Raw genomic sequence first — 144,179 nt, forward strand, 5'->3', positions numbered from 1 at the left:
ATAATAAATCCTGATGCATCTGAATTATTGCCTTGGGACAGATAGAAAGTCAAAACAAATATAAGGAGAAAGCCTCCTACTTTTCTAAGGTAGACTCAATGACTTACTTGATATTTTCCCCTTCTGGTTGGGCATGGATCCCGGAGGGCTTGATTGAGGAAAATACTGTATGTTGTTGATATAGGCTGAACATTTGTGTCTTCCCCAAATCCGTACATGTTGAAATCCTGTGTTACATGTGATAGCATGACGAAGGGGGACTCATAAATGAGATTAATAACCTTATGAAAGAGGTCTCAGAGATTCCCCATGCCTCTTGCCCCATATGAGGACACAAAGAGAAGATTGCAACCCAGAAGAGGGCCTTTACCTGACCATGCTGGCACCCTGCTCTTCGAATTCCAGCCTCCAGGACTGTGAGATACAAATTCTATTGTTTCTGAGCTACAGAGTCTATGGTATTTTGTTATAGCAGCCAGAATGGGCTAAGACAGTTGCCCCCATCTTAGTTATTAGAATCTTACTGATAGGAATCCTAGTTAAATGAGACAGATTGAAAGGATTTGATTTCAGCCTCAGTTTGTCACCTAAGATTGGTCAGATGTGAAAATGTTTTAGAGGTTAAGACAATGCATGACCCAGGGCGAATTGTGGGAAGCCCATCATTAATTCATTGTGCTCATATAGATCTTTCTATATAGATTTTGGGATTATAAGGCCCTAAAAGCTATTTAACCTGGGCTATTTTTTAGGATTGTTCATAGAGCTCAGATTTTGGAAAGGTGTAATACTGTCTCTTTTTTCACAAAGGTCTGGCTTTCTTCCTGCTTGTCACAACATAAGTGGGTCTCTTATGTTCAGAGTTCCTTTCCTGTGGTGCAGTAGACGTATACCAGCTTCAGTTGACTCTCTGTATTGCCCTATGGGACTTAGGGTTTCGGGATCCAGAACAACCATGATGGTATGATTACCTTGTTTTTGATCCAGGAATTTGATATTTTCTGTGAGCATCCATGTAACTATGGCTGACTCACTTATTAGCTATTAAATAGGGCCAATCAATTCCATTGTACCAGGTGTTTTCATAAATCATCAATCTCTATATTACAGTATCTACACATTTCTATGTATTCATATATAATAAATAATTTTAAAGATTTAAACCTATATCAATTATTTAGATAGATGACCTAGGATAAGATGAGAGAAAATTAAATATATGATATAGATTACATTTATTATAGCTTAATTAAAAAATTTTTTTAAGATTTTCATCCTCCCAGAAAGAAGAAAAGCATTGGTAGTTATGAGATTTTATGACAGATTCTATCTCAGAAGTTTATTTTCTATCTGAATTAAATTTTACATATAGAGATAATATTTTTTTCACAAAGTGAAGCTTTACGTTTTCACTGCTGCTTTATTAAATATATTAAATTGCCAGAAGAAAAAATATGATGAGAACAAAATAGCCTCAAATACCATTACATAGATAATACTTGTAGATAAAAACAGCAAACATACATAAACAAACACACATGTGTGCAGACTATTCACATCAGCTATTTTCACTTAATAACTTGGAGGTATTTTCATTTCAACAGATACATTCATTATAATGGCCAACAGGCAAATTATTGTATATATAATTAATAATGTGTTACCTACTGATGGGGATATACATTAGTTCTGGGATTTACTAATACACAATGAACAAAAACATATTAAAATTTTCAGGCCTAATACTTCAGCTAAAATACTTCCTTGATAATTGAATAAGAGGTTAAATTGAAATTAGGACTCCTAAATCTTGAGGGATGAATATAATAATTCTTTAGTGCTCTAGAAACTGTTTGAAGGTCCTTTCTTCAAAGAAGAATAAAATTATTTCACTCCTTTCAAAAACACTTATTACACCTAAATATTGCCTTTTATAACAATGACAGTTTGCTTTCTGTTCACATTAAAATATATCCCTCATTTATATATTTTATTTATTGCCTTATTTATTCTATTTTCCTTTCTATTATTTATTTATTACTTTTAAGCTAAATCTTCTCAAGGTGCAAATTAAAAGTGAAAAAAATATTAAGATAGCAATGAAAAAAACAAAAAATAAAATTAAGAAAACAGTTTTATCAAAAAGAATAAAATATTTAGGAGTGAAATTAAGAAAAAATGCACAAAACATACTCTGAAAACTAAAAACACAACTGAAAGAAATTTTTTAAAAAGCAAAATAAATGGAAAGACATCCATGTTCATACATCTGAAGACTTAATGTTGTTAAGACAGCAATACTCTCCAAATTAATCCATAGATTCAGTGTGGTCCTATCAGAATCCTAGCTAGCTTTCTGGAAGAAATTAGCAAACTGATTCAGAAATTAATATTGAAACTTAAGGAACAAAAAACAGCCCAAACAATCTTGATATAGAAGAATAAAGTTGGAGAACTCACTCTTATTGATTTTAAAACTTACTACAAAGCAACTGTAAGCAAGACAATTTGGTGCTGGAGTACAATAGATAAATAAATAAACAGAAGAGAATTGAGAGTCCAGAAATAAACATATGTACCTACGTCATTTGATTCTCAGCAAGGGTGACAAGACATTTAATTAGGAAAGAACAGCCTTTTCACAAATGATACTGAGACAGCTGGGTATCTACATGCATAGGAATGAAGATAAACTCCTACCAAACTCCATACAAAGATAAATTAAAAAATACGTTAAACATATAAATGTTAAGAGCAGTAGCTATAAAATTCATATAATAAAACACAGGCCCAAGTCTTTGCAACCTTCAATTTAGCAGTTTTTTCTAGATATGACCCCAAAAACACAAACAACAAATGAAAAAAAAATAGATATTTTGGAGTTAATCCAAAATAAAATGTCTGTGTTTCAGGAGACACTATCAAGAAACTTAAAAGAAAGCTCACAGGATAGGAAAAAATATTTGCAAATCATGTATCTGATGGGAATTGTAGCTAGATTATCAAAGAACTCAAATTTCAATAATAAAAAGACAACACAAAACATGGGAAAGAATGGCTAAAATTCAAAACACTGACAACACCAAATGCTCACAAGGATATGGAGCAATAGGAGCTCTCATTCACCGTTGATGAGAATGCACATTGAGACACCCACTTTGCAGGACCTCTTGGCATTTTCTTAGAGTTAAACATAGTCTTACCATACAATCTGAAATGCACTCCTAGGTATGTTTCCAATGAGTTGAAAACATGTTTGCACAAAAATATATCAACAAATATTCATAATTTCAAAAATTAGAAAGAGCCAAAATGCCCTTCAATTGATGAACGGATAAACTATAGTATGTCCATAAATTGGCATAAAATGACTTATCAAACCATGAATAGACATGGGGAAATACTAAATGTGTATTGGTAAGGGAAAGAAACCATTCTGAAAAGGCCACATACTGCATGATTCCAACTCTATGACACTTTGGAAAAGGCAAAACTATAGACAGTAAAAAGATAGATGGTTGCGAGAGGTCCAAAGGGAGAGAGTAAGGGATAAAGAAGTGGAGCACAGAGCACTTTTAGGGCAGTGAAACTATTCTGTAATGCTGGATACATGAAATTATGCTTTTGCCAAACTGTGTGAAGTCTAAACTACTGACTTTTAGTTAGTGACCAGGAATTTTGTTTCCTTAATTATAACAAATATACGACATTAATGTAAGATATTAATAGGGAAAGTTATCTGCAGGGCTAGAGGATATGTATGTGAACTTTCTGTGCTTTTTGTTCCATTTTTCTGTAAACCTAAACTGCTCTAAAAATAGTCTATTAACTTTTTTTTTAATGGGCAAAAGATATAAATAGACTTTTCTCAGAAGAAGATGTACAAATAGTCAATAAGCATTATAAAGATGCTTGGCATCATTAGTCAATGGAGAAATAGAAGTCAAAACTACAGTGAGATTCCACTAGGTGTCCATTAGGTTGGGAGAATAAAAAAGTCAAAGATCGATCAAGTGTTACAGAGGTGTGGAGAAGTCAGTACACTTATCCACTGCTGGTGGATACGTAAAATACTGCAGCCACTTTGTAAACACTCTAGCAGTTTCTCCAACAGTCAAACACCAAAGGGCACCTGGGTGGCTCAGTCAGTTGAGTGTTCGACTCTTGATTTTGGTTCAGGTCATAGTCCTAGGGTTGTGGGATTGAGCCCCGCGTTGGGCTCTCCACTGAGCACAGAGCCTGCTTGAGATTCTCTTTCTTTCCCTCTGCCCTTCTCCCCTGCTTTCTCTCTCAAATAAAAAATTTTCAAAAAATTAAAAAAATCCTGAGTTACCATATTTCCCAACAATTCCACTTCTAGATATAAACCCAAGGCTCATTTAACATATCTGCATATAAAAACTTGTATATGAATGTAGCAACATTATTCATAATAGTCAAAAGGTGAAAACAGCCCAAATGTCAATCAACTGACAAACAAAATGTGGTATACCCATATAGTGGAATATCATGTAGTCATAAAAAAAGGAGTGAAGTGTTGATATATAACACCATACAGATTAACCTTAAAAACATCATTACGTGAAAGATGCCAGTCGTAAAAGACCATGTGTGATGTGATTCCATTTACAGGAAACCCACAAAAGGGAACTCTATAGAGACAAAAGCAGATTAGCAGTTGCCTAAGGGGTATTTAGAGGGAGATAACAAAAGTGGGAAAGGTATCTTTCTGGGATGATAAAAATGTTCTAAATTTGGTTGTGATGATGGTTGCACAACTCTGTGAATATAATTTAAAAAACTGCATTGTACACTTTAAATGAGTGAATTGTATAGTGCCTCAATTATAGCTCAGGAAAGCTGTTGCAAAAAATATCTCCAGACAAGATAACAAAAGATTATATTAACAATGATTAATAGCATAGATTTATAGAACATGATGGTGTATGTTCATAAACCAGCTCTGCTTACTAACTCTAATCTTCCAGTATCTTAATTTTATTTGGAAAATCATGGTAGTACCAATGATTTTCTCAAGGGATTTATTTGTGCGTGTCGGGGGGTGGGGTGGGGAGACACACATGTATAAAATAATCCATTCAAAATACATAAGACCATGTCTATACATAGTTAGGTTGCATATATTTGCTTTAATGATGATACTAATCATTCAGCACAGGAGTTTCTGAGTTTTAGAGACTAAATAACTTTTATGGGGTCTCTTTTGAGAAGGTAGAAAGTGATATTAATAAATATCAAGCAAATTTTTATATTATTGTAAAAAGACGATGTATATTGAGCAAGAGTTTTGAAAAGCACTGGAGAAACTTGGAATTATTATTTTTTTAATTGTCTCAGTATCCTACCTTTGTTGTAAAGACATCCAAGTAAGGAAGGTATTTCTCCTGGTTTCTCTAATTATCATTGAAAATAATTTTAGTAATATAATGCCAGCTTGCACCAGTTTTAAATTCACCAGTAAACCTTCCCTTTTCATATATGTCTCCTTTAAATCTGTTCTCCTTTGTCAGGATATGTATGTAGCACACTTGTACAACCAATAAACAATTTCAAAGAGTGTAAAGGTTGATCATAAGAAACCTAATAAAAGAGAATGAAAAAAATCACAGCAAGTTGAGCTGCTGTGTCTGGACCCAACAGGGTATCTCAGTAAGCCCCACCTTAATTCACCATGCTGTCACCAGATAACGATGAAACCCCAACCCCTTACTATATTCTCTTCAGCCTTGGTATCTTTGAATGCATTTTATTGCTTAGAAAAAAAATGTATCATGTCTGATATTATTGTCTTTGAATTGCCAAATTACTTATGATTAAACCATGAAAGCTATAGTCAGTCAAAAAGGTCAGGCACAAACCTCAAAAGAAGGAAAATTAGAAGTGAAGTGGAGATTTAATTCTTCAATTACTCTTTTATGCCTCTTTATTGCATTACATGTTGAATAAATGGCAAATCAATATTTGAAGGCCCCTTCTTATAAACAATGGAGACCTCATTTGAAATCATACTAGCTAACTCTTCCTGCTCACAAAATACTGATTCAATTTTTAAAATATATTTCAAAAAAAGCAAAACTAAGGTTTTTGTGTTTGTTATTTTTTACAAATATTTAGTGAATTAGAAATTATCCTGTGAATTACAAGTATGAAAGTTAAAACACATTAACCAATTTAAAAATATTTTTATATCTCAATAAGCAATATATTTGGAGAGCTATGCAAATAAATAAAATAAAGATCATATGCATACCCCCCCAACTGTGATATGAAGCAATATGTGTCTGCTGTCTCTTCCTTTATTGCCTTACAGCTCCATGTGTCTCTCTAGCAAAGCTGCCTGCTGGGTGGTAAACAAAGTATTGCAGAGCAAGAAGATCTTCCTCAAGTAGTGGAGAGTTGTTGTTTGATAGAACTTTTTTATAATAGAAGCTGAGCCCTCCATGTTTTAATAAAAAATAGCATTTGCTCTGTTATTACTAGTAGCATGTTAAACTGTTAATATGTCATTCTCTATTTAAATGTTTTAATTTTATAGTGTGCATTAGTGCTGTGATGAGTTTGTGTTTTAAACAATCTGTGGATAAAAATTCATGATATATTAAAAACTATTTGCAACACACACATCGTCCATTGCTTAAGGCAATATTTTCAAGAAGTAGTGGTATATCAGGAAAACAGATAGCGAAAAATATGAAGTGGTTTGAATCATTTACCATTTATTACCCAACTAAACATAATAGGATCTTTTCTTCCAGATGCTAAGTCTTGTCTCTAGATGTCATTTGTTTTTATTGTTCTTATTTGAGAAGGTAGAGACAGATAGTCACCTCAGACATTAAATCAGGAATTTCTGAATCCTTTTCTCTTGCCAACATTTCTGTACCCTCCTCTTAGAAAATCCACAGGTACACATATACATAGAAGGGGCTTTACTACTACTGAACTTTTATTTTGCTTCTTTCCCCTCTTTCTGTAACCCAATTTCAATGGACTATTCCAATGACAGAGAAAAACTTGAATAAGAAAATTCATTCCAGGGCTTAGGCATTGGATGGAGCAACTTCTGGGTGAAATCATCCTAGGCTCCTCTGATGCAAGCAGCATGAACAAATAAAAGAGAAAAAAATCTCAAAGAGACCACACGTCAAGTTTGAATAAAAAAGAGAAGCTGTGCCTATATTACAGTCTAATAAATATCCTTAATATTTGGTAGTTTTATTTGTCCATGTATTTGGAGATGAAATCAAAGGAAGTGAGTCACTGAGATCAACCTAGAGTTCCCCCTAGAGGTCAGGTAAGTATACTTTATCTCTTAAAAGCTATTAATAATTAGCTGGAGAATGTTAACTTGAATTATTATACCCTTCAGGAACAAAGAACTACAGAGTTTCAGACACCTCTATCCAGGCCTTTGTATTAATTTGACAAGAATGATATCAACACATTGGTCAATGAAGGCTCATATGATATCTCTTCTCTGTTATAACCAGAAGTTTCTTAAATGGAACATGACAAGACATTAATCTGATCTCAAGAGCTCATATTTCAGTAGAGAAGTCAGTTGATAAGTTTTTTTCTGATCTGAATTTTATACTGCTATATTGTCCAATAAAATTCAAATATACTGCTATATTTTGTCCAACAAAAGTTATATAATACCACAACTTGGATCCAATGAAAGTAATATAAACCCTCACCATCAAATCAATTATTTTTACAGAAAAAATAATATCCCCAGAAAATAGTTTTCCAAACAATTCCTTGGCTCCTCCTAAACTCTTTTACTATCCAGTAGCCTCAACAAATACAGGTTTTCATGTGTCCCCTTTGGATGGCTGAATCACAATTCCTCAATCCCATTGTTAAACAGTAAGCTACTGAGACTGCATCTAACTGCTGGCCTAGATTCTAAAGGAAAATATATGCAGAGGACGTAAGCACAGACAATAAAAGTCATTACTTGTAAGGATGTTAGTAATGGTTGATGATTCCCAAGCCACTATATATTTCCCAGATTAGCTTAAATTGTGCAGAATTTTTTTCTTTTTTTTTTTAAATTTTTTTTTCAACATTTTTTATTTATTTTTGGGACAGAGAGAGACAGAGCATGAACAGGGGAGGGGCAGAGAGAGAGGGAGACACAGAATCGGAAACAGGCTCCAGGCTCCGAGCCATCAGCCCAGAGCCTGACGCGGGGCTCGAACTCACGGACCGCGAGATCGTGACCTGGCTGAAGTCGGACGCTTAACCGACTGCGCCACCCAGGCGCCCCAGAATTTTTTTCTTTATGTTAGTGGTAAGCCTAAGTGAGAGTTTTCTTTAACCTTTTCCTCCAAACTCACACTTTTACAGTTCTGATACACTCTCTCCCAAATAGATAAATACAAAGAAGAAAACTAGATAAAAGTTCTACATAAGTCTTAGCGCAAAGCTATTTTTGTTGTTATTGGCTTGTGGTGGTGATTGTTATCTTTCCCTCTGGCAAACAATTTCATTGTAAGGAAGGTTAGCTATGAAGGAACTGTGAGCTCTCTCATATAGTACTAACTTTGCAAGGAGATGTTGAGAGAGAGAGAGAGGGAGGGAGGAAGGGAGGGAGAGAGCGAGAGAAAGAGAGAGACAGAGAGACAGAGAGATTAGAAACCATATGCCAAGAAAAGGAAAATGCTTCCAGCATCATAACCTAATAAATACCCATTTGTTGACTGATTTACATCAACCTTTCTCATCTGTGGTTAAGAGATGAACAGCGACTTGCATGGAGCTTGCTTGCAGTTAACTGGTCTTTCTCCAGTAGAGACCTAACAGTGTCGTTATCAAGTGAGCATTTGGTTGTGGATGTCTGAGGCCTTTGTAAAAGTTACTGAAAAATTATTTTTTTCCACTTCAAAAGTCTATTCATTAATTGTTAACGAATATTACTTCATACCCACTGGGTAATGAGATGGACAGTGCATCCTTCCCATGCCTGTTTAAAATTATGTTGCCCTAGAAATTTCTGAAATAAGCTTCAGTTAAACCGTAGCTGAAATTAATTCCAAATCTATAAATGCCCTTTAAAAGTACTATGTATCTGTGATTATCAGGCTAAGTTCTTTAATTGAAGAAATATATAGAACTACAAGACAATTTATTCACTCTGCCTATTTATTCCTATGAGAAAATTAAAATTTTAAAATCTGTTTAAAATATATCTACCTTCAATTTTTTTTCTCATTCTGCTTGTTTTAAGCAAGATAATTACATTGGATTACATTATGGGGGCCCTCTTCAGCAGCTTGAAACATTTTCTAATATAATCAGTTTTGGTGTAGCTACCTAGGGTTTTAACATTAAAAAAAATGTTGCTTGATGGACTTTTTGCATTTATTTGTATTTTTCTTGTAGAGAAATTCTGACTTTCAAAGTTTTTCTTTTAAAATGGACACTTCATGGGGTGCCTGGGTGGCTCACTTGATTAAGTGTCCAACTTCAGCTCAGGTCATGATCTCACACTTCATGAGTTTGAGCCCCACATCAGGCTCTGTGCTAACAGCTCAGAGCCTGGAGCCTACTTTGGGTTTTGTGTCTCCCTCTCTCTCACTCACACTCTGTCATTCTCTCTAAAAAAATAAACACAAGAAAAAATTTTTTAGTGGACACTTCATGATGTCACCCAGAGGCAATAATGCTAACATAACAGAGCTAGATTCTTCTTTCACTTTTGGTAGAAGGGAGAACAGAGTCATCCATACCCAAATTTCTTTTTTTTCTAGAACATCACAAGATAACAAAACAAATAAACTAAACACTGAAATTACTTGTATACAGTTCTTACTTATGCCTTATTTATTGTGATTTGAATCTTAGCAATATGACTTCTTTTATGAACGCATTAAAATAAATGACTCCTCTAATTAAAACAAAAATACGATTCCTATAGCCAATGTACAAAGCATGCTCTTAATTTCATTTATAGCCACACTAATGTTATTACTTACCTTGCTTTTTTGAGGATTTAATCTACAAAGCAGTGATCTTAATGCTTTTCTAATGCTCTCTTTCTATAGGTACACTAGCGCCATTAGGAGGCCATCTGAACACTGTATGTGTATATATGTATATTATATACGTATGTATTTTGTATATGTATATGTACGTATATTGTATATGTATATGTATGTATATGTATATTGTATATGTATACGAATATATGTATATCTAGATTTACTTTTTTTAAATGTATTTCAATCATCCTCTATTAACACAGCTAAGAATCAGTGTTAATCAACTCTCTAACATAACTGCATAGAACGTCTATATACTATGTACTTAGAGTTCTTAGAGACTCAAAATCTCTATCATACTTTATTTGAAAAGCACTTAAATCTCATTTTCTTTGTTTTGGGAAAAACACAGAAAATCACATGCAATTTGCTCCCTAGTTAATGTTTTTTTCCAACTTCCTCTAGAACAAACTTCTTCCTCTCTTTATATTGCTTTTCCCAATATAGCTTGGCTTATCTCAAGACTCCTACACTTCATTGTGTCTTTCTTCAAGTCTTTCAGTGCACTTAGAATCACCTTCATAAAATTGCTTTGGTATGTGTTCCTTATATTTCTATTGAACTACCTCACCTGTGTACTTTACCTCTTTACTAACTTATAATCTCTTTGTGAAAAGAGAATTTGTTCTTCTTCTTATTCCCCAATATGTCCCCATGAAGGACATCAGAATGATGGAGTTACATGAGGGATTGCTTTTAATATTCCCTTAAAATTATGTATACCTTCACCCTAAGTTATGCTGCTGTAAAGTTATTCATTTCTCAAAACTTTAATATGCAACTTTCATTTAGATAATACTGTTGGGATTGATCTGGTCTCTCCTTATCAAAATTTTAAGTAAAAAAAAAGTTTAAAGCAATTATGGGTATTTTTCTAATAAGTGATAGAGTAGATGAGATTTTTAGGATAACTTATCACATGAATTCTAATTTATAAGTATTAAGAAATAATGAAATAGTATCTATAATTTTGCTAAATGAATCTATAGAAATTATGACATAATAATACATACTGTTCATTAATATTTATTAATGGTACTTAAGGGATTCTTTTAACATTTTGGAATTTTGTTTCAATAATCAAATATGTCAGCTTTTCAGCTTATATTTTAAAAAATAATCAAAGCAATTAAAATATAAAGAAAACATTGAATATAGACATTTCAGATATTTGAATACTTATTTAAGTTCACATTTTTCATAAGGATAAATTATAATCCCAAGTTTACAAGAATTATCTTTCTGTTAAACATCTCCCAGAACATACATAACAAACACTACTAGGTATCCTACAAAATATGTTGCAACCAATTGAATAATGTGGAATTTTATTTTAGTAGAAAATTCACGAAAGAGAGATTCCATTTTCAACTTTGGTGTGTTTTGTTCACAAAATGTCTTCCTGTGCAAAGACATCCATCATTATCAGTAATATATTTGCCTTAATTTTTAGCATCCTCCTTAATAAACCCATCTGGATGAGGAAGTACTAAGGAAGGCACCCCTTTGCCTGTGTTACTTGATAAATTGTCTCTAAAATGTCATTGATATGTTTTCCTGTACTACTTTTAAAATGTCGATTGTCTTCTGCCTGATGTGTGTTGAATTTCATTTCAAATTAAAATGAGTTGCTTTTCAATCAGGTCCTTGAATCTATCATAGTAAACTAATGCAGAACTGTTTTCCTTACTCATATTCTCATGTTCCTTCCTGCAATTAGATAATAAATATGACCTATTCTCATGCAGTACTTTCTTGTGCTTTTAATCAAACTATTAGTTGATAATTTATCAACTCTTTTTTAAAGAATTTTTTGTTTCTGATTTTTAGATGCTAGACAGGGAATCAAACGATAAATTTAAAGTTAAGATGGAGAGTTTAATATAACAAGTAAAAAATAGCTCGCAAAGTAAAGTTAGGAGGAAATCTCTAAGAATAAACCTCTCCTAATTAAGGGTAAAACTTCACAGTAACAAAATACGTTCTCCTATGATAGCAACAGTTGCTGTGTGCTTTAATCAAGGTGAAATTGGAAGGGATTCAGAAATGTGGAAATGATTGAGGAGTTTTCTCTATCTTCTATACAGACCTTACTTTTCAATCTTTTGGCTTTTGAAGAAAGTGTCTCTTTTTTACCATCTGGCACTAAAAGCGTTAACACAATAACAGGTATCTACATCACTACCTTATTTTGTGCTATATTAGGAAACTAAAAAACCTTGGCTACTTAAAGGCTGATCATGGAAAAAACAGATGTATGCTCTCTGTTTCACAAAACAGAAATAAAAAGTAAGTTGACAGATAACGGTTAGCCCAAATGACTCAAAACTAGTAGTAAGGTTTGGGGAAAAAATGCTATAGGCACCCCTTTAAAATTTGCAGATGTTGTAGAAAAGTCTAAAGTTCATACTTATTTATAGAGTGAATATTTGTTGTTGTTGTGGGGTGCCTGGGTGACTCAGTCAGTTAAGTGCCTGCCTTCAGCTCAGGTCATGATCTCGAATTTCATGGGTTTGGTTTAGAGCTCAGAGCCTAGAGACTGCTTTGGATCCTGTGTCTCCCTCTTCTCTGCCCCTCCCCACTCATGCTCTCTCTGTTTCTTTGTCAAAAATGAATAAACATTAAAAAAATTAAAAATAGATTTTTTGTTGTTATCAAAGTTCTTGATTGCAAGACATAAAAGGTCACTATGGCTATCTTTTTTTTTTTTTTTTTAATTTATTTATTTATTTTTGGGACAGAGAGAGACAGAGCATGAACGGGGGAGGGGCAGAGAGAGGGAGACACAGAATCGGAAACAGGCTCCAGGCTCCGAGCCATCAGCCCAGAGCCTGACGCGGGGCTCGAACTCACGGACCGCGAGATCGTGACCTGGCTGAAGTCGGACGCTTAACCGACTGCGCCACCCAGGCGCCCCAGTCACTATGGCTATCTTAAGGAGACAAAGAATTTATTAGAACACTCAAAATAAGTCAGAGAATCAGGCTAGTGAATTGGGCAGAAGCCACAGAGACAAGGTAGGATAAAGAAACAGGCAGCAGACACAACCTGGCCAACACAATACCACCCTAACTTCAGGACATCATTACTACCCGTTTGCACAAATGAAAACCTAAGACTTCCCTTTGACTTCACTTGCTCTCGGAAAATATTGCCTGGCCCTGTCTAGTTCACTTTTCTACCCTCTAGGTAAGACAGTAAAATTATTTACAAATTCCCTTGCCCTCTGTGGTGGGAAGTATAAAGCATGCACTGTGAAATAGCACAGATCAATGATGGAGTATTAGAGTAAAGTGAAAATTAGAGTAAAATGTATATTTAGAAAATGTCTAGAAATTATTTTCTTACTGATGATTATATTTTAGGATGTTTACATAAAAATTAAGTTTTTGAAAATTCCTTTGACTAATCACTCTTTTAAAATCACTCCTGGAGACAGACTATGGAGGTGAGTGTCATTTATCCCAAGTGAATATACTTGGAATAACAAAGTGGATTTAGAAAACACACTTGAAGGATGAATGTAGTCAGTATTTATCATAGTGACTACAACACAATCTATCCTCGTTTTGTTCTCACTTCCAGGCCAGCAAATGGTCTCTTCTCTGTGATTCTGAAAATCCATTCATCTCAGCTCATTTCCAGAAACCAGATTTTTATTTTATTTTTAAATTTTTTTAACGTTTTATTTATTTTTGAGACAGGGAGAGACAGAGCATGAACAGGGGAGGGTCAGAGAGAGGGAGACACAGAATCTGAAACAGGCTCCAGGCTCGGAGCTGTCAGCACAGAGCCCGACGCGGGGCTCGAACTCACAGACCGAGAGATCATGACCTGAGCCGAAGTCGGCCGCTTAACCAACCGAGCCACCCAGGCGCCCCCCAGATTTTTAATTTAAATTTACCTTGTTAGAATGAATGAATGAATGAATGAATGAATGAACAAATAAATAAAAAGACTCTAAGAATAATGTGCTAGCTGATCTTAACTGTCTCTAGTGCTAGAGAATATTGAGCTTGGCTTCTTGACCAAATTTTCAGACTCTTTCAACTCAGGGCTTAATCTGCTGTGGTTGTCAAATAATTGTTTCTCAGACATCCACCTGGATAAACACTTACTGTCCAGAATCCATTTTATTTGATTACTGCAAAAGAACTGTATCATTTTGGAAGATTGAAATAAGACAGCAGAATTGAATTGATGCAAATTTTAATTTGAGTCACTCCCTTGCTTATTTTCCCTGTACTTTTAAAGCAAAATCTCTGATTTAGAAACTAACATTGAAGAATAGATTAAAATAAGCTCCTTATGTTAGCCAGATACTGCTCTTAGTACCGTCATTTATCTTTCCTGTGACCAAGGTCAAATCACTTAACCTTGCAGTACTCCAAGGTTGCTGTAATCTGTTTTCCTAACCAATCTCTTGAGCACACTGCTTAGTATCAGTAAAAGCTATTGAGCTAGAAATGCAGTAACATAACGCAAAGAACATGGAAGGAAAATAAGAAGCCTTAACTCCACATAGATGTTTATGTTTATGAGAGAAGAAAGAAAAGAACTGAATAACTAAAATATGGCCTTTACAACTGCAAAGACATTTGTAAAATAAAATAGTAATGATCCCCACAATAAAATGTATACAACTCTTAGATGTAAAACTTGAGTAAATAGAAAATGATAAATGGTCAAACATTGCCAGTATATTCATCAGTGTTTCTGTAAAATGAAGTTTTATTATATAATTACTATGTAAGTGTCAGTCATTAGGTGGTTAATTAACAAATAAGAATTCTAAAATATGTCGAAGTGTATTACTATATTGTTTTCCAAGTGATCTGAATAACTTTAAAATTCCATTTTATCTATTGGCTTTTATGTTACAGCTATTTGGGTTTTGTGTGTGTGTGTGTGTGTGTGCGCGCGTGTGTGTCTGTGCATTTGTGTGTAGTTGATCTAGAGATGACAAAAATTATCTTTAATTGTTCATAGACTACTTAGAGTTAATATTGTCCACAGTACATAAAATATATAAACCATGTAACTCTCTGGGTCCATTAACTAAGCCCCCTGCTATAATTCATGCTGTAGTTATCTTATGTAATATATCTACATACATGAGAAACCCCACAAGAAACTATTATACTTTTTATTTTAAATAATCCATTTTATTCTAAATAAATAAAATAAAATTGTTGTATTTTATATTTTTCCAGATACTTCTCATTTCTGATGAACTCAATTTCTTTCCACAGACCTAATACCTTGCTAGAAATCTGTTAACCACTCTCAACTTTAGTTTATCTAGAAATGTATGTATTTCACTTTATGCTTAAAAAATGTTTTTGCTGGATATAGACTTATAGGTTGACAGCTTTTTCTCTCAGCACTTTCAGGAGTTCAGTTCAATATCTTCTTGCCTCCATAGTTTTAGATGAAAATGCATTGATGATATGAATTTGTGTTCCCCTCTATGATCTATGGTATTTTCTCTTTGCATTTTCAAGATTTTCTTTCTTTGTTTTCAATTAAAAATTGGTGTAATTTTTCTGCCAAGGCATAGTTAATATTTTATTCATACTGCTTTGGGTTTGCTGAACTTGTTGATTCTGAAAGTTTATATCCTTCATCAAATTTTGGATGTTTTGGTCATCATTTCTTTAGATATTTTTCCTTTCCCTTTATTACTCTCCTCTTGTCTGGGACTTGGAATACACGTATATATGCTTTACCAAAGATTAGCTTCATTTCAATCATTGTTTTCTCTTTCTCTTCTTCAGCTTAGTTGATTTTAGTTCATTTATTTTCAATTTCACTGGATTTATTACGTTCACTGGATCACTACTCTGAATAAATTTATTTAAGTGAGTGTTTTTTTTTATTATTATTCTATGTGTATTCTTTAAGTTTTGGTATTTGTTTTATCATTTACCTTTCTATCTTTTCTATCACTGGAAGTATGTTTCTCTTATGTTATTGACCATAGCAGTGGTATCTATCTTAAAATTCATATTTGCTAATTTTAACATCTGGTCATCTTGGGGTTATTCTCTGTTAATTATTTTTCTTTTGAGGAACTTTAATACTTTTCTTTCTTTTGCTAATTTTAACATCTGGTTATCTTGGCTATTCTCTGTTAATTATTTTTATTTTGAGAAACTATATTTTTCTTTCTTTTTGTTATATTGAATAATTTTTATTTTATCCTGGATATTGTAAATGTTATACTGTGAAACTCCAGTTCAGCATTACTCTTCTGAAAATTATTGATTCTATTATTAAGCAATCAACCCAGTTGAAATCAACTGCCAACCCAGTCTCTTGTGTGGCAGCTCAACCTTTATTCAGCTCCTATATGTTTAGCTACATTGATGAAAGTATGTATGATTCAGGGCATAGCCCAAAGATTTGGGCAGATTTTGCACACAGATTTTAGCATTCCCACTGACTTGGAAGATTTTCCACTAATGCTCCAATGACTGTGATTGCTCTGAATTTTGATTTTTAGTTCTTCATCAGAGGAAGATAGATTTCTCTCCGTCTGTCAGTCTCTATCTCTGTCTCTCTCCCCCCTCCCACCTATGTGCCCGTGTGTGTGTGTGTGTGTGTGTGTGTGTGTGTTTCAAAGGTTAAGCCATCCCTCATGTTGGTATCTTGGGCCTAACTTCAGGGTAAAATCTAAGAAAATAGAGATATCCAAACCTTGACAAATTTGTACCAAATGTTGTCACCAGAGTCTGCCCATTTCTGTTTACTTTTTAGTGCCTTCAGAACATCATTTATTTGTATTTTGTCCAGAGTTCATAGTTCCAATCTGGAGTAGGGTTGGGTTTGGCAGAATCTGATGAGCCTGTCTGTTTCAATTTTTCAATTAATCTGTATTAATGTTCACTGTTAAAACACACTTTGAAACCATTGACAGCATTTTGAATCATTTTTTTGAAACTTCATAATTTTGATTGGTGTAAGTGCTGTTTAATGTGTACTTTCTACTTTCTAAGTTACAAGTGTTTCAATGTATTTATTTGCTGCCTAAATGTACTCTTCTGAACACCATTAGCTTTCTTTACTATTGATTTCAGTCCACTAATAATATTCTATTTAAAAGTTTTTTTCAATAGCTCTTTTTCAATAGCTCTTCTTTTTTCAATAGCTCTTTTCAATAGCTCTTTTTTCAAGTAGCTCTTTAATGGTTTTATTATAATTATTAAATTATAAGATGTATATATACATATGCATGTAAATACTTTTTTTTTAAGTTTATTTATTTTGAGGGGGAGAGGGGCAAAGAGTGAGGAGGAAAGACTCCCAAGCAGGCTCCAGGCTCAACGTTGAACCAAATGTGGGCTCAATCCCACGACCACGAGATCATGACCTGAGTTGAAATCAAGAGTCAGACACAACCGACTAAGCTGCCCAAACACCCCAATACTTTTTATTTGAGAGTCACTTGTTTGATTTAATTTACTTATACATAAATGCATAATTTGTATTTTAAATATTAGTCTGAAATACAGTTTATTACTTAAACCCAAAATGTCCTCTTTCATTATGTTTCAAAAAAATTTAAACTTTATTTTAAATTACTTACTCTTCTAGATAAAACTCACAATTAGTTTTTTTTTCAGTTCTCAAAACAAATTCCATCATAATAATGATTGAAAAATACTATATGTATAAAAATAACTTGAAAGAATAGGCAACCTTACTGCCCACTACTTCTGATTAGAACAATTTATATCTCCTCAGTTATTTTACTCTTGCTTGGTTTAAATCATTAAATTTTATAAGAAACAAAATACCATTTTTTCTTTTTTTGCATAAAGACAAGAATTGTGTTTTTCTTTAATTATAGTGAATAATATTTATTTTTAAATATTATTTTGAAAGCACTTATTGACATGTTGCAAGAAGTTTATTTTATGTTAAAAGATTTTAATTTATTATTATAAAATGTTCGATACCCACTTTATATGTGGTACAGCAAATAATTATGAAATATTTTATTTCTAGTCTCTTTCAGTTAACTATATTAACTAATAGTGGTATCCTATTCATATGCCTGTTTTTTTAAATAATAAATTGTGGGTAACAAAAATAACTGTTCAGGAGGGCTATATGATCTGATCCTAGCCAGGCAGATAGTCTTAAGGTAATGTAAAGCTCTGATCAGTTGCTTGTGATGAGTCTTAAAGCAGAAAGGACATGAAGCATCACATATGGCATGGTTTTTGAAAAGCAGAATGACCTAGGCAGAAAAAAACCAGAATATATCTACATGGTTTTTATCACTATTGGTCTATCAATTGTTGATTTTTGGTGAATACTTCAATGAGAAGTTGGGGTTAAGAAAAATCTAATAGGGGTGACTGTGTGGCTCAGTCAGTTGAGCATCAGACTCTTAATCTCAGCTCAGGTCATGATCCCATTGAGCCCTGCGTTGGGTTTTATGCTGAGTTTAGAGCCTGCTCACAGTTCTCTCTCTCCTTCTGCCCCTCTCCCTGCTTGTGTGCTCTCTCTCTCTCTCTCTCTCTAAAATAAAAAATAATAATAAGTTTAAAAATGCAATATAAATGACTTCTTATCCATGTAATTTTACCTACTTCAATTTAATTAACAGTGAAAATTACAAACATATTATTTGCATTGGAAATATCGGTAACATATAAAAGCTTACTTATATACAGAATAAGGAAATTCATGTGGGGTTTTTTTTTTTGACACATATAAAAAATCAAGAGCCAAAATCTGATTCTGTCCCCAATGCTTAGCCATGAAATGTGTTGTATCTTACCATGTTACCATCAACAGTGACATCCACCTCAAAAACTCAAAAGCATCATCTTTACTGAAGGAGTCTGAGCTCTCTATAATGGACACTAGTATCCTGTTGTGGCAAGTAGAATTGTAGCAATTTCCCCTAGACTTTTGTGTAATGTGTCCTAGAACAAATTGCAGACCTTGTGAACATAAGGGAGGCACCCCTACTAGGCCCCTGTGAACCATCTAGCATCAGAGATATCCTGCTCTTGGGGCGCCTGGGTGCCTCAGTCGGTTGGGTATCTGACTTCAGCTCAGGTCATGATCTCACGGTTCGTGGGTTTGAGCCCTGCGTCGGGCTCTGTGCTGACAGCTCAGAGCTTGGAGCCTGCTTCAGATTTTGTGTCTCCTCTCTCTGCCCCTCCCCCACTTGTGCTCTGTCTCTTTCTGTCTCTCAAAAATAAATAAATGTAAAAAAAAAATTAAAAAACAATTTTAGAAATATCCTGCTCTTTTGCTCTGAAGCTCCAGGAGAAGTATGATCAGCTTCTGAATTGTTAGGACTAAACTCAAAAAATGTCATTGCCAGAATATATTTCATGGAAGTTGCACATAGTTTTTAAACATTGGAAAGGAGAGCAGTGCTTGCTTTTTCTCCAGCTGTGCTAGTGAGTGATTCCTTCATTCTAATTTTCATAACCACATTTGCAGACACTTAAGTTTCACTGCTGAAAAAATTCTCTCGAGTATTTTTAGGGCTTTTAAATCTAAGTATTGTTATGTCTTGAGCAAACGGTCTTCAGGTGGAATAATATTCACTTTTCAAATTGTTGGTCTTTTCTTCCCCTCTAGTCTTTCCTCCCCAGAATAAAAGAATTTTATCTGATTCCAGAATCTTCCCCAATGTTGAAGTGATGGTGTGCTTCCATAGAGAGTTGTGGGGTGAATGTGTCACCAGTGTTTGACCTTCCACCATTGCTGGCACAGTCTTTGAAGTTAAAAACCATTACTGAAAATCAGAAATTTTCCGGGCACCTGGGTGGCTCAGACGGTTAAGCATCCCACTTTGGCTCTGGTCATGATCTCATGGTTCATGGGTTTGAGCCCTGCATTGGGCTCTCTGCTGTCAGCACACAGCCTGCTTCAGATCCTCTGTCCTTGCCCCCTCTCTGCTCCTTCCCACTCATGTTCTCAATCTCTCTTTCTCTCTCTCTCTCTCTCAAAAATAAATAAACATAAAAAAGTCAGAAATTGTCATCAGCCCTGTGACCAGTTATCAGCTTTGACTCTCCCCCCCCCCTACAGTTTATGTGATGCTCTGAGATTCATCACAATTTCCTTTTCCTAGTTCATGCAACATATCACAACGTTCATGCCATCTGTAGGGTGGGAGTTAATACCTAGGCATTCCCCTCAATTTGCAATCAGTGGTCATATATCTGAAAAATTTACATATATGAATTTTGAACAATTTGCTTTATCTTAATTCTTTTTTACAGACTTAAAAATTATTTTTGTTTCTTCTAATATAAAAATATATGCACACTTATAAAAGAAAACAAAAGAATGAAGGAAAGAAAGGTTTTCTGCATTCAGGCAAGGGCCAGGTGTGCCTATGGAGTTTACAACTTCTTCCTAAGAGTCAGTTTATGAAACATTGAGATGCTGCAGGAACAGTCCTCTTGAATCGCTTCCTACTGGGAGTGGGAGGGTGTGTGTGTGGGGGTGATGGTCATCCAAGTTTCACATTTCCGAAGTCCTCCAAAGTTGTCGGGTTTTGCTGTTATTATATTGCTCCAGGTTATCATCCCAGGGCTGAAAAGGCCTGTCCTGGTTGTCCACAAACTTCCTCCAGCTGGTTGTCCCCAAACTCCAGGCAGCTCATGACAGCAATTGGGATCCTAGATGTTTGCAGATGTCTCAGCGCCTGATGATACTTCCAGCGCAAGTGGAAGTACAGGCGGAAGGCGCCTGTGTGGCTCAGTTGGTTGAGTCCACTCCTGACCACTCAAAGATCTGAAGGCTGAGGTGCGATGGTCTTTGACAAATGCAGCCAGTTCCCAGGCACAGGTGGGGCAGGGGCTCTGTGATCTCTGGGATTGGTACAGTTGCAGTGTTTTGATCTTGTCAAAAAACAAATTTCTTCATGGTGGTTTTCCTTGTTTTGTAGGCAGTCTTTCGCAATTACGTGGCCTTCTCGGGGCTTCACTGATAACACAAGTAGACCTTCCTCCAGTTGTAGGGCAATTGTTACCCAGTGCAGGTTGCCAAACTGATGGCAGAATATTTCTTCTGTTAGTGGATTTATTGTGGTTCTGACCTTGGCAGTCCCTGTGAAGCTGCCTCGCCTCAGCTGGCTAGTCCCAGTCCTGCACTCTGTCTGGGACACCAGGGATCCTTTCTTCTTACTGGTCTTGACATAGGAAAGCCCCATCTGAGAGGCTGCCTCCACGGACAGCCCTAATTCTTTTGTTTTTGACACTGATTAAGACCCCTCTTCCATATTTTATTTTTATTTTTATTCTCCCTTGAACACTTCTGTCAGATTGTAAAGAGGAAAGAGGGGTGGGAATTAAAGCTTGTTGTTTCTTATGTTGACATCTTGCTTAAAATCCTTCAAATTCATACATTTAATAATAAATGCCCAAATAGAAAATACATATCACCTTTAACTTTAGACTATTAAAGGTACACATTTGAGACTTAATTATTCTTTGAAATATGAAGCCTAAGATAATTTTCCTTCGAATACATAAAGCAAACCTTTTATTTGGAAGGGAATCATACTCAACTGAGTTGCTGAAATAAATATGACTCTTATGGTAATTAGGTTACACTTTTGTTGTTTGTATAAATACATAAATAGTATGATAATTACGTTGCTTGGCCTTCCTTATGAGTGTTTGAGTGAACCAAGTGCTAAGTGGTTTCCCTGACGTCCTTTATCCCAGGAGAGTAGGAACTAAGCTTTTGATGGAGGAGCTGATGAAGATGTCAGCTAGTTATTATATGAATTTACAAGGTGTGTAGGTAAAATTTTCAGTGCTTAATTGGAAGAGAAAAATAAGACTTGTAGTTCTCTGCTTCTTGACATGAGCTGCCCTATCCACTTCTGTATCTCAAGAGACTCTCTGGAAGGAGGGATCTCATGGACCAGCCCCTCTAATCACTTCTGTGAGATCTTCCAGGAGATTTGGGCATAGGGCTGTGGGGGTGGTGGGGTGGTGCAGCTGTTAGGGGAGAAAGGGTAGGAGGAAGTAACATCTTGGCTAGGAGTAGAGGTGGGTTGCTCATGCCCTACCCTCCTTGAGGAAAATAGGAATATTGGGTGCCAGTATTAATTTCCAGTACTGGGATAAGCCAGCAGACTGGGAGATGGATGAGCCAACCAAGTCAACTGAGGACCATAGTACCTTCCTAGGTATCTGGACATCAGGCAGAACACAGCATATGTGCTAATCTCCTCCACAAAATCAAGGAGGCCTGGTTGGAATAAGGGAAGTAAACTTCTGCTCTGGGATGCTGTAGGGGGAGGGCCACAAAGAAAAAGTGATCCAGAGAATGGAAACTTCAAAAGTATGGAGATGGGAAAGTCCAGGAAATGAGCCATACTCTTGAAGGTGCTGGAACAAACAGAGGGAGAGGATAAGAGGGAACCAGGGCCAGCTGACTGATGGTTGAAGCAAGAGTTTGGTCTTCTCAATCTCCAGGTGATGGGGAGTCATGGATGGGTTAAAAGCTGGAGAAGGAGGGATGGATGAGTTTAGACAAGGATCTGAAGATTGTTTAGGAATGCCAGGCAAGTTCAGATGAAACATGGAGGCTAACAAAAGGCAGAGTGGTGGTCTGAAAGGGTAGCTCTGCTGTCAGTTTACAAGGTACTCTGGGCAAAGTGAGAATGCACAGGCCAGAGTGTCTAGTGAGCCAACCAGCTCAGTCCAGAGAGAGGAAGGGTGCAGGGGAACTCTAACACTCCCAGCTTAAGGATTTCAAATTTAACAGTCTTCTGGGTACACACCAAGGTTAACATTTTCATGTTTTTCTATCAGTTTGTTTAATAAAATATGAATGTGGGTCTCCTATGTGACTCAGTTGGTTAAGAGTCCACTCTTGATTTTGGATCAGGTCTTGATCAAGCATGGTTCATGAGATCAAGCCCTTCATAGGGCTCTGCACTGACAGTGTAGAGCCTACTTGGGATTCTCTCCCTCCCCCTCTCTCTCTGCCTCTCCCCCATGCACACACATGCTCTCTAGCTCTCTCTCAAAATAAATAAATAAACAAAAAATTTAAAAAAATTAAAATAAAAAAATAAAATCAGAATGTATTGATTATCTAAAATATGCTATATTTTACATAATACCTTTAGTAATGATTGTGTGCTAATACTTGAATTTTCCTATACTTTACATTTATTTGATGTTTAAATGATCTTATTGCTATTTTAGCATATAGGCCTTTGCTCTGCTGTTCTCTCACATGCCCGGATTTTAATTTTTATAGTTTACTTAAATAATGCCAGTTCCCTAAAACTGGGTGTAATTTAAAATTAATTGGGTATATCAACTGTGAGTAATTACATAAAGCAAAACATGCTGCTAGCTCCTCCATCCACAAATCATTACATAAATAATAGATGCACATCATGATCAGTGACCAATCACATGACTTGTTTAAGAGTCTGCCAGAAATTGGTCACTGCACATCTGTTATTCAATTCACATAAAAATAACAAAGTATGTAGTTGTATTGCCACCTTGTCACCCAAGGATAAATCCAAGTGATATTCTAAAAAAATGGATAATCAAAAGAGAGAATAGGCTGAGAATAATGGTGCAGCAAAGAAACAGAAATGATACCCCTGGGAATAAATCTGTGGGTGATTGGAAGATAAGTGGGGATTTGGGAGACTTGAGATATGGAGCCAGAGGAAATTAGTGAAGGTAAACTTTGCATAAATGAGGAAAAGTGGTTGTGATGAACACCACAGAGGAAGTAATACTAGAGAATAAATTTCATGTTAATGGAACTCTTGGAGGTGTTTTACAACATTGAAAGCACAAAAGATAAAACATGGAAAGCTGACCCAAACTTAGACGGAAGAATGGCAATTCAACATGGCATAAGAAGAAATGATTGTTTGTATCATAAAGACAATGTAATTGCACTTAATGTCCACCATGATAATAAAGCGGGATAATGTCTCCATTTTATGTTCCTTAATTTAATCACAAATGCTTATGAATTTATCACATTTGCCATGTAAGGTAACATTTATAGGTTCCAGGGACTAGGATGTGGCTATCTTTTGGAGGGGCCATTATTCAGCCTACCACAATACTAAATATACTTTTTTTCACACTAATCAAAGAATTGTTCTACTACTTTGCCTTGAAACAATGTGAATCGATATGGAAAAAAATTGTTTTGATACTCTGTGAAGGAGCAGATGAATTCTTTTGAAGAATTATAGTTGATTATTCATTAATGTCTAGAGATAGCCTATGACTTTTTTATTCTGGTTAGAACACCAACTAAAAAATCTTTATCAAAGCCCTATTATCTCTATAACCTCCATTGTCATTGAATGAAATGAATTGACTCAATCATCATTACAAAATACATTGCATCTAAAATATGAGTGAATATTGAAAGGCCAAGAGATTATTTTAAAATGTTAATAGTTACATTTTGAGGAGCATGAAACTAATATAGATGTATAGTATTAATTTTAGGTTCTTTGAAATAATATTAAATTTTCCTCCTCCTATAAGAAATGCAGCCACTTCTTCATTCTGTTTTTGTGACAGACTCAAATACCTTGCATGTTTCTTTCTTTCCTAGCACTTCTTTTGTTATTTTGAAATTGTCGTCTACAGTAACATGTCTCAGTTTTCTGATTTGGAAATCCATACACCTAACCAAAGAATTGTTTCATAAACACTGTTTATATTGACATTATTAGTTTTTGCTCATTTCTGAACCGATAATGCTTGTTGTCTAAGTTCTTTTGGCAGCAACAGAGAACAAACCCAGATGCCCCATGGTTCAGACCATCACATAACCCTACTCTTACCTCTCCATGCTTCTTCTGCAAGAGTGCCAATCTCTGTTTGCATTATTGTCCCCAGGTGTGAAGCCTCTCAGGCAACATTATTCTGAGAATAACTTTTAGTCTCTTAGAAGAGTGGTGCCCTGACTCTGCAAGTTGAAGGGAAAGTATCCAAAGATACAAATGCTCCATATACATACTTTCAATCCATCTTCACGAATTTTGTTCTAAATCTAATTATCACCTTTCTTGGTACCGGTGCTTCTAAATCTTGAGACTTTAAAAGACTCAAGGGAGAAGTCATTTCCCCCTAACATTATATCCCAATGTAAGCATTTAGTTTATAGTTTACTTCTAGTAAGCAAGTGACCCTCCCCTCCACCCATATTTTTCTTCAAATTTTATTGAATTCTTTGGGAAAATGTGGATCTGTTATCTTATTCTCTTTGTCTTGATGAGCTTAGACCAGTTTAATTTCTTTACTCTTTATCATCAACCAACTGGTGCTTTCAGGGGACAAGATTCCCACCACTATATTTAACCAGAAATTTAACTACTTTTTTTCATGTTGCAAATATTTTATTTGATTTTTAAGTGTGTCTCCATGTCTTATTCAGGTGTTTGGGGGAAAAGTTATTACTCTCAACTCAGGAAAAGCCAAGAGGGATATAGAATAAAGGTCAGAGAAATTTCAAGGAATTCAAACACAAGTACAGCTGACCTTCAAATAAACTGTAAGTCGTCACATTAATTCAGTCGTGAGGAGAGGCATCAACTAGCCCAGGGGGATTCATGGACTTTGTGAATAACTCTTGAAGTTTTTCAGTTATGGGCAACAGCACATATTGTGTAAGGAAAATTATGTGTTTGTGTGGGTGTGTGTGTGCAGGGGTATGTGAGTTTACCTATTTTGATGAAGAGATAAGAGAGGGCTTTCAGGCCACCAGAGTTTAATCAGATTGTCTTTTTCATGTAATTGCTTTGAGGAATTGAAGGACTATACACTATCAACTTCTGTGATCATTTGACCTTGTGATGCCACCATCACTGTGTTTAATCTCATATTATTAAGGACAAGAACATGTTGTTTTTAACTGTATTTTCATTTAATGAATTCTCCCTGATTTTAAAGCCATTTTATCACTAAAAATGTTTATTTGAAATGATTTTTAAGCCATATATTTAAACAATTCAGTGTTTTCTCACATAATTTTATAAATACTTTTAACATCATGTTAATAAGAATTTGCAGGGTCAACATATTCAACATAATTTTTAGGATACATTTTGAGCAATATTTCTTTTACCAATATCTGGCCCTTAATTTTATTTTTAATTATTATTTTATATTTTATTTTTTGCATTTATTTTAATTTTTTTCATTATGAATAACTATAGAGGACAGAGTGTATCATTCTTTTTGAAACTTAAGCATCATTTACAGTTGTGTTTCAAGGTCTACTTCTCCAAATAATAAGTTTTATGGAAAAAATCATTAGCAAATAATTGTATAATCTATCCTTTCTTTTAATATTCCAAAGCATATTGCACGCTGTAGACTCTGGCAAGTCTTGCAAGAATCTTATTAGAATCTAATTGTTGAACTTATTAGAACATGTTAAGAGTACTGCCTTAAATACTTATCTTTTTGTTCATGTTCATATTTTCCTTCCCTCATCCCCTTCCCTCTTCTTTTTAAAACAATCTTTTATAATCTTCAGTTTGGGGAATGCTCAACTATAGAAATTACTTCTTCTATTAATATGTTTTTATATTCCATTTTTCTAAAGAAACATTTTTTTGAACGTTTATTCAATTTTGAGAGACAGAGACATAGAGCATGAGTGGGGAGGGGCAGAAAGGGAAGGAGACACAGAATCCAAAACAGGCTCCAGGCTCTGAGCCATCAGCACAGAGCCCAACCTGGGGTTCAGGACTATGAGCCATGAGCCATGAGATCGTGACCCGAGCCAAAATCGGATGCTTAACCACTGAGCCACCCAGGCGCCCCTTCATATTCCATTTTTTAAAAGCTCTTTACCAGATGATTTTTATTAACACTGAGATTTGTTATGGTATCACTGTACTAGACAAATGGACATGAGCTAATCCTAAGGTAACAACATGTTTTCTCTATTTTGTCATTGAGGTTATAAAGTGAATTGAAATGTGAGTCACTTATTCTGGAATGTCTTTTATGTGCTTAAATCATTATAATTATTAATAAATAAATTACTTTCCAAAACTAAAAAAAAAACAAAACAAAACTGTACAATATTGGCATTAAGAAGAAACTAGAGATGATATGTTTCACTCTCATTGTTCACATTCAGAACAACTCAATCATTATTGTTAATATGTACTATTTTTCTAAGTTTATTTATTCATTTTTGATAGAGAACAGGGGAGGAGCAGAGAGAGAAGGAGAGAGACAGAGGGACAGAGAGACAGAGAGAGAATCCCAAGCAGGCTCCATGCTGCCAGCACAGAGCCTGATGTGGGGTTTGAAACACAAACCATGAGATCACGATCTAAGCCAGATCAAGAGTCAGATGCTTAACTGATTAACTGATCCACCCAGGAGTCCTGTTAATGTATAATTTAAAAAATATATACTTTTAATTTATTGATTCATTTAAATCCATCCAGAGATTAGTAAGTTGAATTATTCAAATTTTTAAAAATTACAAAGTGAATGTAATATTGACCTTTCTATTTCTAGGGTATTTAAAGATTAAACATTTGAACCACTGGCTTTAAGTACCAAATTGCCAAGATAAGATACATGTTTGTTTTAGAAGATAGTTCAAGAGTGTCATATAAACTATATTACAGTTGAAGGGTATGGCAGAAATCTATTTGCCTGTACATGGGACAAGAGTTTTATAGTGGAAACACCCCTTTTATAAATATTACTGAAACTTTAGAAGCAATCATTTTCAAAAACATTAACTAGCTAAATAAATCTATGTCATATGTAGTTTGTGAAATTCTATATAACAAGAGGTAAAATATCATTCTCTTCTAAAGAAAATCTTCTATACAATTATAAATATTCCATAAAATAAATCTCTCCCCTTAGAAGTAATCTTATTACATTTTAGTTTCATATTTTATACTAAAAACAGCAATTTTATGCTGTTAAAAATACACCCATTTATGTTTTGTTTTTCATCTTATATTTTGTGTGTTATGGTTTTTAATAGTCTTTTTTAGCAGCCAAAATTTAACTTTTATTTTTAAATAATATATAATTCAAATCCATATCTTTGGGTACAAAAATTGCAATAAAATAAATTTTAATATATGAGGATAAATTGACTTTAAAGGAAATAGAGAATCAAAAATAGTAAGATTATATTTTTCTCTTATATATCACTAGGAATTTCACACTTACAGAAAAGAAAGCCAGTTCTAAAATGTCATAGACATGTATTTACCTCCAGGCATCCAGTGTAACAAAATGAATCTATTTCCATTTGTTCTGTGACAGAAGGGAAATAGTCAACCAACTATGGAGAACATGTTTTGGAAGAATATGATGTGTGGGCTCTTTCACTTTGATAATGAATATGAGGTTTTACTCAACTTTATCTCAACTTTATATGGAAAATAATACCCAAAAATTGTATGTTGTGATTGGAATACTAAAGTAGGTTTTTTGTCATTAGATGTGTAATAGTCTAACAAGTTGTTTTATAGATGCACAAAAGCCTTAAATGTCATATCTTTTTTAAGATTTATAAGCTATTAAATTACTACACTGTGAATTATTTACAATAGTAATTTGATTAAGATGGAGTATTGATAGAGCACATTAATATGAGGTTGATGTTTGACATAATTCATTTTAGCCTTAATTATTTTTTTCTACCTATTGCCATAATGCACATTTCTCATCTCCCCAAATGAATCAAGAATAATGAAGTCACTGCTTATGAAAACATTGTATATAAATAGCTTCAATTACTTGTGAAGAAATTTATTACAAGGGAACACAAAGTACCATTTGAAAATTTGCAGAATGTGAACAATTGAAATTGTCATTAAAAACTTGTTTGCATGTATTACACACAGATTTACTTAGAAAAAAACAATCTGTTATAATCTTTCTAAGGTATATAAAACATTAATGTTTTGTGATATCATATTGTAGTTGATATATTTAATATGAACTCTTAAAAACATAATGCAATGCTATTTTAAATTTCAAGCTATGAATAATTTTACAATTATTTATTAATAGCTATATTGTGTGAGTCTATATGTGAGGGAGGGTAGGGAGGGACAGGAGAGCATAAGATTCGATTAAATTGCTTATCACTCTGCATGTTCTTATTTCATTTTTTTTTTTTTAATTTTTTTCAACGTTTTTTATTTATTTTTGGGACAGAGAGAGACAGAGCATGAACGGGGAAGGGGCAGAGAGAGAGGGAGACACAGAATCGGAAACAGGCTCCAGGCTCTGAGCCATCAGCCCAGAGCCTGACGCGGGGCTCGAACTCACAGACCGCGAGATCGTGACCTGGCTGAAGTCGGACGCTTAACCGACTGCGCCACCCAGGCGCCCCATCATTTTAAGCTAAATCTGAAAACCCACTTAGGTTTCATGACTTGTGGTTTTTAAGTTCTATATGATCTTTATAAACTGGGAAGAAACTATTCCAACTATCTAACCTCTTCAATCTTTCTTCATTTTGGTTACTGACAAAGAATCCAAGACAAATGAGCAGTGTGGCAAGAAAGGGTATGATGCATTCTAAGACACATGCCCAGAATAATTAAATCATTATTAGTAGTTCTATGAATAAGAATAATTCTGAAAATGGTGCAAGTGAATGTTACTGGTTTAAACAAAATGCTTCATATCATTGGCAATAGGAAGTAAGAATTGGCAGTAGGAAGTAAGAATGGGTTCCTATGAGTGGGGGCTTCCCATGTAATGTCATTGTGAATAAGTGTCCCCCAGAAAAGCAAATGTTAGAGTAATGCTGAATGAACAGTGTTTGCTTTTAGGTATTTTTTTTCATAAGAAATAGAATGTATTAAATTACTAGCAGGAAAAATAGAATTAAAGGAAAATGCAAATAACAGCTGTTAAAGATACAAAACCAATAAAGAAATAGATAGATGATAAATGATAGATAGATAGATAGATAGATAGATAAATGTACATTTGCAGAAATCCAAAAGTAAACTTTAGCATAAGTATTTCCAAATTTGAAAGATAAACTAGATGACAGAATAAAGATAATGACCTAAATATAATTAACTCTATATATAAGCTTTGTACCATAAAACAATAAAAACAATTATTTTCAAGCAGTAAGAAAATTTATCCAAAAGCCACAAAATATTAAGCCATTATAAAAATACCTTTAAGTTTTAGAAACTTAAATATTAAATACCACATTCTCATAAAAAAGGACACCAAAAGCAGAAATACAAAATAAAATTTTGAATAAAATAGACCTAATTACTTGGAAATGAATAGATATAGATATGTTAGAATATATATTTATTATATTTTCAGTAATAGATATGTTTCATCATCATTTTGGGATAAGATGAAATCAAAACTTCTTTGGTATCAATTTTGGGATTGAAACAATAAAATGAAGATTACACAATGCAATTATTAGGCTTTAAACTAGTAAGATAACATTTTAATTAATGACAGTTTTGCTTCAGCACATTTTGGAGGTACTGGTGCTGGGCTTAACTCTAACACAGTAAACAACCATAAAACTTGACCAAATATGTAAGGCAAATCTTTTTTTAAGCGTAGGAAAACAGGTAGTGTATAACTCTGAAGCTTGATAGGAGGGAGACAAATCAGGAGGGCCTTACCTTCAGTCTGGATTTCAACATTAATGCACTCAAAACTATGGCCAAAAATGTAAGTCAAGCAGAAATAGAGGTAGTTTTTCTGAGCTGAGGGCACAACCATTGGAATTCAGTTTTCAAAAGCAGCTGAAATTTGCAGAATATATTACTGGAAAATAGTAGGCTATCCCAAAGTTTGGTCCCAGAAGTCTTCATGAGGATTTCCTTTATGTTTTTGACCAAGAGTTGGTCTGGCAGGTGAAGGATGAGAAGTTTGAAGTCTTGAAGAGTGTAACCACTGTGATATTGAAAGCAAAATGGCTATATCAGTAGTTACGCATTCCTTGAACATGTTGGGAGTTCTGTCTACCCTGAGTGGAAACACCATTGAGCACCTTAGGCATTCATTTGTGACTCCAGAAATCTTATGTTTTAGTAGTAAGTGTTATGCTGTAAAGTCAGGAAATATCCTAACATTAAGAGAAAATTCTAAACAGACCCAATCTAATCAACTAGGGCTAAGCAAGAAGATAGTGTCTGCTTTTATCATGCTGAGCACACTAATCATCCTCTGTTCAGTTCAATACAGATTAAACCATCTCCATAGAAACCAGCAGGAAGATATTTTGAAAGGAAGACATAATGTAATCAACACAGTAAAAATGTGGATACTATCCAATGACCTGTATTTCAGTTGAGAGCACATTTTTTGGTCTTCTTAAAAAAAAAAAAAACTTAATCAGAAAAAAAATATTAATTTTAAAATTATTCAAAAAGGTAGGATATTTGACCTTATTTAATCCTTGAAACAGTTCAGTCTCATAAATTTGAATCTAACAATAGACTGCCACACTTAATATAATCGAAACAGTTGAATACATTTTGATTTCCACGTTTCTAATATGACAAGAAGTTATTTAGGTTTATTTATTTAATCAGTCATGCATTATTCTGAATTATAGATGAGTTCTAAATTATTAAAATAAAATAAGAAATCTAACCTTGTAAGCAGAATGTGGAAATTACTATGATCAAGGTCTTTTGGAGTGAAGAATATTAAAAACCTGGAGATACAATCAGGGATTACACATAAGCTACTGGATATTGGAAATTGAAGTAGTTAAAATTCTGCTGCTAGTCACAGACTAAAATTTGGATTCACTACTCTCCATCATTAAATGTTCGTATAGAAAAACTATCATACATGAAACCTCCACAGTATAAAAATGATTATAGAAACACTGAACCAGAAAATTAAAATAATTTGTTTATTTAAATTGATAATAAAAAATATGTAAGTCCAGTATTTTGATAAGTGCAGTATTTTGGAATTAAATTGAAAGTGTTCCTAATGCATTGGGTTTTTTAAATTCAAGTTTAGTTAACATACAGTGTTACATTAGTTTCAGATGTACAATATAGTCATTCAACAATTCTATACATTACTCAGTGCTCATCATGGTTAAGTGTACTTTTAATCCCCTTAATTTACTTTACCCATCTCTCCATCTGCCTCCCCTCCAGGAACCTCTGTATTTAAGAACCTTTAAGAGTTTTAAGACTTTATTCCTCATCTCTTTTTTCTATTTGTTTATTCCTTTAGTTTGTTTCTTAAATTCCAGGTAAGAGTGAAATAATATGGTATTTTTCTTTCTCTGATTAACTTATTTCACTTAGCACTGTACCATAATATTTAAGTTGTTTTTTGCTTATATATTTTAGAATATTCAATAATTCAAATGAGTGATTAATTCTCAATCTTCAGGAAAATAAAATCTAGCCTGAAATGACAAAACTTAAGGAAAATGCAAAAATTTATAATGAAAAAGGATTAAGTTATATTTTGTTTGTCAAATAGATTCCATTATTGGTATAAACAGAATTTGCAAGACAAATAGTAAATAATATGTTTGCAACACCACACACACACACACACACACACACATACGCGTGTGCACACACACACACATGCCCACAGGCAATATCCTTCTTTGCAATATTCCCTTTATCGCCTCAGAATTTACATATTGCTTATGTATCTTTCTTTGTTTTAATGAACCTGGATTCTTTAATAATTCCCTGACTTTTTCATCATAGAGTCATTTTTTATTTACCACACTTTTCATCTACCTCATATAAGGATAGTCTTCATTGATATGAGTTTTTTAAATCCCAGAAATTACCCAGGTTCTTCACTGCTTCCTGATGGTGAAATTGATACCACTGGTGTCAGGCAGAAAATTAGACATGTCCTTGATGGCTATTTCTGAGCATGGCAGAATATTCCAGTGTTTATTAAAATTTTATTAATAAATAGTATAGCTGTGTTCCAGTAAACATTTATGGACATTGAAATTTGAATTTTGAAAAATGTTCACTTTGCACAAAAATAATTATTCTTCTTTGGACTTTTTCATCCATTTAAAAATTTAAAAGAAATATTTTTAGCTCAGGGATTGTACAAATAGGCAGCAAGGTAGGTATTGCAGTCTGTATGTTGTCAATCCCTGGTATAGACAGACTACCATCTTATCTTTGGAACATCAGGGAATGCTTTTGAACTTAAGAAATTCCTGCCTGGTAAGACTAACTAAGACATGCCTGGTGAGAGAGAATTACATTTTCTAGCACAGAATAGGGACTTAAAAATTAATTATTGACTAAAGGAGGACTTAGTCCAGTGAAAGAGGTAGGAGAAATAGGAAATGACTGCTCTGGAATGCAGGATCTGCTATTTAAAAAATCTACAACAAAGATGAACCATGAAGTTTTGGAGAGATCAAACCACATTTAGTGAGGCTGACCTGAAGGCCATGAAATGTAGGACAGAAAGTATGTGTATTGAGAGACTCATTTCAAAGCTTTCACCTGAGGTATCTTCGTTTGCAAAAATGCGTAATAATATTCTTCTTTCAGCATTGTTTAGGTAGTTAAATGAGATAATTGATGCAGAACTGCTACATGGAAAGAAAACTTACTTTTTTATTCCTTATATATTAGCTTCTTTACCAAGACTGTACTTACTTAAATATTTCATTTTGACTTTATTAAATTTAATTGTTTATCTTGACAATCAGTGTTTTCATATTAATGTGGTTAAACTCCAAAAGTACTCTTTATCAAATTGGCCAGTTTGATTTCATCATGAAGTTTATTTTATAATTTTTACAAATCTGTGAAAGTTGTTGATAATATTGTTATAGCTCAGATAAACTAAATTAAAACTGTGTTATTTTGTTTTGTTTTGTTTTGGCTGGTAAGGACAGGAAGAGATTAAATATTGTGTTGCTATTTATAATTTATTTATAATCTATTTCTAAATTAGTTTTATTGTTCTGTTAATTTACTCAATAAATATTTACTGAGGGCACAATCAAAAGCAGCAATTATCTCTATATTATAATTTCAAAAGACAGAAACTACTTTTCCCATAAAAAACAAATCCAAAGTATAATTAATCACCTTAACAAGAAAGGCACAATTCTCCACTGCCCTTCAAATAATCATGAATGGATTATTTATTCCATAGATGCTAAATAGATGGCCAATTGAGCACATATCACCTCCTCCCCTTTCCTGTTATGTGTATTTCGTGCTGAGCACACAGCTCAGTGAGCTCTCAGCTATTATTATAATGCTATTTTCGTCTTTAATGTTACACTTGACCTCTACATATGTGCTACTAAATAGGATGCTCTCATTAGGATGCTCTCCTCAATTTGTCACTTGGACAGTGAACTTAAATGAAAAATCTGTCCACTCTGTATAAGGAGAAATGCTTTAACAAAAGTTTCACTTTTTAAATGACGTTTAATTCATTAGATCTGAGGCAATGTTGTTAATGGATTGAGTTAGAGGATACTGCCCTATGCATTTTGATTGTCATCAAAATTGTCTACCATTCCCTCTTGGCTCCATTCCATTGACATTTGTGGTCTTTGGAATGTCATAGAAGGAAGCTCCAGGTTACTCATTTATGAAATAGCAGCATAAAGATCTATAGACCTCACAGAAAGTCAACTTTAATAATTATTAAATTTTTGTAAAATGTTAGGTAATACAATTTTAGCCTTCAGATTAGTGTTCTATACCTCCCAGCAATACACAAATTATCTTTGTGACCTTAAATCATTACTAGAAACCAGTGACAGGGTTTATGAGTCAGAGAAACAGATTTTAAAACTTTTCTTTGGTCTATTTTCTCTTATATAGCAAGAAAAAGAATTATTAAATAAAAATCATTAGAAAGCAAATCAAAGGTAATAAAATTTTGAAACTTATCCAACATAATCAGCAACCCAACAAATATGGATTGCACACTAATTATAAAGTTCTATACTAGTACAGGAAGAAAATATGATATTTTCTGTACTAAAACAAGTTATCTATAATTGTCAAATTATTTTTAGTGTTACAAATAACCAAGGTAAACAGATTGTTTCAAAGTTATCTGAAAAAAATGTGGCGATAATCTGTTGATAATCTGTTATAGTTTGTATCTTTGTTGTGACTCTTGATAAAGCTTTTTAAAAAATAACATTTCTAACATCTTTTTCAACGGGGAGGAAATACTCTCAGGAGTAATGACTTCTATCATGCGGATTAGGAGACATTTATAAATGGCTTGGGTGTTCTATTTTTCCTGGCACTACTCAAACCCCTCCAAATCTTCCACAGGGCTCCTAGCACTTTATGAACATCTTTTAAAACCTCTGTATCTGGGGGCTCCTGGGTGGCTCAGTCGGTTAAGCATTTGACTTCAGCTCAGGTCAAGATCTCACAGTTCATGGGTTCGAGCACAGTTTGTAGGTTTGAGCACAGATTATGGGTTCAAGCCTCGCATTGGGCTCTATGCTGACAGCTCAGAACCTAAGCCTGTTTCGGATTCTGTGTCTCCCTCTCTCTGCCCCTTCCCCCCTCTTGCTCTGTCTCTCTTTGTCTCTCAAAAATAAACTTAAAATAAAAAGAATCTCTGTATCTGTGTCAAAAATAGAACACAAAAAATATTATATTAGCATAAAATGAACCCCCAACATTATCATCTGCTTACCTAGTCAATCTTAACCTTTCACTTGTCCATCTTTTATATCTTAAATTTTGGTATCCACAAAACTATATTCACCTTTATCAAAGTTCTACACCATTCACTCTCTTTTTCTGTTCAAACCATTCATTCTAAGCTTATTTTCGATGCTTGGATGCACCAGTCAGTTTGTAACCTTTCTTATGTTTTTTTTCTTTCTAAAATACTTTATTCCACTACCTTCCTTCAATGTCCGTATATTCTTAGCATGTTAGTACCTACCAGAGACAGTTAGTGCCCTAATAATTTAGGGGGAGCTCTTTGGAAGAAGTCTCATTTAAGCTGATGTGTGAAGAAGAAGCAGTAGTTAAGCGGATGAAAGAAGAGAAGGCAATGGACAGGAGGAGCACAGAGGGACAGACATGTAAAAGTCATATGGTGAGAGATGTTACTTGAGCAAAACAGGGACAGAATTGACCAGGGTGCCATATTAAGGAGTTCTATTTAACTTGGAGGATAATGCAAAACCCATGTGAAGTTGTTAAGCAGAGCAATATGTGTAATCAGATGCATGTCTGTAAATGATCATCATTGATAATTGAAAAGAATTACTCAGAGGAAGAGGATGGCCCAAGGATGGAGAGACACCAATTTAAAAGGTCTGGTAGTAATTGAGGGTTGGAAGATAATGGCCTGTACTACTTTGCAGGAGGAAGATAACAGTAAATATTTTGATGATAAAATCAATTACCCCTAATGATTAATTAAATGTGAGACATGGAAAACAGAAGTGAGAAAGAAAGACCGTGCTTGTGGCTTAGGCCAACATTTAGACATTTGAATAAAAGAAGGGCTTTTATGTGGTGTAGGGACAAATTCAAGAAAATATATGCAGTAGGCTTTTTTTTTTAATGTTAATTTTTTTTGAGAGGAGAGAGAGTGTCTACAAGTGGCAGAGTGTCATAGGTCTGTGTCTGGAGTTGTCTCTTGTCCAGCAAAAGAGAGGACACAGGATTCAGATGCGAGAGAGGCTAATGTCCAGGGAGACAAGAGCCCCGAGTAAGGGTCTTGCTCCATTTGAATTAAGATCAGAAGGCTTATAAGCATGATGGACGTGCACAAAGAGACTATGAAACTGTGAACATTAACTCATGGGTGTGAGGGAAAGGGGCTTTTGAAGATATGCAGTGTTAGGGATTTGGGTCAATACAAAACAAAATCCTGGCTCCTGGTGGAAGGTTGTGAGCAGCAGACATGAGGCACTACTTCAGTTTACCTAAACTTGCTTAGGGGACAAGAAAGACAGAGCTTGCTACCTCAGGGTCAACAAGGCACCTTTCTTTTGCTAACTAGCTCTGCTCTGGGCAACTTCACCCTGCTGTGGTCTATAGACCAGTTTACCTGTTTACCTATTTTGGTCCTTCCTGTGAATGGAGCTTTCTGCTATTGTACTAAATTGGGGGGCATTTCCACCCTGAATACCTAATCTTGTTTACCTAATTTTGGATATTTTCATCCTGAGATTTCCTATTTCTATACCTTTGTGCTATACTGAGGAGCTTTGTCCTGTTTACCTAATTTGTTTACTTAATCTTGGATGCACATCCTGTGGCTTTCTATTTCTTTATGCCTTGTTAACCCATGAGTGCAAGCTTGGGGAATTCCTAAGCTTATTCTCCACAGCAGAGATAGAGGGAGAGACAGAATTCGAAGCAGGCTCCAGGCTCAGAGCTGTCAGTACAGAGCCCAACACGGGTCTCGAACCCATGAATTGTTAGATCATGACCTGAGCCAAAGTCAGACACTTAACCAACTGAGCCACCCACGTGCCCCTACACAATAAGCCTTTAATAAACTACAGTGTGATTCTGGTATTTATATCTAATTTTTCCTTAGCAGAAAGTCGGTGGAAAAACTTAACCAAAATATTAAGGAGAATGTTCTGATAAAACTTAGATGTTTTATCTAAGTTTTTATCTATCCATGTTCTGATAAAACTTAGATATTATTTTTTGCTAATACCAAGTATACTTTTTCTCTGGTTTCTTTATCATCCTGTCTACCAAACTTTGAATATAGAAGTTTAATAAATTATTTTCATATATTTAATATTTTCTTTATATTTCAGAGGTGAGGGAGTTGCTTTTCTCTGTAAAGTATTTTCTAAAATGGCTATCAAAGAAGTGATGAGCTGATATCTGCATAAATGTGCAGGGTTTTTTTTTCTGTATAAGCATGTCTGAGTTCATATCTATATACTAAAGCAAACAAACACTATGAAGGTCAGGGAGGCTTATAGTCTTATGCACTAGAAATGTCCAAATGAAAAAATTTCTAGTTAAAACTCATGAGGAATAAAAATCACCTTTATAATTGCTAAATAAGAAAAGCACCCCCCCTTTTTAAAGTTTATTTATTTATTTTTGAGAGACAGAGAAAGAGAGCACGTGAGGGAGAGGCAGAGAGAGAAACAGAGAATCCCAAGCAGGCTCCGCAATAGCAGTTTGAACTCATGAACTGTGAGATCACAACCTGAGCTGAAACCAAGTTGGATGCTTAACTTACTGAGCCACCCCGGTGCCCTGAAAAGGCCCTTCTTTAACATACTTAATGCATAGTTTTATACAATGAGTGACTCAGTACACTTTATTACAGCTGAGCATCATTAAAGACTGATTTTTATAGTACTTTAAATTTGCTTTTTATTAAGGTAGAGCAGAACTGTCAAATAATAATAATAGCAATGACAGTAACAATGGAAGAAGAAACAAAGGACCTTATTTTTAGTAAAGAAGGATCATTTTACCCAAAGCTATATTTGTATCACTAATGCACATTTAAAAAGAATATTGTGGGGGGCACATGGGTGGCTCAGTCGGTTAAGCGTCCGACTTCGGCTTAGGTCATGATCTCATGGTTTGTGAGTTTGAACCCCGCTTCGGGCTCTGTGCTAATAGCTCAGAGCCTGGAGCCTGCTTTGGATTCTGTGTCTCGCTCTCTCTCTGCCCCTCCCCTGCTCATGCTCTGTCTCTCTCTCTCTGTCTCAAAAATAAATAAAACATTTAAAAAATTTTTAAAAAAAAGAATATTGTGGTACACATTGTGTTCTCTGACTCATTAGGGTAGGAGGGAATTTGGGAATCTTGGTAAAAGGCATTACAATTCAGAATATTTATAAACAATACTATAACTTACCTTTTCTAGTTTTCCTCTTAGCTATTTTACGAAGCAAATAATCAGGACATATTAATCCTCATATATCCATTATATTCTTTTTATTTAAAAAAACCCCTCTCATTCTTAACCGATGAGACATGCAATGCTCTTTCAGTCACAACTTCTAATGCAGTTACATTTTATAGGTTTGGCCATATTTTTAAATTTAATTTTTAATTTAGATATGGCCAAGGTTCTCACCTTTGCTCTGATCCCAGCTCATTCTCTCTTTAAATCAGCAGAGGCAGGACTGACAGGAAGGGAATTAAGATGAGAAAGCAATCACCCTTGTGCCTCTCTATAATTCATTTCCCCTTCTTCACCCTGTGGCAATCACAGCAGTGGGTGAACAGAGATGCAAACAGGGAGCATAGAGTCTCCCTGGATTTTGTGTTGAGTGTGTCAAATATTTGCAGAGGAGCGGAGCAATCTCTTAATAGCTACCAGGATCCACATATAAGAAATAATAATTAACAACCACACTTTTAACATCTACAAAGGTAACTCAAAATGTAATAAAACTGTGTTGAGAGATCATCTGTTTTTATCAAGAAATCCTCTCACTTTCAAAAATATCATACAAAATGTATCATGCACAAATATTATAGTTAGAATATATTTATCACATGAAATGTTATATTAAAATAAATATTGATGGCCACACTGCCAACCTTGACAATTTGAACATGAGTAGCACTTTGGAGGTCCTCTAACCAGACATGCCTTTTTTTTTTTATTACCCATCCATTTGATTTCCTTTACAATTTAAACATTTGTCTGTTGCAGTAATATATATATATATATATATATATATATGTATGTATTTTATATATATGACATTTTCTTGGCTTGAACAATTCATATAAAACTATGTGCTCTATTCAGTGCATTTCATTTATTTGGCTCAATATTACATATTTATGACCTATCCAAATTGATATATGTAGTCATGGTACATTTGTTTTCAGTGATGTCTTTTACAATTTTATAAGGATATACATGATTTATTTCTCCTTTGTTCTATTGATGGACAGTTCCTGGGAAAATATTCAAAATATTTAATAATAAGTGGTACATAAAAATTGAACAGTTAAAATAGAACTGTAACCACTCTGAACAATTTACAACTTCAAAGAAACAGCCATATAAGTGCATCCCAGCAAATTCCAACTTTTGGGATAGCTTCCTTTTTCTTCTTACTAAAATAATTTCAATATGAATATATCCAAACATTTACCTTGGTGCAAGTGCACTGACTTTTTTTGTTTTTTAAGAAACTCACCTATCAGTAAAATTGCCAAATTTTTGAATACGTGCATGTCTATTTTTATTAAATGATACCAACTTGTTCATGGTTTGTGCCGATTTCATGTTATCAGCTGTGTATGTGAGTTCCCCATTAATCCACTAGCACTGGTATTTGTATGCTCCTTAAGTTTTCTAGCCTGGTGGAGGTAAGATGGAAAAGAAAAAAAAAACCTGCCACATCAAACCTGGTGAACTGTACATAACCCAGATATCAATAAAGCTGGATCTAATAATATAATAGGACTAGTGATGAGATAGGTTTTGTTCTTCATGGAGAAAAGGGGAGCACTTAAATACCTGAAAGGCTAGTGAAGCAAAATGTAACAGGAAGTACCAGTTGTTCCCCACATCCCTTCACCCCTTATTTTTAGGTGCCAAATTTTGTATGCACACGTTAACGTCCAGCTAAAGATAATAATTCTTCATCCTCTAACAGTTGAGTGAAGCCAAGTAATTAACTTTGGGCAATGAAATGTAAATGGTAATGATGTGGATTATTTCTGGGTCATCACCTTACAGATAAAGCCACTTGTTCTTGATTCTACATTTTTCTTTCATAATCTCTGGGAAATGGTGATAATTAGAGCAAATTTGGGAGTTTGGTTTTGATGACAGAAGTACCACCATCATCCCCTCAAAGCTGAAAATCTTGTTCTAGTATTTTACCGAGTAAAAATAAACTTGTATTTAGGTCAATATATTTGATATTGTCATAGCAGCTTAGCCTGTAGCCTGCCTAATGCACTTGAAAAAATATTTTCTCTATACATTACTGTATTTTCAAAATAAAATCTATAATGAGGAAGAAATCTCTGTATCTTTCTAACTATCTACATAAAAACTAAAAACAAATAATTACAGCAGATGTGTATAGTACATAAATAAATCTCTTTAACAATACAAAGTAAACAGGAATCACTAACCATGTCACAAGTCATTTCTAGATATACACTCTAGCTAGAATATTAAAAAATATATAATGAATCAGGACTCAATGAATATTTTTATTTATTTTTGGCTAGATTGCAGTAAAATATTTTAGGTTTATATTTCTACTTACATGACCTGACTTTTGTTCATTTTCTAACATTTTTCTTTACCCATAAATTACAGATGGAGTTTACATTGAGAATTCTTGTAAATCAAAAATACTGTAATTTGCGATACATAAAGATTTGGTTAAATGAGTTACTAAGTATCTCATGGTGAAACCAAATTTATTTAACTATTACTACTTTGAAATAAAAAAGGAAATACCAGTGACTTTTCATTAAATTAGCATGACATTTTAGTGGCCATGGACAACATAATTCCTTAAACTGTGTTATATTGCCAATGCAGTTACCAGTAATTTGAAAATATAAAGTTCTATTTTACAACACCTTTCTCACAAACATTCAAGGTCAGGAAGAAATAAATATAATTTAATAATATTTTAATATTAAATCAATCACCGAGTTTCAAGATTCCAGTCTAAAAGCTTTGTGGATATTTCTTCCTATAGACCTGCAAGTTCCTACTTGTAGGTAGGAAGAATGTATCATTTTATTTTTTTTAATTTTAGGTGTGGAAGAAGCACTGGACTTCAGTCCTCAATTTATAGGGATACAAATGGAATTTTTTATAAGTTATAAACACCTCATCTCCTGAAAGCTATACTTCCACATAATGGTGGGGTCAGAAGTAGGTCCAGAAGCCACACATTTGAGTTTCAACTAAAGATAATATTCTTTCATTAAATCCTTATTTCTTATTTTTGCATATGCATATCCTTATCTACTTTTGCATATGTTCTTTACATTGTTTTTTTCAGTGAGAAAATTGTTTTTTTTATTAATTTCAGTATCAATGTTGACTTGTAATGCGTGAAATTAAGGTTTTTTGTAATTCTCATTAGCATGTGAGAAAGTTCCTAGATCTTGACGATTATATCAGTAAATGCATTTAAATGTTAGGGAAAATAGCTGACCCTGCTTTCTAGTACACAAACCTTCAAAGTACAAATTGAAATTTGGTTATGGTACATCTATGCATTTCAATAATGACACTTTGCCATGATTTTTCAATGCATTACTTAACTTTAATTTTTACATGCTGTGGTTAAAAATCATGGTAGAATAATTCATTAATTTTTCCCATTTAGATATTGCCACTGACACATTTTAAAGACAGTATTTAGCCGCTAGGCCTGGGAAAAACTCAAAGCAAAAGAAACTAAATTTCCTTTTCTCTTTGGACTAAAATTTGTATTCAGAAGGAAAATCCAACTTCTTTGAACATGCAGGTGAGGTCTAATGCAGGTTTTCTATTAACTATGGTCTCCTGGGTTTTGTATGCATTATATGTGAAGTGAACAAACTCACTGTTACGATTACCTCAGCCAGCAAGGAATAAAACTAGTGAACATGCTTTCCTTTTTTTTCTTACCTTTATAGGTATATCTCATTTCATTTTTTACTGGTTAGTGGTCTATGTGTCACCGATTGAAAAGCAATTCAAAATAAACCTAAAAGTGTAAGACTTCAAAAGAACCAGAATTAAATTCTTCTGGTGCTACAGAGAATTAACATTAGAATTGGGGGAAAAAGTGTTTTATTCACATTTAGAAATATCATATAAATAGTGTGTTTATGTAGATATTCAAATAACAACTTTTTTTCCCCTGGGGGCTCCTGGGTGGCTCAGTTGGTTAAGCTTTGGACTCAATTTCAGCTCAGGCCATGACCTCATGGTTCATGAGTTCGAGCCCCGAGGAGGGCTGTAGGCTGATATTGTGGAGTCTGCTTGGGATTTGTTCTCTCCCTCTCTCTGCCCCTCCCCAGATCTCTCTCTCAAAATCAATAAATAAACTTTGAAAAAGAAACAAACAACTTTTACCCCCTGAAGATTATCAGGAAATGCAGTTTATTGCAAATGGAACCAGAGAAATATTCTTAATGTGAAAGAGACCCTAAAAATCTATGAAATAAATGGCTGAAAGGTATGTGCAAGATGTGGGGACGGGAGAAGGGGAAGACAGATATGAGGTTTATAGATTGAGTGATGAGAAGAATCTCTTACGACGCAAATGATGACTCCACCTCTTTATAAAGATAGGCTAATTACATGAACATAAATTTTTGGAAACACTATGCATAGCATCAATATACTTGAACATTATATAAAATTACTTGCATATCTATAAATGCAGTAATGAATGAATTTCAGGATTCTAGAAGAATGTTTTGATAAAGTAATAACATACATTTCTTTATGATTACCTTAAAAAATAATAATAAAAAATAAAAAGGAGATCATGCATCCTAAATCTAATTCAAGGTAATTACGCTCTGAGCATTTGGTAGGGTTTTTTTTGTCAGAGTGGTAATATTTTTATTCATATTAATTATAAAATCTATACTTGACTCAGAAATCAAAGCACTCTTGAGCATTTGGTAGGCCTCCCTCGATAATGGGAAAGATGTGGTCTTACAGACAATGACAAAAACCTTCCAAAGTGGAGTTTGCCTTTTGTATGATCATATTGATATAGTACATTAACTATTACTAAAAGTCAGTGTAGCTGCATGGTAAAATAGTGCTTTTTTAGTTAATCAACTTTATTTTAGTAAACAGTTGTAGATTGACAGCAAATAGAGCAGAAAATCCAGAGAGCTCACACATACACTACTCCCCCTTCACCCACTCCCATAAAACCCCCACTATTGACATTTCACATCATAATGGTACATTTGTTATAATTGAATGAAGGTTGAAAAATGATTATCACCCAAAGACCGTAGTTTACATCAGGGTTCACTTTTGGTGCTATATATTCTATGTGCTTGAACAAATGTATAGTTACATATGCCCACCATTGTAGTATCATACAGAATATTTTCACTGCCCTAAACCTGTTCATCCCCTTCTCCATAACCTCTGGCCACCACTGATCATTTTATTTTTTCCATAGTTTTGCCTTTCCCAGAATGTCATATTGGTGGCATTAAACAGGATATAGCCTTTTCAGATTGGTTTCTTTCTGTTAGTAATATGCATATAAGGTTTCTCCATGTCTTGATGGCTTGATAGCTCATTTATTTTTATCTTTGAATAATATTCCTCTGTCTGGATCCAACAAAATTTATTTATCCATTAACCTAGGACATCTTGGCGTTCCCAAGATTTGGCATACAAATAAAGCCTCCACTCTAAGTAAGATATTTTCTTCGCCTGGTTTCTTTCAAGACTTTTTCCTTATATTTTATGAAATGTTAATATGATGTAATTAGGTAGTGTTTATATGAAATGCGAATATAACTAAGTAGTGTTTTAGCGTCCATCTCCCTTCGTGTTCTCTGAGTTTCCCAGATCTATGGTTTGGTGTTTGACATTAATTGGGGACATTCTCAGTCAATACTGCTTCAGATGCTGCTTCTTTTCTTTTCTTTCTTTCTTCTCCTTTTGGCATCCCCATTACACCACTGTAGTACCACAGTTTGAGAGTGTTCTATTCTGTTGTTTATTTTTACAGTCTTTTCTCTTTGCTTTTCAGTTTTGGAAGTTTCTACTGTCATATCCTCAAGCTCACAGATTCCTTCCTCAGTTGTGTCCAGCCCATCAAAAGCATTTTTCTTTTCTATTACTTTGTTTTATATCTCTAGCATTTATTTTTGTCTTGTTTTTCTTAGAATTTCTATTTATTTGCTCACAATGCCCATCTGTTCTTGCATGTTGTCCACTTTTACCATTAAAGCCCTTTATATTAATCAGAGGTTTTAAAAAAGTCCTACATTCCTGCCATATCTGACTTTGCTTTTGTTGCTTGTTAAGTCTCTGTAAACTGTGTTTTTGCCTTTTAGTATCTTTAAAACTTTGTTACAAGGTGGGTATGAGGTACTGCATAAAAGGAACTGCAGTAAACAGGTCTTCGGTGATGTGTGGGCAGCGTGTGGGGAGATGGGCAGTGTCCTGTGATTAGTCTCTGACTTCTGGAAAGCCTTTGCCCCTACACTGTGTAAGTTGTGACTGTGTCCACCAGTCTTTCCAACTTTGAGGGGCAGTATCTTGCCCCCTGACTTCATTTCTCTGCCATATCCAAGACTAGTTATTGATTTTTCAGTTTGTTCAGCTTTTTACTTGTCGTTAGGATGAACTAGCAACTTCTAAGCTCCTTATATTCTGGACTGCAAACCTGGTTGTTGTTGTTGTTGTTGTTGTTGTTGTTGTTGTTTTAAGTATGAAATTACATTACAACATCTTCCTTCTCTACCTACACCCTTAATACCAACCATGAATTCACACAGCAAAACATGACAGGGTTATTGTTATTTATATATTCTTTTCAGCCTTTTAAATAATCTCAGGATATTATATTTTTTATTGCTATATGACTGAAATCCATAGTAATAAATAATTATTAGCTTTTATACTAAATTTTGAGACATGTTATGCAGTCAATTTATCAAGTTTTATTCAGAATGTAATTATCATCATTAAGTGAGAATATTTCTTCCACTCTGATACTTACAAATGATATATTTGGTGCTATTTCTGTCAGTCATCATATATTTTTAAAGAATTGTTTGGGGGTGCCTGGGTGGGTCAGTCAGTTAAGCGTCCAACTTTGGCTCAGGTCATGATCTCATGGCTTGTGAGTTGGAGCCCGCATTTGGCTCTGTGCTGACAGCTCCGAGCCTGGAGCCTGCTTCTGATTCTGTGCCTCCCTCAGTCTCTGCCCCTCCCCCGCTCGCACTCTGTCTCTTTCTCTCTCTCAAAAATAAATAAAATGTTAAAAAGAAGTTTAAAGAATTGTTTGGTTCCCATTGCATTCTTTTTGTTGTGATATGCCTAGTTATGTTTGCTTTTGTCTCTGTTAATTTGGAATACATGAGCTCATCTAAAAAATGCATTTGCAAATATATTTTAGTATGTATATACAGAGAACTTTTTTTCAGTTGAAAAATTATGGAGTAGCAGCCAGTGGTGGTAGGAGAAGTGTTTGGGTTATTTTGATCAATGTTTGAAAGGTCCCTGAAAAGGGATGAGAACAGCATGATGAAGCATCGACCCACTGGGTATTTGGAGGATCTTCTCCAGGCTGGGCTGTGGGCCAGTTATGAGAGTATTGTGCTAGGTCCTTTCAAAATGATTCTAAAATACAGGTCTGTCCTGCCACTTGGAGAGGCTGGCTCTGGTATGTCAAGCAAGGACACTGCCAGCATACCATCATTTTTTTTTAACCTTTAAATATCCTTGAATCACCAAAAATAGCCATGAACTTTAGCAGCTAAAATATGCTTAGCAGTATCCCTGGTGAAATGGTTCCTATCTCTCTCGTGTTTCCCCATCTGTTCATGCTCTAAAATTGGGGCATTTTAGGACAGGGAAATCTAAAAGGCTCTCTGCTACTCATTATTAAGTTTAGGGGTCAGTCTTTAATATCCTATTGATTTAAGTTTATACAAATTTATAGTACATTATATGTTTTCAGTACTGGTGCAGATTTTTTGTTTGTACATTTATTTGGTAAATTAAAAGTTTAACTCCATTCTAATAAAAATATTAATAAAGCTCCCATGGGTAAATGAATAGATAAACCTAGACGAGAAAATATTGAAAGAGATTTTACCACTTAAATATTTGGATATACCCTATAAAGCCCTGTAATGTTATTTACAAATATATTCCAATGACTAATTTTAGCCATTTTCATTGATCCTATAGCATAAATTTATTCATAAATGCTGAATTTTTATTCACCTGTAAACTAAACTAATATTTATTGGCTTCAGCCAAAGCATTGCTATGATATAATTACTGTGACATCCAATATGTTAAAATGTCTTTTTTTTAACGTTATTTACTTATTTTGAGCGAGAGAGAACACACAAGTAGGGGAAGGGCAGAGAGAGAGGGAGAGAGAGGATCCCCAAGCAGGGTCCATGCTGACAGGACGGAGCCAGAGTCAGGGCTTGATCTCACCAACTGTGAGTTCACAACTTGAACCAAAATCAAGAATTGGAAACTTAACCGACTGAGCCACCCAGACGCCCCTAGGATGTCTTTTTGTAGCTCTTTTCCCATAAGTACAACTTAGATTATGTGAAAATTATTGGATCTAATCTTTACCCAGTAAGATTTTGTTTGGCAAGCCACAGGATGCTTCATCAAGAATGGTTTAAACAGGTAAGGGAAAATAATTCTTTAAATATCAAGATAAATGGAAGTAGGGAATCAGGTACACCATCATAAAGAATCCTAAATCTACTTATTTTCATGTTCTGTTTACCTTAACACTTAACTTTTATCTTCATGATTTAAAAGTGGCTGCTATGCCTCAGGGAATCTCACTTAAGTTCCAGGCAATTAGTAGAGTGAGGAAGCAGGGTGAAGAGTTTAATGTAGAAAGTCCATGATTTTACAGTCTACAAAACACCTTTCCGAATTTTTATCTCTATAGAATCAACAAGAAAAAGCTTGATAATCTACAAAATTATAATTTCATGATTTCTCCTGAAGTTGGCTATGTTTTAACATACTTATTAACAGTGCCTAGCTTTTTATTAAATGAACAAACGTATGAATAATCTAATGGTAAAAGGATAAGAAGTTGTTAAAATGAGTAAAAGTTTTGGTGGCAGAATTGACCTGTACCTTGGTGGAAGAGTCTTATTATTTCAAAAATACTGTTCAGATTAACTGTGTATTCATGTTCAAAAGGTAGATTTGGAGTATGCACACAGTGAGTTTCTCACTTACATTTGGGGGTATTATAGCATGTGACTCCATCAAAATTTTTGAGGAATTAAGAGTGGTAGGCTCATCTTTGCTCTTGAATGTAATTGATGTTTTCTAGATTGATAACTTGTGACAAAGTGAAATACAACCAGAGGTGAGAAAGTATCAGCTACTAACAAATAATCTGGACTTCCGTTTTTTTCTGACTTACTAATAGAACAGCTTTTGTATAAGTTGTTTTCACACTTGGAAGTTTAGTTTTCTCATTGAAATTAAAAATCAAGGATCATAAGAAATTTTTAAATTTATTCATTTACTTATTTATATATGTGGATAAAACAGATAAACATATGGGGGGAAAAAGAGAAGCAAACCAGGAAACAGATTCTTAACTATAAATAAGGGTTACTGGAAGGAAGGTGGGCAGGCAGATGAGTTAAAAATAGGTGATGGGTATTAAGGAGGACACTTGTGGTGAGCATTGTGTGTTGTATGTGATGAACCACTAACTTCTACACCTGAATATTACAGTGTTTGTTAACTACCTGGAATTTAAATAAAGAATGAATGAATGAATGAATGAATAAATAAATAATATATCAGACAGATGTCAATGAAAAACCTAGAATATAAGCACTGAACAAATATTAGTTTTACAGTACCACAATTCCATTTGACATCATTTATAGAAAAACAAAGAAATCAAATAATTTATTTTCAATTTCAATTAATATATTCACTGAAAAAAATCTATATACCCGTACTTGGAATTTTGTGAGAGCCATACAAATGCATCTCATTTATTTTGCTAACTGAAATCTCAAACTGCCTACGTGTATATTCAGTAGTAAATTGTAAAATTTCAGTTAAATATTTGAAATATACAGAATGAACAATGTTGTAAGATAAAAGTAGCCTAAATGCAATTGCCTTATTGATATGATAAATTTACTAGAGTTCAAATAAACATCTGTTGCCTACACTCACAAATGTGTTCAACCATTCATGCTTCAAATGCCTATCATATTTTTAATTGAGCATTATCTATAATTCAATTATAGTTTGTCTTTTAGTCTGTATGAATGTGATACTGAGAGAAAGGTTTATTAATAACTATACTTTGGGGGAAAATAATTTAAATTTGATAAAAATTGTAATAATAAGGGCATTTAGTTTGATAATGGCTAGATAATCTCATCTAAATTCTTGTAGTCCACAAATTTCTAAGGGCATAAATTTAAAGTAATATTTCTGATTTATATATCTACAACAACAAAGAGATATAAAATGGACCAAAAGCACATCAAATTTGTCAAGGAAGAAGAAGTAAAGTAAGAAGTTGGAACAGTGGTAACTGCTGGGTTAAGGGAGGAGAAAGCTGCTAACTAACTATATTCGTGGAGGAAGATATGGCCAAAAGAGGAGTTACTCTACTCAGTACGTTGAAAGGCTGAGATCACTGCAGTGTTAGGTGAGCTAAGGGCAGAAGTTAGATGCAGGACTGAAAAAGCAGTCATTAATGTAAAGCATTCCTAGAGAGAAAGTATATTGACTCGCAACTCCATTCTCCACACAAAATCTGTATAGAGAGGCATATAGGAATAAAAAATTAATTTTCTTACAGGGCCCTGAGCAATTTTTTTCAAAATGCTTATATTTAGTATCTTTCCCACGTGAAGCCTCACTTTTATGTGATGAATCAAAAGTAAAGCCTATCAGTTTAAAAGCCCCGTTTATAGGCACAGAACACTGAAATATCTATTCATTGTTGTTATATCCCTTAAAATTAACTGAAAACCACAAATTATGCCATTATTTTTGGCTTACTGTAAACTATTGACATTTTATAATAAAAATGCCCCATCCCTTCTTTTAATATATTTAATGGAATATAAAAACCATAGTGATTTTATCACTCATTTAAAACAATACATGAATAAACTATTTTTAAGAAATTAATTATAAACCAATAACTATATTTACAACATCATAGATATTACAGTAAGGTAATATAAAAATTGATCTAAAGGAAAATCATATGCTTCTAGGAATGAAAGACGCTCAAAAGGGCCTGCATAAACATATGGGCATTTGTGCACAAATGTACAACTCTACTGGTGTTGAAAAGAATCAAGAATGTGCTACAACCATGAAAGAACATCTACGTAATAAAAATTAACATATGGAAAGAAGTATTAAAATAACATACATTCAAAAATAATAATCTTATTATTAATTAGTGAACCTGATAGAGAACAAATGTGAATAGCAAAGACACAAAATCTTAAGTAAAAAATAAGAAAAATATCCAAAATGAGTGGAGGAAAAGATAGGAGGAGAAAATGTTTATAGTCTTAGGGCACATTTCCACGTTGATAGAAGTTACCCGTACTACTAATTAGAAGACAGTAAGACCCAGACCTAGATAAACTGCAAAAGTTCAGAGCCTAAGGGTAAGAGAAAATTTTACACTTCTCTAAAGAGGACAAAAGAGTATTATATTATTACCAAACACATCTTGAGCAGCACAGGATAATATAATATGATATATTCATTTCAAATTTCTGAGGGAAAAAAATTCAATTTAATGTTAAATTCTATACCCAGACCAATGCTCAATCAAATCTGTTGCTAGATTGCTTATAGATATGTTAAAATTCAATAACTTAAGATATTATATGAGGATCACTTAAAATCTATATAATGTCTATTTAAATCTGTTATATATTTTACATTTATATTATATATAACAGATATAATATTATGTAAAATGTGATATATATTCCATTATATATATATATATATATATATATTATATCAGGATCATCTATATATTATATATATACATATATATATATCTTACATATATATGTAAACAAACAGGAAAAATGCACAAGGGAAGGAACAGAAAATAAGAATACCTACAATCAAGAGAGTGGATTCAACTCAGGAGAATAAGAAAGAAAGTCCAAAATACATTGTTGTGCAATATCCAAGGAAAATTATCAGTAGAGGTTTAAGCAGATTTATACAAGACATCAAAAACATTACAACTGATGAAAAAATGATGGAATTTGATAATCTCTGATTTTTAAAAAAAATTAATGAGAACATAAAAATTATTATTCATGGGATTTGAAATTTTACTTGTTTACATTGTCTTCTATATCCCTGGTTAACAGGAATTTAGTATTATTTTTTATTTTCAACATTAATCTTAATTTGATGTTTTCTATATGCATTTTTGAGATTTTGATTGATTTTGTAGGAGGTGTCATAAAAGTAAATGTGCAAAACAATAATTTGTGTTTGGAATCAGCAGAAATGATAAATATAGAAATCCTAATTTCCTCTCATAGTATAAATGAGACAAAGTCAAAAATATTTATTTAAATCCTCTTAATAATTGTATAATTATTTCATAACTGCAAGGCCTTTTAAAATTTATTTCAGCTTGCAATAAAAAAGTAACTAAAGTTTAACAATTTATTTTTTTCTATTCATTTTTTTTTCCTGTGAAATTGAAATTATATTTAAAACCATCTATTAATATCACGTGTATGGGACAGTTCTGGCTCCTCTTGTATTTATAGTGCGAATCATGATGCTCACCTACAGGCACTCACATAAGTAATGGACATATTTTTTTTTAAGTACATTAATTCTATTTACTCATAAAATATTAAAATATGACATGAAAGATTTAAACTAACACTGCCTAGTTATTTTTATGTGCTCGGTATTACATATGGTTGTTTTTTAGGTAATGTTATGTAAACTTCAGAATAAATACTTTTTTTCACTTCTGGGTTAAATCTTAGACATCTAATAAAGAACAAAATGCAGCAATTTCCAGGCTTCGTGGCATTTACATTTTATACAAAAACTGGTAGGGTAACTCTCATTTGCTCCCATTTTACCCACTAGGAAACTGTATTTCACAATTGGTTTGGACACTTCTATAACCAGATGTCAGCAGAGATATATCTCCTTTTGAGCTTCAAGTGAAATTTCCTGCAATCTTATGCCATGTTCAATAAGATAGAGTTAATCTGAGTTTTCAAATTCCCACCTGGCTATGAACTTCTGCTTCTGCTGCAAGAGTCAATGAACTGCTCACACCACCAGGCTTTGATTTCTGTACAGATTCCAGATTATAATGAGCTTAAATAACATTGATGTGGTTGTCAATCCTTTCCTTTAATTCCATAAAGAACAAACAAAACAGCAGTTATAATAATCACAAAATCCAAAGAAATGCAAATAATTAGAATTGAATATTTTTAAAAAATACAGTTAAATAATATTAAGGTATTTCTGACAATGTGAGTTCTTATCTCTTCTCGACTTTAGTCACTCTGCTTTCTCCAGCCTTCACATTCATGGACATGTTGAGTGCAGAGCATTTTAACTTGCTGTATCCTACCAAGTCATTTCCCCAACACCTCCAACTATATCTGAGGCAGTTACTTGCATAAGCAACTTTTTACCAAATCATAAGTTTCCAAGCAAACATGTACTTGCATAAAATCAAATATCTGGTCAGTGATGAAACCAATATTCACATGTCTCCAAAAGCATAGACTTGTCACGAAATTTGTGCCTTAAGTATATTATTAATAGCAATAAATAATGAAGTAGAGCATAATGGGATGATCTTTTTGAGCATAGTTATGAGGCAGGAACAGTGTAGCATATAAGCATTCTACCTATGATAATAGTTAAAATTCACTGCAATTACTATGGGCCAGGTACTGTGATAAGAGATGCATTCAGGGTTTCCTGACCTCCTTAAAACATCCATAAGAAAACATTAAATAAATATTGTTATCTTCCAGGACCAAGAGCTACAGGATTGGCCCACTGTGACAGATGTACTAAGTTGTGGTGTCATCTCCACCACGTCTGTCTGATTGCAGGGTTTATTGTGTTAACTACTATTCTACACTACCGGCACCTCACGTAAAATGTACAACGGCATTGCAGATTTTGCAGAGGCAGATAACAGGGTGCTGAGACATCAAATAACTTTCCCAGGTGACAAAACTGGTAATGATGAAATTTCTAAACATAACCTTTTCGTGTAACTCTGAACCCTTGCTCATTCTACCGCTCCATGGTACTGTTTAGATCAATGCCATTTCAGCTTTTAGCAACCAGGGTTCGTCACATCTACAAGTCCTAATTAGATTTTGTCAGCCTCTTTTCTCTGGATGAGGCCATTGTAGTGTGAAGCCAAAAACCCCAGTGATCTGTAAATGACATTAACTTAGGCTTATAATGTAGCCCAAGCATGCTATTTAAAAATTTGTCTTTTTTCAACTTTAAAATGTGAACTATCAAATGATATTATGTTAAGTTTGAAAATAATGGTCTTTAATGGCATTATCTGATGGACAAAATTTTACAATAAAGAAAATCTCTTTTTTGTTTTTAATTTAAGGAAATTTTCACACTTTAACTTAATATATCATTTCCTCTTTTTGGGGGTTCATTATTTTATAATATATTTGGCGTTTCAACAAGCTTATTTTCTGAAGACAGCATGTATAATGTGCTAGAGTTTAATGTCATTAGTAATAGACCTCTGGTTTCTTTTTTTTTTTTTTTAATTTTTTTTTTCAACGTTTTTTATTTATTTTTGGGACAGAGAGAGACAAAGCATGAACGGGGGAGGGGCAGAGAGAGAGGGAGACACAGAATCGGAAACAGGCTCCAGGCTCCGAGCCATCAGCCCAGAGCCTGACGCGGGGCTCGAACTCACGGACCGCGAGACCGTGACCTGGCTGAAGTCGGAGGCTTAACCGACTGCGCCACCCAGGCGCCCCTAGACCTCTGGTTTCAAGTTGATTTTTAGATTTTATTTTCTTTCCATAAAATAGTAAAGTTTCTCATGTTAAATGTTACATTATTGATCATTTCACTGACAGTGTATTGATTCAATGTGGATGCCAGACCCAGGGCTCTAACCAAAAAATTGACTTTGTTTTTCTTTTTTTAAGCATTATAATGTATACCTTAAAATTTATTTTTCATATGTAATTAAGCATTAATATGTTGAATGGGCTACCTTATGAAATGGATTATTTTAATAACCTTTTATAATTCTTTACAAACTTAATCCATTCTTGAAACTTCAAAATACGAAGATTATAGGGAATTTTTCCTACCAAAACATATTAACAAAGTATCATCTAAGTTTATAAATATGTTAAAGAACATAAGCCATTTTTATAGTTAGGGTATATAATATATATCATTATGCATTATCAGATGATCATATTTTTTTGAAATCCATACATACAAAAATACATTTCATTCAATATGACAGCCTTCATTCCAAAAGAACAAATGCTTCATTTACCTCCAAAAGGAAAACAATATCAAAATACTTTTAAAATTGCCAACACTCAATGTGTTCTAAATTATTTAATCATAGAAGCAGTTTAAAATAGGACCGTTATAAAGCTATAAATCTAAGGCACTACTCTGTAATTAAACATCTGTTTTTGGTTTGTTTGTTTCTTTGTTTTGTTTTTTAAATTCCACATATAAGTGAAATTATATGGTATTTGTCTTTCTCTGTCTCATTTATTTCATTTAGCTTAATACCCTCAAATTTCATTTATATTGTCGCAAATATATACATACATGTATATTTTTGAAATGACGTATGGAAAATTTATACTCAGGTAGAGACTGATATTCTAAAGCAATCACAAATGATCTTGGTGAAAAAAAACGTTTACATCTCCTACTGTGATTGTGGATTTGTTTGTCTCCTTAAATTTACGTACTATTAAAATTAACTAGTTTGATACTATGCTGTTAATTTACCAGTATATGCAATATCAACACATGATAATTATGTATATAATTTAAAATAAATGTGATATATATATCATATTTTCTTTATCTATTTATCTGTCAATGGACTCTTAAGTGTTCCCATGTTTTGGCTATTGTAAATAATGCTTCAATGAACATTGGGTATAGATATCTTTTTGAGATAGTGACTTGTTTTCTTTGGATATGTACCCAGTAGTGGAATTTCTGAATCACAAGGTGGTTCTATTTTTAAGTTTTTGGGGAATCTCCATAGAGATTTTCCTCTATTAAAAAAATAGATTTTTTCCTATTGAATTGTATGATTCCGAGTTCTTTTGTATTTTGTATATGAACCCTTTATCACATATGAGATTTGCAAGTATTTTCTTTAATTCTGTAGGTTGATTTTTTCGTTTTGTAGGTGGTTTTCTTTGCTGTGCAGAAGCTTTTAAGTTTGCTGTAGTACCACTTGTTTATGTTTGCTTCTGTTTCCTTTGCTCATGGGTATCAAATCCAAAAAATAATTACCAAGACAAATGTCAAAGAGCTTACCATTAAATTTCTTTCCGGGAGTTTTATGGTTTCAAAACTTATGTTCAAATCTTTAGTTCAATTGGAGTTTATTTTTTATGTTACTTTTTTTGAAATGATGTGTGACAATTTGTATTCAGGCAGACACTAATATCCTAGAAGCAGTCCCAAAGATCTCGTGAAAAAAGTTTCAATCTCCTACTATGTTTGTGGATTTCTTTGTGTTTCTTTAAATTTGTTTAGTTTTATTAATTCAACTAGTTTGCAACTATATTGTTAATATAGTAGTATATGCAGTTTCAAGCTTATAATTTCCTGTTGAGTTGGTCTTATCATTGTAGGCTATCAGTATGTAGTGACTCAATTTATCCTTAATAAGTCCTTTTCCTGTAATATTGTATACTAGTTTCTTTTTTGTTTTATGGTTTGTATAACTATTTCTCTTTATTACTTTCATTCTTCCTGTTTCTTTTTTATTTCAGTTTTGCCACTAAAGAAATACTAAAATACAATTAACCAATAATAGAACTGTTACGAATTTAAGCTGAAAATATCTACATTTGGAGGCAAGTTTTGTTTTTGTATTCAATATGATTGTCATTATATATTGGCTTTATCTGTATCTCTTTTTTTTTGTTCTTTCTATTGATCAAGCTTTTACTTTCTTCCAGCAAAAAAAAAAAAAAAAAAAAAAAAAAAATCTACGTAATTCCTACCTTTCTCAATGTGGGCTCTTCTCTCCCTCTAGTTGTGGAGTTTGTTCCATCAGTCCTCAGGTCAATTTCCTGAGTATTCAGAATGATTTGATAGTTATCTACTTGTGTTTGAGGGATGAGACAAGTCTAGGGCCATCCTACTACACCACCATGTTAGATATCTCTCCGACTTTTACTTTCTTAATTTCATTTTTTCTCCTTTCCTATCTTGCATTGAATTTATCAATTTTAATCCATGTTTTCTCTTTAAAATTGAAGACCATATATATTCTGTTTTTATCTTTGAGCAATTTTACTCATATGCCTTAAAATGTATAATTGCATTAACAGTGTTTGAAGAGCATCCATTTTCCATTCTCTCAAAATTACATAAGACACTCAAAAGGAAGCCTACAACCTACATTTTTACCAATTTTGTTGGTCTCAGTGGATTTAGTTTATCTCCAAATAAATTTGTTTTACAATTATTTTGTTAGTAAAGATTTTTGATGGGTAATATTTTGGTCTCTGAAATTTTTTTCTTATCTTAACATATTATATTTCATTAGAGAAATGTAAATTGACTGTCCTTAGAAAATTGATAAATGGGGGGCACCTGGGTGGCTCAGTCGGTTAAGCCTCCGACTTCAGCTCAGGTCACGATCTCCCGGTTCATGAGTTCGAGCCCAGCATCTGGCTCTGCGCTGACGGCTCAGAGCCCGGAGCCTGCATCCGATTCCGGGTCTCCCCCTCTCTCTCTGCCCCGCCCCTGCTCGCTCTCTCTCTCTCTCAAAACTAAACATTAAAAAAAATTTTTTTTAAAAAGAAAATTTATAAATGGGATATAAACTGGCATTAATTATAACAATAAAATCATAATGGTAACTTAGGACTAAAATAATAATTATTATTTTAAATAGGATCCTATGGGTGGGGAGCATTAATATTCTGCTAAGAACTTTGAGTAATTTGTGGTATTCCTTGAATAGTTTTTGTAGATTTATTCTAGACTTCTTTGTGTTCTGGCCTCTATTAATAATTGTGATAATTCTGCAGACACAATTCTAATTGTTTTCTTTCTGCACATAATCATTGGTTCTTTTTATGACTTTCTCCTTATTTGGCGTGTTAGAGGGTCAACTATGTGCCTAAGATTAGTTTTTTATTTATTTTGTTCTCACCTCAACATTTTTCAGTTTTAGGATTTATCTTTCTTTATGTCTCATGAGTTTTAGGCAATGCCATCTCAACTAGAAAACCTTTAGATTACCTTTTTAAATTTTTCTTAATTGTCCATTCTGTTGCTTACAGACTGCACATGTGTATTATATCCTTTTTGTCTAAGAACCTCTCTGATACTTTCATTTCTTTGTATCATTGTGATGCTTTCCGAGAATTTTCCTCAGATGTTTCTGCCAGTCCATTCATTCTATGTTGAACTATATATAATCTGATTTTTAATTAATCTATTAACATTTTAATTACAATAAAATAGTTCATTTCTAGTATGGTCATTTTTCCTTTTTCAAATCAGTCTATGCTTGTTTCATAGTGCCCTGGGCTTCTAAATTTTTTTCTCATTCATTATTTCATCATTTTAATTCTTTAAAACACATTTATTTTATATTCTACTTTTGAGTTTTTATTCTATCTTAAATTCTAAGAATATTAACCACACTAGTTTGGTCCAAATAGATTTGGTGATAATAGATTATTCCCTTTGCTGATTTTACTTTTAATTATAAGCTCAATTATAGGGGAAACTTTATTTTTCTGTGTATTCTGTGTTTTGGATATATTCCCAAAGAAAGATTTAAATATCTTTGGTTTCCCAAGAGTTCCCACTGTCTCATATATATATATATATATATATATATATACATATATATATGTGTGTATGTGTGTGTGTATGAATTATATAAGAATTATATATATAATATATAAGAATATATATAATATATATAATTATATATATATATATAATTCTTATAAATTATCATCTTGGAGTCCTTAAATTATCCTATGATTAGCACAGCCTTGGATTTTGATTTTCCAAAGAGTTGGGTATTTTTTTTCCTACTTAAATGCCAAGACAGATATAAGCCTGCAAACAACAAACCTGGTATGGCAGGAATATTTTATTAGTTTATTTTAATGCAGTAGTTCTCACCCAGAGAAAAATCTACCCCCCCTCACCCTACTCACACAGACATTTGTCAATACCTGGAGACATGTTTCACTGTCTCCAAAAATGAGGTGAGACTGTACTACAGGAAACTAGTAGATAGAGGTCAGAGGTACTGCTAAACAACCTATCATATAAAGGGTAGTCTCAACAACAAATAATTATCCAGCCTAAATGTCAACAGTGCCAAGGTCAAGAAATTCATACCATTAATTTATATTGCAATTAAAATCTAAATTTTGTTTTACTGAAGGGCAAGAAACAAAATATCCTTTTTATTCTTTTAAGTTTTTCTGTTTCTTCTTCAAACTTTGTTGCAGAAAACATACTGCTGTGTAAAGGGAAAATCATAATCCCCTTTTCTTAAAAACTAATGAGATTTGTTTTTCCTCTTCTAGTAAGTTTCTTCTAAGTTTAATTGATTTTCTTTCTCACTAAAACATGTTTAGGAAAACATTCATTTTTTCTAAAGTACATGGAGTAGAAATGACTCCTTTCATAAATTATGTTATAATTCAGTATTTTGCATAGTGCTAGCCTGAAAACCAATACATCTTCTAATTACCATGAATAAACTTGCTATTTTTAGAATATGCAGACATGTGAAAACCTTGAAAATCTAATCACCTCCACCATGTATAGGCAAATTTCTAATAGATTATGATTTTACTTTTCTTTTAGAAACATAGATTATTAAAATAATATCATTCAAAAGTTATCTAGTTCTGTATCTTGGCTCAGTGGTAATATACACAATGCATTAAATTCTTGGAAAAATAACATCCTGCTTGATTATTTTTATTCTTTACCAGACAGATTTGTAGTAGCTTTAATTCTTATTCAATGATTTATCTTTTTAAAAATTAATATAATGTTTACCATCTCTAAATGGCAACTGTCAATGGAAATAATCAAGTATCTTTTAGAATAAGGTCAACCCCTCTGAGTAACATTGCAATATATCACGATGATATAAGTTTCTCCATTATACGCAAATGTGGAGGACAAGATGACTTTGCAACCTCGATTGCCTGGGAACACTGCCAAAAATTGAATTTTGTGCTACATTAATGTAATGGAAAAAGACTCAGTCTTGAATTGCACTTATGTTCTCTTGGATTAAAAAAAAAAAAAAAAACTGGCTATAACCTTGACTAGTCATTACATAGAAAACCACATTTCTGAAGGTAAGGCAAATTAAAATGGTACACATACTATTTTAGGTATTTTAACAAATATTGTGGCAGTAATATTAGTGATAAACAGGTATTATAATAAATTCATTATTAATACATAAACACATATACCAAATCTATATTAAGGTCTTACTATATGTTGTACACTCTTCTAGGTGCACATCTAAGAAAATCAAGAACTGATGAGGTCACTCCCTCATGGAATTTATTATTTATTTGGGACAGGCATACAAGAAACCATTAATTAAATTAATACAAAATTATCAAGTCATGGCAAATATTATGATGAAAATTGGATACTGCATTATGAGAGTAAGTTCTATATGAAGAATATTCAGAGGAGGTGATGTTATGGTTTGAACTGTGTCCTCCAAAAGAAGCACTAATGCCTGCACTCTGAATGTGACCTCTTTTGAAAAGAGGGTCTCTGTAGATGTAATCAAGTTAAGATGAGATCATTAGAGTGGGCTCTAACCCAATATAACTGATTTTATTATAAAAAGAAAAATTTAGACACAGAGGCACAAAGAAAATACCATATGGAGACAAAGGCAGAGACTGTAGTGCTGCATCTACAAAGTGAGAAATGCCATAGATCTCTGGCCATCCCCCGACGCCAAGAGCAAGGCATGGCATGAATTCTTTATCAGAGCCCTTGGAAGGAATAAATTCTGCCAATATCTTAATTTTGGACTTCTAGACTCTGGAACTGTGAGACAATGAATTGTTGTTATTTTAAGGTACCCTGTTTCTGGTACTTTGTTGTGGCAGTCCTGGGGAACTAATATATGGGTATCTATGTTGAGACTTAACTTATGGTGTGAGTCAACTGTATGAAGAATTAGGAAAGATAATTCTGAGCAGAAGGATTAGATATTGCAAAGACTTAAAGCACAAACAAGATGCTTATGCATAAGAAAAAAAGATGATATCTATGGCTGTAGTGTGAAAATAATAAGGCAGAAATGGAGTTGTAGGAAGTGATATAGAATAGGAGGTGAACAACAAATCATGTTTTCCAGGTAAAGAGTTCATATTTTATTATAAGCAAATGAGAAAAGTTATTTGAAGATTTTAATAATAATTAGATATAATCAGAAAGGAAATTTGTATTTCAAAAAGAACATTCTAGAAAATAGAGAATGGATGAAAGAATGGAAAAGAGAGAAACAGACAAAGCAGTGAGACATCAGTGCAATAATACTGTGGTGTAAACCATAAATTTTGGTAATTTCTGTTTAGCTGGTAATTACTGTATATGGAGAAGAATAAAAGATTTGTGATATGTTGATAGGAATCACTGATGGAGAACCATGGAATGAAAAATATAAAGAATCAAAGATAACTCCATGGTTTTTGTTTTGAGATCCTAGGTAGTTGATATCAATTCTTGATATCAGTATCATAGACAATGAGTCTGGAGTTCTCTCTTGTCCAGCAAGAGAGCAGACAGAGAATTGAATACAAGAGAGGCTAATGTCTGGGAGGAGACAAGAGCCCAGAACAGGGAGGTTTGTCTCCATATTTATTGAGCTATCAAGATCTTACACACGGGTGGAACATGAAGAAGACAATCAGATAGTAATCATTAACTTGTGTGTGTAAGAAGCAATTTATTGTAATAAATTCATTATTAATAAAAGGGCAAGTGGTGTTTGTGATCAAAATATATTGGTGCCAAATGGAAAGTATTCCCTGCAGGTGATATAGCAAGTTAGTCATGATCCCATTGTAGTATCTTACTAACTAACCTTGAGTTATTTCACCCTGTGGTGGCGGCTTTCAGCCCTAAGCTTTTTTAACCTATTTCCCCACAACTCAGGAAGGAACTATTTCAGGTGGCACAAGTTTAAATGTAACATTCAGGGAAAGATGTATTATTTACAAAAATTAAAATGTTAAATTGACAGGTTAGATATGTGAGTTTTGAATTCAAGGGACATGTTGAGTCTGAAGGTATGCATTTAGGAGTAATCAGCAAAAACTTTGTATTTAAAGCTGCAGACCCGGATATAGAATAGCGTATTAGAGGGATATATATTCCTGTGAACTACTCCTAGGGACTGCAATATTTCAAAACTTGGTGGAATATGGAACACACAAAGGGTATTGATAAACAATAACCTTGAAATAGAAAAAAATCGCAGATTTGATGTAGAGAGGAGCAGAGAACCTGAATACTAAGTTCTAGCATAAAAGAATGGGTAGAAGCTAGCTACTGAAATGAATTAAAGACAGTTCTAGGCAAAAAAAAAAAAAAAAATGAGCATATCCAAATTTCTGAGGGCAAAGAAGTACACAATACATTAATAAATGAGGAAAAAACCAACAACTTCCTGTATGGTTTGGGGAAAGAGATGAAGAATAGGCTAAGGATGTATTCGACACCAGATCAGTTTAGCAAAACCCCTATTAAGCATGTCAGACTTCATCCTAATGGGCATGACAAGCCTTCACATTAGGCCTGGAAAATGTCTAAATCACATGAAAATATCATTTTATCTGTGGAGTTAAGCGTGGATTTGAGAGCAATATCAGTAAGTGCTACTATGCCTCATTGATACTTCTTTAGTCATTAGCTGAATAATAGCAACCTCAAATGTGACCTACAATGTAGATTACCATATGGCTCAGTTACCTATAGCAATCTTGGTTTACTCTGTGTTTTGACATAATTGTTAGATGCATACACTTTCATATACTGGTAAGTGTTCAACAACTGCCAGGAAGGGGTGAGGTCTTGATTCATAGCATTAGCTGATTTTCATGGTGAAAATGCTATCACCGGGGTAGCATTTCGAACTAACAGCTTTTAACATCTGGCTGACAATTTTTTTTTTTTCAATAATCAGCTCATCCAAGCCAGTAAAAGGCAGTTCCAATGTACCATTGGTTCTATTTTGTTTTTAATAATAGCTTATATTTATTAGCTGTAGTCCTTCACATTCAAATGAGCATCAGTTTTGATTATAAATTATTTACCTTGCCTAAAATGGAAGGATGTTTTGGGAATAAATCGGTATAAATATGCCAAACTAATGTTAACTTGTATCATGGTTTGTAAATGGAATAAAATTATATTACACAAAGGAATAAAGTATGATATAAAGAATTCAATGTTAATAATCCTCTTAGAATAAAAAAAATTAACTGGACCTATAATTTTAGTTGGTATATAGTACTTTATTAAATAATGACTTACATAGACTCCATAACAGTAATTGTTATTTTTGGAAGATATTTTCTACTTATATAAAAAAGTATTAAAGAACAATCTTTATGAACATCTCCTTATGTTTACTTTGGAATACTTCAAAACAGATCTGTAACCGTTATATAAAGATTTTCGTTGACAAGTTGAATAGCTTCTATCAGTATATATTAAAGAATTGCTTAGTAAACCTTGAAAAAATAGCAATGCCTCCCAAAAAGAAGTTTTAATTTGAGCTCAGTGACTCCTTTAATTAGCAGGCAACATATAAGAGATAAATAATTTAGAATTGTTTCTAAGAAAAATAATTCAAATTGTATGAAATAGGCTGCAACAACATCACCAAGTAATTGACCTAAATGAATAAGTTGGCTTCACCTAATACAATTTCTTATGTGTCAAATACCCCTTTGGTCTTATATATGTTTTCAAAAGATATTATTATGAATTTTCAACGTTAAAAATATAAAATATCCGTAGTACTGGCTAACCAGGTGCAATTCCTAAAATCTGTTTTAATCAAGATATCTGTCAAATAAAGATGCAAATTAGGAGTGATTTACAAAAACAATAATGGTTTTCAAAATTCTAAAGCAATTCATACTAAGATGTCATCGCAAATTCTGTTAAGGATGTTTATGTGAAAAACATCTTTCCTGAAAAATCAGAATAAAGCCTGTTGTGTGTGTAGCACCCATCATTTTCTGCAGTTCATCCAGGATCTGAGTTATAAATGGTTCTTGCAAATGTCAGCCGAAATTCTCCATATTAAGGAGAGTGTTCAAGGGTATCCTATGGGGGAAGGAGAATTTAGTTTTAATGAGTCAATCTCTCTTTCTGTTTGGTGTACTTTAGCTTCTCTGTTCTGAGTCTTAATGGTTATTGCTGGAATGGTCTCACTTGGCACATTTCACTGAGATGGATTGCTATTTGCTCACAAGAAAAGTTTTGTAACGGACTAATTATGTAACTCATTGCAATATTTTTCTCATCTCAAAATACCAAAATCTGGATACAGATTTCTGTGTTTTTTGGTTGTTTGTTTTTTATAATTTGTATTGATTTATGTTAAGTAAATACAAGATGCAACAAAACTGTCACTAAGACAAATGCCCTTTTACACATCAAGAGAAAATATCCATGTACCATCGAACAGTCTATTAGAAGATATAAAAACAAAAGCAATAAACCCACCTCATTACTTCACTAATATTAACAAATCTGCCTTATTGTTAAAAATGTCTTCATTACAAAAAATATGTGTTGGCTATCTATAATGTATCATCTTAAGCCTTTTTTAAAAAATATAATAATATGACCGAATATAATCAAGGAGTTTATAATCCCGTGGAGGACAAGATTTTAAAAACGAATATTAAAAACCAGTTTGGAAATACTGTCTTCAATATAAAAAGTAGTTCAGAAAAGTTGCCCCCTATAGTGTAAGCGCTGACAGGTTGGTTTTTCTTTTTTTTTGTAATGCAAGTGCCTGACTTAAATATTGATTGCTGAAGCAACAACTTCAAAGATGGCTCTTGTATAAACTAATTGTCAGCCACACAACTAGACTCCTTAGACAACTGACTATTTGGGGCACTTTTTTTTTTCCTTTCTGTTCTTTAAATTCTCACTCTTACATTGTAAATTCTTCAATTAAGATTCAGCCTGGGGGAACCCTATACCCCCATCTTGAGCCCAATAAAGTAGAACCCAGGCCCACATGTGCTCAATCTCTCTTTCTCAATTACTCTTAATCTCTCTTCCTCTTCCTCTGTCTCCTTCTCCCTTTCTCCTTACTCCTCCTCCTCCTCCCTCTCTCCCTGTCCCTTCCTTTCCCCCTTCTCCATAACTTCACTGTGTGGACCTAAGACTTGTAAATAATAAACATTTTTTTCCCAAACTTTCAAAGTTATTTCTGAGGTCATCTTGCAACTGTAAGAACCACGAGGGCTGGCTCAGTCACAGCACTGGTTATCACCTCCCTAAAAGAGAGAGAAAAAAAAGTAGTTTATGTCTCTTTAAATATAGCGGTTACATTTTTTCAAACTATTGTAAAATGTATGCTTTGGGTAATGGAATTATTTGCATTATTTTAATTTCCTGTTCCCTGTTGAGGAAACAGACAGACTGAAAATGTTTCATTGGGAAAATTTTGCTAGCAAAAGTAAGTCAAAGACATTTGCCTTCCCTCACCTGTCTCACACTCTCCATGCCACCTGCTTCCAAAACCACACTTCCACCCATTTTCTGGCTTCACTGAAACAGATCTGCAGTCCAAATCTAAATATAGTTGCTACTCCTTAAGAAGACTACACTTTCAAATAGTTCAAAGTTACTATTACCAAACAGATAGGTTCTTTCCCTACTCAGTACTGTTCACCAAATAGCCAAATAACAAAACATTTGTATTTGATGGAAGCAGGTAATTTATTCAATGGGCCAGAGAATAGAATAAGGGAATTCATGCTGTAAAGGCACCCCCTTCTCCATAGATGTGTTGGGGGCATAGATGATATGACGGGACAAACACAAGATGGTTGATGTCAGCCAGATTCTGGGCAAGGGGCAGAAATTTCCAGGAACTTAGGCCGCATCCTTTTTTATTGCTTATTTGGTCAGGGGTTTCCTGTCATGACACTCTTAGGAAGGAGATTTTAGTATGCTAACATCGTATAATGAAGGAATAATGTGAACTTTGGCCTATTTTGTCTGCCATCTTGGGCCTATCTGGTTTGATCTGGTTTCTTGCGGTTTCTTGTGGTCTGGATTTTCTGGGCAGGAACACCTGTGGGGGAGATACTAGAACAAAAAACATCTTTTAGAAAAATTCTCTGGTGGGCTCTTTGGACTCAGTCTAGTAACAATACTCCATTGCTATGACTCAAAATTGCTAACCTCATAGCATGCATTAGTTCTCCTAAATAACTAATTGCTGGGCTACTCTCATACTATGCTTTTTGAGAATCAGGTATTACTTCTATTTACCTATCCATCTTTTATCTGCAGAGCTCTGAAATTTGCAGACAGCTTATTTGTTAACTGAAACAGTAAAATTGATCATACTAAATGCTCCTATTTACAGAGACAAATAAACGATACGTTATCAAATTCTGTTTGAATTACATTTCAAATGACATGTTTTAACATTTTATTAAAATATTTTGTTATTAATATTTTATATAAAGATATATGATATGGGAATATTAAAATATAACTGGATTTTGTGGGAAATAAGAGCAATAAATTCAGGTGATCATTTCAATAAATTTCTCCTCAATATTCTAAATAAGCTTGTTCTGTTGAAAATTTGATCCATGTCGGGGCGCCTGGGTGGCGCAGTCGGTTAAGCGTCTGACTTCAGCCAGGTCACGATCTCGCGGTCCGTGAGTTCGAGCCCCGCGTCAGGCTCTGGGCTGATGGCTCGGAGCCTGGAGCCTGTTTCCGATTCTGTGTCTCCCTCTCTCTCTGCCCCTCCCCCGTTCATGCTCTGTCTCTCTCTCTGTCCCAAAAATAAATAAAAAACGTTGAAAAAAAATTTAAAAAAAAAAAGAAAATTTGATCCATGTAAATTTGTGTCTAGAGTGGTTTTTAAAACCCAACTATTGGGGCGCCTGGGTGGCGCAGTCGGTTAAGCGTCCGACTTCAGCCAGGTCACGATCTCGCGGTCTGTGAGTTCGAGCCCCACGTCAGGCTCTGGGCTGATGGCTCGGAGCCTGGAGCCTGTTTCCGATTCTGTGTCTCCCTCTCTCTCTGACCCTCCCCCGTTCATGCTCTGTCTCTCTCTGTCCCAAAAATAAATAAAAAACGTTGAAAAAAAAAAATAAAACCCAACTATTGGGACGCCTGGGTGTCTCAGTTGGTTAAGCGTCTGACTCTTGATTTCGGCTCAGATCATGAACTCATGGTTAATGAGAGTGAGCCCCACATTGGGCTCTGCACTGACAGTGTGGAGCCTGCTAGGGATTCTCTCTCTTCCTCCCATTCTGCCCCTCCCCTGGTCTCTCTCTCTATATATATTTGTCTCTCAAAATAAATAAATAAACATTTATTTTTTTTTTAAACCCCATTATAAGGGTTTATGTTTCAAAGCATGTTTCATTGGTGAAGATTCCACACATATCACTATTGACTTTATTCATACTACAAAAATCTAATAACTAATCATAATGTAATATGAAAGGAGAAAGTATTCTAGCCAACAACAAAGACGGAGATAAAACTAAGATAGATACGTAGCTCCAACGTCATCAGACAGGTTTAAACTTGCCAGTTATTCAGGCAAATTGCCATGTGTGTTTGTGTAATGACTAAAACCTGGCATGTTCTTTCTTTTCAAGCTGAGGAAATATAAGTAAAGTATAAGAGTTTTAGTCCTTGGATTTTATGACATCTTTTCAAGTAGACAGGAGCATTTCTTAAATGTATTATTTGCCACTCATTAGCTGTGTCCAGCTGTATTTGGAGTTGGCAGGTAAGTGAACTCCAGATTATTGAAATATTATACATTGCTTTTATCCACACAAGACTAAAGCTACATTGGTTATTTTATTTTTCTCATTCCTAGACAGCTATTGTTAAACATGTGTGTTGTTCTTTGCTTCAAAGATTTGCATGTTCTCAAAGAAAAGACTTATTCTTAAGATCTATTTGATCAGTAGTTTAATTCATTCAGTGTTTAGTACAAGTCAGGGATGAGAAACAGAGAAAAACAGAGAGAGTAACTAAGAGAAAAATAAGAAGGAAAGGAGGGAGACAGGGAAGAGAATAGTAGTATTGGGCTGTAGTGGTTGAGAAATAGGTCAGGTCACCAATTCAGAAAGAATTAGCTTAGGAATTTTATCATGCAATCATTTAGCTTTTGACATTGGCCAAGTTACTTAATGCTCTGAAACTCTGATTTTCTTTTACAAAATTGGTATAATACATTTTCCTACTTCACAAATTTCTTGTGTGTGTGATAATCAAATGGATTAATCCATGTGAAGCGCTAACCACAGTCCCTGTCACAGAGCATGCAGTTGATAAATGTTAGCTATTATTATTATATATCATTGTGGAATACAGAACGGATGCAGTGATGATATGCTTTCAATGTGTAAAACCGTCACTGCTCCAAAGATGAAAAGAAACAAAAGTAAAGTACTTGTAGATGGAAGTTAATCTATAATTTCTAGTTTTTAGCAATATATGTGTGTGGGAGTTCCTATTATGTGCTAGGCACTCTGTTAGGCAGGTAGACATTGGGATACAAAGAGGAATTACAATTCAGTTTGGCGGGGAGAGAGAAAGCATTGAATATACTAAAATACTGTGATCAAGATATGAAAAAGATATTATAGAAGCATTCTTTTATAAGAATGACTAGAGATAACACTGGCATTGGAGGCAATTTTTCTGAGAGGATCTCTGAAGACTGAAACAGTTGTTTGTACACACTTCTGTAGGAATATATGGAATATTAGAGCAGAGAGAAGTCAAAGGATTCCAAACAATGTGATCATATTTGCAAAGACCTTGATATGTGTCAGAACATAGCATTTTGACCACTGTAAGGAATTAACCACTAGATTCATGGTAGAATTTTTAAAAATGTGAGAACCAGATAAATTATTTTACTTCCAATAAAACATTTCTGGTAAATCATCTGTATATTGCAGAGAAAGTTCTTTTCTATGACATAAAATGCCTGTTTACACCCTGTAATTTTGGGCATTACATCACTTTAGAACACTCCATTTTACTGGTGTAGATCTAGATTTTCTGATGAATCTTAATGGAGTATATTATATAGTAAATAGTTTATTACTTCCCAAATGTCATGTCAGTAGGCCTTTATTATGAAATTATATTAAATTTTGTAAACTTCAACATAGCATTCTTTAAACAGGATGAAACTTAGTAAAGTGTGGCTTACTACTTAACCATGCATACTATTTGCAAGATTTTGATTGAAATCATGTCATATTAAACATATTTTTTTTTCTTGGATGACTTATCCTGGCTAGAGTTAGAATAGGGCTTATTGATGTAAATATAATTGATTGGACTCCAAATTGTAGATAGATCCAAGTAAAAAGTGCTGTCCTATTATCCGCCTTCTACACAATGTACAGCTGCATCCGTACTAGTGATGATGTTGCTCTCTTCCATTTTCTCTCAAGTGCACACATTATTGAAAAAAAATTACTTTAAGATTTTATGGCATTTCTTATGGGTAACTGATCCTTTATAGGTAGCCTTTCTCCATTGTAGTAAACATGTGTTGATCAATATCCTTTACTATTAAAATGGTTACTCCATGACAAAATAAATACTGATTTCACAAAGAAAAATAACACAAAATGCAAAACAGAATCATTTTGTTGGAGTCTAATAGGGCCATATTTTCTTTTTTCCCAATTAGGAGATTTCTGCAACAAAATTTCTTCAGAAGCAACAAATTCTTCTAAGGTTAATAAATATTTCTCAGCATGTGTGCAGGGAATTCTGAGACAATGACTAACATTAATAAAAAAATAATCAATTATTCATGATGGGAAGGAATAACTACTGGGCAACTTAAGTATTAAAAAGTCATTCTGATCTAAGGTAAATTTAATGGAATGAAAATCCAATACTTGGTTTATTTGACTGATGAAAATCAAAGGAAGTAGCCAATGCTACAAATTAGGGAGAATTTTCATACTGAAGGTGTGGCAAACCAACAAATACATTGTGTTCATGTACATTAGTTACCTATCAAATAACATCTGTGAAGTCTCTTTCCTAAGTAAATTTCGCATTTTTTCCCCAGACTGAAGCCACAAATGAACAGAAAGTTCACATTAACCTTAAGCACTGCTTTAAAATATAAATAGAGCCAGAAAGAAATCAGTGAAGCATGTTTCAACTTTCTTTTCCTATTGCAATTTTATGAACCTCTGGCTTCTCATTTATTTTTATCTTGTTGTCTTCTGTGTATCTATCCAAACCACTTCAAATATTTTTATTTTCCACTTAGGGTTAAAATATCAAGATATAGTGTTATATATGTTTGAAGCTTTAGTAAAAATATCAATTCAATAAATACTTATTTTGCATTTAAAATAACTTAGGTTTGCAAAATAAATAAATAAAAGAAGGAAATATATGAGATAAGCCCCACACCTACCCCACAGATAATTTCTACATAGAGATCAATTCTCAAACTTGTCTCAGGATGGTGAAGCCTAAGGAGAACACAGAGGTTCTACTGAAAGGAGAAGACAGACAGTGGAGTTCAAGGATACTGTTGGCAGGTGGCACTTACAGACAATGCATCAGAAGGAGGGAACTGTATGAGACTGGGGTTCCCCAAGGATCTTTGAGCAAGCACTGCTTTCCTTATTTTCAGGGTGAAACTTTGCAAGGCCAAACAGAAAGCAGCTGCTACAGAATGAAGCAGGCACATGGAGCTGCACACTTTGACACTGTGATCCATGTAAGAGAGACTTCGATAATAACTCAACATTCTTTTGAGACAAGAGACTGGTCACATCTTAAAACCAACGACCACATCACATGGTAAGGACTTCTCTAAACCTGACCCCCAAAACAAAGACTAATTTGAAGCCTCAAAATGGTCAAGAAAAGCTGCCATAGATTAACTCCTTTTTAGAACAAAAGTAAACTTTTTAAAGAAAGACAACATAGTTCAAATCCAGGTATTAGAAATAACAAAGAACTTGGTGCTACAGTTCAGAGGTAGAGCATTTGATTATAGAAATAGTAAAGGGCTTGAAAAAACTATCATAAATGTATTTAAGGACTTAATAGTAGCAGATGGTACTAAAAAATAAAGATGAGGACTCATAGGGGAAAAATAAAAGTGATACAAAGAGCCAAATGAAGAAGTCTGTAAGTCAAATGTACAGGGAAATGAAATGAAAATTTTATTGGATGTGTTTATTAGGAGATTGGATACTGAAGAAAAAAAAAACAGTGAACATGAACAATTTAGCAATAGAAACTATTCAAATGGAAACTCAAAGGGAAAAACAAGTCATAAAATGCTAGAATTTTCATGAGTTATAGAAAAATATCAGGGATTATGAGAAAGTTTCTAGTGCTATAGTAAGTATCAGGAATCTTTACAGAGACAATGGGGCTAAAAATTGAAGAAGTAGTGGTTTTAAATTTAACATTCATTCAAAATGCAATGATGCATATTACAACATTTAAAGCAAACACTAAAAGTATAATAATTATAATGAAAAAAATTTAAAAATGGTGGAAGCAAGTGATATCTTTAAAAAGCAGGTAAAATTTTTCCATATCCTTGAGAACCAAGAAGTGAGTTGTTGGGTCACATGGTAGTTCATTTTCAATTTTTAAAAAATGTTTATTTCTGAGAGAGTAAGGATGTGCACATGCGCATGGGGCGAGGGACAGAGAGAGAGGGAGAGAGAGAATCCAAGCTGGCTCCATGCTTTAATCCCAGAGCAAACACAGTGCTTGATCCCATGAACTGTGAGATAGTGACCTGAGCCAAAATCAAGAGTCAGATGCTTGACCCACTGACCCGCCCAGTGCCCCAATATGGTACTTCTATTTTTAATTTTTAAAGGAATATCCATCCTGCTTCTCATAGTGACTATGCCAGTTTTACATTCCTGGCAACAATATACAAGAGTTGTTTTTTTTCTCCACATCCTTGACAGTACTTGCTATCTTTTGTCTTTTTGATAATAGTTACCTAAGGTATGAGGTAATATATCATTGTGGTTTTGATTTATATTTTCCTGATGATTAGTGATGTTGAGCACTTTTTCATGTACCTGTTCCCTATTTGTATGTCTTCTTTGGAAAAAAATGTCTATTCAAGGCCTTACCCATTTTTTATTGGGTTATTTGCTTTTTTGCTATTGAGTTATAGGAGTTTCTTATGTATTTTGGATATTAACCTCTTATCAGATTTATGGTTTGAAAATGTTTTCTCCCATTCCATTTACTGTCTTTTCATTCTGTTGATTATTTCCTTTGCTGTACAGAAGATTTTTGATTTGAGGTAGTCTCGCCTGTATATTTTTGCTTTTCTTGCCCGTGCTTTTGATGCCATGTCCAAAAAATCATTGCCAATACTAAAATGAAGAAGTTTTACCCTATGTTCCCTTCCAGGAATTTTATAGTTTCAGGTCTTTATTTAGGTTCTATATCATTTTTTACTTGATTTTTGTGTAGTAGGTAAGATAAAGGTCCCATTTCATTCTTTTGCAAGTAGGTATTCAGTTTTCCCAACACAATTTGTTAAAGGCACTATCATTTCTGCATTGTATATTCTTGGCCCCCTTGTTGAAGATCAGTTGACTGTTTATGTGTGGCTTTATTTATGGGCTCTCTATTGTGTTCTATTGATCTAAATGTCTGCAGGTACCATAGTGTCATGATAACTATAGCTTTGGAATATATTTTGAAATCAGGAAGTATGATGCCTGCAGCTTTGTTCTTCTTTGTATAATAATGGTTCTATAATAATTTAAAATTTTTTTTCTATTTCTGTGAAAAAATGCCATTAGGATTTTGATAGGGATAGCATGTGTTCCCCCATCTTAAAAAAAAAAAAAAGTTAAGCTGAAAAGTAAAAGATGGAAAAGAGAAAATGCACTTTTAAAAAAACACCTAAAACAATCTGAAAATAAATATAAAAATGGTGTATGTAAACACAAATATATCACTATTTACATTTACAAATGAACTACATAATCCAGTAAAGGGAAGTAATTATCATACTTAAAGGAGATTTAAAAAAGAGTACAATTGTATGCCAACTACAGGAAACACAGCACACACACACACACACACACACTCACAGATAGGTTGAAAGTAAAAGAAAGGAAAATACACCATGAAATCTTAATCAAAGGAAGATTTTTGTGGCTCTTTTTAATTTAAGAAACAATAGGTTTCGCCACAAGGTAGAAATAGTAACATTTCATAATGATAAATGAGCCATTTGAACAGGAAGACATAAAAATCATGAACGCATATGTGCCCAATTAGAGAGCCTCAATATACATGAAGCAAAATCAGACAGTACTACAAAGAAAAAGAGCCAAACCCGCAATCGTATTTATCATTCATCTCTGGATTTTACCATTCATCCCTGGGAAATTGAAATAAAATACAAAACCTAAGAAGGATGCTATCTGAATGACACTATCCATCATTTTGACTTAATTTTCATGTTCAAAACACTATACCCAAAACTATTATTTATAAAGTTTGTAAATTGAACATGATGTTTCACCAAGATAATTCACAAACTGGACCATAAAACAAATCTCAATGAAATTGAAAATATTGAAATATTACAGAGCACTTTTTTTACCATGACAAAAATGATTAGGAATCAATACAAATATGTATAAGCTACAATGTTTATATTTACAATAAAGTTACAATAAATATGTGTGTGTGTGTGTATCTTTTGTATTTGTATTTGTATATCTTTTTGTATATATAATTATTTGTATATCTTTTATGTATATATAAATTCCCTTTCCTTTGAAACTCCCTTCCAAAATGTGTCACTTTTGTATAAATATATATAGGAAGGATATATTTTTTATAATTAAAGCCGACATATGCCTGGTAGAAATAAGGAGCCTAATTTTGATATACAATTCACCTGTGAACAACACAGGCATGAACAGCATGGGTCCACTTATGCACAGATGTTTTTTAACAAATACACTATGGTACCGTAAAGGTATTTTTCCTTCCTTATGATTTGAATAACAATTCATTTTCTCTAGCTTACATTATTGTAAAAATATAGTATATAACTCATATTATACAAAATATGTGTTAACTAAGTGTGTTGTCAGAAAGGCTTCTGGTCAACAGTAGGCTATTACCAGTTAAGTTTTGGGAGAGTCAAAAGTTATACCCACATTTTAACTATGTGGAGGGTCAGCACCCCTAGCCCTCACATTGTTCAAGGGTTATCTGTAACAAAATATAGGTTTTAAACACATATTTAATTTTTTAAAATGCCGTCATATATGGACAGTTCCAGTGTTAATAAGTAGGCTTCAATGCTTCAGCCAGTGGTTTTCAGACAGAACTCTGGACCAGACACAGCACTTCACCTGGGGACCGATTAGAAATGCAAATACTTGGTACCGATCCTAGAAATACTGGATTAGAAACTCAGGGTTTAGACCTAGCACATGGTATCTTATCCAGCTCTCCAGATGACTGTGGTACACACATAAGTTTGAAAAACGTTGGTTTTAAGGCATCTCAGTTATGTCCTGTCAGAGTCACATGCTCAAAGTTGTCATGGGTGGTAAAAGGTGATTTTGCCACATTACCATTTCCTAAGCAATCTTTTAAAAAGACAAATGAAGGGGCGCCTGGGTGGCGCAGTCGGTTAAGCGTCCGACTTCAGCTCAGGTCACGATCTCACGGTCCGTGAGTTCGAGCCCCGCGTCGGGCTCTGGGCTGATGGCTCGGAGCCTGGAGCCTGTTTCCGATTCTGTGTCTCCCTCTCTCTCTGCCCCTCCCCCGTTCATGCTCTGTCTCTCTCTGTCCCAAAAATAAATAAAAAATGTTGAAAAAAAAATTAAAAAAAAAAAAAAGACAAATGAAAAGGCAAATTCAAATATATACACCTCTCCAAACACATCAAGTTGTTTACATTAAATATGTACGGTTTTTTGATTGTCAGTCATACCTCAATAAAGTAGTCTCTTATTTTTATTTATTTATTTTAAGCCAACAAACAAATAAAACAAAGACAGTTACTGTTGAAACTGTCTCACATTTCCAGTTTGGTAATCTTAAGTAACCAAAGTGCAATAGACATTAGCTTCTCAGAAAAATCCTCCAAAAATTTGAATTGTTCAGAAATCAAAAATACAATTTGAAAAACACTTCAAGTCTGCATCCCTATGGAGCTACTTGATCATTTGCTTAAAATTTAAAAACCAAATAATTCCACTAACGTATTAATTTCTCAAACAGTGCCTTTGGTGGTGTTTGAACATTTTTGAACATTTGACTCAACTGAATAGTTAATTCAGTCTGGATCTTCAAACCAGTTTTATAGAAGCATCTTGGCATATGACACAGCAGCTATGAGAGGAAGAATGCCAGCATTTTCAAATGCCCTCATTAAAATCCTAAGCTTTTTGAATTACTCTTTTTTTCTTTTTGTTTCACAAATTTATGAAGTTTAATTCAAACTCCGAATTTCTGAAGTACAAACATCCATACTAATTAAAATTCAGTCACAATAGACAAGCTTAATTGGGACCAAAAAGCTCCTGAGAAAATTACAGTAGTTTATTTCAAGTCTGAGTGTTTCAAGGACTTCTTTGTTATGCCAAGATCCAGTTATGAAGATTTCTCTTGTCCTTTCACAATTTCCTCACAACAAATTTTACTTTCTACGTAGTTTCATAAATGAGTAACTGGAATACCACATCTAGTTCTCAAAGCTTAGTAACGATGAGCAAAATTGCTTTCGTTTATGTTGTGCTATGTAGATGGTACAATAGAAATAAAAGAAAGCCATGTGTTAATTATAATCATAGTGTAAGGATCATCTTACACATATAGGGATATTAGAGACAAAGGTTTTTGACAGTTTTATCCTGTCAGCACAGTTGTTGTAGTACTTTTACAATATTCACTATAAACTAACTTGGCAATCATGCCTCTTTCATGTGTAAATTGGCAATCAGTTGAGACTAAAATCAAAATTATAGATTTTAAATTGTTTGTAAGTTTCTAATTTTACTACAAATTAGGAGCATGAAAATCTGAACCCTTTAAAATAATGATACTTATCTATATGCCAATTTTTTATGATGGCTAGGTCATAATAATAAATACCCCAACATGATAAATATCCCAAACATGGTAGACATTTATTTCTTAGTTGTGTAACAGTCCCGTGTGGTTTTCCTGATTAGTATGTAGCTCTCCTTTATGGTGTGAGTCAAAAGTCCAAGTCTTTTAAATCATTTGACTCTCTCATCCTCCAGGTCTAGCAGGAATCCAGCTAGAATAAAGAGAGACAGTCTGGGAAGGAAAATACTTACTAAGCTTTGTCTTGAAATAGAAACCATCATTTATTGTAACACTTTCTAGAAGGCAGTCATATGGGTCTATATAAATCAAGGGAGGTTGGGAAATGTAGAATAGGTGTATGCTGAAGAAGAAAAAAAATGAGGTTTTGGTAAACTAGTAGCAGCCTTTGCTGCATTCATTTATAAATAATTTGATATTAATACCTTTCAATAGCTTAATTTATAGAGGCAAACTAAAATGGTACTATCATAGTTCAAATTTCACCCACAGCAAAAGTATCTGAATGATTTAAGTGATGACAAAAGATAAAAAGTTAAAAGAAATTTTACAAAAACATACCGAAATCATAAACCTAAATCATAGGTTTGTGTGTCTATGTTTCTGTATGTATTAACACATGATGTCCATGATACTTAGCTGTGGTGGATAAGGAAAAATATTGCTATGTATCTGTACTTGAATGTAATTTGGATATTGTCTTTAATAAGATATGGCTATCTGCTTCCACTGTTTCAATTATCAGTAAAATACAGACACAAAGTATATTCAAAAGAAGCATAAGTTTGAAACATTCCAAATATGCAACCTTGGTTAAGCTGCTTACTAAATTTGTGGCTTACTAATTGTGTGACTTTGGGCAAGTTTTTAATCCCTTTCAGATCGAGTCTCAGTTTTAAAAGGGCAAACTTTCTGCTTTGAAGATTTTGAGGATTACATGAAATAATGCATGACAACTATCTGACTCACAGAAGGCAATCCATACATAGTAACTACTATTTTTATGCCTCTCAAATCTTCAGTCCTATCTCTCTCTTTTGAACTTGTGGTCTATTTTCCAACTTCTTACTAGATACTTCTATTCTTTTTAAGTTTATTTATTTATTTATTTATTTATTTGGAGAGAGAGAGAGAAAGAGAGAGAGAGACAGAGAGAGAGAGACAGAGAGAGAATGCAAATGGGGGAAGGGCAGAGAGAGGGAGGGAGAGAGAAATCCCAAGCAGGCTCTTGCTGTCAGTGAAGAGCCCAACGCAGCGCTCAGTCTCACCAATCGAGAGATCATGACCTGAGTCAAAATCGAGAGTTTAACCTCTTAACCAACTGAGCCACCCAGGAGCCCCCTATTTTTATTTTCCTACTTTATTTCCCCACAAGCTAAAAGCATTGCTGTCTACTAACTTTCATCCAGATCCAGGGGAACATATTTAGGATGCATCTCCACCTCTATCATATTGTCCCTAGTACAGCCTCCTTTTATCTCATGTATAATATTGAGTAACAAAATAGTGTCTGTCCTTGCTCTATTGTTCCTACTTTTCTTTAAGAAAAACCCTATTTTCTTTTTTTAATTTTTTTACTGTTTATTTTTAAGAGAGAGAGAGAGAGAGCATGAGTGGGGGAGGGAAAGAGAGAGGGGGAGACACAGAATCTAGAGCAGATTCCAGTCTCTGAGCTGTCAGCACAGAGCCCGACACAGGGCTGGAACTCATGAACCATGAGATTATGACCTGAGCCAAAATCGGACACTCAACCAACTAAGCTACCCAGACACCCCCCAAAAAAGCTATTTTCTAATCCTTCAAGGTCATCTTGCAGCATAAGTGAATTCTCAAATCTTTACCATGATTTTTAAGACCCTTCATAAATGTACCCTATCAAAACCTTTTCAACTTTATTTCCTGTCATTCCTTTCCCCTGACCTATACATGTTATCTTTTTTTTCCTATCCATGTTATCTTAAACTCTAGCTACACATTTGCCTGAAAAAAAATTCTTCTCTTTTTTAAAAAAGTTTATTTATGTATTCTGAGAGAGACAGAGAGAGCAAGCACTATTGGGGGAGGGGCAGAGAAAGAGGGAGAGAGAAAATCCAAGCAGGGTCCACCTTATCAGAGCAAAGCTCGATGTGGGGCTCGAACTCCTAAACCACATGAATTGAGCCGAGATCAAGAGTCAGACACTTAACTGACTGAGCCACCTGGGTGCCCCCAAACCATTCTTTGCTTTAGTCTGTGCATCCATCCATCCTGAAACATCTGCTTAGAATGCATTTCCTTAGTTTCTCTGTCTTCCTATGTTATGTAACTACTCTAAGGCTCCTTTAAGACTAAGTTTAATTTTAATTCAGCAGCTTAATTTTTTGGGACACCTCATGCATATATATTCCTTCTAGAAAAGGTCAGAATTAGCCCCCATACTTGAGAATAACTTTTAAAAAAATATCTTTAACATTTATTTACTTTTGAGAGACAGAGCATAAACAGGGGAGAGGCAGAGAGAGAAGACACAGAATCCGAAGCAGGCTCCAGGCTCTGAGCTGTCAGCACAGGGCCCAACGCAGGGCTCGAGCCCACAAACTGTGAAATCATGAACAGACTGAACCACCCAGGCACCCTGAGAATAACTTTCAGGTAAAGGGCATGTTATCTCTTCCTTTTACTTCCAACTACTATTTTCAAATGCTTTCAATTCAGTCTCTCACAAGACAGATCACACATTAGACTAAGTGTAGGCATCTCTCTAATAAAGCCTTTGCTAAATGAGAGAAAGTCCCAGGTTGGAGCCCATATTTAGCATTATGAGTCAACCAGATCTGGGACTTTGGTTATCATGCTATTAAACTTTTACTATTAAATAGACCAAAACACCCTATTAGCTTTTGAAGTTTGCATTTCCCAGTGTGAACAATCTCTCTCTCTCTCTCTCTCTCTCTCTCTCTCTCTCTCTCGTGTGTGTGTGTGTCCTAGAGTTGCTGAAAGGTTTTTTCCTATTCTTTCATTGGTACCTTGTAATATCTCTGAGATGATTTTCTTTTTTTTCGGTTGTTTTTCTTTTGTTCAGTTTGTTCTTATATCTTTTTTTTTTTACTTGTACATTACAGTCAGTTGTTGTTTTTTTTTTTTAATTTTTTTTAACGTTTATTCATTTTTGAGAGATAGAGAGACAGAGCATGAGTGGGGAAGGGGCAGAGAGAGGGAGACACAGAATCCAAAGCAGGCTCCAGGCTCTGAGCTGTCAGCACAGAGTCCGACACAGGGCTTGAACTCACGAACTATGAGATCATAACCTGAGCCGAAGTCAGACGTTCAACCGACTGAGCCACCCAGGTGCCCCTACAGTCAGGAGTTTTTATATCAAATTAGGTGAGTTTCTTTCATATATCTAGTTTCATATTTAATTTTATTCATTAAAGGCAGAAAGGATGTGTCATTTACCTCTCTTTGACAGGTCCTCTCCATCCCTGTCCCCTGCCAGCAGGAAGTTCTATTTTTTCATATGTAAAATTATTGGCTGGCACTTTTTAAATTCTTACAGTAGTTTTGCATGAATATAAATTGTTTTTTATTGTTCATAAAAAGTTTTGCAGGCTTTTTTATGCCAGCAGTTGGGTATTGGGTAGAGTGAGGTGAGGAGTTGGGATGGTGAATTTATTTTCTTTAAGAGCCTTCCATTTTGGAGTTGCAGTGAAGTTCAGCTCTTTGATAAATGGTACTTGTGTGTGTGTGTGTGTGTGTGTGTGTGCTGGTGGGTGGGGGGCTGGTCATTGTGCCTTCTGCTTGTGATTCAGTGATACTGTCTTGTTTTCAAAGGTTTATGAACTTGAACAGCATGATTACTTCTCCCTTTTCACCACCAAACCCCTCTCTTTTTCCTCCTTGTTTCTGGATGTGCTTCTGTATATTGTTTCCTCTGGAGTTGTGTACTTTTCACACCCTTTCTTTTTGATGCACCAGATCAGATCCATTCTCAGCGTCCTTACCTAGGGCAGGATACTGCCTCTGGGGGTAGTTTTATTTACATTTCACCACTCTTAGGGGTTCCTTTATACAACCTTCTCTTTTGTAGACTTCTTAAAATTTGCTGCTCTTCATAAATGGGCTCCACACTTGCGTCTGCTATTTTCAAGTATTGGTTTCCCCAGTTACATGTAAATTGAATTTTAGTGTTCTCTGTTTTTTGATTATCTTGTAGGATGTGTGAAGCAGTTTGATATAAAGTTGTCAACATTTTCTTACACATACATACAAGTCTTGAGCCAATGTATCTTTAAGTAGTTGAAAGTCAATAGAATTAAATATATGACCCTGACCAAATATTTTTAATTAATCGGTCCCATAATAAAAGACACCTCAGTGAAGACTGGGAAGAAATACAAAGAGTAAAATCTATTCTGGGAGTAAAGATAAGAACTTAGATTGTTGTAAATAAATTCTTAGTGGTTATTCAGGGAGGTAAAGATTTCATATGAGGAAATTATAGTAAATCTGAGAGCAATGAAAAAAGAACGGAACAGCTCATTTTTAATGATACATTTATTCACTTAATACTACAAAGAAATCATTATTTTGTCCTTTTAAAGTATATATTTTTAAAAATTACATACAATATAACAAAGGTTGTCATTTACAGATTTTCAATTACTTTAAGCCATAAATTTAGTTACTTGGAGGTTAACAATTCTACCTTGAATTGTATTCTTGTCTCTTAAATTAAAAAGGTAACACATTTTATATTATATGCATCTAAGAAGTGCTATAATGATTCCTCTTATTTTTCTTTTCTCCTTCTATCCTTTTCTTCTTTCTCCCCCAAATCTTTAATTTTTGAATCATATTTGCATCTCTCCCACTGAAAACACAAAAACCAATTATTTTAGAAATGGGAAAAATGATTTTGCATTAATATGGGGTTGCTACTAAAGGCATTCTCATAATCTTTGTTTTTATACTTATCCTGTCTGAAAGGAAAAAAAGTGGATTTAGTAAACATAAAAACCTGGAAAATATAGCTTATTGAATGTGACTATTACCTAGATATACTGATTATGTGCTTAATTTACACTTCAAGGAGCATATTAAGGACCATGATTTTGGAAAGCTTGCTCTTTAGGAGTTCTATACTTAAAGATTCAGCAAGCTCCATAGAAACATAACATCTATCTTTCCATTCTACATTAAAACCAAGAAATTGAGAAAAAACAGAAATTGAAGGTCATCTTTTTATATTTCAAACAATAGTTTGAAATTCACTTTACCAAGTATCAGAAGTGCTTATATTTCACAACAATGTGCTTTGCACAATCATTGCAGGAGAGATGTATTTGTTCATATTTTCAATTGGCAGACTGTATTTAACAAACATTGATTGAGTGCAAATCACTGGACCAGGTGACAGAAGTGTATGTATGTGTTGGTGGGAGTGATGATAAGTATATAACTAATAGAGAAAAAGTAAAATGTCTTTTTCCATTTAGCAGGGGGGAAAAAGACAAATAACACAGAATGTGATGTCATTGGTTGGGCAGTTTGCCAGTGTCTGGATAGATTGGATGATTTTTATATCAACATTCCATTAGTTTTATGGAAATTGTTGTTCTTAAGATGTTTTTCTAAGCAATGAGCATGATTAGACAATTAATTATAGTGGTGTAAAAACTTCAATTCTTCTAAAGAAATATTAATTAAATCTCTAATCCCAAGAAATTTTCTTCTGATCAAATTAGAAAACAAAACAAAACAAGACCAAAGAAAGCCATGCTATGTCTGAGCAGGAGTATGAAGAAACAATTTTTTACATATTTTAGTGATGCATAACAAATTTGGGAAGGCTCCAAAAAATTTGTGATGTATTGTAAGGAAGAAAAATATTTTTATAATCTAAGTTATAATGCTCATCATTATATGGATATCTGCATCTGTCAAGAGACAATATCTTAATATATAGAAAAACCTATATGCATAAAATGCGACTTTTGATGTCCAAAAAATTTTTCAGTAATTTAAGGTGTACTCAATGCTATATGATGCAGACATTTAAAAATGAATTTAAGTATCAGTCCTATCATAGGAAATATATAAATTGACATAGGAAAATATGGGAACCATACCAAATGCTACCATTGGCAAAAAAAGCTTTATGAGTCTTGTTTATAAAATTTCTGTACTTTCTATATTTCAAAATTGTGATCATATTACAGATGAGGTTGAAATTTCAATTTTTTTTTCAACTCTGGGAGCATAGCCTTGGGTATGATCAACATTGGCTCCCACCATTGCACCACGTACATTTCCATGTGAACAGTCACATTTCCTTGTGAATATGTTTTCATTGTGAACATCCGTGTGGGAATAGAGGTGCCGACCATCCCAGTCACCATTGCACGTTTTCCCTGTGAACCTCTCATGTGTGGTTCTTTTGCAGATTAGCCTGGTCATTCTGATAATTTTCTATTGCTTCTTTATTTCTATAAATGCTTTAAACATGGCAGTTATATAATCACAACATAATTTCATTGTCAAAATTTCTTGGGAGTATTGAAGATTCAGTTTCTAATTTTTTTTACTCGGGTGACTTTTCTCTGCAGTTGTTTTACAACGGTTTTATGTTTGGGTCCTTTTTTTGACTCATATAAATTTTTTTTTGACTCATATAAATTACTGAAGGACTTGAGCAAAGGATCTTTTTCTTCAAAAGTTTTGCTTTACTTCTGTAAGACACTACTTGCTATCAATCTAGAATGGCTTTTTGCATGAATAATTGGTGTGCTGCTACTAAATACTAGGGGAGTCTTATTTTCCTCTTCTTCCTTCCTTCCTCTATCCTGTCTTCCTTTACTCTCTACTTTTTTCCTTTCTTCATTGTCTTTCTTTCTTTTTACTTTCTTTTATCATCAATATATTTAGTTGCTGTGTTTTTTGTTTTTGTTTTTGTTTTGCTTGCAGTTGATTTTCTTTGCCTAACCCATGTTCTCCATGAAATTCTAGCTTTAGCTGGAGGACATATTTCCAAGCGCATATGTTGTACAGGTCTAGTGCCTTGCCTTCTGAATCCTGGCCAGCTTTTCACACACAAAGCTCTGTATTCTCCATATCACCATGCGCACTTAACATACCCTGGGCTTTAGTGCTAGCTTTTCACTGTGGGATCATCCATACTCCTTTTCACCTTGTGATTTATCAAAAATACCTGTGAATGCAAATTGATTTTACTTATGTTTATTATATTCCCCATCGAAACCTTTATTTCTACTGAAGGTTTTCAGACTTTCTAATCTGCCATTTTGTAGGAAGTGGGATCCAAAGTTTTCATTAATATATAACTTTTGCATTGCTTGACTTTCTCAAGGAAGTATATTTTTGTATTCTGAGAAAGTATTGTCTTCTATTTTTTTAGGTTTATTTATTAATTTTGAAAGAGAGAGAGAGAGAGAGAGAGGCAGAGAATCCCATGCAGGCTCTACACTGTCAGTGCAGAGCCTAAGGAGGGGCTCAGACTCACAAACCATGAGATCATGGCCAGAGCCAAAGTCAGATGCTTACTAACTGAGCCACCCAGGTGCTCTTGAAAAAATGGTATCTTCTACGTACTAATCTATAGAATAAAATACACATTTTCTAATGTGACATACAGGTTTTTGTTGTTGTTTTCATTATAAATACTATATTTTTTAGAAGAGTTTAATATTCATAATTTACCTTATACCTCCTGCTTCCCAGGTTACTTAGGCTCTGGTACTACCCAACAGGTCAGACTCCGGTTAACTAGTTTCTCCTGAGGGCAGACCTTGTTAAACACCGAGAGCTCTTTTGTATTTCAAAATGGTTCCTTTTCTCCTCTACATACAGGAAGCAGGGGGTACTTTTCTATCTGGTTGAGCTCCTGGAGGTCAATCTCACAGTACTGTGGGAGTCTTCTTAAGACTGTGTCCCCCTGGAGTTTTCAACTCTGAGTTGTCCTCACTGTCCTCCTCTAGCAGGAGGACAGTTACAGCTCTGGTTTTCTCCTGTGCTGGTTCCTGCAGTGGTTTCCACTCCTGAGTCTGCTCTGGTAAGATGAAACCCCCGGATTCTCCTGTCTGTTTCTCCAATCTTGGGGGCAGCAGTTTGCCCTATATCTTCCCATATAAAGCTTTTCAAGCAGTGGCCCATGACTGATTATCCTTTCTTATCTCCCTCACTTTAAATTCTCCCCATTCCCCTTTCATCCTGAATGTCAGCAATATTGGACTACAATTTATTTTAAAATGCCCTAAGTGCTTTCGGAACACAGCTTGAAAATGACCCCTTCATAATATCTTTTCTGAATTGTTAAGATGCTGAGGCAACATATTCTGAGTTCTATGGGGAAATTTTTATTTTTCATTAATTATTTTTGGAAGAGCACAGTAACTTATATTATTCATTATATTATGCGTTTACCTAGTCATTAAAATAGTGTCTTCCTATCTGTATTTATGTATAGCTATGTACCTTTATATCTTTGTATATTTGGGAAGTTAGATTTATAGAAAGACAACAGCACCAAGAAAGTCAGGATAGTTGTATGAGCAGCAACTGAAGATAATCTTGTTAGTGCAATTGAATATTATATTTAACTTGGAGATTTACTGGAGTCCTGCATAAGGCAGAAAATAATAAATAGAAAAATTCCTGTTAGCTTCTTATAGTTAATCCTATAAGTCTTTTTAGAGGAAAAAATTGGACTAATACTAGTATTAAGAGGAACGTATCATATGAATCCTTTTCTCAGGGTCATTGTATCTGACAATAGACTACATCCTTAACAGTGAAGCTAAAGCTATTTTTTTTTTTTTATTGAGGTAAAGTTGGGATGTATAAGTTTCAGGTGTACAACATGATTCAGTATTTTTAAATTATTATTTTTTTAATGTTTATTTATTTTTGAGAGAGAGAGAGAGAGCATGAGCAGGAGAGGGGCAGAGAGAGAGGGTGACACAGAATCTGAAGCAGGCTCTAGGTTCTGATCTGTCACCACAGAGACCAACATGGGGCTTGAACCCATGAACTGTAAGATTACCTGAGCCAAAGTCAGATGCTTACCTGACTGAGCCACCCAGGCACCCCCACATCATTCAATATTTGTATACCCTGAAAATCATCACCAATAAGTGTAGTTACCATCTAGCATCAAAGTTATAAAAACATTTTTCTTGTGGGAAGAAGAGCTTTTAAGATTTACTCTCTTAGCTAGTTTTAAATATGTAATATAATATTATTGACCATAGTCACCAGGCTGTACATTACATCCCCATGACTTATTTATTTTATAATCGAAAGTCTATACCTCTTGATCCCCTTGACTCATTTTGCAAAAGCACCCCAAACCCCTCACCCCAGCCCCAGCAACCACCACTCTGTTCTCTGCATCTTTGAATATGATTTTGGTTTTGTCTTATTAGTTTGTTTTGTTTTTTAGAGTCCACATATAAGTGAAATCATATGGTACTTGTCTTTCTCTGCCTGACATATTTCCTTAGCATAATATCCTCAAGGTCCATGTGTGTTCACAAATGGCAAGATTTCATTCTTTTTGCGGCTGAGTAGTATTCCACTGTATATATTTACCACATCTTCTTTATCCATTCATCTATCAGAGGACACTTAGGTTGTTTCCGTGTCTTGGATATTATAAATAATGTTGCAATGAGCATAAGAGTGCATATATCTTTTCAAATTAGTGTTTTTGTTTTCTTTGGATAAATACTCAGAAGTGGAATTGCTAGATCATATGACAGTTCTCCTGTAAATGTTTTTCAGGAACCTCCATACTGTTTTCCACAGTGACTGCAACAATTTATATTCCACTAACACTGTATGAGCTTTCCATTTTCTCCACATCCTTGCCCATACTTGTTATTTCTTTTCTTTTTGATAATAGCCATTTTAACAGCTGTGAGGTGATATCTCATTGTGGTTTTGATTAGCATTTCCCTAATGATTAGTGATGTTGAGCATCTTTTCACTTGCCTGTTGGCCATCTGTATGTCTTCTTTGAAAAACTATCTTTCAGATCCTCTGCTCAATTTTCATTTGGATTGTTTGTATTTTGCTGGTGACTTACATGAGTTCTTTGTGTATTTGGGATATTAGCCCCTTATCAGATACATGATTGGGCTTCAGATAAGCTCCTTTCTGGAGGGTACCCGTGAGCAATAGTGAAACCAAGGGAGACAACAAAGATGACAGCCTTCATCTGTGTTCTCTGAGAACACCTCCATAGCCTCTAGATGCTCCAAAGAGTAAATAGGCCTTTTTTTTCCAGAAAGACTAGGGATATGTTTCAGTCTGCAAGCTATGCAGTGCCCTGGGGATAGTAGCCTGCCAAGAACAGTCTCTCTGTTTCAGTCCCTTAGGACCCAGAAATGCACCCCCAACCTGACCACCAGAGCCATGTGATCAATAGGTGTCCCCTGTTGTGGACTGCAAGCATCTGCCAAAGCAGTGGGAGAACACAGGGCCAGGATGCACCAGCTGACTTTAGTGAGGAAGCGAAGATATTTCTATTTTAAATGTGCAGCAATTAAAAAAAAATTCTATATCAGATCATGATAGGTTTGGATTTTTTAGAAGAGTTTTAAACTTTCTCTAGAAAACAGGTATGTCCTTGGTAATCAAATTTAAACTATAAAGAAAATAGCTTAAAACCTACAACAATGAATTTTTACCAACGTCCACTGACTACCAAATATAATCTTGAAAATGGAGCTTTTGGCGGGGACTCAAAAGCAGTTAGCTCAACATCATGTCCCCTGGCAAATGAGCCATGTATGGTTTCTAGTCCAAACAAGAAGATAGAAAAGCTGTCATTCTATTTTTTGAATTGAAGAAATTGATTGTATTTCACTTCAGATTGCCAACCATGTGATAGAGTTTGTCTATAGAAGTAGCTTACACAGGGGTCAAATTTCATTTTATCAGTCAGTTTTGCATTGTACAGAAGGCTGAGATAAACAATTTATCCCCAGAGTTCTGTCCCATGACTCATGGGAAATATTTCTGAATAGATAAATTATATTATCAATTGTCAGCTGATATTATCAACTGACTTCTTAATCATCAAGATTATCATTATGATGACTCCTGATTTTCTACACAGTGGTGGATGTGCACACGTTTGTGAATAAATCCTATATCCCCTTTAAAAATAGACTGCACAATAATTGAATGAGTGAGACCAACACGTTATTTGTTAGTACCTCTGTAATTTTAAATAAATGTTGTCTTATATAAGAACATCAACTTGAGAAATATGAGGAGCTGTGTCTGGTAAGTGATATTATAGCTCTTAAATTAAGCTGGTTTCTTAAAGTAAGAAAACATTTGTGTAATCCCCAAGTTTCCTGTACTGTGTGAATTAAATTGTGTCCTGGATTTTTTGTAGGTTTTTAAATTTATTTTGAGAGAGAGAGAGAGAGAGAGCAAGAACAGGAACAGAGGAGGGGAAGAGAGAGAGGGAGAGAGAGAATCCCAACCAGGCTTGATGCTCAGTGCAGAGCCCGACATGGGGCTCTATCCCATGACCATGAGGTCATGACCTGAGCCCAAATTAAGAGTCAGATGCTTAATCAACTGAGTCACATAGTCACCCCTGTGTCCTAGAAATTTTTATGTATTCCATTATTTTCAGAATTTCATCTTATTTTTGGTTTTATTATGGTTGTGTTTTTCTTCTAATTTTTATTGACTAGGCATTCTTACTTGCTAGATTCAGACTGAAGATTTTTTTTCCTTCTGACTTGATCAAACTTCAAAATCTATAAATTATTCTAATTGAAGAAGACCTCAAATCAACTTTCAAAGAACCAAAAAACTAAATAAAACAGTTTTCACTAAACTTTTTTATTTTAACAAATGTGTGTTACTTGCCCTTTTTTCTCATGATAGAAATTGCAAGAATTGCAGTGTGTTTTTCCCCATGCCAAACAAAGTATTGTTAGTCATATGGTTGTGAAGCCATAATATAGATCCAAATCCACAACAACAAATAAATAGTAAATATTATTGCTTTATAATGCAACATGTAAGCTTTGAATATACAGAGTCTCCCTGGCATCTGATAGTAAGAGATAATAGATGTGTCAAGTATATAGCCTTCTGGAATGTAGGAATGGCTGATGAAGAGGGCAGTTGAATGAAGATAGAAACAAACCTTCTTCAGGGGCGCCTGGGTGGCGCAGTCGGTTAAGCGTCCGACTTCAGCCAGGTCACGATCTCGCGGTCCGTGAGTTCGAGCCCCGCATCAGGCTCTGGGCTGATGGCTCGGAGCCTGGAGCCTGTTTCCGATTCTGTGTCTCCCTCTCTCTCTGCCCCTCCCCCGTTCATGCTCTGTCTCTGTCTGTCCCAAAAATAAATAAAAAACATTAAAAAAAAAATTTAAAAAAAAAGAAACAAACCTTCTTCAGTGAATTATTTTTTCAAAAAATGTTAAGTGTTCTGTGTTTTTCTTTTTCTTTCAATCATTACCAGCACAAGTGAATTTTCATATGTTAACAGCACTTACATTCATTTTATGTACCCCAACTGGAACAGAGATGGGCCACTTAATCAGTGCTATCAGAGGCATACAAATGTCTTCATTTTTGGAGACTGTGTGTTTAAAACTGTCTCTAGTGCATAGCTGCTTCCTTTATTTCTATCAGTGTTCTTTTTACTAAGAAAATATGTTGAATTATTCAACATCTGAAAAATCAAAAGCAATTTGCTTCATGATTTGAGCTAACTATCAATTGAGCTTTTCTAAGTCAGTAAACCAATGAAAATAATTTCATCACTTGGGATAATTTAGAACCAGTAAAAAAAAAAAAAAAAAAAAAAAAAAACCAGTACAAATTATCAACAGCAACAGAACACCTAATTTCTAATATGACACTATTTTATAGTCAAAAGAAACCATGCGTTCTCTATCCTACAAATTCAAAGTTTCAGGGAAAGAAATAACTTACAAGGATCCAATCAATATGGAAGGGTATATACAACATTTATTACTAAATTTTTAAAATGTGGTGACTCTCATCTGAATATTATACTTAATTATAATACTTAACATTTTACATGGTAATTAAAAAATTAGTCATAATGTTTTTTTGCAAAAACCTATTGATATCAACTGTACAAAGAATTCTCAAATATAAGTTAACTCTAAAAACTTATGTTAGTCTTCATCCAAGAATTCATGAACATTTCATAAACTGCTGGAAGGAATTTCAATATGATCAAGATCAAAGTATTTGATAAAGCTTAAAAGTCCCTTGAGCTGACTGATACATGCACTTTAATATATGAACTGATTCATTTGCAATGCTTTAATACAGTTTTTTAATAAATGAAATTAAAACGTATGTCAATTGTGAAGTGATGCTGATTGGCAACTCTTGTGCTTGATTAGATAGCTGTAGGGCATTCGAACTGAATCGCTAGATTTCAGTCTCCCTGCTTTGCAAGTCATTACATGCAGACTTGAATAATGTTGATCATAGTGCTATTCCTATATCATATTTAAAATAAATATTTTAAGAAAAAGTCCTTTCACTTCCTTTGAATTTTTTTTCAAAATTCTTATTAATTGCTGATTAATGTTTAATATACTCCTAAATCACATCTTGTACTGAAGGGAAAAAAACAAAATTATTTTTTCTGGCCCATATTAAAGTTTTATATGAAAGAAATATATTGTGTTTTTTGTATTTCCAAATGCCCTAGCCTTTAAATTCATTTGATTCAGATATTTTATTTACAAACATTTTTATTCTCAAATTGTTTACCAGTGCAATTTTTCACTTTTATTTATCTATTGTAAACATGCTTTGATAATTAGTGTTTTTATGAATACCTTACAAAATATTTTATTTAAAAGGCATGGCATAGCTCATGCCAATTAAACCTTTTAGAATTGGGTCATTCTGAGGTTATTCAATATTTCAAGTAACTCAAATGTAATAGTTTAATGAACCTCCTTATTATCTTCAAAGGCTTAAAAACCAATATAGCTTTAAAATATGTAATCTGCTCTGAGCAAGACTGCATGTAATTTTCCTTAAAATTACATTTTTTAATGGATTTAGGTAGCAGAATACATTGCTTAATGGCTGGCTTCAGTAGGGTATTCCAAAGAGTCTTAAAAATCTGGACATTTATTATAATTATTTATTTATGAATTGCTGAGTGTATTCTTTGGTTAACATTACATTAATTGAATCTATGTTTTGTAGTGGTTTTAGAGCTTAGTAATACTGCATTGTATGTCTCATTGATCTCCCTTATAAATATTAAAGCAAATGAACTCTTTCCAGTTTGTTAACATAAATAATGTATCTCTGCAGCCTGGAAACTTACTGGAAATTTCTTGCATTTTAAGTAAGGCATTTCTAAACTTGAATACTCAGAGAAAGACAGAGGCCCATTTTCTGATTCAATGTCTTAACCCAATAAATAACCACTAATGAACTTAGTAACTTTGAAAAAATGAAAATAATGAGTTTTTTTACTTACATGTCTACTTTTATCACAACAATTTGAACTTTAATTTGCATATGCAATTTTAATATCAGTTTTAGAAAGGGCATAACAGAAATTCATTGACTTTAGACTACTCCTATTGCATATGTGGCTAATGAACATTCAGAAATTCTAATTTGGTGACTTTGAGGAAACACAGAAGTATTCATCAATATGCATAGCAGTCCATTAAATTAACCTTGTGAAGATAACAGGATGCTAATGTGCTCAGTGGCAAAATGAGCAAGCATTCTTTCAATCTGAATTATAAAAGCCAAAGGTCATACTATAAGGCAGGTTTCCCTTGATAAATTTCTGGTTGAAAGGTAGTGTGATGTATATAATCCCAATCATTCCTTAGATAAAATGTCCCAATGGTAAAGAACTTTGAATCCTAGTATTATATGACCTTTAGTAAACAATTTAAATGTTCCAGATTTGTCTTTTGGAAAATGGAACACATTTAATGTCTCCTTAGATCTTCTTAGGATTCTGAAGAATTCTAATTTTAGACACTGGAAGCTCATTCAAGATGAGGCAATTAGAAATAAAGTAAAATTAAAGAAAAAAACAACAATGAAGGAAGTAAAGCTGTTAAGAAAAGAAGAGAGATTAGTGAAATGAAACATTGGAAAAGGTAAATGACAAGGGAAGAAACACACTTCCCCCTTTGTGAAGAAGCAATCCAAAGCAAGCAGACCTGTATGAGGTGTTTGCTGGGACTCCACGGCCCAGAGGCAGCAGCACAAAGGACGAGGTCTGAAGCACACTGGTCACCACCGCCTCTGTCAGAAACATCACAAAATTGAACACTTGAAGTCGGGATAGAAAGCCAGAGGGAAAAAAATATGCTGGTTATGTATATATGTGACAAAGCCAAACAAATAACTATCCTTCTTAACCATTCAGAAAAAAAAAAAAAAAAACCCACATCCCAAAAAGGTAAAAGATAAAAATTGAATTTCACATTATACATAAATTGACCCTATATATTTAAAGTATAGTTGATGTTATACTTTATGTAGAATGCTACCTCCATTTTATTTCACTAAACCAAACTGAAATAGCCACCACCCACACCATGACTTCATGAGGTTGAATTTTGAATGCTCTATTTCCTTGTAAAATCAGACTTTTTAATGATGTCTTCATCTCCAACTTTTATTCTAACAGATCCATTTACATTACTTCCTAAATGTGATTAGATTCTCTAGAATTTGGAAGAATTTAAGTTCATAATTACATATTAGATAAATTGAAGGATGTTGACTAAGCATCTTTAAAAATTTTTTTTAAGTTTATTATATTTATTTGGAGAGAACAGGGAGAGAGAGCAAGAGAGCAGGGGAGTGGCAGAGAGAGGGAGAGAGAGAATCCTGTCAGTGTGGAGCCCTACCCCCAGGTCTCGAACTCACTAACCCTGAAATCATGACCTGAGCTGAAACCAAGAGTCGACGCTTAACCAATGAGCCACCCAGGTGCCCTTAAATATCTTTGTAAAAAATAAAAACATGATGGAACTAAGTATGTGTAAGTTGCTTAGTTGAACCAGGTAAATGTCTCTTCCTCAGTAGTAAAATCACCTTTCATTAGAATGAGTTTATATTTGGATAACCCCCATAAGATCTTTCATGTTGATAGGGTAAAAATTCAGGGAAATATTACTACAATAAAAATGCAAGATATCACTTTTGAAAATTTCTGTAAGTCAGACACTAGTTTTTGTTTGTTTCTTTATTTTCCATACATTTATAACCTGTTTTTTGTTTGTTTTGTTTTAAGACTGTCAATGTGACCTAGTCCAACAATAGATGTAGCTACTCTGGGAAAGTGTCTATAATTCGGGCATTTAACTGGGTAAGGTAACTTCAGTTAGGATTCCTTGAAAGTCAGATTTATGTATATGGTAGATAAATTGATGTTTATTGCTTAACTATCTTATACTGATTGATTTTTGATACATAATATCTCTAGGAAGATAATCCCAACAAACTGTAATCTTTAAGGTACTATAACTTTATTTATGCCAGTAGTAAAACTATTTACTTTATGGAGAAATATTATAATATCAGAAACAAACCATAATTATCAGACATGATGAACATGGTAGGATGATGTACAAAATTTTTAGAAAGAAGAAAGCATAGAATCTTTATACTTGAATTAGCACTTTCTTTCCAAAACCTTTTTGCCTTATGCCTACTTCTCAAATCTTCTTATATAGCTTCTGCTCCATGTTAATTTAGCTACCCTGTGCTCATTTGCATCTTTTACTTTTCAAGCACAGATTTAAATCTATATCTATATATCGCATATGAAAGTACTTAAGTCTAAGATGGGAAGAGGTTAAAACCTTGACTTTTACAAGTCAAGCGATCCAATTTTGACTCAGGAAGCAATGAAGACTCTTAAAATATTTGATTTTTTTTAAAAGACATCTTCAATAAATATTCAGTTGTAATCAGCCACCCTTCTAATTTGTTAAGTCAGAAAACCATTACAGTTTCCCCTTTAAAGTCATTCTTTTTTTTCACATATTTACCTAATTACCATTTACAAAGCACATAACATTCTTATAAGTCTGATTCACATTTGAAAGAGATGAAGTGGTTATAACTTCACAATAAAAATCAGTCCTGATAATTACAGTATTCAGCCTGGATACATGGGTATTCATGCATAGCTGGTGAATAATTGTGGACATTTCGAGAGTTTATAGAATTTACAAAGACTTACTAATGCAAAAAAAAAAAATCAGGAAATAGGAAGCCACGCTATTTGAATGATGTTATCTGCATAATCTTTCAAATTCATATCGTTTCTGAACAAGCATCACAACTTTGAGGATATATGTATGCTTTAGTTTATCTTCCTTCAGGCACAGACTGTACATCAAAGCAAGAAAAGAATTGATAATCATTCACATTCTGTTCAGTCAGTAAAGAGCTTTACCAAATGATACGTAGGGAAAAAAAGATTGAATTCTTATATAAAATGAGCAGTCATTAACAACAACAGTATTAAACAATTCATCAATATTTATGACTCTTCTCCGTATAGTTTGATTAATAGTCTTTAAGAAACCTCATTATTTAAATGATTTGTGAAGGGTGAGGTTATTTTAAAGTCAATAATTTTTTTCTCAAATGTATATAAACTCTCAGGCTGGAAGCTACATAGTTTGTGGCAAATATAAAAACATTGCTGGGAATGCTCAAGTCAATGAAACATTTATTAAGTTCTGGGTATATTTGAGTCATTGCTTTAGGCCAGGGTGGGGTTGGGAGGAAGTGGAAGCATGCAGAATCTGAAAGAAGGGGCAACATAGTCCCCACAAAGAGAAATGTGAAACACGTTTTTAAAAAAGTAGGATATGCCGACAAAAAAGAAAATAAAGAAGCAAAGCAACATGTAAAATTTCTGAAGTTCAGATGTAACTGTAAAGTGCTACAAGCACCTATTATTTTAGAGTACTACTATTCTGAGAAACCTGTAAATTGTGTTGAAGGACAGGTAAATTATAGCCTATAACAAAGGACCGGGTACTACCATAGGAGAGATGAACCAAGATGTTAATTGTCTCTATTATGACTTCCTATAACTTTGCAATATGTATCAGGGATTTTGAAATGTCAAGTCAAAATTTAACTGCCTAAACAAATAATTTTAAGAAGACAGAATTGTGAAATATTGCAATGTAAAAGATGGTTCTATGTTAGTAAAACAAACTGCAAAACTATGCATTATACAAATCTATTTTCTTCTTTGAGAAGTGTGGTACGTAAAATAGTGACCAAATGCCTATGATTTCACATTTCTGTTATTACAAAAATGCCTTGAAATACAACATCTGTAAATATTTACTTACCTGAAAGAATGTAATATTTTAAGAAAGGTTTGCATACTATTTCATTTGAATCTCAGGTAGCTATAATTTTGTGAATTGTGGGGTTTATTATGGAGTCAACTTAGGCTACAATCGCTTTGCTCAGAATTATTTTACTATATGGTCCCATGTTAGTGTTGATGACAGGCTAAATTTCTGTGAGGGTGTGAAGGCAGGAATGAAATAGGAGCCATGTTTTTATAGTGTAAAAATTGAAGGAGGATGACAGTCTCCGTGATAGCTTGTACATGTCACTAACGTGTTTGGTCATCTTGTTGGCATTAGTTTAATGTGTTTGGTCATCAGCTGGAACTGCAGCTTCTCTAGTTCCCAACTGATTTACTCCTTCATCTTCTCTGATCTTGGGCGAGGATAAAGAATGGCAAATACTCACCAACTAGCCCCCAAATTGTGTAAGACCTAAACACTGTGATAAATCCTTCATACAATTTCATTCACAGTGGTTTTGTGGTTTCACAAGACCCTAATTTTAGGGTTTCACAGACCCTAACTTTAGAAAAATAAGTAAACTAAAAGATTTTACAGGAACAGAATCTTAATCGTGGGTTCTTTGAATTGGGTCTGGGTTATCTGGATGTGGTTCTCTCCCTGATTATATTTAAAAACATGAATGACAGGGGCACCTGGGTGGCTCAGTCGGTTAAGCACTGGACTTGGGCTCAGGTCATGATCTCGCAGTTTGTGAGTTCGAGCCCCGCATCAGGTTCTCTGCTGACAGCTCAAGGCCTGGAGCCTGCTTTGGATTCCATGCCTCCCTCTCTCTCTCTGCCCCTCTCTCGCTTGTGTTTTGTCTCTCTCTCTTTCTCTCTCTGTCTCAAAAATAAATAAACACTTAAAAAATTCTTTAAAAAGCTTAATGACTGTTTCCAGTGGTAAAACGTCCATTGGTAGTCTATGGCATGAAGTGTCAAAGCAGTTACTTAAATTATCACCTGTAGACACTTGTATTAAGTATCTATTGGACAGGCACCTGGGTGGCTCAGTTGGTTAAGCATGAGTTCAGCCCAGGTCATGATCTTGCAGTCCATGGGTTCAAGCCCTGCATTGGGCTCTGTGCTGACAGCTCAGAGCCTGGAGCCTGCTTCAGATTCTGCTCTCCCTGTCTCTGCCCCTCCCCCCACTCTGTCTCTCACTCTCTCAAAAATAAATAAATATTTTTTAAAAAATGTATCTATAGGAGACAAAACTTTGGAGGATCAATAAGTTGCTGTCATGGAACAGTTTCATGAAAATAAGGAGTATAATGCGGGTTTTTTTTGATATTTCTGGATTTTACTAGGTGTCATACATAAAATTCTAAGATAGTTTAAAAGATTCCTGTCCTTTAGTGTTCATGATTTGTATAATACCACCCCCTTGCATGGATGCAGAAGTTGTGAATATAATAGAATATCATTCTTATGATTAATTTACTAATCAGTTGGGCTTTAAATAATCAAAAGGAGTTTACACTATGTGGGCTTGACCTAGTTGGCTGAGTTCTTATTTATTTATTTATTTATTTATTTTTTGAATGAGAGGGTGGGGAGGGGTAGAGAGAGAGAGGAAATGAGAGGGAATCCCAAGCAGGCTCCACACTATGAGCATGGAATCCCATGTGGGACTTAAACTCATGAACCATAAGTTCATGACCTGAGCTGAAATCAAGGGTCAGACACTTAACTGAGTGAGCCACCCAGGCACCCCAAATTTGCTGAGTTCTTAAAACAAGGTGAAATAAACAATTTGTCTGCTGACTTTGAAGGAGCAAACTGCAATGCAGTGGAAAGAATCCCAGGGCAAAAAACTGCTAATAGTCTCTAGTAGCTAAGGATAGCCACTGGTGGACCACAGGAAAGAAAGCAGGGAGCTCAGTCCTACAACCAAAGAGAATTTGGCTTTGCCAGCAATCCAAATAAGCTTAGAAGAGGACCCTGAGTAACAGATAGGAAAGGAGGCCCAATGGAAAACTTATTTCAACCTGGTGAGATCCTGAGCAGAGAAACCAGTTAATCTTTGTCCAGATTCCTGATTGACAGAAACCTTGACATAACAAATCTGTGTTGCTTTAAGATACTACTTGTGTAGCTATTTGGGAGAGGGGGGGAATAATAGAAAATTAATAGGGGTGCCTGAGTGGCTCAATCGGTTAAGCATCTGACTCTTGATTTTATCTCAGTTCATGATATCACAGTTTGTGAGTTCAAGCCCCATGTCGAGCTCTGTGCTGATGGCTCAGAGCCTGCTTCGGATTCTCTCTCTCCTTCTGTCTCTGCCCCTCCCCTGCTCATGCACCCTCTAAATAAATAAATAAATAAATAAATAAATAAATAAACTAACTTAAATTTTAAAAAATTACAAAGTAAAGAGATTTTGTTACCTAGAAGCGAGGTATTACTGTAACAAATACCTAAACATGTGAGACAGCCTTTGGAATCAGGCAGTGGGCAGAGGCCAGAAAAATTTGGGGGGAGTATAATAAAGAAAAGTTAAATTTCCTTGAACAGACTGCTAGTAAAATACGGGCTTCCAGGATGCTGCCAGTGAGAGCTGAAAGGATGCAAGGAACATGTAATTGTAAACTGAAGGAGAAAGCATCCTTGTTAGACAGGGACAAAAAAGTCAATGTTTAGGGAGTAATGGGGCCTTGAAAACTGTAATGGGAATATGCTTTTATACTTAAGCCAGGGACTTTGAATCCCTAAATTTTTGCTAAGCCTCCTTTACCAGTCGAAACACTATTTTCTCCCTATCTGAGGAGGTGGTCTACTTTTGCCTGAAAAAAACTTTTATAGCCTCCCTTGTGGTACTATTATTGTTTAAAGGACTTCTGATCTTACTCCAGGCCTAACTACCCACAAGTCATTACTTCTAGATCTATAACTGGACTTAAATTCCAACAAGGCCAGAGAATTATATACAAAGTGTGACTCATGAGAAAGTCTGATATACAAAAGGATTACCAAGATTTTGCAAATGTATATAGACAGAAGCATAGGGAACATGGGTTGAAATCTATTCTCAAAGTGTTAAATCAAATTTGAGAATATGTTAGATCAGGCTGAATTTAGACTTCCAAAATAGATATTACACATCCAATTCATCTCAATATCATATCAATGTTCAAGAAATTTGAGCATGCAATAGCTTGGCTAACTGGCTGGAGAGTACCATTAATATTTTTCTTGTTTTGGGCCCAATTCTGCACTGTACTAAATGAAGGAGAAATACCAGAACTTCTTTAGTTTGCTGTAGATGAAGATATCTAAATGCTGGAGTAGACTGGAATGCTTGAATGGATTTATCATATAAAATTTGCTAAGTACATCCCACAGAGCTTACAAAGGACAGTCCTTGCTAAATCTAGAAAATACATTCATGAGTGGAACCCTTCTGTGCTTGAGTAGTTCTGTGACGGGCTATTCTTTGTAAACCAGAATTGATAGTGGGAACTATTGCCACAGAACTGAGTCCTCCAAGCTCAATGAGGATAATCAGGCCTTGATCAAGTTGTGACTCTTAATGGTCAAAAACAAGGAATGCATTTTTACCATAATGGGTGACAAAGTCAATCCAAAAACCCTAATAATCTGATGGGCAGAAATTTTTAGAATTGACTGCTTGAACATTGTATCTCTAAACTGAAACATATGGGTAGTCTACTAAATTCATGTGAGTAACTAAGTCTAAGTTTGGTTAACAAAAGTATTTAAATCACCATAATAGATAACTGCAGTCTCTAAATGAATTCTAATATTGAAGTGACTTCATAGACCTATAGTCTCTTGATTGAAGTAGAGGCCAAGTCCTTCCATAAAGCCAAAAAATAAATACTTAAAATTTCTTCCTCCCTTCCTTCAAATAACCTGTGAACATTTACTGGGGTAACTGAGCATTGGCAAAGAGAAAATAATCAGACTTTTGAGAGATTTCTGGACTCTGTCTCTGAAGTGACCTTAATCCTGGACACCTGAAATGCCATTGTGTTCCGCCAGTCAGATTTGAGGCTTATGAAGGTTAAGTGAGCAATGGCATTTGGGCATGTTCCCATTTCACAGAGGGACTGCTGGATCCCTGAACACATCCTGATGTTATTTTCCATAATTTGGAACAGTCACACTTAGCAACTGTAGGAATTTCCACATTGATTCCCTGGGCTCTTGTAACAAGAAAGGTCAGATAGAGACCACTAGAACTGGTTATATCTACCAAAACGGTAATTCCAAATCAATCATAAGGATGTTGCCAAGGTTAGTGCCACTCTAGAAAACTTGAACATTACAGGGGTGATGATTCATGCTACATTCTCCTTCAAGTTGTCTATATGGATCATACACAATCCAGACGGATCTTGGAAAATAATGGCAGAGTATTATCATCTCAATCACTTATTGACTCCAATTGCAGCTGCTGTTACAGATGAAGTTTCATAGCTGGAATAAATTAACATATCCCTCAGCTAGCACTTGGTATGCAGCTATTGATCTGGAAAATGTTTTTTTTTCCTCTGTATTTGTTGGTAAAAACCATCAGAAGTGCTTTTCTTTCAACTGAACATACCAGAAATACATCTTTTCTGCCCTACCTTATAGCTATGTAACTTCTAATCCTACAGTATAGTCTAACCTGGAGCAACCTTGCTCACATCTCCATGCCACTGGACTGCTGTTATACTGATTTATTACATTGATGATATCAATGATATTGATGCTAACTGGACTTGGTATTTAGGGTGTCACAACTATTCTGTACATCTAGTTAAAACAAATACATCACAAAGCATGGAAAATAAATTCCCCTAAAATTCACAGGTCTGGAAAATGTTGAGAGATCACTTCCAAGTTGAATGACAACCTGCTTCCTCCAGCCTCTTCTCTCTCTTTCCCATTTACTATACCCTTTTTCCACAAGGATGATTTTAATCACATTATTATCTAGGTACTTATGTACTTATTCTATAAGAAAACTTATTCAACTTCTTGTTAATTACTCTTTCTTTACAAGTTAAACAAAATTTCCCCTGTTATCCCTTTTTCTTCTTTCAGTGGAACAGAATTTAAAATACTTATAAGAACATCTGCTTTAAACAAGACTGTATTTCAGCATTTCCTCCTTATCCTCTTGGAATCTTTACAAAAGCATAAGAATGTATTTTTGAATTTTTGAAGAACTCAGAAATCTCATTTTTAGAGAATCTTGGAGATAAATATAATCCCAAACTCAAAAATACATATTGGGGCTGCCAAAAGCAGCTGAGGCTGAGCAGAAGTTATCTGGAGAGAAGTGAAGACAAGAAGCACAGCAAATGATGAGGACTCTCCTTGACACAGCTCAAAGAACTACAAGAAAAAAAATCTACAGTTCAAATGCTCATTCTGAAGTCAAAAGCAGTAACAGATAGAGGTACTGGTTTGATGCAAAGAAGCAAAGGACATATAGTTACACAAAGAATTGCAAAGATGGGCCATATTTTGGGGGACCAGCCTGTCTCTATAGCAACAAATAGTTTCCCAATCATGAGCACACAGCTGCCTGGAATAAAGAAGTCATATTGCATGGCCACATGAATAAGTGTTGACTAACAAGATATAAGCTGAACTGCCTGGAAATTTGAAAAGATGACTCAAAAGTTCCTCTTGTCCCCTTTCTCTCCTGCTTCCTCCTCTTTAAGATTCTGATGTAATACCAAAGTGATTGAGTAGATAAAAAGAGCTTCATAAGAAATAAATAAGCTTTACTCCGGTTTAAACCAATATTATTTGGATTTTCTTTAGAATGGCAGCTAAACCTTATCAGAAAAATTATAAATATACACGGGTTCATATTGACGGCATTTCCAAGAGAAAATAAAAAGTAACAATTCTGACCATTTATCACTTAACCTGGAAATTTTTTTATGTGAAAGAACCAGTAAAAGTGTATAGGTTAAGCATAGATATCATAAGCAGCAGCTAAGGCAGGTCCCAAACTGTGCTGGCTTTAGAAGACTGTCATTGTCTCATGAAGTTCCACCCTCTTTTGTTTTTGAATGTTTATTTATTTTGAGAGAGAGAGAGCGAGTGAGCACAAGTGCACATGTGCTAGTGGGGGACGGGCAGAGAACGAGGGAGACAGAGAATCCCAGGCAGGCTCTGGGGATGTCAGCACAGACCCCAATGTGGGTCTTGATCTCACAGACTGTGAGATCGTGACATGAGTTGAAACCAAGAATCAGATGCTAAACCAACTGAGTCACCCTGGTGCCCGTAGTTCCACCCTCTTCTTAAAATTGCAACAAGACCTCTAGATTTCACAAAAAGAGAAACTCAAAATGTAGGATCATTATGAAGAAGTCACACAGACATCTATATTTTTCATCCAATGACTTAAAAAAATTCTTCATCTGTGTCAATTTTAGTTTCTGTAGAATTGGAAGGTTGTCCCTGGTAGTGACTGTGGGTCACCTCTCCATCAGTTCAATCATATTGATGTGATTTGAAGTGGGGGTTAGAAGCAACAGTTAAGAATTCTTGAGCCATTTTTGGTGCAAAAGGTGTTTTTTGTTAAAATATGGGGGATAGGACCTGTGGGCAGAAAGGAGCATTATGAGGAGCAACTGATCATATACTTTGAAGTTGGGAAGGGTAGAGACAAAGGAAGTTTCCAAAAGAATTTTCATATGTTAAATATTTATGGGATCCTTGGAGGCCTAACCATTGTCAAGCTAAGGTTGTTTTTTTAATTCAACAAGGCATTAACATTAAGATTGGGAGTTCTTGGAGGAATGTCATACTCTGCCTGTCTCAAGTATTTGTTAATAGCCTGCAAGTTATAAGGAAATTTAATTTTATCTACATTTTTTTTGCCTTTGCATTTTCTGCCTCAATGTGATAATCTTGGTCTTCAAATAACTAGCAATGAAGAAATGGGCAATGAAATCCAGTATTTTTTGGCATTTTTACATTGTATCTGAGGATTATTAGCAACCAAAAATAAATATAGTAAATAATTAAAGTGAAGTTGGTTTATATAATAGAATGTTATGCATACATGCATAACTCAGAACAAATTATTGAGCACCAAAAAGTAAAATGCACTTGTGTAAAATATAAACAGACATATTCATGAAACAATATCATACAATTACAGATAAGCATACGCATGCACATCTATTACACACATTAAAGTGAAAGCCTACAGTGGATAGTGTGCCTGAAGAAAACATTGGTAAAGATAGAGCTAAAGAAAAATGCTAACAGGAGAAAGGGACCTTGTTTAGGTTATTGGTTTCCATTTACTATAGGTATGGTTATTTTTTGGCTTTGAATTATAGAACTAGAAATGTGTGTTTGTGTGTGTGTGTGTGTGTGTGTGTGAGAGAGAGAGAGAGAGATATTTTGTTTTCCTTTGTTATTTTATAGAGACATCTGACCAATATCACTGAAGACTGAGAAACAGGGTCGTTTCTCTGATTATAAAGTCAGATTTGATGAGGAGATAAGGCAAGTTGAGGGCAAAGTACAGGCTAACAGCACCTCCCCCCCCACCCCAGGTGGAATATGTGTGATATTCCTTGGACATTCCTGGCTACCCAGGAGCAAAGGAAAGGAGTTTAAGTGCTTGCCATGGTGGTGTGGGAAACAAAGGCAAAGGAAAAATTTAATTATCTTACTATCTACAGCTCATTGACAAGTCCTTGAAACAGCCAGAGTGACCTTCCTGTAGGAGCTCAGCTTCCTCCAATGATCACACTTTGCTAGGGGCAAAAGGCAATCTTGGCTTAACATTATCCTGAACCCCCAAGGATCCTTTCTGTGAGTCTCCTTAAACATATAAAAATTCCTTTGCAAACCTCCTTTTTTTCGACTCCCCTAACATATATGCTGATAATCATATTCCAAGCTTATGGCCCCCTGATATACATCTGAAGGGTCTCATGACTGAGGTTTTACTAAATGGTAATAAATGGTAATTTTCCTAACAGCAGCTAGCCCCTCAGAGCCCTGGAAATCTTGCTTCCAAAATTCCTTAGAGACTTACTTGGTAATTCCTTATACCCAACTTGAGGGTATATAATCAGTCACTCTGCACAACCCCAGTGTAGCTCTTTCAGCCCACAGGTCCTGTACCCAAGCTTTAACAAAATCACCTTTTTTTGCACCAAAGATGTCTTCAAGAATTCTTCCTTGGCTGTTGGCTCCAAACCCCACCATCACCCCAAAACCCCATCAAGATTTATGTATCTATGCATGTTCAATGGCAGATGCCAGCCCTGTGTGTGTAAGTATATACATGTGAGAGCACACATGTGTATTTTGCATGAAAGAGAACACACTGAAGATTTTAAACAGTATCTACAGCATCTAAGCCCTAGTTTTAGAAGGCTGGCATGTATTCTAAATTCTTTACATTGCTAGAATAAATTTTCCTTTTCTATGATCCCAGATCTTTTTAAAGCCTAGTTTTTGTCCAAGTTATATATGATATTTCGATTTCTGATCTTCAAATATGGATGCTGTTCCTCTCCTATGTATTATAACCACCTCAGACTATCATTATTATTATTATTATCATTATTATTATTATTACCACACATTTAATTATCTTTCTCAGGAAAACTGAGTTGACATTTCACTAATTTAACAAATGTTACACATAATTCTAGGAGTATCACGTTACTGGCAGGGCTCCCAATTTCTACATTTGAAATTGATGCTACAAATTGTAAATGAGTCTGAGAATTTACTTAAATTTCAGCCTGTCTTGACACCAAATGTTAAAAAGAGATTCTATGCATTGCATAGAAGGTTGGATAAAATTGCCACAAGAAGAAATTGAGGCAGGTTCTCAGTTAAAACCCTAAATCAGCTGAACAGTTACATTGAACTCTTAGATGAACATTTCTTAGGAATTTAGAGAAGATGCATAACAAAAGCATCTGGAATACAGAAATGCTTGCTGCACATCAGTGCTGGTGTCACAACTAGTGCAACACAGCCGGCTGAGGTGCCAGCACGGAATGCACAATGAAGTCTGAGGCATCGAGCTGCAGGCAAAGCAGGTATGAGCGGAAGTAGGATCACTTCCATGTAACCAGGGACCACTTCCCTAACAACTTTAGCGGTGGGTGATTTAGAAAATGCATAACAAAAGCATGAAGAAAGAACTGTAAGAAAAAAAACCCATTAGCAATGAAATTGAGCAGCAAATTTGCATTCTTGTCCTGTACGCTGCAAGGCTACATAGTAACCTTATTGATGGTGTTTAAATTGTGCTTAAATTACAATTGCAAATAAATGAGTGATTTATTGGATTTGGGTTAAAAGTGTGTTGTAATCAGAGAAAAGCAAGAAATGTCTTTCAATATTCTCTAATAAACCTGTTTGAAGAATACAAAAGCAGTAAGTTCACCCTCTTCCTTAAATGGTTTAAACAGTGGAAGAAGCAAGTCACGTGCTTACTGTAAAACACGTTTGATTGGGTCTTTTATCATACTCTCAAATGTCATTTTCCTGAACCCTTTCCTTTTTGATCTTTGGCAAGGAAAGGATATATAATATTTTACTAAAAATATGAAACATATACTTCAGCAACAATTAAACACCGAGAAGGTATAAATATGCTTTAACTCTTCTACAGATTTACTTTTATAGATCAGGTAATGAGCTGATACGATCTCTAACGCACCAATTTCTTTATCCCCAAAACATTTTAAATAATTTTATAGTGCAGGTACAGGGCATAGGATCAATCATGTGATGGGCTTATTGTTTTCATTTATGGTTTGTATAACTTGTTACAAGTACATTGTTGTGTTTTCTTTATATTCTGATGTCTCAAAATGATGCATTAAAATTGCAGCTTGTTTTTGTTTTCCACTTTTAAAAAACATTTTCCTCTTATCTTCCATTCCAAAGGAAGAATCTGGCCTTTTGTACATCTTTGCCTAAGAAGGTTTTACAAGATAGGTAGGGGAAGCTACCTCAAACAAGTCTCATTTTTGTATGTATGTGAAAGCTCCGGCTTATTTATGAGACTTTGCTAAGTATTCCACTGGAGAAGTGCCTTATATTTTGGAAGCCATTTCACTGTTAATAAATTAACTCAAAACAACTCATTATGCTCGTCAAGTTACATGTTATCACAAAACATGTTCCTGTTAAATATTTGCAAAATTTTTAGCAAATTTTACTGCATGGGTTGTTTTCAACATCTCTGAATATTTTTGAAGTTTTGGTTCAGTTTTAATTTTAATATGTGTGTGTGTGTGTGTGTGTGTGTGTGTGTGTGTCTGTGTGTGTAGATCTCAGACCATTGATTCAGCCAATTAGCTTTGGTTTTGAATGCCAATGTGTATGCATTCATATTTCAGACACTGAACATCTCATTTCTTTTCAATATACACCAGCTATACATTTGATAAGGTCAAGTTCTATTTCTGGATTAGGATCAAAAGTGTGCTGAAATTAAGAAAATTTCATGATTTACAAATGTATTGGCATCCACCCTTTGTAAACGCTTGTAAGTCAAAACTCACAAGAAAACGCATTCCCGAATGTCATAAGCCCGAACCCTGCAAGAACCCAGGGTATCCTGTACTTTACTCATAGAGGAAGTGGTAGGACAGGACTATAGTAGGCAAAGAGAAAACAATTTAAACTGAAAATTAAACTGTAACCGTGAACTGCTAGTTATAATTCATGAGGGAGACTCAAATGTGTGAAAGCCATAATGTTTTTTTTTAATGTTTACTTATTTTTGAGCGAGAGAGGGCACATGTGGGAAAGGGGCAGAGAAAGGGAGACCGAGAATCCCAAGAAGGCTCTGCACTGTCAGCACAGAGACTGACATAGGGCTCTAACTCACGAAACGGAGATCATGACCTGAGCCAAAACCAGGAGTCAGATGCTTAACCTACTGAGCTACCCAGGCATCCCTATAACGTTCTTATAGAACTTGTGAATTTTTCAAATCCTTAGAAAACATTGTATTTGCTGGGGCGCCTGGGTGGCGCAGTCGGTTAAGCGTCCGACTTCAGCCAGGTCACGATCTCGCGGTCTGTGAGTTCGAGCCCCGCGTCGGGCTCTGGGCTGATGGCTCGGAGCCTGGAGCTTGTTTCCGATTCTGTGTCTCCCTCTCTCTCTGCCCCTCCCCCATTCATGCTCTGTCTCTCTCTGTCCCAAAAATAAATAAAAAACGTTGAAAAAAAAAAAAAAGAAAACATTGTATTTGCTAAATAGGTAAGTTTTTCAATTTAATGACCTGGCTACTTTGTAAATTGTCTTTCAGCCATTTGATTTTTATTACATATTTTCACCAGATTTTTGGCCATCTATCATGTTGGCCTTTTCCCCTGAGTAAATGGTTTATCTTAGGAAGGAATAAACCTTCTGATTGCCTAGGGAGGCTGGATACTGGGCCAATTTCCATTCTTTCAGGAAGAGCACAGAAGCTGCAAAGTCACCATTGACTTTCAAGGCAGCAGTCAGTAACCCAGGGGAGGAGAGAAATGCAGGACTTCTTAGAATTTTGGCAGATTAAAAACAAAAACAAAAACAAACAAAAAGAAAACCTAGGACTTCTATAAGAATCTGAAAAGGTAATATGACAAAATGCCAATAACTGAAATGATATTTCTCTGTCAAACCAGATTAATAGAGATTTGGAATTAGTTATACATTTTTTCAAGTTCTGTAGACCAAAGTACATTTATTCCACTTCTCTTCCTATGGTTGGAACTATATTTTACAACTGATTTTTACAGATGAGAATAAAATAAAATAGCAGCAATTCTAAGTGATAGCTCACCAATACTTTGTTAACTTGCCCTAGATAAAAGGAAAGTTTCAATAGAAAGAAATGTTGCATCTTATTACTTATAACTATAGCTTGGTTAGTTTGAGTTTAATTTTACAAGGATATTTCTAATTATTTGTTGGTGATTATCTCACAATGTATTATGAAAAGAGGTGAAATTTTTGATATTTATATGCTAAAAGTTTTTTAGTAGAACTGCAAAAATAATGATCTACAGATTATAAAGGACACGCTTTTAAAAACATTTTAATTCCGGGGTGCCTGGGTGGCTCAGCCGGTTAAGTGGCCGACTTCGGCTCAGGTCATGATCTCGCGGTCCGTGAGTTCGAGCCCCGCGGCGGGCTCTGTGCTGACAGCTCAGAGCCTGGAGCCTGTTTCAGATTCTGTGTCTCCCTCTCTCTGACCCTCCCCCGTTCATGCTCTGTCTCTCCCTGTCTCAAAAATAAATAAAACGTTAAAAAAATATTTTAATTCCTGGGGTTAGTAACCTTTAAGTGTAGAGACACAGTAAAGCACTGTAATGGATAAGTATCGGTGACGATGAGTAACTATGCTGAATACAGCAACGTTTGAGTGTAGATACTGGGAGTATATAGGACTCAGATAGCAGGAGAGGAAAACAAGCTACAACAGGACTAAGGCCTGGTCATGAAGTACGACTGTAGCATTTATCATATACCAGTTCCTTCATATTGCACCGATGCCTTAAACCCCATATGAATATTTTGACATAAACGGGGTGTAAGTATTAGCAGATTCCCAGAGCAGTCATCTGGTCAAAAGGACTTACTAGTATTCTATTTATTTTAAAGTAATGTATCTATCCTAAGAGATACTGTTCAAGCTTTTGGGGTCAGAAATGCAAAAAAAAAAAGGAGAGGCAGACAATCAGTTCCATGTTTTTCCTCTGTCCACAACATGAAATTGCTGTGATTGACTGTTAATATGCTATATGGCCATATGCTATATGGCCATAATCATGATGAACAATTTTTTCGTGATCTTAAATTTCTGATACAGGATGTCAAATCCAACCTCTTTAACTTTTTGATGCCAGCCAATGATTGAGCCCTGTGAAAACAGGTCCCACATCTATTTTTCTTGATATTATATCCCATTTTCTCAGCTACTTTCTGATAAGCAGATCAAGAGGTACCCAATGAATATTAAAATTCATTCAGTCAAAAGATGTATACTTATTCCTACTACAGATGAGGATTCCTTACAAACTCACTAAGCGAAAGTTTTGACATGTTTTAGTATTTTTGCCTACATGATAAGTAAGCAATGGAATTTCAGGATTCTGTACTTCCATTAACACATGGTTCTCATAGGGTTTTTTTACTTACTAGATTTTTTTTGTTTTATATTAGTGTCTTTACTAGATGACACTTCTATTTATATTGGAGTTATGGGTACTGTTTCTTCTGCTTGAAGATGTTTATTTAAGACATTTGAAATCTGCCCCCTTGTTTCCTTCTACTTTTTACCATCAAGACTCCAAGGGATAAGTCATTCCAACCCACTCTCTCTCTCCAGAATGGGCACCTTCTGAAGACTCACCTCTGTTTCCACACATAGTTATCCATTTCCTTTCAGTTGTATGGGAGGTAGTGCTATAATCCTAAAAGCTTCAGTCCTGTTCCATTATTCCCCTGTTTAGAAAGAGATATTGAGACGATTAGAAAAACGGGTACAAAATTTTGGGAAAGTAATATTAAGGTAATAATAAAAAGGAGGTATTAACAAAATATCACTAAAATTTGTTGTTAAGTGCCTTAAAGGACACAGCTAAAAAGAAATTTTCAAATGTGTTGGCATTCATATTTTTGCTAGTCTCAGGTAACCACAGATAGCTATAAGGTAGCAGTATTTATTTCTAGCCTAAATGGATTTAGAAATGCCTCAAATACAAGTAGTTATCATTACAGATTTCATGCCCATCAGAGAAACTCCCCACCACTGGTAAGTTTGTGGTCTATCCAGGTTGCTGCTAAGAAGCTTAGTGAGTGTTACAAGTTAAGAGGAGAAACAAAACATAGTAAGTAGTACAGGAAATAGCTATTGTCATAATATATGTTTTCTAGCAATAAGAAATAAATACATAAATTCCAAAAGACTGGTAAGACTGTCCATGTAATATCATGTTTAGTTTGAAATCTTTAATTACCTGTTAAGTATAAAGAAACCAGAGATAGCTTAGAAAAGATGGTCAACAGTGAGGAGGAATAAATAAACAACTTATTAAAAGAAGGTAAATTCACTCCAAATATAAAATTTTGTTAGTCGCTTTCCAAAGTAATAACTTAAAATCATGGCTTAGTTTCCAAATAAATTAAGATTGAAAATCTGAATGGTTGAGCAATATGGGATGAGGGATAATTAAGTAAATGAAATGAAAATAATTAATGACATACTGAGAGATAATGAGAAAAAGCCTAAAGATATTATAAAATTGTCATTAGTTTTACTTTTTTTGTTTTAAAAATGCATGCATTTGTAAGACTATACCCATGAATATTGCATATGAAAATATTGATTAGGAGATAATTCCTCAGATATAAACAAAATAGCCGATTATTAGATATAATGCTATAAAGCAACTGCAATGAATTATAACATTGTAACTAGTTATTCTTCTCCAACTCTATAAGCTCCAAAAATACCAACACTCCTCCAAGTTACATTTTTTAAAACTTTTTTCATGGTTTATTATCTTTCAGAGAGAGAAAGAGAGAGCGTGAGTAGGGAAGGGGCATAGAGAGAGGGAGACACAGAATAGGAAGCGGGCTCCAGGCTCAGAGCTCTCAGCACAGAGCCTGATGCGGGGCTCGAACTCACAGACCACAAGATCATGACCTGAACTGTAGTCAGCTGCCCAACTGACCGAGCCACCCAGGTGCCCCTACATTTACAAAGCATGACAAACATAAACATAAAAGGTATGGAAGGGGAAACATATGGAAATGCATTTGATAGGCTTTTTGGAGATATGCATAAGCCCTTAATAGTAAGTTTTATCAATATAGAAATACCTACATAAGACAATACTCAAATTATAAGCACAGATTAATGTATTTCAAGTAAGTTTTGGTGCCTGCAAAATATTTCAGTTTTATTTAAAACAATATTAACTATAAAATGCTCTTCCATGACTATTTACTTTAAAAGCAGTGTCTTTATTGTGTAGATGAGGCAGTTGTATGTTTCTTATGTAGAGTTTATCAATTTTACCCATTTAAGAAAGCTAAAGAAAAGGGTTTTTTTAATTTTATATTTAATATAATTCAAAATACACAATTCATAAGAATAAAATAATACATTTTACAATCTACAATGAGTTTATACACATTGAACTTACCTTTTAAAACACTGATGCAAATGTTATTTAGGTTTTGAAAGCCAAAGGTAAAATAGGTCAAAATAACTTATCAAAACAACGTTTTGTTGAGACAGTTTTCCTAAATCAATGGTTATCAGCCAAAGCAATTTGCAGCCTCTATAGGATTCATTTAACAGGGTCAGGAGACAATTTTAGTTGTCAACAAACTGGGAGAGAGGAGCTGGGGAAGCTATTGGAATCTAGTGGGCAGGGGACAGAGATGCTACTAACCATTCCTATAATGTATGAACAGACAGACCCTCACAATAGTTATCCAGACCAAAATGTCAACAGTCCTAGCAATGAGAAACCCTGCTTCTGAGCAGGTTTGAGACTACTAGATATTTAGAAAATAGGAAATCGACGTTTTTTTTCTCCCCAAGCAGTGTAAAATCCACGTATAATAGAATAATCCATACTTCCCTTAATAGACTTTGTCTTCTTTGCCTCATTAATCATCACTCATATTCCAACACTTGTTGAAGACATAGCATTTAAAAATTAAGTAAAATTTAAAAGGTCTTACTAATACAACATAATTGAAACTGAATACAATTTCTAAAAATTTGCCATATTCCCATATACAAAATTACACAGACATACACATTAGGAAAAATACATCTAACATTTGCATAACTCCTTAAAATTCACTTTATTATTCCAAGTGGCCTCATTATACCCCCGAATTCAATTGCCTCCAATACATTGGTTGTGTTTAACAGTAATCTCATTTCTTGAGCTTCAGAGGTGTTCAAGATCTGTTGGTCCCCTTTTCATAGACGCTGTTAGTAACCTGCCCAGCATAGAGTAAATATGCAGTCAATTCTATTGACTAGACCATAAATAGTATGAGAATATGAAAAGCCTGCCTAGTTCACCAATGTATTTAAATACTTTACATAATATTCATCACATATAGAATCTCAATCAATATTTATTGAATGAATGAATGAATGAATGAAATAGATAAGTTTTTAATTTATTTTTCAATTGTATAGAATATTTCTGCTTTTATTACAGAATCCAAAAGATTTAAAATCTTTATATTTTGTATATTTGGAAAGCAAATACCATTTTAGGGGTAGCACAGTTGAAGTAATTGACCAAAAATATTCATAAAACTTTGATTCTTGAGTCACACAATGTAAAAGCCTAGTAACAGGTTAATGAGCTGTTGAATAGCCTGTGATAAATAGTGAGAGGTTGAAGGGAAACCCATTAACATGTCAAAACTGCTGAGATGGAGTCCTTGTTTTGAACATTTCTTTTTCTTTGGGAAAAAAAAATATTGACATCTCTCAATCTCCATTTGTGCTTTGTTCAGGAGAAAACTAGATTTTTAATTTTGCATCTGTTTGTTTATTAAATGGAACTATGTTCAAACTGCATTTAAAAGCTGCACCAAAGCTTAGAGTCTTCCAGAATCTGTTCACAAGGGTAAGGACAAATGTACATAAAAGACCTCTGGTTTTCACTGACATCACATCTTGTCATCTTAACCATATTACTAGTAAGTAATATTGCATATTTAATTTTGCTTAGAACTGAAATATGGAGAATACATAAAAAATACATTTAATATTCAAGGAAATAAGAAATAATTCAATCAATAATAGAAACAAAAATACAAATTTAATTTTACCTTGAAATGTCATTTTCATGTTCCCTTAGCAATTTGAAGTTACAATGAGGACCTAACTGAAGACAGCATAGACAAGGAATTTATTCTTGTCTCATTCAGTTCCTTGACAGATAAGCTTGTACTTAGATATTAGTTCATTGCTTTATAGTAAGCTGATAATAATAGGTGCTTTCCCTTTCATATTATGTTAGTGCAAAATGAATATTATAATTTATGTGAATGTCTTTTGAAAACCACAGATGTGAAATTCCCAATGTGTATTTTACCATTCTCTTTAAACATGTAAAGATTTTTTATGATACATGTACCATATGTTTGCTGAAATTTCCTTTAAAATATCTGGTTCTGTGATTCCACATTTTCCCACTAACAGTGATAAATTAGGACAGAAGAACTATGCTTCTGTGTATCTACTTTATAAATGCAGTATTTTTAATCACTTTTTCTAACAGTACAATATTTCAGACTATGTGAGAAGACTTTAAAATTATCTATAATTCCATTAAATATTGTAGTCGTGTCCTTCCTGACTTATACATGTAATGGGATGAAAATTATTTTATCAGCTGGTGCATTTTGGAAACATATTGTCTTTATTTAGAAGAATCATTTGATATGCAACTTGAAAGCACTGAATTCAAGTTTGTGAAAGAAATAACCTAGACATAGAGAAATATCTTTGTGTAAGGAAAAAAAATACCCAGAAACTTAAGGATTTTAGATAGCTAAGGAGCAAGGCATAAGTACAGTTAAATGTAAGTTGGATTAGAGGTTTACTACTGTAAATGTTTTTCATAATTATAAGCAATAAGGTTCTAAGTTTGAGTGTCCCAACCTTTCTTTCACAATCCATCCTTACCTATCCACAAGAAGATACAATATCTACAAACATCTAGAAAGGTAAAATGTCCCTACTCATAATTATAAATTATTTTACTTTGTTTTCTTTTGTTTCAAATTTATTTATTTATTTTGAGAGAGATAGAGCACGAGCACGGCATGTGCTGAGAGTGAGAGAGGTAGACAGACAATCCCAAGCAGGCTCTGCACTGTCAACACAGAGCCTGACATAGAGCTTGATCTCATGAATCATGAGATTAGGACCTTGAGCTGAGATCAATATTCAGAAGCTTCACCGACTGAACCACCTAGGCACCCATATAAAATATTTTATGTATTAAAATATATGTTGACCCAGTGTGAAGTCCTCACCTTTATCAAGTTGCTAGGTTCATCAAGCAGCAGAATATAAAACTTAGAGAATATACTTAACCTGTTCCCTTCAGCTTTAAATTAATTTCTATCCCTAAATCCCTGTAAAACCAAACCAAACAAAACAAAACACAAAAAACTAGCAAACAGATTTTCTCAGAATTTCTTTTTGTTTGTTTTCTTATTTTATCTGATTTGTTGCAATGAAGGTAGAGTTGGCATTGGGGCTAATGGGGAAGAATTGTATTGGGGCTAATGGGGAAGAATTTGGTGACATATGATTAATTTTCACTTACCAAGTCAGGTGCTGAAAAACATTTTAAGGATTGAATTTACCTCCAGAATTATGAATGTCAGTGAAATGTGAGAAATTTTTTAGCTTTTCAATGCCATTCTTTAAAGGAATAAGTCCCTTACTAATCTGGAATGTCTGACTTTTTTTTTTTCAATGAATAATTAAATGTACTCATTGAAATGCAATTCAGATCCTCACTGCTCTGCTCAAGACTTTTGATGCTTCCTATTTTCATCCAAATATATTCCAGTGTCTTTATGTAGAACATAAGAACTTCTAGTATCTTGTAGTGTCCCTGACCTCATGTCCTACTTCTCTATCCCTCTCTCAATGGGCTGCACATAAACTAGTCAGAGTCCAGCCAGGATTTTTACTTGTTCCCCTTGTTTGGGACATGCCTATTCCAGATAATGCCATGGACACTATAAAGGAACAATTGAAAACTTTGACTATAAGTTTGACCATCAATATGCATTTCATTTATCAAATATATCTTAAAGTTTGGGAAGGTTTCATTAAAAATAACTAATTTAATTGCAGTTAGTCAGTGAAAGGTTTATTTTATTTTCTAGGAGAAAATAGATATTTTAAATATTTTACCATGAATCTGTTGATTTCTTAGGAAGGTGTGTTTCAATATATATTTCAAATAAATCCTCAGAAATATGGAGAGGCATCTAAAAAAATGTTTTAACAGTTCTCAAAAATTATTTTTACACTTCCTACAGCCAGAGAATGTACAATTTTTTTAAAGTTACCAAATAAAATGAAAAGCTAAAGGAATATTCTAAGGTAAATATCAACAGTAGTTACTGATTTTTTAGAAGAGATATATTTTGAATTTCCCCCACAAGACCACTTCTCTCGTTTGACTACTTCTCAGTCAATTCATACTTTCTATACTTTTAAAATGCATATTAGTTTTAGCTTACTATGCTAATATTAAAAAGATATAATATTTGTAATTACATGTTTTTTTATATCTCACTTATTAATTCCTTGAAAAATAGTGGGTAATTCAATTAGACATCCAGCAACACTTTGCAACAAATAAATTGAAAAATACATTTTTGGTCATTCAAGTGTATTGACCCATTCAAGTGTATTAGCAATATGAAAATAGTTGGATAAATTACTAGTATTTCTTTATTTTTGTGGGTTTACAAGGCTTTACACACTATTTATTCTTCACAGAAATCAACTGTGCTTGCAAATACTTTGTTAGTCTTAAATTTCTTTCCCATTAAATGCCAAAAACTGGATATGTTTATTGATATACTAAAGGAAAGAATGCACTATCTCAAGAATGATTTTTAGTAGCAAGAATCACAAATTTCCTATTATATAGAAAAAAGATTGAGACAATGTACAGATTTGAAAGTAGGTTATTTCTTATGTATAGTCTATAACGGGTTATGTATAGAGTATAACGGGTAGGCTAACTGAGAAAACATAAGTAATAAGCAACACTTTGTTCTGGAAAGAGTTTGTATATGAAATGTGCTACCAATTTGTCAATATTTTAAAAATAAATAATTTGACCAAATGTTTTATCGAACATAACAGTCTGAAAGTTGTGAAGTAGACAGATTATTTCTAATTTCTTTGCAGGTGTTTTATAGATATCATTATGCTAGAAAACAATTGAACAGTATAGATACGAATTTTCAGTATATGTATTTTGAGCCAAAGACATAACTGTGGGATTATTAAATCTTTCTAATTTGGAAATGTTTTTGCATTACAGAATCACTGTAAGTCTTTCACTTGAATTCGGTTATAATCAGTAAGCCATAATGACTAGGAACTTCCAATTGGTTCAGGGGAAAAATAGCAGTCCATGGTAGCAAAGACACCTGTATCTCAATGTCAGATCTGCCATTTAATAGCAGAAAACTATGCATGTTGATTAACCTCTAGGTGCTTTACTTTTCATTGTTAAGTAGGGCATGATAACTCCTGCCTCACAGGATTGTTATGGTTTATGTAAACAACATGTCACAAGGTACATGAATATTAAGATAAAGCTACATGTCTTTGTATTAATCATGTTAATCAGATAAAGAAATGGTACAAGTTCAAAAATAGTACCAAAAGCAGAAGAAAAAGTAAAAGTCATTTTATGACAAAATATTAAAGATAAATTCAAATAAATCACAGTTGTTATGCAGTATAGGTTTTACAAATCTTAAAAGACAATTGTCATAAATAGAAGGTATTGTCACACTAGGGCGTTCCGGCTAAATATAGAATTCTAGTCACAAGAGCTTCCAACCAGTCTCACTGCTTCTATCCTTGGCCTTTGTTTATTCTTAACAAAACAATAATAATGTTCCTTTCAAGACAATTAGACATGTTCCTTGACTCCAAACCATCTAGTGGCTTCACAATTTATGCAAAATGAAAGATGTCATTTCATAAGCTACCTTGCACTGCTTCATGTCATTCTGGGCCACTTCTCCAATCTGATATTACACCTGTCTCTGTCTCACTCATTTCATTTCAGACACACAAATTACCCTGTGTTTATGAAACAATCAAGGGATAGTTCTGCCACAGAGCCTTTTACCATACTGTTCCCTCTGCCCCAAAAAGCTCTTCCCTGGCTACCCAGATAATTCATTCCCATACTTCAAGTCTCTGCTGACATGGACCTTTATCAGTTGACCTCCAGTTGTCATTTTTCTCTTTACTTCTCTTCATTTCACATATCGCTATCAAAATTCATTCATTCATTCATTCATTCATTCATTCATTCATGTTTATTGTCTCTTGCCTCACCCACACTAGAAAGTAACTGTGAAAGCAAATGCTAAATAATTTTTAATTCTCAGTAATTGTTACATAGAGTGTCTCAGAATATATTTACTGTATGAATAAATATGCTTTAATTTTTAATTTAGGATTATCCATGCGCTTCTTTTTAACCCCTTCATGCTTGGAACAACTTATTACTATTTCCATATACAGTTTTATGTTCTTTTTAAACCTCTAAAGCAATAATAGCTATTAAATCTTTCAATTCTACTTTTAAATATTTTGTATGTTAAATACAGAAGTCTTACTTATTTCATAACTTAAATTATGGATCCAACATAAAGTTTATGAACAGTTCAGAAGGTCGTGTTTTACAACTGAGATCCATAAAGTTTTTCTTATATATACATATATACTCTGACAGAGAATAATTCTATCCTTCAGTTCTTAGAATATTTACAAACAACTTTGCTTTAAATTGTGGTTAGTGCAGTTTCTCAATGAATCCATTATATAGTTTGAATATAAGTGTAATAAAAAATGCATATGTTTAATAAAAGTAGAGCAGTAAACCACCTCTATTTCAAGTAATCAACATTTCATTAATAAATATAACCCATGTACTAATATTTCTTATGCATTAAAAATAGTACTGATACGTTTCAGTAAACATCTAATAAAATCAACATAAATTATAAGAGTTTCTATAAGATTTATCATTCCTCCACTCTTTCTTCACACAGTTTACTTATACCAATGTTCTCCTGGGTGCCAGGACTCTGCTATGCACTGAAAGTGATGTGTGAAGGTGGCACATATACAATAAGGGTGAAAATGTTTTCTGTCCTTACCTTCAAAATAATAGCAGTCTCTTAGAGAAGACAGAAAGAGAAATAAGTAGTTTCAAAATTATGATAATTACCAAAACGGGGGAAATTTTTCAAAGTGCTAACAGGATTAAGCAACAGTCCCCCCCCCCCAACCCCAAATCGGGGAAATACAACTAAAGGAAACATATACCTTCAGTGGGTATGGAAGGTATTCACCATGCAGAAACTTAGATCTGAAGGTCATAGAAACAATACTGGGCAAAGAAAATGCTCAAAAGAAGTTAATAAAATATCCATACTTTAGTGATATTTAATATGAAGTTTAAATGTATTCAATATTCAAAAGTCAAAACAAATAAACAATTTAAATGCATTTTCCCCTCCCTTTTCCAGACTCTTATTTTCAAGGCTTTTAAACCCAAAGGATAAAAAAGGAAATAAAATGGCTGTACAATATTCACTTGCTTATTTTAGTTTGTATATAATTATTCTGATGCACACATATGTGAGGCTAATATTTGCCAAATTGGCAAACTTTCCTTTCTTCTTTATAATTTCATTGCTAAAAATTCACCAAATTTTTTATAAATGAAATAAACATTTCAGATTTATCCTCATAAGTGAAGAATATTTTTTCACTTGAAACAATTAGGATTTACTTCTATAGATCACATTGAGTCTGGCAGGAAAGCCATTGCTACAGCTGCACTCACTTCAGTGAATTACTTTTTAATTACCAACAATTCTTTTCATTTGGCTTGGATGACCAGACAAGCATCTGGGAATTTAAAAAAAAAAAAAAAAAAAAAAAAAAAGTCTCTCTAACATAAGACCTTTTCTTAGCTGTACAAATCCCATTTTTGTTTTTGTTATTTTTAACCAAAATAGGGCCATAATTTTTTCTTTCAATACTACTAAATAAATTTAGGCAGGATTCCATAGCAACACTCAGTACAGAAAAATCTAAATAAATAAGGTCAGGCAAAGCCTAGTAATTAAATCAGCAGGGCTGAGATCTCTCCCTAGTGCAATTTTAAATCTAAATGCCCATTGGCCCAACAGTCTTAGAAGAGTACTTTTGCATCTGAGTTATTTCTGTCATAGAGGGCTGGGTTACCTTTCAGGGTTGTAACATTTCCACTGGCTCCAGCTTCTTCCTGAAAACTGAGGAATAACTTCCTTGGATCATCCATGAGGCTGGAAACATCGCTCCTTTTTTGCAACCACGCTGGCCAACTGGAGCGAAGAAGAAATTCAAAACAGTGTTTTTCCATCTCAAATTAAGAAAAAAGAAGGCCAATCCCACAGGGAGGTTTTAACATCTTCAGATATTCAGCTTGTAGAAGAGCCTCACACAGTGTCTGTTGGTTAGTTCCCAAATAACAGCCTGTTAAGGGAGCTTACACTTCTTGTCTGTTACAAGACGAGGGCCATTATGTTCAGCATCTGCCAGTGCTTCTCCCTTCTTTATGTGTCTTCAGGCTGTATTTTAAAACAGAAACTTTCTAAAAGAAACCACGTCTTTCTCTTCAATGTTTAAAAAAACTGTATTTGGCAAATCAGGTCCTAATTCAACATATAATATTTTCATCAGCTTAATAATTAAGAAGGCAAAATACCATTTAATGTTTCAAAACCAGATAAAGTTATTTACCATTCCATAATTAGTTATTGAATGTTGATATTAAAAATAACCTTAGCAGCATTTAATTCTCTGTACCGTTCACTCCTTCTAACACTCCTTTTTTTGGGTGCCTGGGTGGCTCAGTCAGTGAAGCTTCTGACTCTTGGTTTTGGCTCAGGTCATGATCTCATAGTCATGAAATCGATCCCCACATCAGGCTGGGTGCTGGGTATGGAGCCTGCTTAAGATTCTCCCTCTCCCTCAGCCACCCCATCCCAACTCTCTCTCAAACACACACACACACACCAAAGAAACAAAAACATTCCTTTTTGCTTCTAAGAATTCATATCTATCTCAAGCAGCCTTTACAGACTGACTTCTCTCACTTAGTAATGTGCATTTACGTTTCTTCCATGTCTTTTCAGGGCATAATAGCTCATTTCTTTTTAATGCTGAATAATATCCCATTGTCTGGATGTTCCACAATTTATGTATCCATTCACCTACTAAAATATACCTTGGTTACTTCCAAGTTTTAACAATTACAGATAAAGCTGTTATAAACATCCATGTGCAGGGTTTTTTGTAGACATTTTTTTTAACCTCTTTGTATAAATACCAAGGAGCATGATGTCTGGATCTTATGGTAAGAATATGTTTGATGTTGTGAGAAACTGCCAAATATCTTCCCGAGTGGCTGTGCCATTTTGCATTCCCACCACCTATACATGAGTGTTCCTACTTCTCTGCATCCCTCACCAGTATTTAGTGTTGTCAGTGTCCCCAATTTTGGCCAAAGGAATAGATGTGTAGTAGTAGCTCACTCTGATTTGAATTTGCATTTCTCTTATATAATGTGCAATATCTTTACATATGCATATTTGTCATAGGTACCTGTTCTTTGATGAGGAGTCTGTTAAGGTTTGGTCCATTTTTTAATGAAGTTGTTTGTTTTCTTCTTGTGTAGTTTTAAGAGTTCTTTACATATTTTGAATAGTCCTTTATCAGATACGTCTTTTACAAATATTTTCTCCCAGTCTGTGGCTAATGTTCTCACTCTCTTGATATTATCTTTCACAGAGCAGAAGTTTTTAAATTTGATGAAGTATAGCTTATCAATTATTTGTTTCATGGATCATATCTTTGATGCTGTGACTAAAAAGTCATAGATATACCCAAAGTTATCAAGATTTCTTCTCTATTATCTCTTATGATCTTCATAGTTTTGCATTTTACTTTTAGGTCTTTAATCCATTTTGAGTTAATTTTTGTAAAGGTGAATGGTCTATGTCCAGATTTATTTTTTTTATTTATAATATTATATATTTATTTATTTTATATTTATTTATATATATTTATATACATATACCATATATAAATATATATAAATATATAAATATTTATATATGGTATATATATATATATATCATATATATATATATTGCATGTGAATGGTGAGTTCATCACCATTTATCAAAATGACGATTTTTGCTTTGTTGTATTCCCATTACTCTGTTGTCAGTGATTAGTTGACTATATTTGTGTAGAACTATTTCTGGGCTCTTTATTATGTTCTAATGATCCATTTGACTATTTTTTCACCAATACCATACTCACTTGATTACTGTAGCTTTATAATAAGACTTGAAGTTGGGTAATGTCTGTTCTCAACTTTGTCCTTCTTCAATATTGTATGGGCTATTCTGGGTGTCTTGCCTTTCTGTATGATCAGTTTGTTGATATCCACAAAATAACTTGCTGGGATTTTGAGTAGGATTACATTAAATCCATAGATCAAGTTGGGAAGAATGGACATTTTGACAATATTGAGTTTTCCTATCCATGAACATGCTATATTTCTCCATGTATTTAGTTCTTCCTTGAAGTCAGAGTTTGATAGTTGTCCACATATAAATCTTGTACATATTTTGTTAGATTTATATCTAAATATTTCATTTTTAGGTATTAATGTAAATAATATCACCTTTTTAATATCAAAGTCCACTTGTTCTTTGCTTATATATAGGAAAGCAATTAAGTTTTGTATATTAATCTTGTATTCTGCAAACTGGTTATTATCCCTTATCAGTTCCAAGAGTTTTGTTGTCTCTTCTTTTGGATTTTCTACATAGATAATCAGGTCATCTGTGAACAAAGACTGTTGTTATTTTTCCATTCTCAATCTGTATATCTTTTATTTCCTGTTTTTGTCATTTACATTAGCTAGAAGTTCCAGTAGGATGTTGAAAAAGAGTAATGAGAAGGAACTCCTTGCCTTGTTGGAAAGTTTTGAATTTCTCACCATTAAGTATGATGTTGGTTATAAGTTTTTTTAGGATATTCTTTATCAAATTGAACAAATTCTCCATTCCTACTTTACTGTTTTTTATTATGAATGTGTTTTAGATTTTGTCAAATGCTCTTTTTCTGCATGTATTGGTATGGTTATGTGATTTTCTTTTTTAGCTTATTGATATGATGGATTGAATTAAATGATTTCCAAATGTTGAACCAGCCTTATATATGTAGGATAAATCCCACTTGATTGTGGCATACAATTCTCTTTGTATATTGTTGGAGTGAATTAGCTAATATTTTGTCAAGTAAAATAAAAGTTTAAGAAGCATATGACTATCATTTTATTTCCCTCTATCAATTATTGCTGCCATTACAATATCTGTGTGTTTCGAATAACATCCTTACCTTCTATAACAAGTGCAAGGCCAAGTTCCAGAAAAGGATTTAAAAAATTATTCTGTTCCTACTATCTACAAAGAGACTGCTTGCATCTACATTGGTATAAGGGAACAATTAACAACGGGCTTAGAAATGTTTCTTCAAATGATAATGCCACTTAAGCCTTTCTTAATAATTTCTTTAGTGCAAATTTAGTACCAAAAAGTATTATGACAATGCAAAGGAAATGATTCATGTCATTTACTGTAGTATGAGTATGTGAGATCCCATGTATTTACTGAGTGAGAAAAATACATGTTCTATGCTTGACAATTAACAATATATTATTTTATTTTTAGAAACTTTGAGTTGCAGACTAAAAGCGCAATGTGCTAGCAGTTTTAAGAATGTTATACTGTGTGAAGGGTAATAGTCTATGACATACCTGTGGAATGTACTGCCAGTTTCATATCAATTATATGAAAAGTAAAACTGTTTACAAATCAAATGATCCCCTTTGAGTTCAAGTTCTCAAACTGTGAATACCAAGGGAGATTTCTTGGCATGCAGACTTCTTCCACTTGTTCTAAGATGAAACAGAAGTGTGAACCAGAAAAGATGTGATTTTTAGTGTTACACAGAAAGCATGTAGTTGAAAACTTTGCATGATAAAAATATCAATATGCCCAATTAGGTGTTGAATACTTCAAATATTTCCCTTTAGCGGTCTGAGATTTTTGTCTGAATTTCTTTATCAAAAAAAAAAAAAAAAAAGAAGAAGAAAAATCAGTTGCTTAATTTACAAATTCATGATAGACAAATATAACAGAAGAATTAGTCGATGATATAAGGAATCCAAGTTAAATAAAATGCTGTTGGGTTTAATCTTGTTTAGCTTTATTAAAATTAACCTGATTGATTGGAATCTTTGAATTTCTATGCAATGCATTTCAGTTAAGCCATAAAAGCAGGTTTAAGGAAGTAGCTCAATAGAACCATAGTAGCTGAGTTTATTCACTTTTCTCATGTATATTATTTATAAGTAAGGATAACATAGGAAGTGGTAAAAATGAGGTATATGCCACTTTAAGTTATTAATGTAAGACCTGAAACATTCAGCACTGCGCACCTTTTCTTGACCTGTTCTTGTTCTCCCCTTAGATTTAATAAAGGAGTTACCTTGTTAGTAAAATTGATTGAAATGGAGGTGATACTTGATTCAGTTGGATTCAGAGTAGATTAATACTGAAAGTAATATTTTTCACCAGCAAAGGAAACTAATGATAAAACTTCTAGGTTTGGTGTCTTTCTTGATAGAAAGAAACACAACAAAAGAGGAACTGATCTAAACGGAAAAAAAGTATTTAGGAAAAAGTCATGGCAGTACACAAATCATGGTTTCTCAAAATTTTCTAAAATAATTTCTAGGGGTGCCTGAGTGGTTCAATCGGTTAAGCATCCAACTTTGGTTCAGGTCATGTTCTCATGGTTCGTGGGTTTGAGCCCCGTGTCGGGCTCTGTGCTGACAACTCAGAGCCTAGAGCCTGCTTCACATTGTGTCTCCCTCTCTCTCTGTCCCTCCCCTACTCGCGTTCTGCCTCTTTCTCTCTCTCTCTCAGAATAAATAAACATTAAAAAACTTTTTTTAAGTCAATGTTTAAAAATAAAATAAAATAATTTCTAAAATGTTCCTTGGAGCCTGAGATTTAGTATATTTCTCTTATTTTTTAAGCTATGTTAAGAAAGATTTCTATCACTTACAACCAAGAATACAAACACATTAAGTTTAAACAAGACCAAACAGACTTTAATTTTGAGATACATTTTTTACTATCAAAATAGCAAAAGTAAGTGACTCCCTTTAAAAATAAATTAAAAAATATTAATGCTCTTAATAAATAAAAACAAATCTTGAAACAAAAATAAGTGACTGCTTTTAAATATAGATTTTAAAAATATTGATTTATTTAAAATATAAATTTTAAAAATATTAATTATCTTAATATATAATAAAAATCTTCAGGAACCAAATTTACAAAGTAAAAGCACAATCAATACCAGACCATTATTAAGCCACAAAATTATTTTAAAAGTTAAGATAGCTTAATTTCATGAAAACAGTTTACTTTTTCCTTCAGTTTGGATGTCTTAAAGAAGCTATCCCCAAATATTTGTTTTAAAAACCTATGATTAACAGCATTTTACCACTGGGAATCATCCTTAGATAAACATTTTAATTATTAATTGCATGATTTGGGCAACATTTAGAAATAAATAGTTATTCTGGAAGCATTTGGAAATAAACTGTTCAGCCATGAAAGATTTTGTTTTTAAATGATGATAAAGTGAAAGAAGTACCCAGCTGTTAATTATTTCTTGTGATAGAGTGCAAGTTTCAAAGACTTATAATTAACTTTCTTGTGCATCTTTAGGATACTTCAGAATGCTCTAATTGATATGATATTCAATTTGGGAACTGAGACATTACCCAACTAACTATCCTGGAATAAATTTGTTAACATACTAATGGGTTTTGTGGGGTTTCCCACAAGGCCAACAATCTTCCCTCATTTTTTTGGTGACATAGCCCCCACATTTACTTTAAGTTACTATTTATTTCCAACTCTCTTTCCATTTTTTTCAGGTATAATCAATTTTACCTGTGGCTCTAGGGACAGGAATATGACCCAGCATTGGCAACTCAGAATAACTGACCAGAAAATTGGTTACATAATGTAACTAGTGGCTATGAGACAAGATCTCTGGACTTTTCTTTGTCTATGCATATAGAGAGGCAGACTCTACTTTTCATGTGGACTTGTTTTCTGGAGGGCACCATCCATCAGGAACTGCCATGGTGTCACTGCATGCTGGCACTGCATGGTAATACCTTATCTGACCAAGATGCCAGCCATAAAGCCAACAGAGGGTCCTGGGACTCATTGGAGCACTTAGGTCCAGTTTCACTAAACACTGGACTTTGAGCAACGTAACTTCTAAGTTCCATTTTACTTAAAGACGTTTATATTGGGTTTTCCTTCCTATTGTATTTATTTTCATTTTTTACTATTTTAAAAAATGTATTTATTTTGAAAATTAGAGAGCAAGTAGGGGAGGGGCAGAGAGAGAGAGAGGGAGAGACTTCTAAGCAGTCTCCATGTTGCCAGTGTAGAGCCTGATGTGGGGCTCAATCCCACGAACCGGGAGATCATGACCGCAGCCTGAGACCAAGAGTCAGACACTTTAATTGACTGAGCTACCCAGGCGCCCCTCCTTTCAATTGTGTTTAAAAAGTAATTAACTGGAAAACTGAGACTCCAAAAACAATGTAGAATCTAAGTGACAAACTTCCAGGATCATGAGTTCAATTACCACTTGGGATATTGGTCTCTCTCACAACTACCTCTCCTTTTTTATTTTCTTTCCTTTTGTTAATTCCTATTTCCAAAGCAATATAGTATTAGCCCTCAAAACCATATGTATATACAATAGTCTACCTCCTTGATAGTGCTAGCTATATCACAAGAGGAAATATGACCAAAGCTGACCCAAATATATTCAGATTTAAGAAAAAACTATAATATTGGGAGATGTCAGAGTATCCTCTGTTGGCAATATAGCTTAAAAAACAGATGAGTAGGAAGTGAGGAACTGTGTGGAAATGTAGTCTTATAATAAATTTATCTCACCCTCTTTTAATATATGTCCACTGACTCCATTTGCTTCTTAATACCATATTGTCCTGCCAAGTGTATTACCCAACTTAAAGGCAATTTCCATTTCTTTTGAGGCCATGTTGGAGGCAGAACTCATAAAATGTGGAGGGTCTGTTTGTTATTCCACACATGATGACACATAGCTTCCAAGTTTATTTTCTCTGTTTTCCTGCCTTATTCTGTTCCATTGCTTTCTTATCTTAGACTCCCATTCCCTGCTGTGTTTATTCTATGATCTTCCAGCAGCATCAGAGGGAGCTGGAATAAAAATAAAATTTTTATAGTGTTGTAATTAGAGTAACAGGTAGAGAGATCAGTGAATACATGGCTCAGTGCTAAATTCTTGCAGATGTTTCTGACTGAATTCTTGCCAACTGAATTTGAAAGCAATGTATGTATGACTGTTTCAGAGAACCACAGACAATCAGCTCTCCCGTTCTGCACTTTTGGGTCCAAGTTACTTACAAGCAACATAGTAAAATAACTTACATCTCTCCAGTTTGTTGAGCTAGAGAACACATACTCAAGCAGGGTGACTTTTTCAAATCTCATTTTTGAAACTTTGTCAAAAGCATGATTATGTTATTATTATAAGCAAAATTACCCTTTAAAACATAATTATCTGAGTTTCAAACATCTGTTGATAATTAGTTCTCTTATTCATACAAACTTATTTTTAGTCCAGAATTGTCCCAGGCGTTGTGGATTGTGAGATTATTTAGGGACTTAGATAAAAGTATAGATATCCTTAGACTCATCCCAACATTAACACACAAGGATCTAGGGTAGATGTATAAGTCTTCTTAGCAATTCTTATACTCGAGTAGATTTGTGAAACAATGATTTGGTCTTAGTGTCCACTTTATCTTTTACAACTAATCAGTAATCAAGAGTATCTGTGTCCTTTGATTAATCTGTTCCTCAGTTACTTCAAGCTCTCACTTCTGCCTGTGTCCTTTGTATAAATTATTGTTCCTAGAATTGTATTCCTTTCCCCTTATTTTTGTTTCCTGAATACAGAACGTGCAGTATTATTGTGAAATTACTTTTTGTTTGCATATGCTACATAGTACGGGAAAAAAAATTGGCTTTGACACATATTTTGTCATTTACTTCAGTTCTCAGCAACTCACATGCTTTTTTCTTTACATCAGCTTGTGTTCCTGTTTGTTATTGGAAGTCTATCTAGATCTAGCTTCTCAAAGAATCATCCAAAAGACTAGAGAACAAGGAAATTGTCAGGAAAAAGGAAAAGTAGGCAATGTGAAATGAATTTCACAAAAATGGACTTTTCTGGATGTTCTCACTTCATTGGCTCCCGACATCACCTCTAATCTCCACACCACTACTGTGATTGGCCACTGATTTTTAAGCTATGCTCACAATATTTACAGTTCCAGGTAAGAGCACTGAAGCGGGCTGTATGCTCACTTCCAGCTCTCCAGTAGCTGAAAAGAGAAAATGGGGAGCCCTTCTTTTTTCCATAGTGTAGGTAGAAAAGAATTCAGAATAGCATAGTAGTAGACTAACTTAAAATAGGTAGTGTATTCATATCCTGAGTAACAAAAATAAGACAAATAACTATAATAGTGCAAAACTTAATTGCTCAAGATCCATATAAATCCTTCTTCCCATATATAAACTTCCAAACAAAAAAATTGCTCTCAAGAAGCATCTATCTCCTTTCAATGCAAAATTTATGCATATGTGACTATGTGACCCAAAGGGAGGCAAACTCAATATTATCACATAGAATGATAAGTGTCCAGATAACTCGGCATTGTCCATTTCTTTTCTAGTTCTGATCTGATGCTGTCTATATATTATCTCACACACAGATTAAGTTGTATAGCAATATGCTTGTGTTTAACCACAAGTGATATGATCTATATATAGTTTGGTGGAAGAAACTACTAAAAAAGTATGTAGATAGATTTTAGATATCTCTGAAAAGAAAAGCAATTAAATTAATTTTAAGAAAAGATAATTCCTCACTTCTGCAGCTCATTACTGATTCATAGTTGGAATTCCTGATCATTCTTCATTAAATATACAACACCCCCTTTGAATCCAATCTGGAACTCAACCGGTTCTAAGACTTTTTTTTATAACATAAACACTTACCTCTGAAAGATCTGAGCCCATGGTGGTACCGCTTATGTACTGTTACAGTAATCTTTCATTGACATTCATCATTATATTTAAAAAAAATGGTGAAGTATTCTCATAATAAATTGGCTCCATCCCATCCAAACTTTCCCATGTATCTAATCTGTGGAAATCACTGAAACCAATATCAAAATTCCCATTTTCTTCAAACGGCATCAGAAGCGTCAAAAAGTAATTTGTTGTCACGTTATCTAATTCAATGGAGTCATAAATCCACTAGTGGAAGCCTGTCTTTGAAGTACTAAAATCTCTAAATTGCACAAGATGACAGTCATGAACATAATAAACAAGTATTTTTTGAATGGATACTATGGGAAGTGATACTATGTGATACTATGTGAATGAGTAACTATCGGATGTGTTATGCCCTACTTGTATTTATTAACTTTCAGATCTGTGCAGAATACATTCTATACATTGCATGATGTTGTTTACAGCTGATCCCTGATTGGCAAAGCTAATGATTTCTGTAGACTCTAACCCAATTCCTTCCTTATGATGCTCTAAAAAGAACTCCTCAGTCAAAAGCAATGCTCTATAAAATACTACAGTGGTTTGTCATCATTTAGTCAGTGTATGGACTTGTTACTAACAAAGACATGAAGGCAGATAAAGTATTTTGAAAACCTGAATGAGTACCTCTTTGAGAATAAATTGCTACTTTCTCTAAGGTGAAAGGTGTAAATAAAATTGACCTGATTCAAGGCTTCTCTTATTTAGCATATTATACAATATTAGGCTCTTGAGGTTGCTTATTTCCACTAGCAATATTAATTATTCAGTGGCAGCCATAACTGAAATAACCTTAGTTATGGAAAGTCCATGCCACTGATTTTCTGTATAACCTCCTATTTGCAAAACTGTCTCTTTGTGAGGTCTTTGTGGAAGCACTGCAGTGGCAGGTGAAGGAGGCTCGCTTACATATTTAGCTTAAGTAAACTTGTCCAGCTGATAATTAAAATCTCCTCTGGCATAGTGGGCTTTGAATAAGAATTCGTATGTGATGCAAATATTTTTCACACTCTGAGCCATTATACAAATTCTCTCTGCAAGAATCCTCATTGTTTCTAATTGTTCAACTTGCTTCTTTCATTTCCTTGATTATCCAACAATAACTACCCTTGCTATGAACTATGGGATATTCTTATCTCATGCCTTATCTATTTCCAAACAAAGGGGATGACAAGATGTACTACTCTAAGGAATAGCTCTTGAAAATATGCATCCGTGGGTCCCATTGCCTTCAGAAGCACTCCTGAATAAGCTATACTGTCAACACAGCTCATTTCTGGCTATTTTATTGGTATGTAAGGTGGAGTCATCAATAAAATGTTACTTTACACTTCCTCTGTCAGATGACCAAGGAAAATTCCTTATGAGAAAGGTATGAGTTGAAGACAAGTAACCTGGTAGAAATAATCATGATGGGAAGGTTAATGACATAGTCTGATCATGTAACTTATTTGTGCGTATCAAGAAATTACATATATAGTTATCCCTTGAAAAACATGGGGTCAGGGGTACCAACGCCCCACACAGTCAAAAACACATGTATAACTTTTAACTCCTCAAAACTTTAACTACTGAAAGCTACTGTTGCTATTGGTTACTGTTGACTAACCAATAACATAAACGGCCAATTAACAAGTATTTTGTTTATATGTGTATTATAAACTATATTCTTACAATAAAGTAAGCTAGAGAAAATAAAATGTTATTAAGAAAATCATAAAGAAGAGGGGGCACCTCGGTGGTTATGTCGGTTAAGCGTCCAACTTCCGGCTCAGGTCATGATCTCAGTCTGTGAGTTCGAGCCCCATGTCATGCTCTGTGCTAACACCTCAGAGCCTGGAGCCTGTTTCGGATTCTGTGTCTCCCTCTCTCTGCTCCTCCCCCACTCGTGTTCTGTCTCTCTTGCTCTCAAAAACAAATAAAACATAAAAAATTTTTAAAGAAAATCATAAGGAAGAGAAAATATTTTTTCAGTATTGTACTGTAAAACAAATCTCTGTGTAAGTGGACTCAGGCAGTTCAAACCTGTGTTTTTTGAAGTTCAACTTTATATCTCAAGTTTTTGTATAGGACGATAATTACCCAAAATTATGTCAGTTCAAAAAAATAATTCACAAAGAACATTAAGGGTCATATGACAATGTGATAAGCATTCTCAATTTCAGTTTGTGTACCTTTCATGGCCTTATTAACAACCTGAAAGCTATTTCTGAAAATGATCGTGGATACATGCAAAAGATGGCATAGTCTTGCTTCTAAACTAAGAAGTCTCCACTGTGGTTTCCAATTGTGGTTTGTTATAGCCTCTGTCCATCACTCTGAAATGTCATAAATGCTTGAGTGGTACTCAGTTTTCTGGGTCAAAGAGCCAGTTGACAGATTCACTTTTTTTTCTTTTTAAGTTCATTTATTTATTTTGATAAAGACAAAGACAGCACGAGTGGGGAAAGGACAGAGAAAGAGGGAAAGAGAGAAAATCCCAAATAGACTCCACATTGCCAAGTTGCAGAGCCTCACGTGGGGCCTGATGCAGGACTTGAACCCACGAACCAGGAGATCATGACCTGAGCCAAAACCAAGAGTCAGACACTCAACCAAATAAGCCACCTAGGCGCCCCACAACAGATTCACTTTTAACTAGAGAAGTTTACCTTGCTATTGGTCTCAAGCTTGCCTGTCTTTCAGATCACAAAGTAAAAAGATTGAGTCAAACCTCTATGTCTCTTGTAGTGGTAGTGAGCAAAGGTGTGGCAATTTATTCTATGTTGTGGAAGAATCATATAACCTTCCCTGAAATGAAAGTCGTACATATTTTGTGGAGTACCTTTTCCACTCTTTGACAAATGTATTACCATGTCATTTAAATTATTTATTAATTTGAATGCTTCAGTCCTATCAGCATGATGCAATCAATATCGTGGGTCCATGTGTTGATGTCCTTTGGAAAGAGGAGACACTAGAGATCCCTGCAGACTAAGAAATGGCACCAAGTTTGAGAAATGACTGACCCCTGAGGAAAGATGTTGAAATAAATTGGTGTACCTACTAGGTTAAAGGGACTGATTATGATATTTCATGTTTATGATGATAAAGGGAACACTGCCATATCAACAATGCGACATGAGTTGATAGCAAATGGATTGATTTGCTCCAGAAAGATCTCTAGAACAGAAGCTACAATTATGGGTTAATGTACTATCATTGCCAAAGACTTCTTAGATTTTAGTATAGACTAAAGTTATTTATTTGGTTTATATAACAATTACCATCCTCACTAAAAGGCTCTAAATTCCTATGATTCAGACAAGGATATGTAATTGCTTTTGTCAAAGACTTCTTAGATTTTATTATAGACTAAAGTTATTTATTTGGTTTATATAACAATTACCATCCTCACTAAAAGGCTCTAAATTCCTATGATTCAGACAAGGATATATAATTGCTTTTGGTAAACTATTTTGGTAGTGAGAAGGAATAAACTGCTCCAGGGACTTAACTTACTATAAAATCCTTTACCCCTCAGTAAAGAGATTCAATGTAATGATAAGGTCATCATAACAATTCCATAATGTTATCATTTACAGTTTTCACCTAAAGCTTGCTTGTATAATGAGATAGGTTCAAGACTTCAATAAGTCAAATGTGTATTCATTCCAAGTAAATTTCTTTTTATATAACTTGCCTTTTATAAGTCTTTATTGACAATTGACAACTTTGTTATTCTGGATGGATCCCTAGGGAATAGTGTTAACTCAGAAACATTCTTTTCTGATCTCTGAAATATATTAGTTTTCCTCTTTCTTAGTACTTGGTTTTCTTGGTAAAATACCATGATAATTTTGCAGAGTTTGAGAAGAGATTTGTAGTATGATCTTGCTGTTGTATTTTAAGGTCTTGCCTTAAATATATGCCACATTTATATCCATATGGTATTTATATTTTTATATATACAATATTTCATAATTAATGTAAAGCTGCATAAACCTACATTTCCTGCACATGCTAGGATGCAGACATGACTGAATATCACTCTAGGACGGTTAGGGCAGAACCAAAAGAAATGTAAGTGATTGACACACTGCTCTACTGGGAAATATTACATTTTTAGGGAAGAATAAGATGAGATAAATAAATTGGATTAAAAAAGGTTGAAGAATTTCTGCTTCTGGTAATGATGGGCTAGATGGTGTGAAATAACTCTTCACTGAAAACAACTACTTATTGAACCAAGAAAAAAAGGCATTAGAGAAGAACAAGGCAGTGAGAAATTGTGAAATCAGTCGGGGAGAGCAGAGAAGAATAAATGGATGAAATAGACATTTGGGACCTTTTCTCTTTTAGAAAAAGCACAATGATTTGGAAGCGGTAGCTGAGAGGCTAGGAAGCTGAGCAAAGCTTTCCACAGACTCGTGGACTTAAAAGGACAAGTGTGGAGTTGAAGTCCATCTGGAAAAAAATCCATAGAATTTGGAATGGGCCCTCAAACATCTACAACAAAGGAATAAACATGAACTGGAAAGAAACAAGACTTCACTAAAGCTAGAGTTACTTTCAGATACTCTCAATTTTGTAACACTGCCAGAAGCAAAGAAAATTCTCTGTGGATAAAATGTACATAATCCAGAGCTTCAAATTATCTTAATAAGGTACAATATAATATGGCAAGAACTTGATCAGAATTAATCAGGTATATGAGGAACAGAATGTGAATGAAAACCAAGAGAAACAACTGGCTGAAAGCATTGACCCATAAAGAGTATGGATAATTGAGGTACCAATCACAGACTTTAAGCAATGATTAGGATGCTTAAGAAACTAAAAGACAAAAAAAAAAAAAACAAAAACAAAAAATGAGAACACAAGTGTAATTAGAGCCAAGAATTACAATAAGTGAAATTAAAAACTCAGTAGATGCATTGAATATCAGATTAGATACTGGTGAAAAGAGTGTTATTAAACTAGAAGGTGAGCCAAAAAATTACTTTCTGAAACAAAGATATATGTCAAAAATCGTGAAACGTATGAGATGATGCAAATTAACAAATTAGCGTGCCTCAACTTCACGGATGCTATCAGCAAACACGAGATTCTTCACTCCAAAATAATGAACTTTATTAGAGTGCAGGGCAGGCAGCATGAGCTTTATGTTCATATCCAATTTATTCCCCATTTTCCACAAATTCCATGGGGATGGTGCTGAAGTGGGCCCAGGTAGATGCTACACAAACACGGAATTTGTTTCACGGCTGAGGAACCCCTAGCTTAGAAAACCCCTACTCCTATAACAAAGCTGCAAGCAAACCTGTTGAACTTTTGCTCTAGAGAGAGACACTATTTTTATTAATAAAGAAATAAAGGAAACCATTGTTCTTTCTACCAGAGTGGAAGATGTTGTGTCTTCTGATGTTGTTTGCTAGGCAAACCCCGTTGAAGATAGTGTGAAACAAAATCTTCCCCCCCAAACATGTAGAAATACCATGGTGGATTGTCTACAATGATACATACCCCTCATGTCTGCATCATCATGTCTTCTGAAAATTATTTCCATGAATATTCCACTCCACTGTTCACTCAGATTAATCTGAAGGACATAGACTGGCATTTAATATGGCTCCCATCAACAGGCTTATAAATAGCAGGATAAATTCTGGAAAGAAACAAGTCTTTGGAATCCAGTACTATTATAGTCATGCCACCCAGTACTACTTATAATAATAGTTCTGTTTAGAATACTACTCAAACTGGAAACCCAGTGATCATCATAGCAGAAAAGATAGTAACTTATGAGGATTTACACATAAAATACTCGTGAAATTGATTGTACAAGTTGTAGCTATGTGCACCAATAGAAATGAACCTAAGAAAATAATTTTTACATTTACAAAGGTGGGTAAAAAAGAGTACACATATGTGACTCAATTTACATAATGTTCAAAGCAGACAAAATTAATACATGGAGTTAGAAGTTAACATAATTTATGAAGAAACATCAGAGGGAATAGGGGTTTAGTGCAGTTTTTCTTAACTTACATACTGGTTACATAGAGTTGTTAAGTGCATGAGTATTTCATTGAGTTGTAGATCTAGGATTTGTGCACTTCAGTACAAGTCCCCCAAATAACAAAAAATGTGCTATATCAACCAAATATACTATATTAACCAAATAAAGAGAGAGAAGAAACAATTATAACAACTAAACAATACAGACAGTGTACCTTAACCAATACAGATGAGACAGTTGATAATACTCTATATTTATTTGTGATTAAAATACTTAGAAATTTTAGAGTAGAAATTCTGTATTCAAATAAAAAGTATTTACATAAAATATACAGTAAACATTACACTTAATCAGAAATGCTTAACTCACTTTTCTTGAGATCAGAAATGAGAAATGATCATTAATTTCCACTGCGTTCATTCAATATTGTATTGAAGGTCCTAGCCAATAGATAAGACAAAAATATTAAACAGAATAAGAACTGAAAATAAGGAAATACAGCTTTAATAATTTACAGGTGACACATTTGTGTATATGCCATATCAAAAGAGTCTGCAAATAAATTATCACTTAATAAGTAAATTTAGCAATGTACTTGGATGTGAAATCAACATACGAAAATCAATATGTAACTGCAATATGAAAAATCAGTTGTATTTATATGAAATTAAATCAATTATACGGAGTAAAATATAACAGAATAAAATTAAAAGTCATTAAATATTGGGGCGCCTGGGTGGCGCAGTTGGTTAAGCGTCCGACTTCAGCCAGGTCACGATCTCGCGGTCCGTGAGTTCGAGCCCCGCGTCAGGCTCTGGGCTGATGGCTCGGAGCCTGGAACCTGTTTCCGATTCTGTGTCTCCCTCTCTCTCTGCCCCTCCCCCGTTCATGCTCTGTCTCTCTCTGTCCCAAAAATAAAATAAAAAATGTTGAAAAAAAAAAATTAAAAAAAAAAAAAAAGTCATTAAATATCTAAGAATTAATCGAAAATATATGTAAAGAATCTTTATTTCTTCTATATTGAAGAGGATGCCAGCAAATGAAGGCATATAATATATTTTCTTGAATTAGAGGACTTCAAATAATTAAAGGATACATTTTCCTAAATTGATCTATTTATGTATAAATTCATGTAAATCCAATCAAACCTTTGGAAGTTTCCCCTCACTTTTTTTTGATAAATTAACAAGTTGATTCTAAAATATATATGAAAATTCAAGTGACCAAGAACAGTAAAAAGATGTAAAGATGACCAAAAAGGGATATTCACTCTGCCAGATGAGTTGTTAAACACAACATTAGTAAAGTACAGTAAAACCTTGGATTGTGAGTAACTTGTTCTGTTAGTGTTCCACAAGATGAGCAAATATTTCTAATAAATTTTAACTTGATAAAAGAGCATTGTCTTGAAATACGAGTAGTATGTGACACCAAACATCAGAAGATCACAACTGAGCCAATGGTTCTTCTCTCTCTCTCACTGAAGGATGGTGGGTGATCGTCTCCCATGCTGGGATGCTTGGCCTCAGGCCATGGTGTTTGGCAGAAATCAGTGATTTTTCAGAACTTTGGAAGGTGCCCACATATGGCACTAGTGCATATTATGTCACTTCAAAGCACTTATGGGCAGTCCTTTGCTTTTCCGTATAAGAGTAAGGTTAGGAATTATTTGCTTTATTCTAGGTAGGGTTGCCTATAGATATAAGCCCTTTCCTGTCTGCCTTATTGCCAGTTACATTAAATATAGTATATGACAAGAGTTTATAATATTGTACTGTAGTCATCATCTGTGTAAGTGTATGCTATGGCCTCCATGCGGAAAAGATTCTAATGAGCCAACATATAGCAGTGATTCTGTTAGTGGTAGTGAAAATTGCCCTACACAATAACTCCTAACACTAACTCCTCTCTCTTGTCTCCCTCACAACAGCCACAAAAGTTTTCAAAGGTCAATGCAGGTTAATATGTTTCTTTTTCTTTATATTTTGTATTTTCTTCATTATTTTGTATTATATTACAGTATTGTAATCATGTTTATAGGAATATTTTTGGGTTGTGGAAAGAATCATCTGAGTTTCCATTATTTCTTATGGGGAAATTCACTTTGATGTACGAGTGCTTTGGATTACAAGCATATTGCTGGAACAAATTATGCTCGCAAACCAGGGTTTCACTGTGCTTTTTTTTATTCCCTAAAAGGTAAGCAAGAAAGTTCATGGATCGGGATAGTGAGTTAAAAAAAATAGACTCATTTCATTTAACACAAAGGTAGTATTGCAGTGCTGAGGAAAGATTACTTTAAATGATGCTGGATCTACTAGATAGCTGTATATAAAATGATTAAAATTTAAAGCCTACCTCATTCCATTCACTTAAATTATTTCCTTTTTTGTTGTTATATCTAAATGTGAAAGAGAGGTAATAAAACTTTCATATCAGAGTATATATTCATAAACTTAGAGTAGGAAAAAATTTTTTTTAAGTTTATTTATTTTGAGAGGGAGACAGAGCAGGGGAGGGGAAGAGAGAGAGGGAAAGAGAGAGAATCCCAAGCAGACCCCACACTGTAAGTATGGAGCCAGATGCAGGGCTCTAATTCACAAACCATGAGATCATGACCTGAGCTGAAAACAAGAGTCAGATGCTTAACTGACTGAGCCACCCAGGCACCCCTACTAAGAAAAACTTAGAACTTAGAAAATTAGAAAAATTAAGAAAAATTAATGAAGCAGCAGAAAGAGAAATCCAGGAATCAATCCCATTTACAATTGTACCCAAAACAAGATACCTAGGAATAAATCTAACCAAAGAGGTAAAAGATATGTATTCTGAAAACTATAAAACATTTATGAAAGAAATTAAAGATGACACAAAGAAGTGGAAAAACATTCCATGCTCATAGATTGGAAGAGCAAATATTGTCAAAAAATGTCTATACTACCCAAAAGCAATCTACACATTTAATGCAATCCCCCTCAAAATAACACAAGCATTTTTCAAAGACCTAGAAAAAACAATCCTGAAATTTGTATGGAACCACAAAAGACCCTGAATAGCTAAAGCAATCTTGAAAAAGAAAAACTGGAGGCACCATAGTTCTGGACTTCATACCATATTACAAAGCTGTAGTCATCACGATAGTATGGTATGGGCACAAAAGCAGACACATAGATCAATGTAGCAGAATAGAAAACCCAGAAATAGACCCACAACTATATGGTCAACTAATCTTCATAAAGCAGGAAAGACTATCCAATGGAAAAAAAAACAGTCTCTTCAACAAATGGTGTTAGGAAAACTGGATAGCAACATGCAGAAGAATGAAACTGGACCACTTTCTTACACCATACACAAAAATAAATTCAAAATGAATGAATGGCCTAAATGTAAGACAGGAAACCATGATAGTCCTAGAGGAGAACGCAATCCAGTAACCCCTTTGACCTCATCCATAGCAACTTCTTACTAGAAACATCTCTGAAGGCAAGGGAAACAAAAGCAAAAATGAACTATTGGAACTTCATCAAGATAAAAAGCTTCCACACAGTGAAGGAAATAATCAACAAAACTAAAAGGCAGCTTATAGAATGGGAGATAATTATAAATGGCATATCTGATAAAGGGTTAGTAACCAAAATCTATAAAGAGCTTATCAAAATCAACACCCAAAAAACAAATAATCGAGTGAAGAAATGGGCAGAAGATATGAATAGACATTTTTCCCAAGAAAACATCCATATTGGCCAACAGACACATGAAAAGGTGCTGAACATCCTCATCATCAGGGAAATACAAATCAAAACCACAGTGAGATCTCATCTCACACCTGTTAAGAATGGCTAAAATCAATACAGGAAACAACAGATGTCAATGAGGATGTGGAAAAAGGAGAACCCTCTTACCCTGTTGGTGGGCATGCAAACTGTTGCAGCTACTGTGGAAAACAGTATGGAGGTTCTTCAGAAAGTTAAAAATAGAACTACCCTATGACCCAGCAATTGTACTACTAGATATTTACCCAAAGCATACATAAATATTGATTTGAATGGGCACATGCACCCTGATATTTATAGTAGCATTATCAATAATAGTCAAATTATGGAAGGAGCCTAAATGTTGATTGATGAATGGATAAAGAAGAGGTGATATATGTATACAATAGAATGTTACTCAGCCATCAAAAATAATAAAATCTTGACATTTGCAACAATGTGGGTGGAACTAGGGTGTATTTCGCTAAGTGAAATAAGTCAATCAGAGAAAGAAAGACAAATACCATATTGTTTCATTCACATATGGAATTTAAGAAACAAAACAGATTAACATGGGGGAAAGGAAAAACAAAGAGAGAAGGCAAACCATAAGAGACTCTGGACTATAGAGAACAAACAGGATTGATGAAGGGAGGTGAACAGGGGATGGGCTAAATGGGTGATGAGAATTAAGGAGGGCCCTTGTTGTGATGAGCATGAAAATGATGAATCACTAAATTCTACTCCTGAAACCAATATTACACTGTATGTTAACTAAGTAGAATTTAACTAAAAATTTGAAAAAAAAATGTGCAGAGGGAACACCCATTGGAGTATGTAAAAAATGCAATAGAGTGGACTGTGTCAGTCTAGTTTGGCATATACAGAGATAGTATAACTTTCTAGAAGGGTCTGCTGGTATTTTTCAGATACAAATCCTGGCAAATTCAGGTGAGCAAAATAGGCCTGGATTGATTGTATTTTCAGTATTGCTGACTTATAGTAATTTGTTACTTTATCAATAAAGCAGATGGAAATTTATATTTAAAAAAAGAGAAGTTGAGTGTAGGGTATACAGGAACTCTGTACTATCTTTGTAACTTTTCTGTGAGTCTAAAATGATTCCCAAATCAAAGTTTATTAAAAATATAGGGACACCTGGGTGGCTAAGCCTTGACCTCAGCTCAGGTCATGATCTCACGGGCATGAGATCAAACCCCTGCTTCGGTTTCACTCTCTCCATCTCTCTCTGCCCATCCGCTGCTTGCATGTGTGCATGCATGTGCTTTCTCTCTCAAAATAAATAAACTAAAAAAAAGTATATAAAACAAAAAACAAAACAGAAACATTAAGAAAAATATTGACAAATGGCTACATTAAAATTAACAACTTCATTTCATTAAAAGATAGAAACAAATTAAAAAGCAAGACAAAGAGGGGAGAAGCTATTTGCAACAAATATAACTGATGAGATGCTTTTATCGTGAATATAGCATGAATTCATTCAAATTAATGATAAAATGACAGAAAAACCACTATAAAATATTAATAAGGGCTTCAGATAAAGATCTAGAAACATGGAAGGTGATCATTTTTCAAGGACCTACAAACTAAAAGAGACTGTATCACCAACCTCAGCAGCACTGATACCAGCAGCTTCTACATAAAGTAGACCAAAGGCTTGGCTCTCCAAATAAATATATTTTCAGAGCAGTCATCAGTAGAACCAATGCTCCTGAAATGGGGTTTGTCTGCAAAGCTCCTGTTTCCATTGACAGTAACCTAACAATTTACTCGAGACAGAATAGTTAAAAAAAAAAAAAAGTTGTCATGGAGTATTAAGGGAACTACAAAACACTTTGGAAAGGTCCAGAAAAGGTCCAGAACATTCCCAGAGCAACAAGGAAAAATGTGATTACAGCATGATTTTCCTATGAACAGGAGGTGGTGGCACTGATGGAACCCCGTGAATATCCTATCATAGTTATGATGACCCTCTATTATGTTAACTGTGGTATGGCAACAAAAGTGTCTTCACATACAAATAGATACCAATCAAATCATACCGACTATAATTCAGAGGAAATCAATAAGTGATAATCCATTATGAAAACTGTTGCTATTGCTTTTGTTTGTAAGTTTTGCTTTCATTTGGCCAACTTATTCTAATTTTGAAATGAGCCGTTGGGAAAATCGGCACTCCTCAGGATAAACCAAACTTATATTATGAGGCTTACTTATTTGCTTACTATGATTGTTTTCTGCAAAGACCTTTGGCTGTTTAATGAACTAAGTCATGATGACTGAATCCCCCAAAGTTTTTAATCACCTTATTTTGACTATCCTTCAGAAAAGTCTGTTAAATTTGGAAAAGCAGCTGTTTATTTAAAATAAACTAAATTAACATAGCTTTAGGAAGGCATAGCTTTAGGGAAAAAGGCATAGCTTTAGGAAAAGAAATATTTTTGCTTTCCAATAAGTGAAGCAAAAGTTATTTTCTAGGAGTATCTGGTTTCATGTTAATTTAAAGATGCTAATGTAGTCTATACTAAACATAAAGACCATTTCAAACATATGAGAATAAATATTTTAAGAAGTCAAAGGACAAGAATAATTTAAAAGTTAAAAATGTGGTTTGGAATACTTGGAATAAGGTGTAATTACAGAATCAAACATCTCAAATCAACTTATGCATTTGGAACGGGGGCAGAAAGAGATCATACAGACTAAAAAATCATGAAATTGAAGAAACTTCTCAAAATCATTTTGGAAATTGAATGTGGGACTAATTTTATGTAGAACCCAATGCCCAAAAACTGGATCCCCAAAAGAAGTGTGTCCAAGAGATAACTTGCAGTTTCCATCTTATGTTTTACCATAAGCCAGAGATAACCTAAAAATATCTCAGCCCAGATTTGTTGTGTAATGTGTATTATCTTGCCAATGAAACAGCACCCTTGTCCTGAATTTGAGTTTCTTCCTCAAAACTGTTAGGTCCTAATTTACCCCTCTTTTAGTCTATTTCCTATTCTTTCTTGTTAGATGACAATTTCTCCGGCATGGAATTTCTGATTTGTGGTTCATCAACTCCCCCAAGTGATGTTTCTACCCAGTTTCTAAGTCTTAGGGCTCCAAAAGCAACATGTGAATACTAAATAAGATAGGAAAGAAATCAAAACAACTAGCAGAATTAAAAATACTTTGGAATCCAGTGGAGAGTGCTTTGCAAGTATAAAGAAGTCACATGTTCTGTCATTTCTAATAAAATACATACTTAAAACTTATGACACCATTGAAAACTTATTTCTGGAAACCAATTTTAAACTTTTCATACATTTTAATCAATATGACTGAAAGAAATGTTGAAACAAAGTTTCTGCCAATCTGAATAAATTAAGGTTGAGGTAATTGAATAAATAATTAGTTAATATTGAAATGGATTTTCTGCCAATGTGAGTAAATCTACAAATCATCATAAAGAATTTCAGCCATCCCACATTAATCTCATAAACGTGTCCAATTGACTGATTTAACTGTTATTTTTGTTGCCATCATTTCTAGTATGTTTGATTTTAATAGAAAACAAATTAAATGGCTCATTGAAATATATATTTATCAGGTGAGAATGAGTTTGTATATTTCCCTCCAACTGAGAGAAATAAATGAATACCACCCAAATGAAAACAAAGGCTATTCATGCAGAACTTTCCATGACAGATAAGAAGCCATCCACCATCACATCCACCATCACATCACAGACACATGTCTGTGTTTGGCACAGACTCAAAGGCAGGCAGAAGTGTAGGACTGCTTTATAGTGGGGAAAAAAAGGATTTCAGGTATGCCGTGTCTGGTGGTTATTGGCATGGGGAAGCCAATATCATCGGTATATTGTTTCCCAGTATTATTGGCTTCCTAATATTATTCCCCATATTATTATTCCCTGTGTTATTCCAGGAGATGTCCTAGCTAGAAGTGAGGCATCCTATGTAATTGGTTAGGAGAGTGTTTGTCTTTCTGTGGTGAGCACTTCTTGGTTGGAAGTGGGAGTGAGAAGGGGAACAAAAATTAGGAAAGCTGGCAGTTAGGGATGAAGTTCTGAACCACTTGGGCCAACTGCCACAGTGCTACAGAGGTTGTGGTTTAGCTTCCTGGGCTGTAGAGTATGGGCCAGTTGTGTGGCTCAGAGTGCTATTTTCATATAAGGAATGGCCATCAACCATTTGTATAGTTGGTCTCTCAGAAACAAGTCTAATTCAATGAATCTCAAATTTTCTTCCATTAGATGTTTTTGTTTAAAATTATTTTAATGTTTATTTATTTTTGAGGGGGGGGGAGTGTGCAGAACGTGAGTGGGGTAAGGGCAGAGAGAGGGAGACACAGAATCCGAAGCAGGCTCCAGGCCCCGAGCTGTCAGCACAGAGCCCGATATGGGGCTCAAACTCACAGACCGTGAAATCATGACCTGAGTCGAAGTTGGACGCTTAACCGACTGAGCCACCCAGGCACCCCATCTTTTATTAGGTATTTTAATCCTACCAATATATGTAGATATATTTTCAAGATATTTAACCTACATTATTGGATAAATTTATGTAGAAAGAGACATTGAACTTTGAAATATAGTTGAAGAGTTCATAGAAAGTTGTAATCATTTTATACCTAAAATATAAAGGGAGGCATATGCCCTTTGCTACAAATATCAAGATGAAATGTTTTTGACAGCAGATGGATAAATCATCTTGGTAGATCTTTATGTAGAAACTGGTTTCCAGAGAAACAAGTGCCTGTGAAAGCAGCGTTTCCCCATTCTTATTATATATCGTACAAATAAGGCTTCAGGAATCCCCTTCAGTTCCTTCCTTGCCCAGTGGCAATTTTGGTGGCATTTTCCAAATTTAAACATACTCAGGCCCAATTACTCAGAAAACAGAGAAGGCTGTTTGGTCTTAAAATAAGTCTTCTAGGATAGAGTATTTAATCTGTGCATCTCCAGCTCAGATCTGGCCATTGAGAATCATGAATAAGATCCTCACAGAGGGTGGCAGATCCAGAGGGCACAGAATAATAGTCAATGAAGATTTGTGAAAGGGCTTACTCATATCATGAGTCAATGTCTTACCTGCAGGGTGGAGGACTAGGGGCACAAAGTTCCACATAGGTGTGTTTGTACTTGCCCTTTAAGGAGGAGTCTCTTCTCCGTTTTTAATTTGCTGAATTTTGGTAGTTGACTTTCTCAAATGGTTTTCCAGCATCTATTAAACTGATCATACATTTTTCTTCTTTATAAAAATCAGTTAGAAAGTGTTTCTTCCTCCTCAACTTTTGAAAATTGTGTGGGATTGGTATTCTGGGCTCTTATTTAAAGTAAAGCTTTTGAAAACGAATTCAGTCTTCCAATAGATATTGAACTAGAAAAATGTTTTATAGTGATCTTGGGTCAATTCTGAGAAGTTATATTTTTATGATATCTGTTCATTTAGTATAAACTGTTGAATTTATTGCCATAATTCTCTCTCTCTCTCCCTGTCTCTCTCTCTCTCTCTCACTACTTACTTAAGTATATGTATACAAACTTAAGTGATATGGAAAAAATAAGTGATATGGAATATCATAATTTTCCATATTAAAAAATATCATTTATTTTTAAGTGATATGGAAAAAAATAAGCAGAGAAATCAATAATATGATTTTGCCTATAAACAGGCAAATCGTAGGAAAGCTAACAAATCCAAAAGTTGGTTCTTTGAAGTTATCAACAATATATATAATATAATATATACAACAATATAATGTATATATTCCTCTCCATATATAATAAATATAAATAAACATATATAAATATATATTTGTGGGATTATTCTCTTTAAATACTTTAATGAGGACTAAATGAGTTAATTTCTTAAATGTCTAAACCCACAAAAATATATGATCTGCAGGTGTTAGCTACAACTATACAATACCTTTATGTTGTTTGTAGATGAAAGTTTATTCCAATTACATAAACCAAAAATGGCCTATGGAGAATAAAAACGTTCTTCTTGTAGTGGCAATGACGTATTTTTATTGAAGTATAATTAATATATGGTGCTATATTACTTTTAGCTGTATTACTTTTAGGTGTATAACACATTGACTCAACAATTCTATACATTACTCACCATGATAAGTGTAGTTACCATCTGTCACCATAGAATGTTATTACAATATTATCGGCTATATTCCCCATGCTGTACTTTTCATTCCTGTAATTTATTTATTTTATAACTGGAAGTTTTTACCTCTTAAGTATCTTCACTTATTTTGCACACCCACCTTTCCTCTTGTAACCACCATTATGTCCTCTGTATTTAAGAGTCTGTTTTTTGTTTGTTTGTTCGGTTTGCTTTCAGAAATCCCACATACAAATGATATCATACGGTATTTGTCTTTCTCTGTCTGACTTATTTCACTTAGCAACTGTGCATGAGGGTTTCCTTTTCTCCACATCCTCACCAACACCTGTTATTTCTTGTCTTTTTTATACTAGCCATTGTGACTGGTATGAGGTTTAATCACACTGTGGTTTTGATTTGCATTTCCCTGATAATTAGTGATGTTGAGCATCTTTTCAATGAGTTAATACTTTTAAAGTACTTGGAGAATAAGAAGATGTCTATCAAATGAATAAATTAATAATTACATATGTACACACAACCAATGGCTTAAAAATAAAGGAGACATTTCTATAACAATAGGTACATGCTAATTTCTATTATATGTATTTCATGCTTTTCTGTATTGCTTGATGTGTTTAACATCAGTTAAAAATTTGTTTTTCTTAAGTGTAGAGACATATTTTTGGAATGCCTTAAATTTATTACTCTTTAATGTTTTGTACCAGTAACAACTAAAATGTGAGTTTGTCCACTTATGTTCTGACTACTGTATATGATTTTAGTCCAGTTTTGCTCCTTAACATTTACCATAATGATTTATTGTATGTGTTAAATGTTACTTCATTCAAATGGACTTATTTGTTGTTTTTAGTTATTATTTCTAATACCTGAATTTGCTTTTTCAAGTCATATACATAGAATTTAAAAAAAAACCAAAACACCTGCTCTGAGAATAGAGAATAAATAATTTCTTGTCCTAAAAGCTAAAATGTTCTGACCTAGTACTTGGATATCAAGGAAAAGGCCATTAAATTATCAATCAAGGCAAATAAAATTATCAATCAATAATTTATTATTGAAGACCATATATATGGAATAATTACTTTTTATTTCTAAGCTTATCATTTAGTAGTGAATCATAATCATTAAAATGTTTTGGGAATGGTGACAGATGAAGGGTATAGAGATATTAGAAAATGTTTTACCAACATCCAAGATTATAGTAACAATGACACCAAGAACAAGATTCTTATAGAAGTTATGCATACCCCAAATGGTTTATTTTTCTAACATATATATTATAAATATTTATAAATATATATAATATTACATATATACTATATAATATTTATTTTTTTGTATCTCATTTGCAATCTTCAAAATTGTTCAAACAGCAAATAACATGTAATGCAGATAACAATTGAAAATGAATTGTTTTTATTCTTCAAACAATCCCTGTGAGATAGATAAGCATCTATATTGTTAAGTTCTCCATGTTACTTATGAATAAGAAATTGACTAAAGTTTATGCACTACTATGTAACAAACCTAACTGGGACTCACAATGGGATGATTTCAAATTTTTGCTATATTTTTCCTCTGTGATTCTCAAATGTTAGTGTTCATACGAATCCTTGTGGGACCCTTGAAAAATGGGGTCCTTGAAAAATATGATCCTTGGGGCACCTGGGCAGGTCAGTCGTTTGAGCGTCTGACTTTGGCTCAGATCATGATCTCAAAGTTGGTGAGTTCGAGCCCTGCATTGGACTCTGTGCTGACAGCTCAGAGCCTGGAGTCTGCTTCAGATTCTGTGTCTCCCTCTTTCTTTGCCCTTTCCCCGCTTGTGCGTGTGCGTGCATGTGCACTTGCTCTCTCTTTCTCTCTCTCTGTCAAATATAAATTAAACATCTAAAAAATTTAAAAAAAAAAGAAAATTCAGATCCAGATCTCAGATTCTACTCATGAGTATTCTGATGAGATTCATCCATCTGCCTCTTAAATAAGCACAGATATTATTCATAATCAGATATTATTCATAATCAAATGTGTCTAGTGACCACATTTTGAGAAACACTGCTTTTCAATCTGTGCTCTTTGTACATATTTAACTTGCATAATTAACATTCAGTATACAATATTTCCTATTTTCCACCTTTGGAAAGAAATAAGTATAATTCCTTAGTTTTTGTTAGATGATTGTTGAGTGTCTGTAATACCCACAGGATTTTCTGAATGCCATACATTTGCTATCAAATATCCCTTAAAGGTTATTATGTGTGTTTTCTACATAAATAAATGGGTTATGCAGG

General features: G+C 34.1%; 1 long non-coding RNA gene and 1 pseudogene across 3 annotated transcripts; both read right to left on the reverse strand.

The window, feature by feature from the left end:
- Positions 1–378, reverse strand: part of LOC131490240 (E3 ubiquitin-protein ligase RNF167-like) — a 9,625-nt pseudogene extending 9,247 nt beyond the window's left edge.
- A 31,325-nt stretch (positions 379–31,703) lies between these two features.
- On the reverse strand, positions 31,704–117,209 carry LOC131483779 (uncharacterized). Of its 3 annotated transcripts, none has more exons than XR_009247926.1 (4): positions 116,880–117,209; positions 107,208–107,299; positions 90,663–90,747; positions 31,704–31,766 (listed from the first exon to the last, which is right to left on the reverse strand). It is a non-coding gene; the product is annotated as an uncharacterized LOC131483779 (long non-coding RNA). The 3 variants fall into 3 exon arrangements; XR_009247921.1 differs by lacking the exon at positions 31,704–31,766 and adding an exon at positions 65,065–65,413; XR_009247919.1 differs by lacking the exon at positions 31,704–31,766 and adding an exon at positions 88,425–90,553.
- Between the last annotated feature and the right edge of the window lie 26,970 nt (positions 117,210–144,179).

This window comes from Neofelis nebulosa, chromosome 1, assembly GCF_028018385.1.
Source record: "Neofelis nebulosa isolate mNeoNeb1 chromosome 1, mNeoNeb1.pri, whole genome shotgun sequence".
Taxonomy (NCBI): domain Eukaryota; kingdom Metazoa; phylum Chordata; class Mammalia; order Carnivora; family Felidae; genus Neofelis; species Neofelis nebulosa.